Source organism: Uranotaenia lowii, chromosome 3, assembly GCF_029784155.1.
Source record: "Uranotaenia lowii strain MFRU-FL chromosome 3, ASM2978415v1, whole genome shotgun sequence".
NCBI classification, from domain to species: Eukaryota; Metazoa; Arthropoda; class Insecta; order Diptera; family Culicidae; genus Uranotaenia; species Uranotaenia lowii.
In genome coordinates this window covers 136228359-136372537 of record NC_073693.1, presented here as the reverse complement: position 1 = coordinate 136372537, position 144179 = coordinate 136228359, and the positions used below count along the sequence as shown (strand labels likewise).

The 144179-nt window shown below is 37.5% G+C and overlaps 10 protein-coding genes and 1 long non-coding RNA gene across 24 annotated transcripts in view; 7 read left to right on the top strand and 4 right to left on the bottom strand.

Moving 5' to 3' along the window:
• The window catches only part of LOC129752648 (uncharacterized), a 1878-nt gene extending 1299 nt beyond the window's left edge, over positions 1-579 (top strand). Inside the window, exon 1 of the mRNA XM_055748420.1 lies at positions 1-579. This exon is cut by the window's left edge and continues 1299 nt beyond it. Within this exon, the coding sequence (XP_055604395.1) occupies positions 1-579 (579 nt within the window).
• Positions 1-32667, bottom strand: part of LOC129751486 (phosphatase and actin regulator 4) — a 611903-nt gene extending 579236 nt beyond the window's left edge. For all 5 annotated transcript variants that reach the window (XM_055747021.1, XM_055747022.1, XM_055747025.1 and 2 more), the window contains exon 1: positions 31113-32667. The gene's annotated coding sequence lies outside the window, so the exon portion shown is untranslated. The remainder of the gene's footprint in view (positions 1-31112) is intronic.
• Positions 32668-42115: 9448 nt separating this feature from the next.
• Positions 42116-44180, bottom strand: LOC129751487 (uncharacterized). Its single transcript, XM_055747026.1, has 2 exons — positions 43579-44180; positions 42116-42905 (listed from the first exon to the last, which is right to left on the bottom strand). The coding sequence occupies exons 1-2, from the start codon at positions 43712-43714 to the stop codon at positions 42163-42165; spliced, it is 879 nt and encodes a 292-aa protein (XP_055603001.1). The 5' UTR covers positions 43715-44180; the 3' UTR covers positions 42116-42162.
• A 1222-nt stretch (positions 44181-45402) lies between these two features.
• On the top strand, positions 45403-48747 carry LOC129756525 (uncharacterized). Its single transcript, XR_008739472.1, has 3 exons — positions 45403-45486; positions 46363-46605; positions 47669-48747. It is a non-coding gene; the product is annotated as an uncharacterized LOC129756525 (long non-coding RNA).
• Positions 48748-51094: 2347 nt separating this feature from the next.
• Positions 51095-58515, top strand: LOC129755327 (FACT complex subunit spt16). Of its 2 annotated transcripts, XM_055751757.1 has the most exons (10): positions 51095-51381; positions 51462-51725; positions 54194-54493; positions 54556-55525; positions 55584-55782; positions 55843-56709; positions 56774-57045; positions 57111-57249; positions 57568-57618; positions 57736-58515. In XM_055751757.1, the coding sequence occupies exons 1-10, from the start codon at positions 51313-51315 to the stop codon at positions 57956-57958; spliced, it is 3354 nt and encodes a 1117-aa protein (XP_055607732.1). In that variant the 5' UTR covers positions 51095-51312; the 3' UTR covers positions 57959-58515. The 2 variants fall into 2 exon arrangements, with proteins under 2 accessions (XP_055607732.1, XP_055607733.1); XM_055751758.1 differs by lacking the exon at positions 57568-57618 and having other exon boundaries at positions 51096-51381.
• An 865-nt stretch (positions 58516-59380) lies between these two features.
• On the top strand, positions 59381-61845 carry LOC129754621 (protein arginine N-methyltransferase 7). The gene is made up of 2 exons (XM_055750784.1): positions 59381-61333; positions 61392-61845. Exons 1-2 carry the CDS (start codon positions 59687-59689, stop codon positions 61818-61820), a joined length of 2076 nt encoding a protein of 691 aa, XP_055606759.1. The 5' UTR covers positions 59381-59686; the 3' UTR covers positions 61821-61845.
• Positions 61846-62520: 675 nt separating this feature from the next.
• LOC129751533 (ubiquitin-conjugating enzyme E2 variant 1) lies at positions 62521-86903 on the bottom strand. 2 transcript variants are annotated; one of them, XM_055747085.1, is made up of 6 exons: positions 86723-86903; positions 86427-86539; positions 86173-86365; positions 63578-63720; positions 63387-63512; positions 62521-63322 (listed from the first exon to the last, which is right to left on the bottom strand). In XM_055747085.1, the coding sequence occupies exons 3-6, from the start codon at positions 86186-86188 to the stop codon at positions 63182-63184; spliced, it is 426 nt and encodes a 141-aa protein (XP_055603060.1). In that variant the 5' UTR covers positions 86189-86365; positions 86427-86539; positions 86723-86903; the 3' UTR covers positions 62521-63181. The 2 variants fall into 2 exon arrangements, with proteins under 2 accessions (XP_055603060.1, XP_055603059.1); XM_055747084.1 differs by having other exon boundaries at positions 86173-86539.
• Positions 70871-72906, top strand: LOC129751532 (uncharacterized). Of its 3 annotated transcripts, none has more exons than XM_055747083.1 (2): positions 70871-72421; positions 72815-72906. In XM_055747083.1, the coding sequence occupies exons 1-2, from the start codon at positions 70946-70948 to the stop codon at positions 72818-72820; spliced, it is 1482 nt and encodes a 493-aa protein (XP_055603058.1). In that variant the 5' UTR covers positions 70871-70945; the 3' UTR covers positions 72821-72906. The 3 variants fall into 3 exon arrangements, with proteins under 3 accessions (XP_055603058.1, XP_055603057.1, XP_055603056.1); XM_055747082.1 differs by lacking the exon at positions 72815-72906 and adding an exon at positions 72547-72743; XM_055747081.1 differs by lacking the exon at positions 72815-72906 and adding an exon at positions 72513-72743.
• A 1074-nt stretch (positions 86904-87977) lies between the features above and the next one.
• Positions 87978-88956, top strand: LOC129758296 (protein lin-37 homolog). 2 transcript variants are annotated; one of them, XM_055755776.1, is made up of 2 exons: positions 87978-88086; positions 88153-88956. In XM_055755776.1, exon 2 carries the CDS (start codon positions 88257-88259, stop codon positions 88824-88826), a length of 570 nt encoding a protein of 189 aa, XP_055611751.1. In that variant the 5' UTR covers positions 87978-88086; positions 88153-88256; the 3' UTR covers positions 88827-88956. The 2 variants fall into 2 exon arrangements, with proteins under 2 accessions (XP_055611751.1, XP_055611750.1); XM_055755775.1 differs by having other exon boundaries at positions 87978-88093.
• A 1630-nt stretch (positions 88957-90586) lies between these two features.
• On the bottom strand, positions 90587-94862 carry LOC129756868 (cytochrome c1, heme protein, mitochondrial). Its single transcript, XM_055753913.1, has 5 exons — positions 94708-94862; positions 94199-94243; positions 91726-92007; positions 91328-91621; positions 90587-91258 (listed from the first exon to the last, which is right to left on the bottom strand). Exons 1-5 carry the CDS (start codon positions 94780-94782, stop codon positions 91034-91036), a joined length of 921 nt encoding a protein of 306 aa, XP_055609888.1. The 5' UTR covers positions 94783-94862; the 3' UTR covers positions 90587-91033.
• Positions 94863-96791: 1929 nt separating this feature from the next.
• Positions 96792-107951, top strand: LOC129750857 (protein LSM14 homolog car-1-like). 5 transcript variants are annotated; one of them, XM_055745962.1, is made up of 8 exons: positions 96792-97291; positions 98907-99557; positions 101226-101521; positions 103546-103674; positions 104081-104347; positions 104891-105123; positions 105198-105508; positions 105583-107951. In XM_055745962.1, the coding sequence occupies exons 1-8, from the start codon at positions 97171-97173 to the stop codon at positions 105588-105590; spliced, it is 2016 nt and encodes a 671-aa protein (XP_055601937.1). In that variant the 5' UTR covers positions 96792-97170; the 3' UTR covers positions 105591-107951. The 5 variants fall into 5 exon arrangements, with proteins under 5 accessions (XP_055601937.1, XP_055601936.1, XP_055601939.1 ...); XM_055745961.1 differs by having other exon boundaries at positions 104081-104374; XM_055745964.1 differs by having other exon boundaries at positions 96793-97291; positions 104243-104347.
• The last annotated feature ends 36228 nt before the right edge of the window (positions 107952-144179 follow it).

The window sequence follows — 144179 nt, the reverse complement described above, 5'->3', positions numbered from 1 at the left end:
GTGGTCAATTCGAGGCCATTGACTTTCATTTTTTTGGAAAACGACACACAGGAAGCTTTGACCCCCAACCACTTCCTGCTCATGAGTTCCTCGGGCATTGGTCAGCCGCATATGAAGTTTCTCCAACCTGGAATGGCCCTTAGGGACGACTGGAATCATAATAGGCATCTGGTTGATATTTTCTGGCATCGCTGGGTGAAAGAGTATTTGCCTACCATCGCGAGAAGAACCAAATGGTTCGAAGAAACGAAACCGCTGGAACCAGGAACCTTGGTGGTTATCATCGACGAGTCGATACGGAATGGCTGGGTTCGAGGACGCGTAGTAGGTGTTACAAAAGGTGCCGATGGGAGAGTACGACGAGCTACAGTTCAAACTTCAAAGGGACTTGTTACTAGGCCGGTAGCAAAGTTAGCGGTGTTAGATATCGGTAAGACCTCAGGGGACCATCTGTCTTACGAGCGGGGGGATGTTGTCGCAACTTTGGCCGCTCCCTTGTTGAAGCAGGAGAATCCAACTAACGTCAGTGGTGATGACAGCTATCGGGCCGGAGACGACGACATCGTGACTTGCGATTAGGAAAATTGATTTCACGCGACTTGTAGAGTGAACCACAACGATCGGACGGTGGAATTAAATTATTTTGTATCCTATTATATTCTAAAAATTATTCTTGCTATCGTGAGTATCTCAATATATATACCATAAATTTATCCTAACAAATCAAATACACAGCCAGGGAAATAATTCGATGCGTTGGAAGGAGCCAATTTAGGCTATCGAATAGTGGCACGTTTTGCACTACGTAGTTTTTCGAGAAGTTACTGCATTATTGTTATATAATTGATTTGCAGTTGTGAGTATTAACAATATTAAGGTAAAATCCATATAAAATTGTTATAATTATATTTCTATAAGCAAAAATCATTCCATACGATTGGAATCAGTAATATTGTTGAGGAGAAGCGAAACTAGAGGTTAGCCAATGTGAGTGATATATTTGATTCACTATTTTTCTTTATAATCACACTTAAATATAGTTTTAGCTGTACCACATCATCATCGGGTTTGCTAAAAAATCCTCCGAAAATCTCGCCTCAACAACAAAAATTGAAGCGCATAATGTGAGATGAAAGGAAACGAAAGCATCCTGATTCCCTCTTGGTCCGATCAACAGAATTCTGTCTGGTCAGGGTAGAGCGTTTTTTGACGGTTTCCACGTTGTGCTGTTTTTGTTTTAGGGTACACTGACAAATGTGTCACTGAACCTTATTCAAACAGTTCGCCAAAATACACTGTTACGTTACGTTATGTTTTTCCATAATTTTTTTTCGAAAACGAAAACTTTTCTCCGGCAACGACCGCCATTACTCGAAAGGGATAGCTAAATATCGCAAGCTTGCTTGCTGCCTGACGTAGACGAAAGGATTCCCAGAATCGGAAAGCGACTCTCGGCTTGGCATGGCTTGGGTCGGGTCTCTGAAATTTGCTTCATTACACTGGAAAGGCGATGCTAATGAGCAAAACTTTTCCCCTTCTTATCAAACAGAGATTTACTAGTTGCTGGGATGTTATTATGATCACTACGTGTTAGGTTTGATATGGGCAGATATAAGGGTATTGACCGGAAGTGATGTAAATCTAGACAGTTATCATAGTAAAATTAGGTTGGCGATAAAATTGCGAAAATTATTTTCAATATTATCCTGAAGTTAAGTTCTCTTGCTCCCTCTCTTTTTCATTGTCGTTCTCTCTCTCTTTCTCCCTTTCTCTTTTTCTCTCTCTCAATCTTCAACTCGCTCTCAATCTTCTACTCTCTCTCAATCTTCTACTCTCTCTCTCTCAATCTTCTACTCTCTCTCAATCTTCTACTCTCTCAATCTTCTACTCTCTCTCAACCTTCTATTCTCTCTCAATCTTTACTCTCTCTAAATCTTCTACTCTCTCTCAATCTTCTACTCTCTCTCTCAATCTTCTACTCTCTCTCTCTCTCAATCTTCTACTCTTACTCAATCTTCTACTCTCTCTCAATTTTGTACTCTCTCTCAATCTTCTACTCTCTCTCAATCTTCTACTCTCTCTCAATCTTCTACTCTCTCTCTCTCAATCTTCTACTCTCTTTCAATCTTCTACTCTCTCTCAATCTTCTACTCTCTCTTAATTTTGTACTCTCTCTCAATCTTCTACTCTCTCACAATCTTCTACTCTCTCTCTCAATCTTCTATTCTATCTCAATCTTCTACTCTCTCTCTCTCTCAATCTTCTACTCTCTCTCAATCTTCTACTCTCTCTCAATCTTCTACTCTCTCTCAATCTTCTACTCTCTTTCAATCTTCTACTCTCTCTCAATCTTCTACTCTCTCTCAATTTTGTACTCTCTCTCAATCTTCTACTCTCTCTCAATCTTCTACTCTCTCTCTCAATCTTCTACTCTCTCTCTCAATCTTCTACTCTCTCTCTCAATCTTCTACTATTTCTCAATCTTCTACTATTTCTCAATCTTCTACTATTTCTCAATCTTCTACTCTCTCTCAATCTTCTACTCTCTCTCAATCTTCTACTCTCTCTCTCAATCTTCTACTCTCTCTCAATCTTCTACTCCCTCTCAATCTTCTACTCCCTCTCAATCTTCTACTCTCTCTCTCAATCTTCTACTCTCTCTCAATCTTCTACTCTCTCTCTCAATCTTCTACTCTCTCTCAATCTTCTACTCTCTCTCAATCTTCTACTCTCTCTCAATCTTCTACTCTCTCTCAATCTTCTACTCTCTCTCAATCTTCTACTCTCTCTCTCAATCTTCTAATCTCTCTCTCAATCTTCTACTCTCTCTCTCTCTCAATCTTCTACTCTCTCTCTCTCTCTCTCAATCTTCTACTCTCACTCTCTCTCAATCTTCTACTCTCACTCTCTCTCAATCTTCTACTCTCTCTCTCTCTCTCATTCTTCTACTCTCTCTCTAGCTCTCTCTCATTCAATTGTTTACTCCCTCTCAATCTTCCTCATATTTCGCATATCTCTTACTCTCTCACATTTTGTCTCTTATTTTCTCTCTCACTTACTTGCTCTCTCTTACTTTAATACTTACTTTCTTACCCTCTCTCTCTCACAATCTATAACTATCTCTCAATCTCTTACTGTCTCTAACTCTCTTACTCTCCATCAATCTCTTTCTACATATCTCTCAATTTCTTACTATCTCTCAATCTTTTACTATCTCTCAATCTCTTACTCCATGTTTCTCTAAATCTGTTACTGTCTCTAAATCTTTTCTCTCCCAGTCTCTGACTTTCTCTCTCTTGATTGAATAGTTTTTATTTTAATTCTCTTCCTCTCCCTATCTGCCACTCTCTTACCTAGTTTAACTCTCACTTTTTCCACTAAATTATTCACTTCTATTTTCCATCGCAGGATCTGTCTCTTTACCTCTCCATTGTTTCATCCGCCTTTCTAGTTCTTCATTATTGATTTGTTATTGACACTCTCAAGCCATTATTATTCCTTTCTCACACTCCTCTTTAGCTCTCTTTTGTTTCATCTCTCACTTTTTGGATCAAATAAAATGAGCAGAAAATGACCCAACAACACGGCGTCGTATTATCTCTTCTTCTTCTTAAAATTTGAGAGATGGAGATCTCTCGTTTTATAGATGCAAAGACCCTTTCGCTTACATCGTAAATCGTTCTCTTTCTCTTTTCGCTTTATTTTCAATCGTATTTTTTCCAGAAATTTTCATTTTTTGTCTTTCATTCCAAGCTTATCTTAAAAATACCAACCTCTTCCGATTGCATCAGGAGGGGCCGGGACAAACATCGGAATTTAAGGCTCACGCCCGCTCTAGTTCGTTATTGAAGGATGAAACGCGACCCGACAACCCGGGATCCGTTGCTGCTCCGATAATGTCAAGCGCAACAAGTGTTAATTAAAAGTGACGTGTAATTTATGCCTGCCGGGAAAAGTGTTCATTTGCCGGCCGGCCGGCCTCTCGACGTCTTCTGATGTTGTAACAGCTGCAGCAAGCAGCTTGTGGCTTCCTCACCAAACTTATTTTCGAAGCTGCTACTATATATTATACATCCATTTCGGAAGCCATTTCCAAGGAAAATGGAGAACTATTAGGGCCCAATCTTCACCATATTCCACCGGACAAAGTTTCTGCAAAGGGCTCAAGCGAAAAAAAATCGGTCTCTCTCACCAGAGCCATAAACCAAACATGATCCCGTGGTGTCGAATTTTCTTTCTTGGGGTTGGCTTGGCTTAATCAGGCGACTAACCACCGAAAAAAGACTACAGCCGGCGAAAGGATAATGGGCTAACGTTTGCCGGGTTGTTGCGCACGCGACCGGAAGATACCTTTTCGGATTTGTGGTGCCGGATAAGGGAAACATTCGAAGCAAATAGGATAATTAACAGCAGCAGCAGCACCCGGATATGGCTCGTTAAAAGTTTCAAATTGCTTGTCTCGATGTGTTTGGGAGTCACGTTGCGCGGTCTTTGATTGATAGCCTGATCAGCGTAATCGAGTTTGATGATGCCCAAATTCGAAATTCAGATTAAGATTTCACTAGTTCGAATTTTGTATGGCTAAGTTTCTATTGAAAATTTACAACTTAAAATCATCACGGTTAGTTTAAATCAGCATTTAAGCCAAAAATAGCGGCCAGGCCTTAATGGGTTTGGCATACGAGTTTTGATTTCAAATTTGTATATTTGAAACGGTGCTTCAAGGTTGGCCAAAAAGGTTATACACCGGGAATGAAAATCTTATTTGAGACCCTTAGAGGTACAAGTGCAAAATTGATCGATTTCGATTTCATGATACCCAAAGATTCTTCATATTTCAAACTATATTTGAGGATTTTTTCAGTTTTTTTGAAATTCTATTTACATACTTTCTTTTACGTTCGAACAAAAAATACAAATTATCGAAAAATATAAAAAGGATGGTCAAACACAACAATTTAAAGGCGTGTTTTCTCAAAATAAGCTTTTATTCCATTGGATCTTTTTGGCTCCAGAGGCTTTTAAAACATTTTCTATAAAGCATAGGAACCAATAACGACGCCGGCCAAGTCCATGTAGTCGATAATAGGAAGGGAAGTGCAGCAAAACGAGATAAGAAAATCACAAAAAAAGCGCAGCGAGCTTTTTGGCACTTTTGTCATTTTAGTCTTTTTTGACAATTTTGTCATTTTTTGTCTTTTTGGGTCATTATGTCATTTTGGTAATTTAGGTCATTTTAGTCATTTTGGTCATTTTGGTCAGTTTGTTTTTTTTTTGCGTTTTGGTCGTATTGGTAATTTTGGTCGATTTTGTCATTTTGGACATTTCAGTCATTTTGGTCATTCGATCATTTTTGTCATTTTGGTAATTTTTTTTTCTTTTGTGTCATTTTTGTCATGTTTTTCATTTTTGTAATTTTTGTCTTTTTTGTCATTTTTGTCATTTTTTACGAAAAACACTCATAACCTCTGTCTATAAACTTGTAACTGTTACTATACTTCGTTGCTTGCCATTGCTGTAAAAAAAAACCTCGAAACAGATTGGCTTCCATTGAAAGTGAAATTTGAATATTTTTGGCAAGCCTTTCCTGGAAAAATTCCGACAAAATAGCAGCGAAAATGAATTTTCAGCAGCAGACTAGCCAAATCATTGAAAAAATAGTCCAGTCATATTCAAAACAGCGCTCCCAAACGCGTTTCTACAAATCATCCCCCATTCAAGATCCTCCCGGAAGGACTTGTCCGGCCAGGAACCTGTTGCTGGTGGTCGTCGTAATCCAAATTGGTAAAACATGAGCACGTCATTCAACAAACCAACCAGCCCAGCAGCATACGAGGCTTTCGCGGCCACTGCTCACAGGATCGGTAAGTAAATAATGGCTGGGTACCTTCAGTTTTTTTCCCTTCTGTGCGTTGATGGTCTCGTCCGTTTCCGCATTGAATTCCGCGCAAATGGAATATTTACGGAGTTTTGAACGGCGCGGGCGCGCAAGGTATTGTTCACATTTCGCCTAACGCAATTATTGATTGAAGGCCTTTGGTTTCCTGCTGTACACAATAGGAACATTTTGTGTAACAGAGACTGGTTCAAGCAAATAAGTGAACCTATTTAATCTTCAATTTAGCAGCTTTCCTGAAGCTTCGTCATGCTCATGTATCAAGTATACTTGTGACGTTGGGCTGGGATCATCAAGTTGCCAAAAACACTAAAACTATCCCCAAAAAATATTACATATACAATTTGCGTTTGTTGCGTTTTTGAAAAAAACATCAAAAGATTTAAAAGAAAGTCGAAAAAATCTTCAAAGAATGGGCTCAAATAAGTTCAATCTTCTCTGGGAAAGTTAAAAAAGAGTCTCAAAATTCCTAAAAGAGTCTCAGAACAATCGTAAAAGTGTCTTCAAAATACCTTGAGTCATGAAGAATCCTCAAGAGTCCTAAAAGAACTGTCGAATGGCCTCAGAAGAGTTTTAAAACAGTCTCAAAACAGTCAGAAAAATCTCGAAACAATCTTGTAAAAATCACTAAATTGTCATTAAGAGTCTCAAAAGAGTCTGAAAATAGCTTTATAGCAAGCTTTAAAGTTACAAATAAAGTCAAAAGAAACTTAAAGGAGTCTCAAAAAAGGTTACAGAGAGCCTCGAAATTCCCTCAGAGAGTTTCAACCAGTCCTCACAAAGTTTAAGATCAATTTAAAAACAATCTCAGACCAATCTCACGAGTCCTAAAAAGCCCTCAATGAGGGTTCAAAAGAGTCTAAAGAGACCTGAAGGAACATCTAATGGCTTTGACAAGAGCTTTTAAGGTTGTTCTTAGAACAGTCTACAAAGATTATCGAATCAATCTTAAAATAATTTTGATAGGGTCTCAAAAGAGTCTCAAACGAATCTCAATTGACTCTGTAGTGAATCTCAGAAAAGTTCCATGTGAATCTTTTTTTTTTTCATTTGAAAAACTATTTTGCATTTCTGAATTCTGATTGAAGATTTTTTCTCTTGTTTTAATGTATATTTTCAAACTTTAATTTGATAGTCATACTTGTTATTATAATTTTATACAAAAAAAAAACAGCTTCTCGTCAAAGTTAGTGATGTTTTTTTTTTCATTTGGTGTTCATTTTCTGACAAAAATGACAATTTGTATCAGGTTTTCCACATGGTTAGGCTTATTAATTGGATTATCACAGTTTTTAGTAGGTATGAATTTGACTGAAATATTATTTAAAATTTACGTTAAAGAGCCACAACTTCTCATTCGAAGAGCCGCAGGTTGCCAACCACTGGTTTGGGGCATTATCATTATGCGTCTAATACACGAAATATGAGTTTGTAATGAATACACGTGGACTGATAATGCCCGAAATGGCAGTGCTTGGAGTGAGACTGGTGAATTATCTATACACTTCGATATATTTAAAAATCGATTTCTGTCTGTCTGTTCCCTATAGACTCGGAAACTAATGAACCGATTTACGTGAAACTTGGCAGGTGGGGATAATGGAGGCCGGTGAAGGATCCTATTATTATTTGAGACCCCTCCGTCTAAGAGGAAGGGGGGAGGGGGTCTTCCAAACAAAAGACTAATGTTTGTAAAACTGGAGAACCGAACAAGCAAATGGTACCAAACTTGACATGGGAGGGTTTTTGGATTCAAAAAAAGTTTCTATGATTATTGGAGACCCCTCACTCATTCCAGTAGGGAGATATAAAGGGGAGAAGGGGCCTCTATTATAATGTTTTACATAACTCAAAAACTAATTAAGCAAATGAAACAAAATTTTGCATGATCTATGATTATTGGAGAACCCTCCCTCTTTCCTGTAGAAAGATATAAAGGGAGGAGGGGGTCTATTTTATATTTTTTACATAACTCAAAAACTAATTGAGCAAATGGAACCAAATTTGGCATGGGGGGGGTATTTGGATACGAAAAATATATCTATGATTTTTGGAGACCTCTCCCTCAGAAGAAAGATATAAAAGTGAGATATAAGAGGGAGGGGAGTTTCATACAATTTTTACTGCATTACTCGAGAAGTACAACAGCAATGGAACGATATTTGAGTACGAGAATGTTTCTATGAATATTTGGTATCCCTCACTCTTTTAAAGAGGTGGATGAAAAGGGGGAGGAGGGATCTCCCTTACAATTTTCAGTATAACTGGAGAGCTGATCGAGCAAATGGAACCATATTTGGCATGTGAGGGTATTTTGATACGAGAAATGTTCTATGATAAATTGAAGCCCCACGTTTTTTTTTTCAACGGAAAGATATTAAGGGGGAAAGGGGGGCTTCCATACAAATTTATCGCATAACTCGAGAATTATTCGAGCAGATGAAACCAAATTTGGCATCAAAAGGGTATTTGAGTACGGAACATATTTCTATGAATATTAAGTTCTCACTCCTCCATTCAATGGGGAGAACGGAAGGGAGGATGGTACTCCATTTCAAGTTTATACATAACACAAGAATGTACTACGCAAAAAAAACAAATTTGGCATGGGATGGTATTTCAATACGAGAAATATTTCTATGTGAAACAAGTCCTTTCTTGCAGTAGGAGGATAGAATCGGGAATATATTTAGAAACGGAAGAGGAAAGCTTGCATTAAACTTTTTTTTTAATTCGAGAAATGGACAAAACTAAACATGTAAAATTATTTTGGTATGATTCTATGATTATTTGACACACCATCCTCCTTCCAGAGAGTAGGTACATAGGAAGAGGGAGGTGGGCTCAATACAATTTTGTTAGCATAAGTTCTCAATTTATACTAACAAAGCCAACAAATGGAAACAAATATGGCATGGAAAGGTATTTGGTTACAAGATATGTATCTACGATTGTTATAGACCCTTACGCTTTACAGTGTAGAGAGGGGAAAAAAGAAGGGGACTCCATATAATTTTTTTTGTAAAGCTTAAGAACTTATCAACCAATAATGGAACAATATTTGATAAAAGAGGATTTTTGGGTACAAAAAAATGGACATGACCACCTACATTCAGCAGGGGTTGATGGGAAAGACAGGGGGGCTCTCTTATCAGTTTTTTAGCATAAATCCAGCACAAATCAAGCAGAAACAACCATATTTTATAAGTTAGTTTGTTTGTGTACAAATAATTTGAGACTCTCATTTTTCAGGGCAAAGCTGTAAGAAACAGAGTAAAATTATCAGATCTTTAACACAAATTTATAGATCAAGATTCAGAAAATTAGTTTAACTCATTTTTGTATTGCAATTCGAAACTCCAGGTGCAGCTCTCATTTTATAGCGGTTTGAATTATGTTATAATTTGATTTAAAATAATGCCAAAAAAAACAGTATTTTGGTATTTAGGTATTTTGGAAAATTTTCCAAAGAATCAAGGTATTTTGGAAACATTCTAAAGAATTTCTGCTTTTTAACCATTACCTAGATTCCTTATACATTTAAAGTTGCCCTACGTATGCACATCTCAAAGTAACCTAAAATTAAATATCGGAAAAGCCTCAACCCACAAATGTCACAGCTCAGCTAGAAATCGAATTTTCCTCTCGCCACATGCTGTGAGAATTGCACAACCATCTGCCCCCTCCGAGGGGAAGATGAACAACCATGAAAATACATGATGAAACGTCTGGCTGGTTCTTTCGGGCACCTCTCGAAATCATCATTTCCTTGAAATTCTTGGAGGCTTTCCATGGTCGTAGACGAGGACTCTCGATAACCGTAGCATATTGGATTGATTCAACTCAAGGGAATGGCACACACACAGAGCGCGGAAGGAAAAAAAAATAAATGCCAATATAAAAGAGACCAGTCAGAGACTGCACGTGGGCGTCCTCGTCCTTTGGGAGGCTGTGAGTGAGCCAATCTCATCATCGGATGCTACTGTGTACTTCTCTGTCGAGCCCATTCATCCATATTGCCGGCTGATCCGGCTGACTTGAAAGGACACGTGAGGAAGTGGCTGGCTGGCAGTCGTTGTCAACAAATCGAATGAAGCTCGCTCGCCGCCACATGACTGAGAGAGTGGCAACATGCGGCGAATATGGATGTAAGCCCCAATCACGGTGTTTGAAGCTCAGACCAGAAGAATCAACAACACAAACCGAGCGATGGACTGCTGCAGCTTCTTGTCGTGATTGGCGGTTAGTCCCGTCATTTCGCTTTTTATTGCGGTGGTTTTGGACAATTTATTATTTGCCCATCCATCCGTCAACGCAATATAGGATTGTGGTTTATTGCTCATAGACTATTTCGGAATATTGAGGCATGTATGATAAACTCACTTAAGTGTAGTTAAAGATATATTTGAAAATTTGTCACATTTGTGATTTCTTAAAATGAACTTTGATTCTGGTATATGGTTGTGATCTAGAAGTAAAAAATATTGTTTATTTGAATTAGAAATCTATAGTTTTATTCATAAATAGTTGGCAATTTATTTGCTGCTGCTGGAGCTGTTAGAAATTAACCAGGTGTCCTTTATAGAACGTAGATTCTTTTTAAAAAATAATTAAAAAATTAGGGATCATTTTAATGTGTAATGATTCTATATGTTTTGTTTATTATTTACAGTTTGGAAAATCGAACTAAAAATAACGAAACAGATGGTAGTGAACCATTTTAAGGAAGCTATCAAACTGCTTTTAGTGACTTGTTTACGTTCAAAACTTCTGAACCCGAAAGAATCCCACTAAATACTTAACTTTGATTTTTGTTTGCAACATCCAATCAAAGTTTACTTCCTTAATAGTAGGTAATAGACGGTAAAACCGTTTGGATCGAGAATGTTTACACGTCTGCAACAAACTGTAGTAGGGGAAAGGTTTCCTAAATGGGCATATCGGGTTAAATGACCCTACGGCTGTTTGATGAAATGGCTGACTAGACAGCTTATCTGACCAATGCATTTTGAGGGTGATACGCTCAGAACATAAGGCAAGAAATAATTTTATGAATTTACAAACTCAACAAAATTTAAAAAACTGTACAAGGTTTTGAAACATTTTGATGTAATATTTAGACTTTTAAAAATTATAGGTAAAGAAGCTTAAAACAAAAACTAGGATGGTTTTTGTTTCTTACTCAAATGAACTTAAGAAATTAAACATATTTCAGCTTTTGTGGAGGTTTAATAATGATTATATAGTGGAATAATAGAATGTTTTTGTATGCCCCCATCATGTTTGTAAAATGCCTCCATCCTAAAATAATTGGTTAAATAGAATAAATAAATTATTTTTATCATTGAAACTTCAAATCTAAGCTCTGAATAACATTTTAAGAGAGAATTGACGATCTAAAAACAGATTTGATAAAGTTTTTCTCATGAATGAACTGCCTCCATAGTATGAGACCCTGACTTTTGTTTTATTCCATAAAATTATAATATAGTTAGATTTTTATGAAAGTTCAGCTTTGTCGTACGGAAGTTATTACTTTCTAGCAGTTTCAATGAAACTATACGGAAATATTGCCCAAAAAACAGAAATTTGGTTCAAAACATAAATAGGCGCATTTAGCCCGCACGGTTTGAGGTTCGGCATTTTAGACAACACTTATAATAAAATCATTTTCTTGGAAACAGAAGAAAATTTTAACATAAAAATTACTCCACTGTATAGAAAACAGATGCCTGCACATGTGTATATAGTTTTTGTACACATATTCGATGTGATATTTGATTGAACCAGTGTTCTGCTTAATAGGCGCATATAGCCCGCTCCTCCCCTAGCAGTGGAAGAGGTGGAAAAATTTACTGACGGCTGCAAAGCGGGCGCTATTGGATTGAAACCATATGATTAACGAATGAGTTTCCCGTATATGAACAGACCGATGATAGTAAACGTATAGCTGTTTTAGTCGAGTACAGGAGATAGATGCTGGTGCCTTTGCTGCCACTGTTGCATATAGCAATAGCTACTATCGATCGTCGATGTATGGTTTCGACAGACGATTTTCCCACAGCATTCGAGCGACTGGCTGGCGTTGCTGCTTTTGACTCTGGCCGATTACTCTGACGAGCTGCTGCTACTGCTACTGGGTAATGAACTTTCGGGTACCGAGTGATACTAATTGCACTTCAGTCTGGTGAATAACACCATTATTTGGTCCAGCGCCGTTATTGGCAACTATTTCGGTTCGTTGTTTTTTTTCGGAGAGTTGATATTTCTCAATAACCGGATTACTTCTATGATTTTGTTTGCTGGAGACCGGTTTGAAATATTTAAATTGAAATGCTAGAGTTATTTGTTTTTTTTTTTGTACAAATATTTTCACTGAGTGATTCATTATTTGGGTGATCCGGGACATTTGTGAAGTGAATAATTTTGATCCAGAGAACTAATGGTCTAGACAGAAAGAAATATTGCTCTTGAAACGAAAACAACATTACAAATAATCTGAAATTTACAGGAATCGTAAACAATATTGAGATATAATTTCATGAAGTAAAGCTTGAAAAAAGAAAGACTAACTAATTTACGTTATGCTAATTTCCGATCAAAAAGGTTGTCCGAAAAATTGCGGCGTCCGATCCTCAAATCTGCATTTTTTGCTGTGTATGCATGACTGTTTTAGCATATCGTATCTTCATAGCCTATTAGAAAAAAGCCTTTCTATTTTTGAACCTATCTTAGGGCTGATTCAACTATGATTTGAACGACCCAAGGAAATGCTATGGTAAATTTGGATTTTTTTTTGTATGAGAAGATCCACTGCGACCAACTTTTTGTGATCTATTGTGGAATAACCCAATTTATTATTTGTCTGATCACGCAATACCGCCACCATTGGTAGAGATGGCAGTTGTAGTCGAAATTATGACATTATTCCAGTTTGGGATGGTATTTCATATGAATCCCACCACCTTACTGGCTCTCATCTTCCAAATAACATCGGGCGTTAAGATTCGCTTACCAAGAACTTTCAGTCGATGTGTCGTAAGATATCCACAGTCACACATTAAGTGCTCTGCAGTTTCTACTTCAGTTTGACAAAATCGGCACATCTCATTGTAACGGTGTTACAATATGGAAGCAATTTCAGCCTTAACTCTCGGGATCAAGTAAATGAGAGGAACTCAATTAATTGGGGAGAACTTTGGGGTTATAACTTTTTAAGCGCACCAGCGCACCTAGCGGTCGGTGGTGGAACTGACCATTTCTGAACGATCGTGAAACAGTACACATCGGCTCTGATCTGACCAAAAGTCGAAGAACCGATGTACGATAATTTCATTTTCATTTATTCGAAGAGATATACTTGTGTAAGTGCAGGGGCATGATCGGGTTAAGATATTGGACGATAGATAGCTTTGACCCAAGTCTCGGACTTCCTTTCTCAAGTTGATCGGTGAATAAGGCAGTCATATCTGTAGTGCAGCGCAGAAGGTTCAAAGAACCCATCAACACGTTGTTTGAGAATAGATGCGGTCAGATTATAACAAAGTTAAGTTATAAGTTTTTGGTACGTCAAGTTAGGCCCGGTGCGGGAGTTTTAAAGTTTTCTCTTGAGCAAAAGGAAAACTTAGTGCTTACGCTACATATCAAAGCACCATTTGAAAGATATATTCCGGGTTCAGAACAAATCCTTCAAGTGAAGGTGTCTGTTCGGGGTAGGTGAACGGGGCCGCGCACGTCTGCGCCGCCTCATCAAGAGAGTCCCTTGAACCAAAAGCACCTACGGGTCAAGGAGGTTAATCCGCAGCCTCCCGGTTTACCGAGCCGGTTGTCAATTGCCGGACGTGAACCATTTTCGGAACCCAACAAGTCTCGCGCGAGCCACAGGCTAAGTTCTATTCAGCCACCATACAATTCGGCTAAGTCCTGTTTCAGCCGCCCATACATCAAGCTAAGTCCAAGCTGAGCCGCCGTCAAGTGCACCAACGTAGCCGAGACACCCAGCGTCCCATCGAACGCAACTATCAACAGCAGCCGCCGTGGGAGCATCACTTCAGTGCAGCAGAAAAAACAAGTAGGTCAGAACAACTAACATCTTTCTGAATCGATTATACCCGATGAGAAGCATATATTTAGGCACCAGTAAGAGCCGTTTTTTGGACGTAACCGCCGAATACTAACTACGACGTCTGGCGATCCTTGGCCGCCGTGAGACGCGAGTTAGGGGTTTGAGTTTGGGTTTTGATTCGAAGGTAACTTTTAAGCCCCATTGGTTCTTTGGTTTCGGGTTGGGTGAACAGAAAAACATTTAGATGTGTCGTGGAACGATCGGTGGATTAATTTTATAAATTTCAGTGACCCGCCTTGAGGAGTCCTGCCGGGCACAACACCACACGCTTCTCCACATGCAACTGTGTTCTCGCATTTGCTTGGCGCTAAGTGGAGTAGTTAACTGAAATTAACCCCCTATTCGTAGCCCGTTACATCATTACTGAGTTTGCCTATTTTATGTAAGTGGTAGTTGCATGGACAATGCCCTGTAAAAAGGTCTGTAATTGTTTTAAGATCCATTTTCGATAGACTCAGAAGTTCACAAGTTTTCTTGGAATCGGGCTTTATGAATCTTTTAGATTGTCTAGTACCGGTGGCTACAAGCCATTTGAATTTGATCTTTGAGTTCTCCCATTTTTTTAATTAACTTGTAAGAGCACAAGTAGATACTCCACAAAAAGGTTCAGGGCCAGTCATGCGCCTTTCAGATCCTTTCATCTGCTTTTTCTTGCCTTCTATACCACAGTGACCTGGAACCCAGTATGGGTTCACTTGATTTTGGATTGATAATTGATTCAAAGCATTAATACAATCCCACACTAGCGTTGAATTGCACATTGGGGCTTCTAGAGCCTGTATTGCTGCTTGACTGTCAGAAAATATGCAGATATTAGCGTGTCTATACATTCTCTTTAAACATATTTCCACACAACAATATATCGCATAGACTTCTGTTTGAAAAACTGTGGGCCAGCCCCCAGATCCTATCCTAGTTATAGGGCCACAATGTGTCCATATAGATCGATCCGTAACAATAACTTTGAAACTTATATAAAAATTTGGTTTAGTAATCATCCAGTCTTGAACGGATGTAACCAATTCATTCATGTTGAACCTGTTTAGAATTTTTAGGTGCCCTTTAGGCTCCCAATTTTGTAATAAATCAGTTCGTTTCAATCTTAAAGCTGCTTTTTCCGCCTCCAACTGCACGTACTCAGGTAGAGGCAAAAGATTCAAGATTGCGTTCAGCGGAGACGATGGAGTTGACTTTGATGCTCCAGTTATTGAAAGGCATGCTACTCTTTGTAATTTACATAGTTTCTTCCGTGTTGCGTGTTCCGTGTTGTTTCCTGTAATGTTTTGGGCCACCAGAAAAGAGCTGCATAGGATAATCTGGGTCTCGATATTGCTGTATAGATCCATGAGATGATATTCGGCTTTAGTCCCCCTGATTTTAAAAAAGTCTTGCTGCATACCCAGAACGTTGATAGAGATTTAGAAAAAGCGTATTCTAAGTGCGCGTTCCAGTTCAGCTTTTGGTCAAGAATAACACCAAGAAATTTAACTTGAGTTCCTAGTGCTATGGGTTGATTATTGAAGGTTAATTCCTTTATAACACTTTTTCTTTTTGTTGTAAATGGAATTATTGTAGTTTTTGAGGGATTCATATTAAGTCCTTCTTTTTTGCACCATTTTAGGCAGTAATTTAAGGCATTTAGCATCCTACTACTAACAGTGCAATCGAATTTACCTCGTACTATGACTACTATGTCATCTGCAAAGCCGAGCACTTCGAAGCCCAATTCAGTCAAGTTATTCAGGAAATCATCTACTACTAGTGTCCACAACAGAGGCGATAGTACTCCTCCTTGAGGACAGCTCTTTGTTGTTTTCACTGTCAGTGATGTATCTCCTAGCATGGCTGTAATTTTTCGATTGCTCAGCATTGTCTGAATCCATTTTATTACAATTTCAACGAAACCAGGGGATATCATCGCCGTTTTGATAGAATTATGTGAAGCGTTGTCAAAAGCTCCTTCAATATCGAGGAAGGCTGCTAGAGCAATTTCTTTCACTTCAATAGATGTTTCAACTTTTGCCACTAGCTTGTGCAAAGCTGTTATGGTTGATTTATTTGCTTGATATGCAAATTGTTGTTCATTTAAGGGTTTCTTTTTGATATATGTTGGTTTTATATGAAAATTCACAAGTTTTTCCATAATTTTTAGAAGAATGGAGGTCAAACTTATTCATCTGTATGATTTAGGAATATTATTATTGCGTTTTCCAGCTTTTGGTATAAATACAGTTCTTACTTTTTGCCAACATGTCGGAATATGTGCTAGTATAAAACTTGCTCGAAAAAGTCTGGTTAGGATCGGTACCAAATCCTTGCTCACCTTTTGTATGAACACTGGAAATATTCCATCCATTCCAGGAGACTTTAACGGTGTAAAAGACTCTATGGCCCATTTTACATTCAAATTCGTAATAATTGTGTTTGAACTTCATCACTTTGATTCATTAAGTTTTTTGATTCCATATTATAGTTTACTTCTTCGTCTATACTAAAAACTTCTGAATCTGGGAAGTGACTCTCCATCATCAGAGTTAAAGTTTCTGCAGATGAAGAAGTAAATGTTCCATCTTCTTTTACTAATTGACCCAGCCCGTTTTGGATATTAGTGGGGAAACATATTGACAGCGAATATTCGTTTTACACAACAGCACAACAGAATAAATTCTGTTTACAAAAAAGTCAGCAAACGTTGACAACAAAAGTATCTAGCTCGAGTTCAACGTGATCTTAAGTCCAGACTAAAATCGTTTTGGAAACATGTTAAAAGTCAGCGAAATTAACCTGGTCTGCCAACCCAAATGTTTCTGGATGACAAAACGGCGAACTCTGATCGTGGAGTCTGTGATCTCTTTGCCCAAAAATGCTCGTCTATCTATAATACAGCTTCGACATCACCTGAACATTTGGATAGTGCAGTTAGGAATATTGCGTCGCTGGGCTTCTGTATGAACAACATTGTGGTTGAGGATACAGTCATCTCTAAAGCAGCAGCTTAGCTCAATAATTCTTTCTCTACGGGTCCGGACGGAATACCTGCTTCTTTCATTAAACGTTTCATGCCTGTTTTGCTGACTCCTGTTAAGGTTATTTTACAAGCTTCGTTTGACAGAGCTACCTTCCCCTCACTGTTGAAGGAGGCTTACATGTTTCCAGTGCATAAAAAAGCTAACAGGAGAGATGTCAACAACTACCGGGGAATCTCGGCATTATGCGCAGTAGCTAAACTATTCGAATTGGTGGTCTTGGATCCGATTTTTTGTCCTGTAAGAATATTTATTCCGACAATCAACACGGATTTCTGCCCAAGTGCTCCACGACAACCTTCTGACGTTTACTTTTTACGTGCATGAAAGTTTTGCTGCGAAGTCTCAATCCGACGCTTTTTACACCGATTTGTCTGCGGCATTCGACAAAGTCAACCACGATATTGCCAATGGAAAGCTTGAACGCCTGGGTTTCTGTGAAACTCTTCTTGGCTGCTGGACGTAAATTAACAGTTCGCACCGGGGACTCTTTCTCCAGACAATTCCCTGCTTCTTCTGGTGTGCCTCAGGGAAGCCATTTAGGGCCGATTATCTTCTTAATCTACTTCAACGATGCGCTCTCGGACGATATTGATTTCCTACAAAATCACTTTAATCTCTTCGCACACTAGTGTGACATACACTGCCTGCCTTTGAATCGCATTAAATGATCAGTCATCCGTTTTTCAAGAAGGAGGCAGCCTTTTTGCGCTGAGTACTTTCTCGGGGATGAGCCAATCGCACGCGTAGAACACATCAATGATCTGGGCGTAATTCTAGACCGGAAGCTGGAATTCAGGACACGAACGAACTACGTTGTCGAAAAAGCTTCGAGAAGTCTTGGATTCTTATTTCGAGTGTCCAAGGACTTCAAGGATGTGTATTGCCTGAAATGTTTGTATTGCAGTATTGTTCGCTCTATACTAGCATATGCATCAGCTGTTTGGTGTCCCTATACTACCAGAATGAGGCCGAACGAATCGAGGCTATACAGCGGTGCTTCTTGTGATTCGCCCATAGACACCTGCCCTGGCAAGACTCGTTTCACTTGCCAATCTATAACATCGATGACGTCTCATAGACATAGAAGACACTCTTCAAGCCCGCAGAAACGCAGCACGAGCGCCGATCTCTTAACATCTCATCGCGAATTGACTGCCCCACGCTCCTAGAAGCCATTCCTCTAAGTGGGCGACCCCGTGGACTTTGTATGTTCCCATTCGATTGAACAAATATGGAGCTAATAGCGCCATCATCGGTTTTATGAAAACATTCAACCGTTTTTCTTAGCACTTCGACTTCGACGTTTCGAGAGATGTTTTCCGTAGTGAAGTTTTAAGTGTATTGAGAACCCTGTAATTTGACTTAGTACTCTTTTTATATTTATTGTAAGTCATCATTTGGACCAATATGTGTAATAAATAAATGTAAATGTAAATGGATACAGAAAACTTAGATTGATCCGAAGCGTATTATGTGTGGAATTTTGGAAGCTCAAATGATAGTTTATCGTGTAAGAAACAAACTTTCACAATGCGGCGACTCAGAAACATTATGGGGCTTATTCTGCGACTCGTTTTTGTCCTGACTCCAGAAAATGCTTCAGAAAAGATATTTGTGTATTGATGACCTTTGAAGACCAATAACAGCTCATCCGAACGAAAATTTTGAGGCTAGAGAAGCTGTTAAAGCCAGCAAAACGATAAGTCACGTCACTCGAGTCGCAGAATAAGCCCCTATGTTTAGAGCTCGCAGTGGTTCGATTTTTGAAAAAAAGTCCACTCAATTTTTCGTAATAAAATTCACATAAATCAGATCAAACATCTCTTAAATTTTTTAATCACCTCTACTATGCAAGTTTCAAACTAGAAAATCATCCTATCATAAGGTTGCCAGAATTTTTTCCACTCCCATTCGGGCCTAGCAATTCCGAGCATTTTTTCAAAAAAACCTGGCAAAATCCGGGCATGGATTTCAAATCCAAAAACCGGGCAAAACCCGGGCAAAATTTAGGTGTTATTATATATAAAAGCAAAGAAAAAATGCAAAAAAAATTAAATTAATATTTTATTAATGTAATTGCAGACTTCCAAAAACTTTTTGGAACACTTAAATATTTAAAGGTTTATAAAAGTAAATCAGCAAAATTATTTGAAACAACCGTTGAAAATTTCCGTACCGTTAATCGATTTTGCTGAAACTTACTCAAAAACTTTGATTTTTTTTGGTTTCTTTGTGAAAATTGTGAAAAAATCCGGGCAATATCCGGACTTTTTTCACGATATCCGGGCAACCGGGCCGGACCGGACTTTCTCGAAATTTTGCATCAAATATCCGGGCAAACCCGAATAAAACCGGGCAATCTGGCAAGCTTATCCTATCAACAATGAACTCAAATGATGCGCAATGTTATAAGGTGCAAATTTGCAGAAGAAAGTATAGAACTGTCACTAGTTTTTCCAAAGCGATTCAAGTTTTAATGTGTGTAAAAGTCACATTGGCAAATTTTTCTATCAATTGTTATGTGGATGCGTTTAGAGCAATCGAAGGACAAAATAAACTCCAGATATTAAACTTTGTCGTCTTTTTATCGATTCTCGAATCACTAGTCAAGTTTTTAGCATGTACAATAAGGTACCTACATATGTCATATTGCAACTTCTCTCGAATTTCAAAAATCCTGTTGTCTTAAAAGTTTCCTCATTGGTCAAAACGAACGGCAGAATTTTTGCAGATTTTTAAAATGAGGTTTGGGGACCCGGGTTTTGATTTCAAATTTTAATGGAAAAACGAGAAAATTTGTTCGGAGAACGTCACTTTTTTTGGTTTTTCTTGAATATCGACAATCATCATAACAACATTGTTTCGCGATTATTATTCGAAGCTTTCGATTTTTTTCTCATCTACATCCTTAGGCACTCTTTTCAGTGAGAATACCGAAATAACTTTCCATGATCCAAAAAAAACTAGAACAACAATCTGCATCAGTGCCCAAAATGGAAAATTCCATCCGAAAAAAAACGCAAAGTTCAAACGCGCGTAGAAATAAAAATAGAATCTCTCTCGATTTGCTCCTACAACATTTTCTCGGAACGGATCGAGGAAAAAAGTTTTTCCTGCAGTAACAACAACAACAACAAAAAATCAAATCATCGAATAGTATCGAACAAAATGCACACCCACTCAGAAATCGAGGCCGGAAAGGAAAAATCAACCCCCGAGGGCGCAAACGTTATTGGTGTTGTTTTTAATAGAACGAGGAAAACACAACCGGAAATGTACTTGTCTCTAAACTGTTATCCACCCATGTGAATAACATTCCTAATTGATAACCTGGGTACCAATAATGTGGATAGTCATTAAGATTCCTACTTGGCTTCAAATTGATAGGTACGTATGTATGGGTTATGTCATCCAGATGGAATGCGGCTCAAATGGCTGATTAATCGTAATCGTGGCATTGATTAGCTCGAGAGAATCGCTCAATTGATCCTAATCTGGAATCGTTAGTGAATGTTATTGTTTGGGGGACATGCTTTCATGCACGGACAAATACGAAAACAAAGCTGCTCAATTGGATAAAATTGAATAAGTTTCAATTGAATCTTAAGTCGTTTAAAAATTTATACAGATAAATGACAATTTCTGAAACTTGAAATGCTTTCAAAAGTAAACCCATTGAGGAGGGAAACTCAAAATAGTCATTCTTTACCTCCAGAACAGAATAAATGCCTACCCAAGTGCCAAATATCGCATGCTGCTTTTCTTGATGTTTCGGCATGAACGAAAATCTCATGAGTCATAGGTTGAAAAAAGAAATTTAAATCTTTTTGCATTTTTTGTCAACCTAAATGTTTTTTCATTAAAAAAAAAAAGTTTTTCGGTATTGAAACTAAATGAGATTAAATGATTGAAAGTTTGAAAAATATTCTAAAGACCATCAAGACAAACGAGAAATGCATTCGATTGCTGAAGTTAAGGAAAGTATAATGAACCTTAAAAAATTAACAATATTGTGGCCACAAAAATATGCAAAAGCGCAGTAAAAGCTTACTTTTCAATTAGTACCTATTTTGAAAAGTAAAATTTTTGACAATTTTAACTTTTGTCTGTGTTTTGAAAGCACAATCCTCTAAACAATTCTCTGATCACAACAAAAAAACGTAGTTTATAAACTTGAAATACATTTGAAACAGTCTGCACCAAAGATAAGTTAACGATTATTTCAGAAACAGCTCTTTTTTAATATTATTGCCAATAATATTCTTAAATTTCATAAAACATTAGCATTGGCAATCCACCCACAGCAGCAAATCGCGTACTTTCATCAGATCGAAAGCCTTCAGAAAGCCAACCCCAAAAAGAACCAGCAGCGTTCCAAGACACAAAAAATGATCCCAAAGCCAGTATGAGGCGAAATGCGAACAGAGAAAAAAAAGATAAACAACAAACATTGAAAAGCGAGAATTTCGAAGGTAAGAAAAAAAATCCAAATCACTATTTTTCGAGAGACCCAACAGCAAAACTTGTTTTTCGTTCCACGTTCCTTTTACGAGAAACATTCTTCTCCATTCCCGCGCACTCTACACTCCAGCTTTCGGTTTGTTCCTTTTGGTTGGGTTCGGTTTGTTGTTGGCCTTTTTCAGCCAGTTTCATTATGTTTCGCTTTCTGTTCCGAATTCGAACATAGCAGCAAGCAAGCTAGCAGCAATGCGACTAACCAGCTAAAGAAGGTACCTATACACAAACCCACTTGGGGCTCCATGGCAGTCATGGTCGCGGGCATGTTAAAAGGTCTCTGCCTGTAGTGATATTGAAGGAACGTAACGCATACGAGCAAACGGATATAAGGTGTTTCAGGGATTGAAGTGATTATATTCGTTCAAAAAACAACTGCTAAATTCAGAAGCTATTGGAAAGACAATAATTTTTTTAGTAGTTCCTCCAAAGGTGTTCTAAAAATTGTATCCACCTCGAATCTTGATCGACAATTCCACTAATTGCCCATCATAAGCTGATTAAAAAAAATAATAAGATTTTGTTCTAAGAATCACATCTTATTTATTGATGTTATGCATGCATTTCGCATGCATTTTTTGACTAAGTTTTCTAAGTACATAAAAATGACTTCTTCTATACCATTGCACAGTGGTCCAGGACGGAACTTCATCGTGGCTACAACTAATCTGTCAATAGACCGGGTGTTATGGTTATGTGTGACGTGTTGGACATCAAAGTTATGGTGAATGTATTTTATCTTTACAATCCGGTGCATTATGGTTAAAGTTTTCGAATCTCTCAAACAGTTTATCGATAGGATATTGTGCCCAGGCGTTTTATACAATTGGAAGTTTGTAGATGGATTTTACATGCATGCATTTGCTGAACTTTTAGAGTTGTTAGGTTTGTTACATTGGCATGTCCCCAAGCACTTATACCGTAAGTATATCTACTGTGTACAAAACTATTGTAAAGCTTTAGCAAAACATGCCTTGGTATAAAGTAAGATAATTTACATATTATTCCACAGATTGGAGCACAGTTTTTTATCAGATTCAAAACATGTGGCTTCCATGTAAGTATTTAAAACCAGACACTTCTTCAATTACATTTAGCTTGTGATTAAGTGGTAAGTGTGGTGGTGGTAATTTAGTTTTTTGTTTTAGCGGCATTCAAAGTAAGTAAGTTGTTTTGCAGATATTTATCCAAAACATTCAGGTCATTCTCCATTTCTCGTATTAAAATATCCACATCGCGATTCGAGTATTCTAAAACCGTATCATCTGCAAAAAGCCTTGGAATTCCAAATAGAGAAAGTTTTGCTAGGTAATTTACGTAAATTATAAATAACAATGGACCTAGGTTGCTTCCTTGGGGTACCCCTACAGTTATAGTCAGCTTATCACTTAAAGTGTTATTTATTTTGACCACTCGTTGACGATTTTGTAAATAGCTTCGTATAAAGTCGTTTGTTAATCCTTTAATTCCATACGCTTTCAACTTTTCTAGCAATAAATTATGGTCTATCGTATCGAAAGCTTTCGATAAATCAAGAAATAGAGTTGCAGCAATTTCTTTTTTCCTGTCCAAGTTGTGAAAAATACTGTTTACTAACTCTAGGACGGTGACTTCAGTGGATCCTCCTTTACGAAAACCATGTTGGTGTTTCTACAAGAAGTTTTCACCTTGAAAAAACTCTATCAGTCTTGTTGCGATTAGTTTAGGTCGATAGCTATTCAATTCTTTAGGGTCACCATATTTGAACACAGGATGGACTGCAGCGAGCTTCAATACTTCGGGATACTCAGCTATACACACACTTTCATTGAATGATGATGATAGGATTGGAGATAGTTCCATGTGATGAGTTTGTAATGCTGACACCGGGAAACGATCTAGTCCAGCCGCCTTAGTAGGATCTAGATTTAATATTCTTGCGATGACTTCTTGGATAGTTGACGGGCGAAGATATATGCTGTTTCTAACCCGCTCGATTGTATGATGCTCAGCAATATTGCCAGTAGAATTATGTTGACTAGCATAAGTATTAGATGTATTGTAGATGCAAATTTTCAGGTTTGGATTCTTTCCCAATAATTTCGTTGATCCTCTTCCACATAATTTTCATGTTGTTAGTATTCGTTTGTTTTTTTTTATTAATTTCTTTCGTTTGTTCGGTTAACTGAAGGTTTCTACGGTTTCTCCTCCATTTCCGCAAAATCTCTGGTTTTCGAAAGCTGCCATACTTCTAGGGCAGTGGTCGGCAACCTTTTGAGTCAGAAGAGCCAAAAACTTCACATTTTCAAAATTCCAGAGTTTGAAAGAGCCACTTTAAAGATTTATTGTTTTCGTTAAAAAAAAAACAAAATATATGAATGAATCAATGAACAAGTTGAAAAATCTGTGTCTGATTACCATTAATTGCATGGATTCTCTTCTGAATCGTTAACTCTTCTAGCATTTTATATCAATTTAAATGCGTTGGCAAATATCGGCTCATGAATATTTAGAATTCATACCAAGCTTAAATGAGTACTTTGCATGATGTTACAGTGAAAGAGTTGAACATATTAACATAAGCAGAATATTTATCATTCTTAGGCAATGAAAAGTTTTTAAAATAACAAAGCAAAGGGAAATTAATTAAAATTATCAAGCTTTTTCATGACTTTCTCCCAGATTTAGCTAATCCTTTCCAAAATCCAGAAGTATGAAGTTATATTCAGCTGAAATTAATGAAGCCGAAAATTTTATTCTTCAAAAATTATGCTCCTGATAACGGGTTACAAGTGTCACTTGTAATTTAGAAAATTTTCAAAATTCATGACATCAAGCATAATTCATAATTTTCTACAACTGGCAAATTCATTTCATGGCAAATATCATTTCATGTTACATATGATTATTCAATATTGTGTGTTCGATTGAATAAGAATAGATTTCCAGAATTCAAATATTCGTTCATTTTCAATGCTGATTAGAGTTTGAAAAGCTGTCAGACTTTAATATTTAATCTCAATTCTTAGTTTTATTAAAGAATTATTTAAAAACATTGTTGGTTTTTAATTGTGTAAGCATTCCAGTTTTTTTTTTAAAGCCGGGCTACGGGCCGACCGGGCTAATCCGAGCATTAGGTTTCTAAATTTTAAACTTAAAACCAGGTAATATCCGGGCAAATCCAGCCAAAATCTGGATATTTTTCTATAAAAAGGCAAGAAAAAAGCTGAAAAAACACACACAAAATTATTTTTACCGAGGTATATCAGTGGCGTGAAAAACTTATCTCACAATGAAAAAAATGCATGCGAATTTATTTCGCTAAAACAAGTGAAAATTTTGGAATTCCGTAAAAATTGGGAATAATTTGGGAGAAAACCGGACTTTTTCTTCCGGGCAACCGGACCGGAGCTGGTATTTCCTTTATTTTCATTGAAAATCTGGACAAGTTTAGTTAAACCAGCCAACACAGGAGTTTTATTAAATACTATATTGGCTGGAATACTATATATTAAGACACATTAAAATTATGGTACTCAATTCAAATAAATAGGACTGGTGGTTTTTCCAATATTTTTATGTTGTTACGCATCAAAGTTTTAAATAATTTTTTAAATGGTTGATTAATTCAAATACGATTTTTGAAATTCCAACTGAAAATTCTTCATAGAGCACAAAAAGAGGTTGTGAGTGCTTAAAACAAATTCGATGAGACTACTTTTTGTAAATGATAATCTTTGATTTTCCTACTAGCTTCTGGCTCAAAATTGTGTTCGATTGATTTAAAAATATACACACGTTTTGGAAATAAATAATTTGAATTTAGTTTTGTTATTTGATAACAACAGTTATTCTTTGCATTTATGGTAAATGATGAAAAAAAACTTGATCTCTAGGCTGACACTTCAATAACAGAGAAAATCAAATATGTAAAATTATGATTCATAAAATCCGATTTTGCCATTTTGTCTTATCCGCTTATTCCTCCAGCAGATGCAATCTAAAAAAAATCTTTTTCATCTATGAAAAATCTTGTGCAAAGTCACAGGACTGAATTATCGGTTCCGCATTTTTATATAAAATATTTTATTCAAAAATATGTATAATATTTGCGCAGTGAGCCAAAGAGCCACAGCTTGGTATCCAAAGAGCCGCATGCGGCTCGCGAGCCGCAGGTTGCCGACCTATGTTCTAGGGTCATCTATGGACAGACCTTTTTCATCCGAACTGTGGCTGTCGAGATACTTGTATGTTTTTCAAGCGGTTTTTTGGTAGTGTTCTGCAAAAGATTGTAGTGTAGAGTTTGGGTCTTGATTCTGGGAGTTTGGATTCCTGAGGAAGTCGGAAAAGTCTCTCTGAAGATTTTCTCAATTAATATAGCGTCGCGATAAGTGTTTAATTCCCAGTGCTTCTTTTTTTATTGCTATATATAGTAAAGAGGGGCGGGCGGTCGCAGATATCACATTCATTGGTTAGTAGTTAGTTATGGCATTAAGTTGTTGAAACGTACGATGCTGTGGTCTAGCAAATTATGGCTTGTTACTATAGTATTTGAGACAGCCAAACGGTAACAGTTCAGAAGACTTTGGAACTGTAGAACAGAATTTTCGTTTCCCCATTCACTGGGACATTTAGGTCACCCAAGATGAAAATAGGTTTACATCGGAAAAAATGTGTTCAATTTGGTTTAGAAATCTGGAAAAACTGTAGTCTGGAGGTCTGTAGATTCCATGAACAGCCATCAGTTCAACATATCAGGTCAGGTCATCTTCAATATGATGATATCCATCATGTGTTACATTTCAAGTTAAACTTTATATCGTTTCTCACATATATCGCTAGACCACCGCCACACAGAGGACCAGAAACCACACTTTTGCGGCCAAAATTGACTGCAGGCCAGAGGCTTCGTTTTAGCTCAACGGTGTCTTCGACAAAGTTACTCAACAATATTTGCGTTTTCTATTGATGCATTTGATTAGTTCTAATTTTCTCCGCAAGGTGGCGCCAAAATCTAACTTTTTACAGAAGCAAGGTATAGGCAAGGTTTCTTCGACAAAGTTGTTCATTATACCTTTTACATTAACTTTTTAGAATATTGCTAAGCTCTATGTTATGTACTAACCTTGCAAAAATAATAATTTCAGAAAAACTAGGAGAAAAAGTTTCTTTTACCTTTTTTTGTTTTTAGCTGTACAATACCTCAAAGTTCTACAGTATTCGATTGGAATAGACTCAAATGAGATATTCTAGTGGAAAACTTATTCGTTTCGCAGAAGGTTTCTGTCATCATCGCAAAAAATAGATTAAAGCTATACATTTTTCAAATTTCAATAACTTGAATGTGCGCAGTTTGGCGTACCTCATTTTTCGAGGAAAGACAGTTGTGATTATAATCTAAATGCATGTGAAAAATTTCGGTGTTGTGGGTTTCGTGCCAAATGATTTAATAAAGTTGGTTAATTTTCAATACAAATTTACACATTAAAAGATCTTTTTCAAAGAAAACATCCGCATTTCTCGTAGAAAAGTCGAATTTTCATCGTTTTATTATTGCCTCCGTCCATTGCGATGCTTAATTAAGCGAAAAGGCACATTTGGTCGAATTTATAGAAGAAAAAAAACTAAATAAATAAACTAATTAAAACTGTTTATTTTTTGAATTTTTTTTATTTTACAAATTTTATTAGAAGTGCGAAAAATGTGTTGAATTATTTATTCAAGCATCACAATAGACTCATCTAATAACTAAATTATGAAAATTCGACTTTCCAAGAGAAATGTCTACGAGTCTGAAGTTTGTTTTGAAACATTTTGTTCGGGAGGAACATTAAAAACCAGTTTTTTTTAACAAATGACTTTGGTTTGTATAGGTCAATTGGTTGTTTTTCTTAGGGCTTAAACTATTTATGACAAATATTTTATCCCAAGACCGCAAAAAAAAAGAGATGTTATGCTTCAGAAACGAACGACAATTGATGTACTTTACATCAAATCTCGCGTGCACTTTCATAAAATCATATGAAACATCCTAAGTAATTACATAAAACGGCTACAAAAGTTAGAAAGGCAATTTAAAAATTTGTATTTTACATCTAGAGCATGTTGTCCTGACAACAAATATTGCAAATGAAAAGAGGTGCGACTAGTTTATGCTTGTGTGTGAACGTTCTGGTAATAAAACTACACTCAGAAAAATACTGTTATATATGTCATAAGATTCTCTTATGAAGTTCAATTCAATCACAATGCCGTTTCTTCTATTTTTTTTTCATAAGAACTTCGTATTTAAATCAAAATAATTTAAAAATAAAGAGTCTTATGAAAAATTATTTTACACTCTAAAAGGCGCTTCATAAGACGTATCTTATGAAAATTATAATAGGAATTAGCCTGAGTGTACAATTTAAACCGCTGCAAAAATGACATTTTGCTCCCATATGTTTTTTCAATGCCTTTTGGGTAATCAAGCATCAGTATAAAATTTGAGATGATTTGGTCGATCCCTGAGTTTCAATTTTGTATGTAAATTTGTATGGAAGAAGAAATTTTTGCACATTAAATCATCCAGAAAATTTATATAAAACTGAAATGAAGTTGGTCTTTGATTTATGGTTTTAACTATTCTTAAGCTCCATTTTTTGCTAACATGACATGCAGCTAAGCATTTCATGAAAAAATTTAGAATCATTTCAAAATAAAAAATCTGAATGCATTGAAAAGTATTTTAAAATGGCAGACTTTGCTAGAGCTTTTAAAAATTTCATGAAATGTTTTTACAAAGGTTATATAAATCAATAAATTCCCTGGCTATGAAAAAACGTTAAAACTGAAAAAGAATAATTTTGAATAAAATTTTTTGTAAAACATCGAATATCTTATCTGGGGTACAAGTTAGGTTTGTGCTTTGTTTACATGATTTGTACTGCAAGAATCAAGGGAAATTTTTTAATACCAAGGTTATATTTTTGAAACTATCAGTACATCTCTGGCCATTTTTGAATGAAAAGTTTTGTTTTCCCATACAAGTTTCCAAAAATTAAACCTCGTTGCGTTAATTAAGGACTAGATGGATCATTTCCAAAATTTGTTTTGCTATTTCTTGCAGCAAAAACAACCAAAAAAAACGTTACGAAAGTTTTAGAAAGGTGTAAAAATTTAAGAATTTCAAATTTCCATATAAAGCTTGCAGCGGTTTAGTGTACATATTTAATTACATTTTGTTTCATACGATGTAATGACAGCGCACGCAAGGAATGCTGACATAAGCACACGAGCTCCCGGCCAAAATAATGCAGGACTAATTTTGGAGTGCAATTTGGTTTTTTGCGTCTTTTTTTGCTACCGTGCATTTCCGGGAAGCAAAAGGTCGCAAAATGATCAGTTTGAGGAGTCAATGATTTCTTCTATCTCGAAAAAACTTTAAAAAATATACATGTTGGAACACTGGCAACACAGTGATAGATGCTGGAGATTGAGAAGTAGAGATAGGGAGGATGAGCTATTGTATTTAAAAGGAATTCTGTCGTGCTAATCTAAGCTCTAAGAATAAAACCATTAGTTAGTTAAATACCGTGCGATTTTAACTAAAAGTATCAATCCGTAATAATACGAAAATTTGCGCAAGTCAGAATCTTTGAAGCAAGTGTGATAAATGCACTTATACTTCCAACAATGGCTTTAAGGACTCCAAACCATGCAAACATGCTCCATTAAAAAAAAAAAGGTTTCAGTGCTATGTTTCACAATATGTTGTGGTATTTGATATGAATTCAAGTTTGATTTCAATCGGGTTTTCAAATAACATTACTTATCATTTTTGATTTTTTGGGATCAACTCAATTTAGACAAACACCTTGAATGAATGTTTACGTTTGTTGCGGTTCGAGTCTATATGACCCGAACTGTACTTTCTTAAAGCAATATCTCAGGAACGGTTAAAGCTAGATACCTGAAATTTTCTGACTTTTCCTAAAATGAGGAGCTCTTCAATTTCCCATTTTTAGTTTTTTTTAATTAGGGTTACCAGAGTCACCCAGCCATAAAAAGAGAATTAACCGATTAGGGTCATATAAACCCGGATTATTGTTTTGGATATAGAATCAAAACTATTGAACCGATTTTTAATAAACTTTACCATTGTCCAAATGCTGCTATCAGATGCTTCCTAAAAATTTGAGTTTTGATTTGTATGGTCTTCAAAAAAAGACGTTTTTTTTCTTTTTTTTTTGCGATGGTCCCACAGGCCCATTTGGGTCCTTCCACCACCCCATACGCTTCATTAGATGTGGGAGGGACAGTGTATCCTTTGGATAATTGTTTTTACTTTTATTTGTCATTTCTGTACTTCTTTGTCGCCTTTCAACTCCCGCGTATGTCCATCACTGTACAGATTATCTGTCTGATAATTCATCAGATTTCATCAAATTTCAATAATTTATATATGTTTCAAATGGTATGCTTTACAAAGAGTATTGTCAATTGTTTAAAGCTATTTATGTTCGGGCTGTCCTTGATATCTTGTGGTAGGCTGTTGTACATTTTCAAACCATTGTAGAAAACAGATCTTTTTGTCATTTCTTTCTTGACATTTGGCAGTCTAAAATTTTGTGCTCTTCTTGTGTGATGGCTTTGTATGTCACTTCCGTACTGTAAATCCTGGGTTAAAAAAACCTTAAAGCCAAACAGTCCTCAAAAAATGGGTGTTTTTCATCAAAGATTACTCATTTTGTTGAAGTCGAAAAAATTGAAAAAATTTTGATTGAGATGAATTCAGATAGATTGAGATCTCTTATTAAAATGATAAAAGTGCTTGGTTTTACAGACAGCAGCTAAAAATTTGAAACAATAATAAAAAAAATCAATGCTTTTATAACTAAACCATAGAATTTCAACATATTGAGGACCAAATCTGAGGTATATCGACTTTTTCTTAACGCTTTTTGTTACACTGAAATGTTGTTCGCGGTTCTAAAAGTTATAAAAATATCACAAAAAAAAATTGAAATTCTGTTAGTTTTCATTGGTTTTTATGTTGTTATAGATAATATAGTTTTAAAAATATGAGCTAATAAAATTAAGGAAAAAACAATGGTTTTCAAAAAGAAAATCAATTATTATTAGCATTTATTAAAGACCCTTTAACAATTGTCATTCGGGTCAAGAGAAAATCAATGATGTTGAATTTTTTTTCATATATTTCCATTCACGACATATGACATTGGAAACCAAAAACCTTTTTTACTTTAAATAAAACTTAAAATCAGCCATTTTTCAGCTGAATTTCATTAATTTAACCGGGATGGTCAACGTCACCGGGATAGTTTAACCTTAAAGGAAAGCTAAATAAAACAACAAAAACAAAAATACTAAAATTTACATAAAGTACTAAAAAAACAAAAATAATCAAAAATTTATAAAGTTCAAAGACAAAGGCATAATTGAAACTGTTATGCGTAAACTGTTTGAAGACATTGACTTCTAGTAAAAGCTACTATTCCTACATGAACCCTCTGAAACATCCTACACGAAATGTGAGTACGAACAATACAATAATCATGACACTTACACATGCTCGATAGTTGCTCCAGTCCAGCAGCACTGCCAAGAACCGATATGCAATATTTTTCCATACCGATGTGTATAAACGCCGTTTTTGCTTACTATACACACTGCTTCGCTTCTCTTTGCTGTTTCTGCTTTTCGTCCGTCTACCTGTATCTATCTACAGTTGTTGTGTGTCGGCCCGTGTGTAGTGTATGTATATTTATCGAACTTGCCTCTATAATCACATTCCTCCTTCATCACTTGCCTTCGCTGCCGCATTTACCTTTCCTTTCTTCTCAACCGTTTTTCTTTGACACACAGGCTTCGTCTTCTCTTCCAATTTGAAGCTCTTGCTGTCGATCATACTCTTCTGTGAGCTGTTATAGGCTCTTGTCGAAGCACCTTTACTGATTATTCACTGCACTGCATATGCTTTTTTTTATTGGGACTCTTTTGCTTCAGCTCTTCGCCATACCCACCAGATGATATTCTTTTTTCTCATTCACTTGAGATTGTGCACTTGAACCCATTGCAGCAGCAGCACATCATCATTTTCCGCTGACCAATTATAACTCAAGGGACAACTCTTCTCCATGAACGGAGCCAATCTCACAATGCACCCTTCCACTTGACCATCACATCACCCCCTTTTCTTTCCCCCAACCAGGGATCATTCTTCTTCCTCTCTCTCTGTTGTAGACGTTTCTTCAATTCTTTTGCTTTGCTTTGCCTCACAGATTCCCCAACTTCAAAATTCTATCTTAATCCACACACACAAACGCTTGCCCCTCTTCGCTCTCTGGTGCCCTCTTATCTTTTCACTTCTTTCGCAGAGCCTCACACTATCAGAATTGTGAGCCTTTCTTCTTTGCTGCCACCATTTAACACCTTCAAGCGATACACCACATTTCAAAAGGCCTCATCACATTCGGCATATTTGCATTCCTTTGGTAGAGAAGAAAATTTATCTCACAGCTTCACCTGCCATGATTTTCGGCTGCTGTGTATACAAACATTTACCCTCCAGATAAATCACTCATCTTCTCAAGCCCTTTAAAATTAGCCACCATCATAATCACTCACTCCGCGAGCCCGAAACTAAGAGCTAATTATCAACCAACGAAAATGTGGAAACTGCAGCACCCCAAACCAGACCAACAACAGCTGGGATAAAGAACGCAGCTCTTTCTATTTCTCGTTCCTGCGTTTGCGGCCACTCCAAAAACTCTTCTTTTGCTCCACTGGAGCTTTTCTCCGTCCTGCTGCTCCGCGACGGACAATCTTCCGGATATCGGTTGTTTTTGGTCGCAGCAACCGCTGGAAAACTGGACGGTTGTCGGGAAAGCCGCAGCAAACTTCCTCCGCCAGCAATCTCCAAAAAGGAAACTCCCGATGAAAACGGGGATCAAGCTAGCTATCAGCGGATCCCCTCCCTCTTCTTCACTCACTCTCTCTTGGTTTTCTGTGATAGAAGAAGGCGCGCGACGCGATTTCAACCCCCCAACAGTACGACGGAGCTCTCTGTCCGTATCCGTGTGTACGAGACGAACGAACGACGGCAGACGACTGACTGGCAAAGGCACTACTACAGCGTCGTTCGAGTCTTCTTGGCTCGAGTTGATTATCTGACTGGCATCTGGCATGGCATGTCCCCCTGCCCTAGCTAGTTAGCTCTGCTGTTTTCCCATTGATGTATTGCTCCCTTTGTCAGTATTTGTGCAGTAACGGGACCGAACTTGGCCGTACCGTAGACCGTAGTAGTAGCCGTCATTCATGTATAAACACTTCAACCCCAGTGCAAAGTATACGGTCCATCCGTGTTTGTTCCATTCACAATTAAATTGGAAGAAATTTGTGAATTAAAAATTAAATTAAAACCCTCTTTCCCAGTTTCTTCCTTTCAGCGATTTTAAATGCCAAATTAATTTTAATATTTCATAAACGAAATTATTTCAAATGATTTTTGCAATAGCCCCCATTTCAAAAGTACCATATTATTTGCACCGGGTTTGTTGATGTTTACAAAGTTGGAAGATCATTCAGCCTTCAAGCCAGGCGCTGTCATCGCAATAATTTATTTGAATCGAACGTTGACTGGAAAATTTTGCCACATACATCTTTGATACAAAGTTTAAAATCTTGTCGATGAAAGCGAGAAGATGTTAGAGTTAGAGAATATCAATGTTATGTTAACTATACAAGTTTACCGCATTATTTTAACTTTGTTGGCTGATGGGCATTTGAAAATCGGTCACTGAATACGAAAATGAAGTATGTATTAAAATCAGTTTAAAATTTTTTTGAGTAATACCTACATAATAGGCTAACGGACTTATTTGGACAGGGTACATATTTTGGACCACCTTGCAGCGTTTTCCAATCTTTCTCTCATAAATCATGTTAATCACAAAAATTTTGAACAAATATAGTTAAAAATACTTCTTATGATTCTATCTAATCATATCTAAGATCTAAATTCCCTCAAGAGAGTAATATTGGACCGCTGCTATTTCTGCTTTATGTCAATAATATCCAGAAAATTCTTGTAGTCAATGATAACGTGATTGAGAAAGTTATGAACTTCAAATACCTTGGGCTATTGTTAGATGACACCAACCAATAGAAATATGAACTTTTACCATGGGAGTCCGAATCCATAATACCCGACAATCAAGTCATCTTCAGCGTAGTAGATCATCATCGAAGAATCTCCTTCATTGGGCCTACCAAATATAATAGTTTACCCAATCGAATCAAAATTACCAATAGTCGATCCGCCTTTAAAACAAATTTGATACAATATCTCAAAGGAATTCATGTTCGTTAACCACCAACTATCGTATCAGTCTTAGTAATTTTAGTTTTTTTCGTTTACCTTTAAATATTTAATTTTAGTTCATTTTTTTAAAAATTTAGTTTTAAAACAGCCCTAGTTTATTTTTTTTTTCATATCTTTTAAACTATTTTTAATTTGGTAAATTCATGTCGTATTCTGTGGATTTCTTACAATTATATATTTCCACTGAGATTCACACGTTCACGTAAATGTAGTTATTATTTCTCGTCCATTCCTTCGCATATACCTAGCTTAAAATAATTGGTTCGCAGCATGAGTAGAGTCTTGTTAGCGTTTTGCCATTTGTATGCTGTCGGCATGCTGGGAACAGTAGCGTCCCTTATCAGGGGACTCAATTGAGTTTTTTGGGGTGGGGGAGTGATTCCATTCAAACCAGGCATGTCAAACTCGTTTAGGTGTGCGGGCCGAATTAAAAATTTTCTATGACGTAGAGGGCCGCAGCCAAAATCAGTTAAATCGGTACATTCAGCTTTAGTTTTTTTTTTTTTTTTTTTTTTGCAGTAATATTTTACATAAAAATCAGTGGTGTTTTTTTGTGACAATTTAAGACGGGGCTACGTGGGCCCCGACCTTGGCCGCGGGTCGCATGCGGCCCGCGGCCAACCAGTTTGATTTAAACATATCAGCTTGTTTAAATGGAATCTGATGTAATGGATAGAAAATTAAAAATAAAGTTTTGACTTTTCACAGTTGGGCCAAATCAAGCTCATTTCAGGAGGACGTGCCATTATTGGAGTCAACTTTCTAGAAGTTTTCTGCATAGCTGTGATGAACTTAACAACTACAAATATGTTCACAGCTGTGATAGAACACTTGAAAACTAGTTTGCAAGCTCGAAGAAACAAAACAACTTGTTATAATCGCAATTTGACCCATGTCGAAAATAGGTCCTACTAAATTCCTCAAGGACTTATTTTGGACCACCCAACCTGAATATTAAACATCAAATTTCATTGAGATCCTGTATGTGTTTGTGTTCGTTTGAAAAAAAAAAAAACTTGCTGTTAAATGTTCATGAAACCACATACTATTCACCTGTACAAAATATACTAACAGATATAACTTTACTTGCTTTCAAACACACGATAGCATAGAAGACCTACTAAAACTAGCGGATGCGAAAACTTATAGAGAAGTAGCGCAATTTATACAAAACAACGGGATTATAATATAATGTCCCGAAACGAGATTCTTTTATAAAAACTCAATAAAACCATCACCATCTACTGGGTTGGTGCCACTAAAAGTAAAACACTTAAAAATAGAATCGTAAACATCGGAAAAGCTAAAAAGAGGCTGCATGAAGCCCATTAACACACCCCTACTTGACAACCTTTGGCAGTTTAGCTGTCAACAGCTGGCCATAAAGAGGAAAGGAAGAAGAAGAAGAAATGTTCATGAACACAATGCAACATTGTACGGCGATATGAAAAGAATTATGCACACTATTTCAATCTCTTTTTATGAATAAAATTTGGAATTTTGACATTATTTTGTTTAATCAACTCGCTAAAGTCCAAACCCGCCTTTAGACTAGAATGTCCATCCCAGGATTTCCCGGTCGGAAATTCCCGGAAATTTGAAAAATTCGGGAATTCCCGATTCCCGAGAATCATAGTTTCATTTCCGGGAATTCCCGACATGTATGAAATCATTTCTCTGCAAAAGCCTGATAGCCTCCGGAACCATTCTTATTGTTCTTTTTGAAAATGTAGTCATACAAATATCATTGAGAATATGCCGATTCCTGTGGCAGTAGACATTTTGCAGCCATTTGGCGCATTTTTTTTATTCAAATAGTTGTATTTCCACACCGTTTTCATTGAACGAACCCAGAACACTTCGAAGAATATATAAAAAAATCGCCTGCAGATTGACAGATTGTGTTTTCTTGAAAGTAACATTTATGCACTTGTTTCCTTCTGGTTTTGATAGCCAGATGAATTTCAAAATTTAGAAATGAAGAAGACATCGTTTTTTTTTCATATGAAGAGCAAATATGTTAAGTATTCAGAAAATTGAAGAAAGGTTGGAATAATCAAACAAATAAAAAAAAAAAATCTATATTAACCGCTTATAGCATGAATGAATTTTTCATTTGACTTATTCCGGTTATTTTATAGTTCGTTTGACTGTTTCAAATTTATCATTGTTTAAAAATAAGTTAAAAACACATACATTTTGAACAAATTTTGGGCTTGTATGCACGAAAGGTTCGATAAGCTATACTGGCGTTCTAAGCAAGAATGTCCCATGTGACTTTTGGGTCATTTTCACTTTTTCGCTGGAAACGGTCTCTTTTAGTGTTAACTTTCGAATAAAAACACAAACAAGTATACTTTGTTCTGAACTTATCCGAAATTTTCATCAAGGTGGTTGTCTCTATGTTGATAGTTCTACGCAAGAATGTCACACTAGAGAAAATTTTATGAAAAATGCAAATTTTATCAAAAAATTCTCTTGAGATGAGTTTAAACTGTCGAATTTAATGTTACTCACTGAAAAGAACCCTAAAATAGAGGTCGGAGGAGGAGCGAGAAGCCTTGAGTATTTTATTCAGAGAAATTTTCACTAAACACTACTCGGTAGGCACTACTTACAGGATCCATACTCAACTATACATTTTTATAAACAAAGAGGAACGTTTTTATCAAATGACGGTTTAACATGAGTTTTTGGGAAAAAAAAGAAACTATACGTGCTTTTAAAATGATAGAAAAGTTGTAGCCGTGTGACAGTTTTTCGTAGAACTATCATCGGCATGCGTTCTGATTCTACGCAAAAGTGTTACACGGAGCATTTTTGGCTCTAATTTACTGTTTTTTTGTAGGAAAAGTAATTTTTTTGGCAGAAAACATTGTAAAATGATTAACTTGAACTGTTCACTACGAAAAAACTGTCGGTGAATTTTTAGTTTGAGAGAAAAACTGGAAATATAGCTGATATTTCAATCGTGTTTTTCTCGTTTGCACGTTTTTCCACATGGGACAATCTTGCTTAGAACGGCAGTATATTTGAATCAAATTGCATACATTTTAAATGATTTGAATATCTCCCGGGATCCCGGGAATTCCCGGGAAATAGGCCACCAGATTTCCCGATTCCCGGGAACGGGAAAATGGCCGGGAAATGGACACTCTACTTTAGACGGGGTTTCCTTCAATCGCCATAAAACCAAGCCAATCATTGTTTTAACTTACTTTTTGTCACAATGCTTTAGACCACGTTAATCTTACAATCCACATTAATGCCAATTGTTTGATAAGCAGTTGTCAAAAGCTACAGCTTAAAGAAGCCTAAAAACATGAAAAAAACTGGACATGCACAATTTTTTTATTAAGTCGTTATTTTGATGCTTCATGAAAAATTATTGACAGTTTGGACTAAGGGTTACAACCATACAGGGATGATTTTCGAGAAAAAAATCTTGGTTAGTAAGAAAAGACAAAATATAAACCCCGTCAAAAAAGGGGTTGGGAAAAAACGACAACAAAACGGCAAATATGCAGCTGAGTTTAATATTTGTAGCACTTGAAATATCTCAATTAATAGTAGACATTTTTTAACAAATAATATATTCAACTATTGCTATGAGATTCAATGTGATTCAAAACTCGTTGAAATATGTAAAAATTACAAGCGAAAAAGTACTAAAAATCTAGTTTTTCAGCCCAGGTTATGCAATTTTTGAAAAACAAACTGTTGAAGACTTTACTCCAACGATAATTTTTTTTTTTTTTTTCGTAGAACAAAAGTTGATCCAAGATAAAACTGAACTTTCGCAAATTTTTCAGCGAACAAAAAGATGGTTGAAAAAATTGCATAATTCTCGCACATTTTTATCTTTTTTGAATCTATGTATTCTACAGAAGCCAAACTAAATCCATTAAGGTTTTGGAAGTCAAAATGCATAAATGTTGATGATGTTAGACCTTAACTTATCATTGGGTCGCCTGAAGGAGATTTGCGTTCTAAAAATTGAGTGATTGATTGATTGAAGATAGGCCAACTGGCCAGTATTTAACACTGCAGAACAAATTTGGTATTTTTGAAGTCTAATAACTTTTTTATCATAAGTCGAATTGAAATGCAGTCTTCGGATGAAATATGTGTCATAGTTTAGGCTTTAAGAAAACCCGTTTTTAAAAGAAATCGGCCGAAGGGGGCCAAAGTTATTCATGAAAAACAGGATTTTTATGTTCCTCCCGAACAAAATGTCTCAAAAACCCATACAAACTTTAGGCTCGTTGAGCGACCCCTTCCCGTGATCCTATCTGGCCCAAATTTGTCATGAGACCTTGTACTAGGCTTAGGATCAATTTAAGCCTGCAGCGCATAATTTTTTCAAATGTCGGGTCATTTGGGGCACGCTAATGCAGAGGTGACCTCGGTCCTAAAGCACAAAATAGATCTTTCATCCTTTTCTCTTTCTTCCAATCTATCCATTGACTACTAGGACGTGGCCGGCGTCGTTATTGACGTTAAAAGAGAGAGCATCAGTTTTGTGCAGTGATAATGAGCTGCTAATCCTAAGCACCATTCATTTGACCTCTGAATAAAATTGATGGCTTCGGTCAATCACGGAGCAGCAACCATTGGCGATGTGGATAGTATAGTGAAGAAATCACTTAGATTTTGAATTTATTTAGCTACTTTATAGAAATTCGATAGCAAATTCCAGAAACATGACAACTTTTCCGGTCATATGTTCTAGTACCAAATTTTCCGGTGCACCAATGAAAATCTAATATTTCCCGTTTTCCTTGGCTCGCTAGCCACACTGCAGATTTGCTTTTTTTCTTTAAAAATATTGTGCGAAATAGCTGTGACTTATTTTATCCGTACCCTAAGTTGCAATGGGTTAACGGCTGCGGTGTGTATGTTTGTGAAAATGATGGATCAAACCATCATTTTCCTGACAGTGTCGTTACACACAATCTTGTTAAACATGGTGTCATAATATGGCCTAAATTAGAAGAGAAGCTGGACATCTTTATTTAGTTTAAATTCAGCAGTAGGTTCAAAGATGTCTATTTTTTCATGATCCATGTTGATAAGATGAATGGGAGTTGAAACACTTGCCCTCCCTTCCGCAGAACAATCGCAACATTTGGTAGTGAAAGTATCACAATTTACCATAATAAAAGTTGATACTTTCAATAGGGCATAATTCGTTTGGTTAGGTAGTTAGTTGGTTAAGTCTTATAGAATTAAAAATAAAGATTAGGATTAGGTAAAGGTTATGGTATTCGCCTCCCCAATGCTCTAGTAAGTGTGTATTTGCGGTTTATGAATTTCGTTGGCTTATTCTTAAATCAAGCATTTTACAAGAACTAGAGGCTCATTGGATGGAAATGCTGTTGTTGAAGAATGTTATATTTCATTTGGTTAGACGTTTTTTGCTATTTATTTAATTATTCACTTTTAGCAGATCTTTACGTTTTTCGGTTAGGTTTGAAATTCATCTATGGAAGTATATAATAGAATTTACGGTTTTGAAGAATAACAATGAGTAGGTAGTCCAAATCACTGATTTCGGGCATTTTAAATAGGCACACGGTATATTTTAATAGAACCCCTATGTAGATTTAGCATAGTTTGTCAGAGAGGCTGACCAGAATAAGTGATTAGGTTTTAGAAGAACAACATTGTGCATTTCCAGTTCTTTTGATAAGTAGACGATATCGATCAAGATATTAAAGCTAGATTAATACTGGTTTGAGCTAGGCTTTATATTATATATTGATAGATAAAATGAACTAATATCCTATTTTTCTTTTCTTTTTTTCTCTTTTTTTTCTTTTTTGTATTTCTTTGCATGTGACCTTCTGATGATGACGAACGAGCCTTCAAGCCTCATCTCAACATTGGACCGCTAAGATGGCTTCGGATTCCAAGGATTTAATGAACACCTATAACAGTGTTCTATAACATGGTGAGAGCGTTCCATTTTATTTTATTGTTTTAAATTATATACCATCATGTCACCATCTACCGCCCAGTTAAGCGGTTTTTCAACTTCAAACATGTGTATTCAAAAAACGACGGCAGATTTTTATTCGTTTTCTTTTCCAATACATCTCAAAGCTGCTCTACTTTAAATAAAAAATTTAGTGGAATGCGAAAAATGTACGCTTTTAAAAATAACTAAACGTTGAGGTGTTCAACTGGCCCTATTACCGCCCACTCGACTTTTTCGGGTATCGATAATGTTTTCTTAAGGAAAAACTATCTAACAACACGGAAACTGTTCTTTTTAATATTGTCCATGTAACGAGCTGTCAAAACCATATTTTGGATCTTGAGAGAATACATTTTGTGAAATCTTTCCCGCAAATTTTGTACAAATTTTTACAAAGTGCGTTGACTGACAAAATGATGATTCCCGGCAAACAGCCTCAAGTAATCGGTTACTTTCAGCTATAAAACATCATTTTCTAACGTAATCAAACTAAATGCTTCTTACAATTTACACTTTTGACACAATACATGCGTTTAAAACAAAGAAATTGTGCGTGACCGGTAATTAGGAATCCACACTTTTATTTATACACCAATTACCGCCCATCACTAAACGCTTCAAAAAACAACAACTATTGAAAAAATCGAAAATTTTCCGATGCAAATCTATTCTACAAAAATCAAACTATCGTTTCAAGTCGATTGTAGGACAAATAGGTACTATTTAGTAAACAAAACCCTTTTTTTCCCTAGGAGCACAGTTATGCTTAGTTCGCTAACAGGCGTCGAATTCAATAATTTGACCGGAAACGAAAAACCAAATATTTTATTTCTGGCTATAGTTAGCATAATTAAGTGATGATTTTTCAGTGAAATGGTCGAACAATGATGCCGACACAGAACACAGATCTTATTTTTGGAGAAAAAATTCCAGTTTTTTCGAAATACACACAAAAGGGTGATTTTGGGCGGTAAATGGTGTCTGGGCGGTGAATGGTGACTTGATGGTATAAATACCGCAGTTAGTTTCGTTGGGATTAATTAAGCGACCTGTCTCAAACCGCCAACGTATTTCCTCCAACTGGTATCATGAGGGGTTAGTTCACTATCTTGTTCTGCCTTAAGTTCATATTCATCCGAAGTGGACTTAAGGAAGTGCAAGATGGTATAGCCAACGTCTCAAGATCGCTTACTATTCTAAGCTGCCTACTCTAAACTTTTATTTCCCTGACCCCTCTACCCACATTTCCTTTTCAGCGTCAGCTTCTCACAGCTATTTAAACGCCACAAAAAAAAAAAAAAAAAAAAAAAAAAATAGCTGTGACTTATTTTATCGAATGGGACATGGAACAATAGGCGATTGAATCGTTGGCCAGTTTGGGTGATGATTTTGCAAGAGTGCACGTGGGATGCAACTTAAATTTCAACAAATTTTGACAGATCTTACGGATTTTTTTCTCAAGGAGAGAAAGAATAGCTTTTTGCTTTCATCGCCTACTAGCCAGATTATAAAATTTTAGATTAATCAAAGATGTATGTGTTCTACAAATTCCAGCCAACCTGGGAAAAAAAGTTTCAAACTTACCATCAACTTGCCAATCTTCAGAGTAGCTAGATGAGGAATCTTCATCTCTCTTGATCGAGGTTATAATTCCTTCGTAAGGAGATTTCCCTACGTACAGCAAATTTGGCGGCAGTGACTGGGCAGCATGTTCTTCGGATTCCTCAAATCCCGACTGCTGCTGCTGTTGTTGGGGATTGTCGCTGAGGTATTCTGAAAACGGTGAACAACAAGAACTGGTAATCGAAACCTTTGAAAGATGCTTGGATTGATACTCCATATTCCCTTTATTACCATTTTTGGTGCGGAAGCTACACTCAACCGGAGTCAACGAGAAGCAGTGTCGATTTAAAAGCTTTAAGCACATTTGAACTAGGACATCCACGCCCCAGCACCGTTAAACTAATATGTACATATATTTTTACAGAATCTTGAATTTTATAAATTACAGAGGTAACGTTTATTTCTGAACTTGATTTTTCAATAATTAAAAATTATCTAAAGAAGAATTTTATATATTTTATATATATTGAGAACGTAATAAAGTGTTCATATACCTAGAGAATGCAGTCTGCCTTCACCATATATTTACAACATGGATTTTTCTTTCAATTCTACCAGACAGAAACAACTTAATATTGTAGCTTTTTTTTATTTTCTTCAGAATAAGAGCATAACCCAGATCTTTACAAACTACTTTTCGCAATAGGCCGTAGCTAGTGCCTTTAGCCGAGAGCAAGTTGCAGCCAGTCGACGACTGGAATTTTTATCTAAATACCTAACAAGTAAACTGGCCACCACTTCATCGGGAAGTCCGTTGAGGGAAGGATATATGGGAATATCCTCATCCAAACAAAGGACATCTCTCACGGGAATAAATAGCTCGTTTTTTAGTCTTTGGGAAAGCTCTTTCAAATTTTGAAAAGTAAGATTCAAACGCCTAAAATTCAATACAGGCACATATCGAGACACAGAGAGCAAGGTGCTTTTACCGGATATGTCGGCACGTTTTGGAACCGTAAAGGTTAAGCACAGGAAGTCTCCACTGCCAACTCCCACCAGGCTGCACTGCTCCTCGGATCCTGGCATGTACAGATTTAGTCGGTAGCTCCGATTGGTTCGATCATAAAAGTCTGTGGGAACAATATCGGAGAAAATGCGCATCACACGACGATCGTACGATGCGTACCGAGGCTGGAATACAGAGTGCTGATCCTGGATGCGGTGACCATCCGGTAGAAAGCCCATCTCTAGCGAAATACAATAAATGGCCACGAAAAGCATATCGAACGAGTTCAATTCCCGTTCGTTTTGGTATAGGTCGATAAAGCCCGCCAGTAACCGAGCTAAGGGAGCCGACAGCTGCGTCCGGGTGCTATCTTCCACGAGATATTCCGTCGTCCATCCGCATAGACCAGTTGTTGCTTTTTGCGGATCTGCAAAAGAAGCAACAGAAATACAGAGATGGTTGATTAGGAACATTTCTCGTGGAAGAAGCGCGCCGAGAGCAATTTCACCCTGGATTGTATCATTTTTCAGAAAATTCGGAGAATTTTTGTTATTGAAAAGTTGCCATATATAGAAAATATTTTTGTAAATAAGTAGAGGAAGCGTAAAGCGTTTTTCGAGTACTTTTCAAGTACTTAATTCTAATATTTTGTAAACAAAATTCAAAACTAATGACGAATCGTTTTTTTTGTAAAAAAATCTATTTTCAAGACATTATTGAATTATTATTGAATTCAGTGAGAAAAAACTAGAAAAAGTATTAACATTATTCTATAATCAATCTCCTTGATAGATAGGCCTGTGCTAAAAGTTTTTGTGTGAAATGAAAATAAAACTTACAATTATAAGTTAAGTAGCCCCTGTGAATTTCCAAGTTAAAAGTTAAGTTGTTAATTTACTTGAATTCTAAATCATTGGATGAGATGTTAGAGATAGGTTCTGTTTATAATATTTAAATATGAAATTGTAGAAGTTTTTTTTCTGTCTTAAAAATACCTAACAAATTTATGCGAAAACAGTATCACATTTTCCCATACTTTTCCCAAGCACCAGATACCCACAATTTTTACATTTTTAAGAAAGCAAAATTCAACAACAAACCTTCATTTTCCTCGGCCACCGTGTCCAGGTTGTGAATCTGATAAACCGCGCTCGGACTAGCGACGATTTCAGACTGGGGCGTTTTTGATTTGTCCGCCAACGACGAGCTTTCTTGGTTATTATCAAAACTTGCCATCGCACTGCTCCTGATACTTGTGCTGATGATAAACGCCGCACATCAGTAAAGCAACAGCTCTTCTGTGTGAGTCAGCTTTTTCAAGTTTACGATATACGGGGAGATTGATAACGAGGAGTGTTATTTTTTTTTATAATTTTCTGATATCAAATCAGAGATCTCGATTTGCTGCACAATCGAAAATATGCACTATAAAGAATGCGGGACACGGTTCCGAATGCTGAATTTGTAATTGTATTGTTTTTGCGATCGCCCGAGTTGATCGTCGAGACCGGGATATTTTTGTGCAATTTTTTTAATCCTTCAGCGCACTTACTCGATGAACTTGAACAATAGCATTGTAAATTGAATTACAATTAAGATTTGAAATCAAAATTTTAAGATTTACTACCGCGAATTCCACTTTCCGAACCGGGCGAAGACGTGCATGATATGCGCGAATTCTGCAAAAAATACGAAAAACATTGAGCCTCGATTGAAATTTCAAAAGGTCGAAAAGCACAACAAGGCTGTTCAATGAAGTCTTGTCGAAATGGGCACAAAAAAAACAGGTAGAATAGTTGGGTTGACAGTTGATCACCTGTCATTTTCTAATTGATTTCGGTCGATTTCTACGAAACGAATCCTCCTGCCGAGCTGGAATCGGTTTTGACCTATAGATCAGGCAAATAGAAATTCGCTGCTGCATTTTTGCAGCATTTTTTACTTTTCGATAGAAAAATGAGCATTTTTTAAAAAGATTTGTAATTGTTATGATAAAAATTCGTACCAGAACCAAACAAAATCACAAAGATAGATGAGGCATGCTCAGTTTGGTGAAACTTTTAAACCTATAGGTTTACATAATTAAAGTAACGTCCCTCCCGCATAGTAAAATACGATATGCTGAATCTTCAGTATTATTCGGTTCTGATCACATTAATAGTAACGTTTCACATTGCGTTTTGGCCAGGGAGGTGGCAATCTAGTTCTTCTTTCGAACAAGAATCTTTTTCTTTTTTTTTATCCATCGGGAGAGACGTTTATGGTGTTTTCCTATCAAAGCAGTACGAAGTCTCAAAAGTCAAAATTTCAACCAATGAGGAATCAGAATGATTGATGTGTTAGTGTGCTATCAACCATACTTCTCTAGCATTTGACATTTAGTTCGGGTCCTTGACAGCAAAATGTCAGGTTTGTTATGGGCCCACAAAATCGTGGGCCCGTAATTTTGATGGTTGTCAAATTCAATGACAAAGGATAGGGATGCCATCTCCCTGGTTTTGGCTAAATGTGCCTCCGCTAGAACGGATAAAATATCATTCTTGAAAGATACAATTAATACTTCTTTAAATAAATGGATTATTATTGCAACACGCCGAAATGATAAAAAAATATTTTGGAAAGATTAAATTCTAGCGTAACATTTCAAAAGGGCGAAACTGCCAAATGTAAACAAATCGAGTTAACGGTCATTCCGGATGCACGCGGTTGCACTTTACCTATAAAACGCGGTTTCATCTTAAAATCACTTAAAAATTTCAAAAAATTGATAAAACTCAATTGGGCGAAACTTCCTGTTGATGCATTTTCGTTGGAACGTGAAGTTACGCCTGTTCAAAATGGAGTGAATTTTTCTATTCGTGTAGAGCCAAAAGGCGTAACTGAGTTGACCGTGTGTGACAAAACGGCCTAATTAGTTTTTGCGTGTAGGATGAATGGGCGTAACTTCTAAACCAAAACAAAAACGGCCGATCAATTTGGGCGAAACTTGCAAGCGCAAGCGAAATTAGGTAAAAAAAGTTAAAGTTCTTGATAACCATCGAACAATAAGAGAATATAATGCACATTTTGTGATTTTGTTGAACAAAAAGTGGTCGATTTTATAAATAGGATTTGAATAGGTGTTCCGAATTTTCAAACGCGTTTTTCTCGTTTCGAGCGTGTTACGCTAGAATTAATCATCTCGGGAATAAAAAGATTATTTTTGCAACGCGCATCGAATGTTCTGCTGTCACGTCAATAAACGTGGCCAAGCGCGCAAGCTTTTCGTTTTGTGTTCCGGAATAGAGTATTTCCTGAAGCCTAGTCCACACTAGGCAACTTGGACTGCGTTTTCGGTTGCTGAGACTTGTTTATGTTTACATCTTGGTTGCTGAAGGTCTCCCATACTTGTCGGGAGACTTGAGACGAGACGAGATGCAAATGTAAAGCCTAGTCCACACTCGGCAACTTGAACTGCGATTCCGGTTGCTGAGACTTGTTTATGTTTACATCTTGGTTGCTGAAGGTCTCCCATATCTGTCGGGAGACTTGAGACGAGACAGCATCAAATGTAAACAAAAACAAAGTCTGAGCAACCGAAATCGCAGTCCGAGTTGCCTAGTGTGGACTAGGCTTAAACAAAAACAAGTCTCAGCAACCGAAATCGCAGTCCAAGTTGCCTAGTGTGGACTAGGCTTGAGACAGACTGTGGTAGGGTAGCTTTTTGTTTTTGTTTTGAAAAATGTAAACACCAACTGGTCGCCATTTTGATCTTTGATGATAAGCACTGTTCAATGCTTTCTTTTAAAAACTTCTTTAATCAAAAGCATCAACAAACTTCCATGTCTTAACTTGTTATGAGTTTACAAATCATTAAATAAAGAATTTATATGCTCCTCACCAAGGTGCGCTTGCAAAACCACTACAATTGCATTGCCAATTTCATATCGTCACTATCTGGTCATTGAACATACGTAATGTTGTTGTTATGCTTACCCTACCACGATATGCCGCGAAAATGTAAACATGAGAAATCAGCTGTTCGTCTGACAAGTGGGGAAATGCCTTGTTGTGGGAGGTAACTTTTGGACCCTCCGAAGTCTGCGCGGAAGCATTTGGGGACGACCAGACGACAGGTGCTGATGAAGGTAAGTGAAAACCTCTTTATTTAGAAGAAAATATAAATTACCATCATGTCACCATCTACCGCCCAGTTAAGCGGTTTTTCAACTTCAAACATGTGTAATAAAAAAACGACGGCAGATTTTTATTCGTTTTCTTTTCCAATACATCTCAAAGCTGCTCTACTTTAAATAAAAAATTTAGTGGAATGCGAAAAATGTACGCTTTTAAAAATAACTAAACGTTGAGGTGTTCAACTGGCCCTATTACCGCCCACTCGACTTTTTCGGGTATCGATAATGTTTTCTTAAGGAAAAACTATCTAACAACACGGAAACTGTTCTTTTTAATATTGTCCATGTAACGAGCTGTCAAAACCATATTTTGGATCTTGAGAGAATACATTTTGGTAAATCTTTCCCGCAAATTTTGTACAAATTTTAACAAAGTGCGTTGACTGACAAAATGATGATTCCCGGCAAACAGCCTCAAGTAATCGGTTACTTTCAGCGATAAAACATCATTTTCTAACGTAATCAAACTAAATGCTTCTTACAATTTACACTTTTGACACAATACATGCGTTAAAAACAAAGAAATTGTGCGTGACCGGTAATTAGGAACGCACACTTTTTTTTATACACCAATTACCGCCCATCACTAAACGCTTCAAAAAACAACAACTATTGAAAAAATCGAAAATTTTCCCATGCAAATCTATTCTACAAAAATCAAACTATTGTTTCAAGTCGATTGTAGGACAAATAGGTACTATTTAGTAAACAAAACCCCTTTTTTCCCTAGGAGCACAGTTATGCTTAGTTCGCTAACAGGGGTCGAATTCAAAAATTTGACCGGAAACGAAAAACCAAATATTTTATTTCTGGCTATAGTTAGCATAATTAAGTGATGATTTTTCAGTGAAATGGTCGAACAATGATGCCGACACAGAACACAGGTCTTAGTTTTGGAGAAAAAATTCCAGTTTTTTCGAAATACACACAAAAGGGTGATTTTGGGCGATAAATGGTGTCTGGGCGGTGAATGGTGACTTGATGGTAATTGATTTTATTTTTTGCGCACCGATAGATTCCAAAATGTGGATACCGGAAGATTGTCAAAAGCACAGCAAAATGGAACATCCAGAAGGTGCAATGGTTCTTGAACATCGGAAGATTCAGGCGAGGCCGATGAAAGCACGGCTGCAGGTGGCCACGAGACCAAACCGGCAAAATCTCACCGGAGGAAGACGATGGCGTACTCTAATAATGGTGGCCGGAAAGATACGATGTGTAACCAACAGCAACACTAGCCAGTTTCCCGATTGATGTACCTCTCCGTCACCGAAGAATAATTAGACGCAGCAGCACATGCTATCTTCGCGTATGGAGTGTTTTTTTTTATAAAATGTAATCTTCGGAAGGTGCAAAATAATTTATGAATAAATAAACGAAATTTTGTTTCGTAATTGTAATCTTTTAATCAAAACTACACGAAAAGCAGTATCGTTTTTTTTTCTTATGAGACGATCATTTAGTAAAGATTCCACATATCATCTAACTCGCTTCAAAACGAGTAGAAAAAAGCAAAAAAATTGAATGGTTACTCTACTTAACGACCCGTTCCCTGTATCGTAAAGTGCGTCCAAACGATTCCATTTCATGAAAAAATGATAAGCCTTATCTTACATTAATAATCCAAAACTATAGAAGTAATATTTTGGGTGTCTTGGGAAGAAGATAATGGGAATAGTTATTGTATAATACTGATTTATGCGGGATATTTATCATTAAAAAATATCAATTTTTGAACGAATTTTTGTTTGTTTTATTTTTATTGAAGATATCCAACCAAACCAGCTAACATACACCTTTTAAATCAGAGAATGGGAAAATGATATTATTTACTATTTTGCTAGGTGAATGCGAAAAAGGTAGATTCTACTTTTTTTGCTATAGGTGAATTAAAAAAGGTAAAATTTACCATTTTGCTAGGTGAATGAAAAAAGGTAAAATTTACCGAGAAAGCTGGGTGGAAAAAAAATCACCTCGCAAAAAGATAAATTTTACCTTTTTTTTATTTTCCGTGTATCAATTGCAAAACTCTCTCATATAGACTGAAATTTTTTTAAATAATGATCATTCATGAAACAAAATTTGATACCTGCTCACTGGTCGGTGATTTCATCAGATCAATTTGACATTTGAGCGCTTTTTTTGTTTTTTTCTTCTGCTTTCCACCGATTTTTAATTTACGATTGAATGAAGCTGAAAGCTTCGCAGCATTTTCTTTTGTTTTGAAAAAATGCTTTATACCACCTATTAATCCATTTTCAGTTTAGATTTTTTTTTTTTTTTTGAAAATCAGGACAACCCGAATAGACTTGCACCGTGAAAAAACCATGAAGTTTATAATCACAATACCATGAATGTGATGGTTTACACCATGACTTTTACGATCCACGATACCCTGAAAACACATTGAAGTTCATAGTTTACGACCATAAATTTCATCGTTTTGACGAAAATAACCATGAAAAAGGGGTATTGTTATGCAGCGTGACCATGAAAAAAATTACGATTTCCCATACATTAGAGCATCAGTACCGGTAAGTGCTATCTCAGGTGTTAACCCGGGACACATTTTCGGTCTTATTTTAGCTTTGGCAGCTCATTTGCGCACTGGTAAGTGCTAAACTGGTTCCCATTTTTGCCACTGGTGACGCATCGATAGGTGTTGTTGTTGTTTGTTGCTATTTTCTTTTGTAAATTTTCTACAGACACTTTAGCACCTGTCAAATCAGGAGCTGTTCGGTATTCATATTTGACTCCTGGCTCGCTTTTTTAACACCCAGGAGCAAGATAACACCTGGTTTGAAACCTTGCGGTGCGCCGTCGAAGTGTCAAAATGGAGTGTTATTATAGCTTTGACACCTGACCGCTGCTGATACTCTTAGAAAGCTAAAAAATATAAAGTTCATGGTGATAACAGCTTCCATTTTTTCATGGTAAAACCATGAAAATCCGTTTATTTCCATTGTTTGCCCGGTGAAATAAAAATTCTTGTTCAGGGTTTGTAAATGGTGGGATTTTTTCGCTAGTTTTGGGTTATGTCATCATCATTATAGATTGCTTTTGCTTAACAAATGGATTGATTTTATTTTTTTATTAAACAAATCTCTACACTTACTCACTTTATATCCCGGATTTCTCATAAAACTGGAGAAACATTTTTGGTGCTGTTTGCACTGCGGTCGTCCCGTTTTTTTTTTCATATGATCCGTGTGAACAGCCGAGGCCTTCGGAAAAGTTTTTGGAAATCTGATCCATGAAAACGTCTTATTCTCCTGAAAATAAAAACGACAAGTCAGTACTACTGTTGTTCATTTTGATTGTAATTGAAACTTACCTTGAATAACTTCGGATACATTTTCAACGAAATAATGAATCACAAACCGAAAAAAAATCATTTAAAATAAACCTGCATGTGGTAACTCTCATTCGACATACCTGTTTCTTTGCTTGTTGTACCTTCTATTTTTAACAAATCTGCCACAACACCAACCTCACTCGAAATCCCATATGCACCTAATACTGGACACATCTTTGCTCCAGAAATTTGGAATACAGAATGACCATCAAAACTCATTCATTCGCCAATCTCTTTTGTTCATTCATTCTTCTCCAAGTAACTCATCCTTCCAAATAGTTCATCCGTACAACATGAACACTTAGACAAACACACGCTATCAACTTTGTAATTATGTATAGTATACTTTTAAATCATCTTACTTTTTTTTATTTTTTCAAACACCGAATGAATAATTTCTCCGTTTACACAGAACATAATGCCAAATTCTTCAGAACAATTTAAATCTACTGATAGAAGGCTGGTCTTTTTAATGACTATTCCTGTCCTATTACTTTTTTTATGCTTTGTTCAATACAAATCTTCTCCCCATGACATATCTACCACACATGCACTCACGCGTAAACAAAAAAAGAAAACTTTCACACTGACAACAAACCGTACACGCTCATCTCTAAGTCCCAGCTATCTAGGTAATACATACAGTGAAATATTATTAATTAACCATCTATTTCATGGTTATCGCCATATTTAAGATAATTTCACAATACAACACAAATTTTACTTTTTGAAGGGATCGAGAATTAACATTGTTTTTCATTGTTAAGACGAAAACCATTGTTATTACAATGTAGAACCATGGTCTTGGTCTATTCGGGAATTCAATACATTTTTCAAAAATCAGGACGACTTTCGAAAATTAGGACTAATCTTGATTTATCATGACACCTGGCACCTCTGCTAGTTACTAGATGTGCGAAATTCGTCTAATTTTCAACTTATTATTTAGCTCAGTGTTCAAGTATTTTCGCGCCCGCTCGTTCTTTCTTTCCTTTTTCGACGAGTGCCGGGCCAGCTGTATGGTGCACGAAAGCGTTTTTGTCTTTGTCTCGCAACCACATCGAAGCCGGCATATGCCGCCATATTGTTTTATTTTCCCGTCGCACACCAACCGAAACGGTTGTATTCGCGAAAAGCTGCCGGAGCTGCAGCGCAGTTCTCTTTTCGTCCACGCGAGTTGGTAGTTTTGTGTTGGCCTGAACTGAAATTTTCCGCGTTTTCGGATTCATTTAGGTGCTGGAAAAACCGTACGATTCCTGTTGATTGTCTTTCGTGCTGGATGAGAACACCGGAAGCGCCCCGCAATGTCTAACATCGTGCTAGATAAGGATTGTTTCTATCGGCGGATAAAGCGCCTATATGCGAATTGGAAGGTAGGCCTGAATCTTTTTTTAATTAATTTGCGCCTTTGTCTGAAAGCGATTTCCGATTAATTTTCTCGATGCGTTTCTAGGAACCGGATTTTAGCCACGACGATTCCCTTACGAAAGTGGACTGCATCCTTACGGCGGTAGGTGTAGATGAGGAAACGATCTACAGCAAATCCACCTCGCTGCAAACCTGGCTGCTCGGGTACGAGCTCACCGATACCATCACTCTGTTGTGCGAGAAATCCATCTACTTTCTTACCAGCAAGAAAAAAATCGACTTCTTGAAGCAAATCGAGAAGGAAGGCGAGGATGGGGTGCCCACGATTAAGTTGCTAGTTCGGGACAAGGTAAGAAACCGGGCCGGAAATGGGTTGATTTCCGACGAAAGTGTAACCTGTATGATCTTGTACGATAACTATTTGTTGCCAATGGGGTAGCGCCGGTAGTGCGGGAATTTTTCTGCCGACTTGAGCTGTGCTTGTGCATCTTTTCGAATTTCAGTGTTGCCAGTAATGCAACAGAATTTGATTCAACTTTTGATAATAAGAATAATGGGAATAATGTTGCTTGAATCACAGAGGCGTGGTTAGCATTAGTACACTCAGAAATGAAAATAATAGTAAACTGGAATCATTAGAACATAACTCACAATCATTTCAAGCGTGAGTTTTCAAAAGGACGTATGTAACATCAGACAAAATCTGAGAAAAAGGAGGGACAAAATTATGTTAATATAAATAAATGCTATTTAAAGCTGTTTGATCTAGAATCAAGTTTTATCATGGCAGCTGTAGGAAAAACAATAATGTTTTAATTATAGGTTTGAGCATACTGGATTTTTTGCTGTTTCCTAGTGAATTTGTTAAAAAAAATATTTTACACCGTATTGTTGAGTTTTTTTTCACATACGCCATAATGATTCGTCGTTGTGACAGTTTAATATTTACATACACCCTTTATGATTCGTCGCTTGGACAAATTGTTTTCATTATGCGTCAAATCAGATACGTCGGTTTTTTCACATCATTGCAGATGCGTCAGTTTTAAAATAATAATTATTTTAAAACTGACGCATCTGCAATGATGTGAAAAAACCGACGTATCTGATTTGACGCATACGACGGTTTGCTGCGATCCTATCTGCTGTGTGTGCGATATTATTTGTTTTGACAGATGCGTCGTTTTACCAAAAAGAGGTGTAAAGAAGAATTTCGAAAACAATGAGAAAAGATGACATAGGTCGTTTGTATATTTTTTTAGCTAACGGCATATTATTTTTTTTTTGTACAAACAGTTCAAGCGTGAGTTTTCAAAAGGACGTATGTAACATCAGACAAAATCTGAGAAAAAGGAGGGACAAAATTATGTTAATATAAATAAATGCTATTTAAAGCTGTTTGATCTAGAATCAAGTTTTATCATGGCAGCTGTAGGAAAAACAATAATGTTTTAATTATAGGTTTGAGCATACTGGATTTTTTGCTGTTTCCTAGTGAATTTGTTAAAAAAAAAATATTTTACACCGTATTGTTGAGTTTTTTTTCACATACGCCATAATGATTCGTCGTTGTGACAGTTTAATATTTACATACACCCTTTATGATTCGTCGCTTGGACAAATTGTTTTCATTATGCGTCAAATCAGATACGTCGGTTTTTTCACATCATTGCAGATGCGTCAGTTTTAAAATAATAATTATTTTAAAACTGACGCATCTGCAATGATGTGAAAAAACCGACGTATCTGATTTGACGCATACGACGGTTTGCTGCGATCCTATCTGCTGTGTGTGCGATATTATTTGTTTTGACAGATGCGTCGTTTTACCAAAAAGAGGTGTAAAGAAGAATTTCGAAAACAATGAGAAAAGATGACATAGGTCGTTTGTATATTTTTTTAGCTAACGGCATATTATTTTTTTTTTGTACAAACAGTTAATTCATACAGAAGAAAATAAAATTTACTATACCGTGCAAACAGTAACTCAATTTGTTTACTTTTGCGACATACGTCCTTTTGAAAACTCACGCTTGAGTTAATTCATACAGAAGAAAATAAAATTTACTATACCGTGCAAACAGTAACTCAATTTGTTTACTTTTGCGACATACGTCCTTTTGAAAACTCACGCTTGATTTCTTGTCGAGAAATGATCCAATGCATAAAATTTAATAACAGCAAGATATTTTCTTAAACAAACGGCTCTGAAAAGCGTTAAAATACCTGAAAATAATATTTTATATTTTTCATTTCTGAGTGTAGGATTGAATAGTTTGTTGCAACTCCACAGTATTCTGTACTAGTCATCTTAACATTAGAAAGTCTACTGAAGGTGCGGTGTTTTCGACATTTGATCTAAATTCCAAATCCTGTTTTTCGGCGTTAAATCATTGGATGATCTACATGTTGTATGATCAGCTGAACTCTCTAGAGGTCAGAGGTTTGCCAAAAGCGTTGTAATCGTACATAGTCTCGTAATAGTGGATACCTGACTAATTCTTCCAAAAATTAACTGACGCTCTTAGAACTACACTTTAGCCAGATCAACAGCGTCGTGAACGAAAACGCATGCTCAATCTCTGTTTTGTCAACGATGGATTTGACATGTGTGCCAGCAACTTTCTTGAAGCGATACATAATGAGTCCCTTGCAAATAAGCAGTAATTTCTAAATGTTTGTTTTTCTTGGAATCGCGGCAATAGCTCGAGTTGAATATGATAAATACCCAGGTGTGATTCTTGAAGAATAGCTGCATTTAAAATAAAGTGAAATCTTTATCTTCATTAATCATTAATCTTCATTTTTGTTCGACAGAACGACAAGGACAAGGCCAACTTCGAGAAGCTGCTGGAGGCAATCAAGGGGTCTAAGGAGGGCAAAACGTTGGGCGTGTTCACCAAGGACAACTTCCCGGGCGAGTTTTGCGAATCGTGGCGCGCCTTCCTGAAGGACAAATCCTTCGAAACGGTCGACATTTCCGTCCCGATCGGGTACATCATGTGCCCGAAGGAGGAGTCCGAGGTGATTACCATCAAGAAGGCCTGTCTGGTGACAGTGGACGTCTTCAACAAGTATCTAAAGGATCACATTATGGAGGTGATCGATGCCGATAAGGTGGGTTGCTTAAGGAGATCCAAAAATGAAGAAAATAATGCTGATTGTTTTTCATACTTTAGAAAGTGAAACACGCTAAACTGTCGGAAGGTGTCGAGCAAGCTCTCACCGATAAGAAGTACGTGTCCGGTGTGGATGTGAATCAACTGGACATGTGCTACCCTGCCATCATCCAATCCGGTGGAAATTACAGCTTGAAATTTAGTGCGTTCAGTGACAAAAATTACTTGCACTTTGGATCAATTATTTGTGCCCTCGGTGCTCGGTACAAGTCTTACTGTTCGAATGTGGTCCGAACCTTATTGGTGAATCCTACGGAAACGATGCAGAAGCATTATAATTTCCTGCTGAACTTGGAGGAAGAGCTTTTGAAGGTGATGGTTCCGGGCAAAAAGCTGTCGGAGGTTTACGATGCTGGTTTCAGTTATGCCAAAAAGGAAGAACCTAGCTTGGTGGATAAGCTAACCAAAACGTTCGGCTTTGCCATGGGATTGGAGTTCCGAGAAAATGCAGTGATTGTGGGACCCAAATGTACGGCTGTGCTGAAAAAAGGGATGGTTTTTAGCATCAACGTGGGACTTTCTGGTATGGAGAACAAAGAAGCATCGGATAAGGAATCCAAAGTTTACGCGTTGTTTGTCGGAGATACGGTGCTGGTTAACAGCGAACCTCCAGCCAGTGTGCTGACCCAATCGAAGAAGAAAATCAAGAACATTGGTATTTTCCTGAAGGACGATGACGAAGACGAGGAAGAGGAGGAAAAACCTGCGAAGGGACCTGAGCTTTTGGGCCGCAGTGGAAAACGCTCGGCCGTCATGGATAGCAAACTACGAAACGAAGCCAATTCAGAAGAAAAGCGTAAACAACATCAGAAGGAGCTCGCGATCGCTCTGAACGAAAAAGCAAAGGAGCGTCTAGCGAAAACTGGCAGCGGTAAAGAAGCCGAAAAGGTTCGCAAGTCTACCGTTTCTTACAAAGGTGTGAATCAAATGCCCAGGGAACCGGAAGTAAAAGAGCTCAAATTATTTGTCGGTAAGTAAGGTGTTTTTTTTTTTCTGTCAACAACATTGTTTAAAATGTCTGTTTTTAGATCGTAAATATGAAACCGTTATTATGCCAATCTTTGGATGCCCGGTGCCGTTTCACATCTCAACCATCAAAAACATTTCTCAGTCGGTCGAAGGAGATTACACATACTTGCGTATCAACTTTTTCCATCCGGGAGCAACAATGGGTCGCAATGAGGGTGGAATGTATCCCAATCCGGATGCTACCTTCGTCAAGGAAGTGTAAGTATCGAACCTGCAATTAAAGTTGAAATAAATTATGCGAACGATGGCTTGTTACAGAACTTACCGATCAACAAACACGAAAGAACCAGGGGAAGCTGTGGCTCCCTCAACAAATCTAAACACGGCATTCCGGCTTATCAAGGAGGTTCAGAAAAAGTTCAAAACCCGCGAAGCTGAAGAACGCGAAAAAGAAGATCTGGTCAAGCAGGACACGTTGGTTCTGTCGCAGAACAAAGGTAACCCCAAACTCAAGGATCTGTACATTCGGCCGAATATTGTGAGCAAACGTATGACCGGCTCACTGGAAGCGCACATCAACGGTTTCCGCTACACTTCCGTTCGTGGAGATAAGGTGGACATCATGTACAACAACATCAAGAGCGCTTTCTTCCAGCCATGTGACGGAGAGATGATCATTTTGTTACATTTCCATCTGAGGCATGCCATTCTTTTCGGTAAGAAGAAGCACATGGATGTCCAGTTCTACACGGAAGTTGGTGAAATTACTACCGATCTGGGTAAACACCAGCACATGCATGACCGCGACGATTTGGCAGCGGAACAGGCGGAACGAGAGCTGCGTCACAAGCTGAAGACGGCGTTTAAAAGCTTTTGCGAAAAAGTGGAAGCCATGTCGAAGCAGCAAATCGAATTCGACACGCCCTTCCGCGATCTCGGATTTCCCGGCGCTCCATTCCGTAGCACAGTACTGCTGCAGCCGACGTCCGGTTCGCTGGTTAACTTGACCGAATGGCCACCATTTGTCATCCCGCTAGAGGACGTTGAACTGGTTCACTTCGAACGTGTCCAATTCCACCTACGGAACTTCGATATGGTGTTTGTGTTTAAAAACTACAATCAAAAGATCGCGATGGTCAACGCCATTCCGATGAACATGCTGGATCATGTCAAGGAATGGTTAAAGTAAGTTTATCTTAAATATTTAAAAAAGTATATGATGCCAAATTCAATGTTCCATTTTATGTAGCTCCTGCGATATCCGCTACTCGGAAGGTATCCAATCCCTGAACTGGACCAAAATTATGAAAACCATCACCGACGATCCGGAGGGTTTCTTCGACAACGGTGGCTGGACGTTCTTGGATCCGGAATCGGATGGCGAAGCCCAAGGGGATGATGAAACAGAAGACGAGGAGGACGAAGCTTACGAACCCACGGACGATGACACCGCTGAAGAGTCGGACGACTCCGAAGACTACTCGGAAGCGTCCGAGGATGACGATAGCGCTAGCGATGAGGGTAAGTGGACGGTTTCTTATTTTTTGAGCGAAAGAATGGAATATAATTGTTTTTATTGCCCACAGATCTAGGTTCGGAGGAGGAATCCGGCAAAGATTGGTCCGATTTGGAACGGGAAGCCGCCGAAGAAGATCGAAATCGCGAGAGGGATGGCTACGAAGATGATCGTAAGCATTCATCGTCCAAGAAAAGCTCCCATAACAGGTAAGATTTACTTTAAAGAAATTAAAAGAAAACATGAGCGATTTTGCTATGTTGGTAGGTTTTATCTTTGAAATTGTGTCTTTATGAAGCATTTGAAAATGTCACTCTTCAATTTCCCTTTTGAAATCTGATATCTGAGCTCGAATTAAGTAGCTCGTTTTATTAGATATATATCATATTTCAACAAAAGCTAAAGTTCAAAGGTGTATGTACCTACATATATATGTTAGAATTTTATCATGTTGTAGCCAAATTTTCCACAGCCTCTAATTTTCAATTACTATATTAAATTTACACGCGTATGCTTGCTACCGTCAGAAGAGACCGTGGCGTTGCATCGTCATCTAAAAAGCGTCCGGATGGCCAAAGGTTTGAAATGTTTGCGATATGTCGTACATTAGTCGAGATCACATAGATTAAATCAACCAATTTTAACCGTTTGAACATCTTTGCTGAAATCTTGTTTCTACGATTTCATTTTCACAGCTCGTCAAAGCACAGCAGCAGCAAGGACAAGCACCACCACAAGGATAAACATGGGGACAAACACCGGAGCAGCAGCAGTAGCAAAGACAAGCATCGCAGCAGCAGCAGCGGCCACAAAAGTAGCAGCGGCGACCGGCACAAGAGCAGCAGCAGCAGTAGCCATAAACGGTCTCGTGATGATAGCCGAGATAATCATCACAAGAGCAAAAAATCCAAACATTGATAGGCTACCCAAAAACAGCAGCAGCAGACATGTTATTGTGTTGTGTAAATGCTCAGTTAGTGTCATCCTTGAATTTGTTTAACATTTTCGTAAACCATCATTGTTTGAGCTTCATCGGATCGTGTGCTCCTACTTTTTTAAAGGAATTCACCGTCACGCACCCTTGCCTGTAATCGAATACCTAGCGTCAGAAAAAAATTACAAACAAACATAACATCAATTGTTTTAGTTTTTTCATATTAATAGACTTATGTGTGTTTATACACCCTTAAAAATTAGTAGCTGATATGGATGAATTAAAATTCCAAACATTTACGTTCATTTTCAATAAAATTTGGCGTAAAGTAAGTAAGCGCGTAAAATAACCTCTAAGGTTGCAGAGAACAAAACAAAAACTGGACTCTTGTTGGCGCACAAACCTTCATCGGATGTAGGCTCCCAACAACAGGTTTTATTCCATCTTGACATTTCAAGGATTTTTGCTCTCAGGAGCGGAAAAAGTTCTATCACTCGAAACGAACACAAAATAAAAATCAATAGTATTACAGAATCTTAAATTTCTATCTCTTTATTTGAAAGAAAAACATCAATCGATTGCCAGTTGAAACAAAAAATCATCCACTCCTAGAACGACAATCGCTTTTTTTGTCATAAGAAATGAATGACTGATGGTTGGCACAAGCATAAAATACAATAATTATACATATAGGGCCCTATTACATAAGACAAGTCACGAGTCATTTTACTCGAGTGAACCATTTTGGTATTGCAGTAGTCGAGTCGATTAGAATTTCAGTCAAGTAGCTCGACTGAGTCGACTGCTTGAAAGTTCGTGACTCAGCCAGCTGTTTAACTTGACTACCGTAATACGACATTTCGTTCGACTCGATAGCAGGCCCTTCATTCTTCACAGGCTAATTTCACTATCAATCGTCAATTGTCACTCAAAAATGAGCACAAAATGCTTCATTCGAAAGAGCTTCACTTTCAATTTCTCTTCACATCAGCCTCTCTTCACATTCCGCAAACGCTAACTTCACTCCGCTTTCACCTCGGTTTCCTTCGTTCGAAACTGGCAATCGTCAATTTCATTTCAAAACGAAATTCGAGCAGCAATTCAATTGAAGCCACCACCAGGATCCGGATACGATGTCCAGTATGATATTCCACACGGTACGAACATATCCTTGGAAGCTTTGTTAGCATGGGGATGTTTCTATGGGCGTTTCTATGGGTTTTTATGGGGACGATAATAAGTTAAAAAAATTATATAAATAAGACTTAGATTATTTAGAATTCAATCAATTAAACATGCCTTGCTTATCATCAAATTATCGCCTGCCCAAATTTCACAACAATCACGCACCAAAACGAAACACGCACCCGGATTGCTACGATTGAAAACTGCCTGTGTTTCGTATATTTTCGAGCAATCCAGCAGGCGGATGAAAATCGAACCGAAAACAGTTCGAATTCTAACCGCTAGAATTCGAGTGCCGCCATCTCTGTTCCATCAAACGTTCCTGACAGGGTTAATCGCAAAAATGATTCAAGAAAACTCATTAATGGTTGAAAAAATATAAGCGTGTAGATAAAATTTGAATTTGAGAAGAGAGGAGCCATAAAATAGGAGGAAATTTTTTTTTACAGTTTCAGTCTGTGAAATTTCTGTGTTTAGGCTTAAACACGGCTTAAAGTTACATGTAACTGTTGCATAGAATCACAATAATGGATTTGAATTCGAGTAATTTTTCTGACGAAGAGTATGACCCGGACTCAGCTGGAGAGTGTTTCGACCGGCAGCAGGAAATAGCTCGTAGTGCATTCGCCGACATGTGCCACGATACAGAACGGAATCAAAAGTACGACCAACTTCTGAAGGTCACCATCCAGCGACTGCATGCGAATGGTAAACAGGCACACGTCCTCGACATTGGCACCGGAAGTGGACTGCTGTCGATGATGGCTGTCCGAGCGGGTGCAGACAGCGTGACAGCTTGTGAAGCGTTCCGTCCAATGGCCGATTGCGCCGAACGAATCATTGCGGCTAATGGAATGGCAGATCGGATTCGTTTGGTAAAAAAAAGGTCGACCAGTATGCAGGTTGGTCCTGACAAAGATATGGAGCGAAAAGCCAATGTTTTGGTAACGGAACTGTTCGATACCGAGCTGATTGGAGAGGGGGCGATAGCAACCTACCAGCACGCTTGGCTCCATTTACTGGAGCCTGGTTCTCCAGCAATTCCACATTCGGCCTCGGTGTATGTCCAAATTGTTGAATGCCCCTTGGCTATGAGTTGGCAGACGCCTAGGGATTTGTTTAATTGCGATGGTGATCTCTTGCTGAAAACTCCGAGAGATGTGATCGAATGCCGAGGGTCTTCCGCTGTTTTCGACTTACAACTGAGCCAGTTACCATTGCGGAGTTTCCGTGAGCTGTCGAAACCGGTTGAGGTATTCTATTTCGATTGGTCAGGGCGTATACCCTTGGAGCGTAAAAGGCATCTTCGAAAATCCGTAACGCTGGAAGGCAATGGGGTGGCCCATGCCGTTTTCATGTGGTGGGAACTTCATATGGGGGATTCGGAAATTATAAAGTTGAGCTGCGCACCCTATTGGTCACACCCAGATTACGTGAATTTGGAAGCCCGGAACACGAATCTTGTCTTACCGAAACGAAATTTGATTCCTTGGAGAGATCATTGGATGCAGGCCATTTACTTTTTACCGAAACAACCTTCCCCTCTCTTAATGGGTCAAACAGTTATGTTGGATGCGTACCATGACGAATTTTCCTTGTGGTTCGGTATTGATCAACCGAACCTTCCACAGCCGCATTGTTCCTGTGGAATGCACATAGCATATTCGAGATCTCGAATCGGCCAACTAAACGAAGATTTGAGGAACAAGCAAATCCTAATGTACTTGGAAGAACATCTGGACACCAATTCAGCTGTACTTGTACTAGGGGAAGGGTCTGTTTTGGGATTAGCAATCGCTACCCTTGGAGTCGCTAAAGTTATTTTACTGGAAAGCAGCAGCACCTCTAGACAATGTATGGAAAATTACATGGCCAATAATCAGATTAAACATGCCCAGATTGTTTCGCAATTGGACCAGATTGAGCTCGCTGAAATCACACATGTTTTTGCCGAACCCTTTTTCAATTCAGCCATTCTTCCATGGGAAAATGGTTTAAAATACAAGACACTCGTAGACAGCCTAAAGCCTCGGCTTCGGGACGATGTGAAAATCATTCCGGAGGCCTTCAGTATACTCGCCATTCCAGTGGAATTTCTCGATTTACACAAAATAAACGCTGCGCTAGGGACCTGCGAAGGTTTCGATCTTAGCTTGATGGATCAATTAATAGAGGTAGCGTGTTATCATCTGACGATTTGACTGACTTATAACCCTTCTCATTTTGTTTCAGGATCATTCCACCGTCACCGACACGATGGTTGAAGCTCAACCCTTGTGGGAATATCCCTGTTTCGCACTAGGGAAGCCTGCAACATTGATAACCATTCCGTTGAACGTCAGCTTTCCGGAGGATATAAAACGCGCGAAAGGGCAGATGAAGGTTCTACGCCAAGGCGTTCTATCGCGGTGTAACGGAATAGCCGTGTGGGCTGAATGGTTTCTGGGTCGTTCGGGCGGTTATGAAACAACCATTTCAACGGGGCTTCAGACTCCGATTGATGCTGACAATGTGCTCAGCCCGCATCCCCAACCACTGAACTGGAACTTCAATTGCAGGCAAGGTGTGCAATTGGTGAAGGAAACCGTTAGAGATGAGATCAGCTGGAGTGTCGAATATAATTCGACAACCGGTAGTTGTAGTTTTCAGTTTGATGTTTAGTTATCTTATCAAAATACAATAAAACTCAAGGTATGTTTAAAACGTTATTTAGTTTTTCTCTCAAAATTAGAGTGAATGCCTTAAAAGTTTTCTTCAAAAGTGCGCTCGCTTACCCTTAAAATTTTCTGTGGGTTGGGTCTGTGGGTCTGATGAAGGATCATGGGTGCCTTCGATCCGCCGAGAAACTGCACATGAATCGATAGCATCTTGCAATTGCTAAGGATCTATTTCATTGTTCCCCCTTCGTAGTCATCTTTATCGTTCAGAGTAATTTGAATGAGAGTCTCATGGTCCGGAAACTCGTGCGGTTATTAACCATCGTACGCTCCGCCATTGTTTCGACGTATAGTAGGGTTTATTATTTCTTACGCCTTGGGCATCACTCGGGATGACTCCCACATTTTCCATGCATCCACACATCTCCACGTCGAAATTACAATTATTTATGTTGAGGCTTCTTCGAATAAAAAGCCCAAACAGTTGGTGAACTACTCGATCGAACTCCTTGTGGTTATATTTACTCTACCAGGTGTAAAAGAAGATAACTACTACCATTGATCTCTATAATCACGAATCGGTACCGTAAACCTACCACTGCCTCAGGACGTAGGTTATGAAGCTAAGAAGCTACCGCATAAAATGAAACTCATGAAACACCGCTAGTAGCTGTTCATCCTTTCGAATAAATAAAAACACAAAATTGAAAGCAATCGAGAGAATAATGGTTGTTGTTTATTGTATCCATTGTTTTTTTTTTTTCTTTCTTTCCTTTAGGTATCGGCTGTAATTACTAATTCGATTTAATTTCATCAACCAGCCCAAATTTTAAATGGTTAAGGGGCCTTTTTAATTTCTGTCACAATTATAAAGCAATTTTTTTTATGTTTTCTCCATCCATATTTTCACTTCAAATTAACAGATATATTCTTGCCAGGGTTATAAGAGCATGAGTGAGGGTGTATGAGGGAAAGTTATCTCAAAGATTATAGCCGCTATTTAAACTCATTTTGCCAGCAACTCTTCGTTTAATCTAATCTTTTTTTTTTAATGGTGGATTTAGAAACACAAAAACAGAGTTGCAACAATGGGAGCGCTCACTGTAGAAGATTTTACATCTTAGGAAATAGTTTTGTTGTTATTTTTTTTGTTTAATTTCCACAGGCTATTTGCTTACGCAGTTGGAGCAGCGAGCACGCATGCATGAACGCTGAAAGGCTCCGATAACGATTATCAAAGTGAGATGAACTAGCAAAAAGAAAACCAAACGAGTGCTGAGCAAGAACTACGAGCCCACAGTATTGTTTTGTTTCAGATTTTTTCTTCTTAATCATGAATCGAATTCTCATTTTAACTTAAGGCCACTAGAAGCAACTGCCTTCCGGTGGCTGTGTTAACTTTAAATTTTCCTTTAGAGTCATAATCCTACGAATCTCCTGAAGAATTGTCTTTATGGTGTAATCACGATTCCATCTATTCAGCACGGGAACCATTCGATGATCAACCTGAAAACCCGGAGCAATATTTCATCAATCTATACTTCACTCAACATCTAGGGTCGCAACTTACCACTCCATTTTGACTATTGATGCAGTTGATGTTGATTTTCGACATGAACTTCAGTGTTGGCGGCTCGTCTGGGTAACGGTCGCCGCACTCGATTTTCAACGAATACATCCGGTTTTCATATGGCGTCTGTGTGTAAATAGTCAAAACATATTAGTTTCGAAATAAGTTAAAAAAATTTCAATCGAACTAACCCTAGGGGGACCGATGATCATTCCAGTCCAATGAGTCAAAGTCATATCGTCATCGTTCTCCAGCCCCCAGGAGATTGTCCCATCTCCGACACCCTTCTGGCCGGCTTCAAGCTCTTCCAGGAGCCTGAAGTTACGCGGTACCACTGTGAATGTAGCGTTAAAATTATTTTATTTTGTCATGATGTCGATGAATTTAAGTACTTATCGAAAAAAATATAAGTATGATTTTTTTCAGGTCAACGGTTTATTGAGAACTGAACTTAATTTTTTTTTTCGCCAGGAATTTGGCAGGAGGCATTCTTCCTGGGACTAAAGCCTAGTCCACACTCGGCAACTTGAACTGCGATTCCGATTGCTGAGACTTGTTTATGTTTACATCTTGGTTGCTGAAGGTCTCCCATATCTGTCGGGAGACTTGAGACGAGACATCATCAAATGTAAACAAAAACAAAGTCTCAGCAACCGAAATCGCAGTCCGAGTTGCCTAGTGTGGACTAGGCTTAATAAACTTCCTAAACTTAAAAGTACACCGAAAAAATTCTTTACATGAACGCTACGTGAAAATGTACATGGATTTTTGCCACCATGAAAATCACGTGAAACCTACGTGAATTTCAGGTAGCAAACAGAGCTCGCGCAGCAAGCAGAATTCACGTAATTTTCATATGAGTTGTATGTGAGATCAACGTAGATCGAATGTGGGTAGGGATTCGTTCTGCTACGTGCAATTCACGTAGATTTTATTGTTATATTAACGTAGGGAGATTTTTCGGATGTTTTAAATGAAAATGTTTGGATTTCAAAAGTAAACTTTTTATTCGGCAAAATATTGTAACACTTGCACTTGCATAACATATGCAATTTTAATTCCCACTTTTAACAATTCACTTAATTCAGTTAACACTAATTCGTAGATATTTTTTCTTTGGCGGTTGCTTGTCCGTCTCAGCTGCCTCAATTTCGAATCCTGTTGAAAAAAAGAAAGATGTTAATAGCAACCAAACATCAAAATTCTATTTATTACTTACGAAGTGAATATCAGCTTCTCCATCACTCAGGTTTTTTTTCGTCTTTATGCACAAACTGTCGGATCCGCGCCATATTGAGAACTGGTATTCCTTCACACAGATTTTACGTGAATGAGCCATTCAGGTTTACGTGATTGTAGTGATTATAGTAAAATAAATATTCATGATGAAAATGAATATGTATGAATTATGAGTATAATGCCAGCTGATATGAACATAATTCCAAAGAATGACTAAAAGCTGTGTATCGTGTAAACCTTCGTTCAGTAAGTTAGAACGAGATTTAACGAAAGAGCAACAAGAGAAGAAGATAGCCGATTAAGTGTCAGTCTGTTAACGAAACTTGGGATCAACGGTCGCGCATTTTTGAAAGGGATGAAAAAATTTGGAAAAGTACGACAATGGCGTAGTTGGTAAGTGGATTTCTGTAATTCCGATGAAAGACTCGGAACCGTTTGGATACTCCGATGAAAGACTCGGATGATTATTTTTCCGATGAAAGACTCGGATAAATATAGATGTTTCGATGCAAGACTCGAAAAATTATTCATATTCCCGATGCAAGACTCGGGTAACTGTTGATATTCCGATGAAAGACTCGGTAAGTGGACCAATTCTTCAATTCCGATGAAAGACTCGGAATCTTTTGAATACTCCGATGAAAGACTCGGATGATTTTTGTTTTCCGATGAAAGACTCGGATAAATTTCGATGTTTTGATGCAGACTTGAAACGTTATTTGTATTTCCGATGTAAGACTCGGATTACTGTTGATATTCCGATGAAAGACTCGGATTGTTGTGATTATTCCGATGGCAGACTCGGATCAACTTGATTATCCCGGTGAAAGACTCGGATTTGTATTCGATATTCCGATGAAAGACTCGGATGAGTTTTGATATCACGATGATTGTTTTGGGTTATACCGATGAAAGACTCGAAGATTTTCAGAACTATTGATTCAATGTGAAGTTAATATTCGATGATACCTCGGACAATTAAAGATGGGAATTTATGGTTCTACGAGAGATTCGAATGACAGTAGTGATCAATACAGAGGTTGATATTCAGATGAAAGACTCTGAATCAGGATATTAAGATGCTGAGTCAATGAAGAATTTGGTAATATGAAATATGGGAACTTATTTTACCAAGAAAGTTCCGAATAATTGTATTTGATAAATATCAGATAAATGACTGAGAATAATTCAGAACATTTAGAAACAGAAACGCTTAGAAAATTAAGATGAGAATTGATGGATTGATATACAGTTCGAATGACCAATAATCGATATTTTGGATAATATTCATACGGAAGACTCTGAACGATTCAGAATATTGATATGATGAATCTATTTCCTATGGAAGCCTCAGAAAAGAAAGAGAGTTTTAACCAAATAAATTGATACATAAGTAGTTCGGTTAATATTTAGGTAATATAGTCTGGATATCAAGATGATTGCTCACTGAAAATTCTTTTTCCCGATGAAAGACTCGGAATATTAGAGATAAGATTTTATTTTTCGATGAGAATTTTTAAACACAAATTGATAAATACTTAGGCTAATGAAAAATCAATACTAGATTCTGTTAACCAATCTTAGAGATAATAGTAGTGTTTAAAAGCGAATAACGGAGCAAGAAGAACAGAAAAGAAAATTAAATAACAGGAGAGAGAACAGATTAAAAAAAATATCAAGAAGTGAAAACATGCGATGGAAAATAAGTAGAAAAGTTATATATTGAAGTACAACACAAATATAAAAACAGGTAATGATTGAACAATGAAATGAATAAATTAATTGAGAAGGAAAATTGGACAAGAAAATGAATACAATAACTGAGAAGTAAAACAGAAAGAAAACAAATAAGGAGAAGTGGCAAGAAAAGCAACATGGAAAAGAGAGACTTTGTAGAAACGAGATGAATTTATTTTTAAAAGCTAGTTCAAATAACAGAAGAGAGAACAGAGTAAAAAAAAATTATTCATCTAGCGCAAACATGCGTTTGAAAAGAAATAGTAAAATTAAAATTGATAGCACAAGACAAATGAAAAAATAAAGAATCAGGTAAAGTTCGAACAGAGAAGAAAATAAAAGGATTGAGAAGTGAAATAGAAAGAAAACAAATGATAAGAAAAAAAGAAAAGCAACACTAAAGAAAGTTTGAGACACGAAAAAAAGATTAGTCTTAAGAAAAATAATCAAGAAGATGAAAAAAGGAGAGTAAGAAAAACGGTGAAAAAAAGCGAAAATAGAAGTGAACAAAATAGTAAAAACACGTGTAGAAAATAAAAATAAGAGAAGAGAAAAATTTAAAGATGAGATTGCAAGAAAAACAATAAAAAGAGCTAACAGAAATGTGAAAAAAATAAAAATCTACAATAGAATCTCACAAAAAAAAATGTTTTTTCGTGAAGAAATTTCAGTATAAATTTAATTTAACTAAGCATTTGGAGGGTAGAGACGAGGGGTAATGTAGTGATTATAGTAAAATAAATATTCATGATGAAAATGAATATGTATCTTTTTTAACTCGCTGCTTTAGTGAAACGGACAGTGCAGTTGGTCCGAACGTGGTGGTTTGTTTTTTCTACCGACCAAATCGTTTGCCGGAATCCAGAGACACGAAATCGAAATTTGCGTGAATTTCATCTGGCCATTATCATCGGTGCGAGTGTTGCCGCCATCGGGAAGTGTTAATTATTCCCCCGACAAACCCGAGTGTGGATAACGTGGTAGCTGTTGCCGTTGGTTCCGGTGCTGTTTGCCGTGGGTAGCAGGATACAGGACGTCTCGGTGGTTCGATCGTTTACGTCAAGAGCGTTATCAGCAAATCAACTAGGTCGCCATCTTCTTCCAAAGAGGACCACGTGGTTGCTGAACAATACAATACATGCAATTGAAAAGTGCAAGAACCTTTGTAAGTCTCTTTTTCATTTTTTCTCTATTCTATTATCTATTATTTTCCCTGTACATATTTTGAACATTGATTGCTTCGGTTATATTTTAAACACGGGCGACATTCGTGTTCCCGTGCAAAAATATGAACGAAGGCGGGGGGTTAAACTCGTCATCGGTGGACGAAGAGGAAGCCATGTACGAGAATGAAGAGCATTTGGAGGATTCAGATGATGCTGGTCCCTCAAGTGCTAATCATTCTCGTACGTCTAATAATTCTTCATCACCCACAGTTGACAGTGTAGCTCCTCGACTCCGAACCTACACAGATGGTTTGTCTTTTTCTGGGCCATGGGTGGTTTTCATCCGGCCCAAAGCTAACGGCAAACAGCTCAATGTAGTGCAGATCACTAAAGATCTGGCGAGGTGGCCCTCCGTAACCTGCGTAACGAAGGTGCGACCAAATAAGTTGCGCGTTGTCGTGGACAATCATAAATCCGCTAATGAAATTGTTGCCAGCAAATTCATTAACTTAGAGTACCACGTCTACGTTCCGTCTCGAAACGTAGAGATAGAGGGCGTGATCTCAGAAATGAGTTTGGAGGCCGGGTACGTTAAATCCCACGGCGTTGGTAAATTTAAGAGCCTTGATTCGACTTCGGTCGAAATCTTGGATTGCCGCCAACTCAACACTACCACCGTCGTGGAAGGAGTTAAAAAGTACTCGCCTTCATCCTCATTTCGAGTGACCTTTGCGGGTACCGCCCTCCCTCACTACGTCTTGATTGACGGAGTTTTGAGGCTTCCTGTACGGCTCTTCGTGCCTCGCCCAATGGAATGCAAAAATTGCATTAAATTGGGGCATACAGCTTCTCATTGTTGCAGCAAGAAGCGTTGCCCCAAATGCGGGGAGGTTCATGGGGAAGGAGCGTGCTCAGCAATAGAACAGAAATGTGTCTATTGCGGGGGCTCACCCCATGACATCTCCTTGTGCGAGGCATTTAAGAGCCGCTGGGATAGTCAAAAGCGCTCTTTGAAGGAACGTTCAAAACGTTCCTATGCCGCTATACTAAAGGGCGCGGCGCCTCCGACTCAACCGCAGTCCAGTAACATTTTCACGGTGCTGCCAGTTGATAACGAGGATACAACAGATGAGGAGAATCCATTTATTTTTGTAGCGAACTCACGAAAGCGTGCTAAAACAAACACCAAGACCCCCAAGATTCCGAATAAAATCCCAACAATCAACCCTCTAACCAACATCACCAAGAAAGCGTTTTCTGCAGAAAAGAAGAAACAAATTCCTCCTGGATTCCGAGCGACCTTTTTACCACATAATAAATCAACAGCAGCGGTGACTCCAAACGCACCCATTATTGATGCGGTTTTACCAGAATCAACTCCTCAACCGGGACTTTTCAAGTTTTCTGACATCCTTAATGGAATTTTTTCGTTTTTCAACGTACCTGAATCCATGAAAAGCATTGTTAGTGCAATGCTTCCTTTTGTAAAGACACTTTTGAAGCAATTGATGCAAACTTGGCCCCTTCTTTCAATGTTTATCTCTCTCGATGGCTAATTTACGCCGAGAGGTCGGAGATATCACTGTTCTACAGTGGAATTGTCGTAGTTTAATCCCCAAACTGGATCCGTTCAAATTTCTTCTTCATGAAACTAGTTGCGATATTTTTGCCCTTTCCGAAACATGGCTTTCTTCTCAATCAAACATCTCCTTCCACGATTTTAATATTATCCGTTTGGATCGCAACGATTCTTATGGAGGGGTGCTTTTGGGGATCAATAAGCACCACTCCTTCTATAGAATCCACCTCCCTTTATCAGGAGGAATTGAAGCTGTTGCTTGTCATACAACTATAAGAGGTAAGGACTTATGCGTTGTCAGTTTGTACTGGCCTCATAGAGTTGCAGTGGATCGAAGTCACCTAGAGGACCTGTGTTCAGTTTTGCCTGAACCAAGGTTGATCCTGGGTGATTTCAATTCACATGGAACTGTCTGGGGAGAACAAATTGACGATAGTCGTTCTACTCTTATCTATGACATTTGTGACAGTTTCAATTTAACAATTTTGAACACGGGTGAAAAAACACGGGTACCTAAACCTCCTGCAAGACAAAGTGCAATTGACCTCTCACTCTGCTCAAACTCAATATCATTGGATTGCCAGTGGAAGGTAATCTCTGATCCCAATGGTAGTGATCACTTGCCAATCAAAATTACAATCACCAATGGGGCCAGTACTTCAAATTCAACAAATATGGCATATGACCTTACAAGACACATCGACTGGAAAAAGTACTCGGACGAAATAACAAATGCCATTGATTCTATGAATGTTTTACCTCCTTTGGAGGAGTACCACTTTCTTTCACGTTTGATCCATGAAAGTGCACTTTCCGCTCAAACAAAACCCATCCCAGATGCATCTGTTCTTCGAAGGCCTCCAAATCCATGGTGGGACCAGCAGTGTTCCAAGCTTTATAAGGACAAATCAAAAGCTTTCAAAGATTTTCGAAAACATGGAACCCTCGTCCTTTTTGAGTCATATGTTTCCCTTGAAAATCAGTTCAAAAAATTAATCAAAGGGAAAAAAAAGGCGTATTGGCGAAATTTTGTGGGTGGTTTATCACGGGACACATCCTTGAGTACCTTATGGAAAGTTGCACGAAGCATGCGTAATCGATCATCTACAAATGAAAGTGAAGAATATACACATAGATGGATATTCAACTTCGCACGGAAAGTCTGTCCAGATTCTACACCTGTGCAAAAAATAATCCGGAACGTGCCTTCGGATAGGTGTGGTCTAGATTCCAGCTTTTCGATGGTCGAATTTTCACTTGCCCTCCTCTCTTGCAACAATTCAGCTCCGGGAATTGATAAAATAAAATTCAACTTGTTGAAAAACCTTCCGGACGCCGCTAAATTTCGCTTGTTGAATTTATTTAATCAATTCTTGGAGAACAACATTGTTCCCCAAGAGTGGAGACAAGTAAAAGTTATCGCTATCCAAAAGCCCGGAAAACCAGCGTCCGATGCGAATTCGTACCGTCCAATAGCGATGTTGTCTTGTATACGCAAATTGATGGAGAAAATGATTTTGTTTCGTTTGGATAAATGGGTAGAAGCAAATGGCCTCCTTTCAGATACTCAATTTGGGTTTCGAAGGGGCAAAGGGACAAACGATTGTCTTGCTCTGCTGTCTTCAGAGATACAAATGGCGTACGCAAAACGTGAGCAAATGGCTTCAGTGTTTCTAGACATAAAGGGAGCTTTTGATGTAGTCTCAATAGAGGTGTTGTCAGACAAATTGCACTCCCGGGGTCTGCCTCCTCTTTTGAACAACATCTTATACAGCTTGCTTTGTGAGAAACATCTGAACTTTGCTCACGGAGATATTGCAGTTAGAAGAACCTCTTACATGGGCCTCCCGCAGGGTTCATGCTTGAGTCCACTTTTGTACAACTTTTACGTAAGTGACATCGACAGTTGTCTCTCTGAAGGCTGCACTTTAAGACAACTTGCAGATGATGGCGTAGTATCTGTAACAGGTGATACTGAGTTACATCTGCACAGACCTTTACAAGATACTTTAGACAGATTGTCTTCCTGGGCTTTGGGGCTTGGGATCGAGTTCTCTCCAGAGAAAACGGAGTTAGTAGTTTTCTCTAAAAAACATAGACCAGCTCAACCACAGCTCCAATTTCTTGGCAGAACGATCACTCAATCGAGGTGTTTTAAGTATCTTGGGGTTTGGTTTGATTCCAAATGTACCTGGAGAGCACACATTGAGTATCTGAAAGGAAAATGCCAACAGAGAATCAATTTTCTCCGATCAATCACTGGCACCTGGTGGGGAGCCCATCCAGAAGATCTTTTAAAATTGTATCGAACAACTATTCTTTCAGTGATGGAATATGGTAGCTTCTGTTTCCAGTCGGCTGCCAAAACTCACCTCATCAAACTCGAGCGTATCCAATACCGTTGTCTTCGCATCGCTTTGGGCTGTATGCCCTCAACGCACAACATGAGTCTTGAAGTTTTGGCAGGAATACTCCCTTTGAAAGATCGATACAATCTACTATCACTTCGGTTCCTCATCAGGTGTGAGGTCATGAACCCATTGGTGATCGTTAATTTTGAAAGGTTACTAGAGCAAAATCTTCATACCAGATTTATGTCTATATACCATGTCCTCATGTCAATGCAGGTAAACCCTTCTTCGTACTCTCCAACTCGTGTTTTCAGCCCAGACTACGATAATTCTTCTGTCCAGTTTGATTTGTCTATGCAGCAGGATATTCGTGGAATCCCGGATTCGCATCGCCCACTTCTGATTCCAAAAATTTTCGAAGCTAAATATAGACACGTCGATGCTGACAAAATTTACTTTACCGATGGGTCTCTAATTGAGGAATCAACGGGATTTGGAGTTTTCAACGAAACAACTAGCGCCTCTTATAACCTCCAGTCACCATGCTCTGTATATATAGCAGAGTTAGCTGCTATTCACTGGGCCTTGGAGAGCATCGCCTCACGGCCTGTTGGGCACTACTACATTGTAACGGATAGTCTAAGCTCAGTTGACGCAATACACTCAATACGACCGGGAAAGCACTCGCCGTTCTTCCTAGAGAAGATACGGGATATTTTGAGTGCTTTAACAAGACGTCGCTTTTCAATCACCTTTGTTTGGGTTCCCTCTCATTGCTCGATAGTGGGCAATGAGAAGGCAGACTCTCTGGCAAAGGTGGGGGCGACGGAAGGCGACACGTATCCACGTGAAATCGTCTTCAACGAATTCTACTTCTTGGTACGAGGGAACTCTCTTGTCAACTGGCAGCGCAAATGGGACGAGGATGAGGATGGTCGGTGGCTCCACTCGATTATCCCAAAGGTAAGCCTTAAACCCTGGTTTAATAGATTGGACCTGAGTCGGGATTTTATTCGTATATTTTCCCGTCTCATGTCCAATCATTGTTCCTTAGACGCGGTACTCTATCGTTTTGACATTGCTGGCAGCAATTTGTGTAGTTGCGGCCAAGGTTACCATGACATCGAGCATATTGTTTGGTCGTGTGAGGTCCATCTTGTCGCCAGAACGAATTTAATAGACTCCCTTAGGGCCCGAGGAAAACCACCTAATGTTCCAGTGAGAGATGTACTAGCTGTGCTAGATTTGGACTATATGTTAGAAATCTACCTTTTTCTAAAAGCTATCGATCTTCGTTTATAATTTCTTTTTTATTTTCATATTTCCCTTTCTATCTTCCTTTCTCCTCTCACAAAGTGTTAAGTTAAGAAATCAATTGTAAACAACCAAAATCGATTTTGGCTCCTTAAAGCCTGAAGGTATGAGCCGTTTCAAATAAAGAATTGTTAAAAAAAAAAAAAAAATGAATATGTATGAATTATGAGTATAATGCCAGCTGATATGAACATAATTCCAAAGAATGACTAAAAGCTGTGTATCGTGTAAACCTTCGTTCAGTAAGTTAGAACGAGATTTAACGAAAGAGCAACAAGAGAAGAAGATAGCCGATTAAGTGTCAGTCTGTTAACGAAACTTGGGATCAACGGTCGCGCATTTTTGAAAGGGATGAAAAAATTTGGAAAAGTACGACAGTGATCATCACATAAAATGCACCAAATCCCTCAGTACTTGGCTGATCACTGGATTCTCACGTAAATCGAATGTGTCTTTGTTTTGACAGCACTCAACTGTGGGAATTTCACGTAAGGATCAAGTGATTTTTTATTAACTGCTAAGTGCTTCACGTAAACCAGGCAAAAATTCACGTAACGAGCGGCTACGTGAAAATCCAGGTAAATGTAACGTTCCTTTTTCGGCTGAGTGTACAATGCGTTCCTATTTACAGTCAAGACCATATTGACAATGGTCACAAGTTACTATATGGTTGTTATGTTAAAACGTACTAGAACAATCTAATCAACGTTGGTTTGATCGTAGTTTCGGCATTGATAAGTTTCGGGTTAGAACTACACAATCCTGTTATCCCTGTTGACGCACGCTCATTTTTTTATAACCATTTACGGTTTTTAAATAACCATTTTATAATATTTACTTCAAAACCGCCAATATGGTTATTTTTCAACATTTTTTCTAGAAAGAATTTTAACCATTTTAGTAGTTTTCGAGTATAAACCAGAAAATGGTTGAATAATTTGATATCGCCATTTTGAAAGCGGTAATTGCAGCCGGACGCCCATTAAGCAAAATTTGTTCTTCCGCGGAACAGCATCCAGTTTCTAGAAAAATCGGTTCTGGAAGTCGTGGAAACTTAGGATTTGTAGGAGATGGAGAAAGGTAAGTTATTTTTTCTAATAACTTGTCGATCCCAATATCATAAACAAAAAAATTTCAGGGTACCGATTGGATGACGCCGGTTTAGGCACGGCAGATACACCAACAACATTCAACATGACGAGGACTCACTCACCGGTCCATCGTTACCAGCCACAGCCAATGGAAGTACAAAAGAAATTGTGCTTCACACCATCCGGAAGGAGCTGGAACGGGCCGGAATGTATGAAAAACATCACCAGCGAGTCAAAGATTATTCGCCAGACCCGCCTCCTCCACCCCCACCCCGTTAAGGATAGCAGACTAGTGATTATTGTATTGGCCATCCCGCAAGAGCTCGTTTCCATCCATCCATCCCGGTAGCGCTCGTGGGGGAATTTTACTTTTGCTACCAGTTGATTCGGCTGCTTAAAAAGTATTATGTTTATAAGTATTATGTACAAGAAATAAAATTATTATCCTAATGACGTTTTTCTAAATTCCTTCGAGAATTGTAATCAATTTTACAAATCGCACAAAACAGCTCTTACGGTTAAAAAATAACCATTTTTCAATTTCTTCGGTAATCTTCCTTACAGTTAAAAAATAACCATATTTCTACTTCTCCCCGAAAAGTCATTTTATGAGTTCTCATGGAGAACTCATAAAATGGCATTTCCCGGGAAAAGGTCAAAAATGGTTATTTTTGAAACATAAATGGTTTAATAGTTTCTAGCGTGCGCGTAATTTAGCTGATAAATTTGTATATTTTTCTGCGTGTTAATTTGAAAAGCATACGAATGCCGAATTCTCGTTGGGCCCCGTTCAACGGTTTTTAATCGCTGTTTTTTCCAGTTCCTCTCCAGCATCGAGCGAGGTCGGTCCCTTTTCGTAATCGGTCCTCGCAAGCCAAAGGCTATTGCATTTTTTCGAACTTAATAGTACGGTGTGAAGTGAAAAAGCGGTGCGATGTCCATCGCCGGATTGTTGAGATTTGTCCAATCGAAGCAATCGATGGGACAGATAACAACATACACATAATTAATAAACAATGCAAAAATTTCCCATTATGCAAAACGGTTTACAATCGACCAGCAGAAAGTCGTATGTCGATACGACGTCCGTCGGTTGGAGTATCCTGAAATGAATAGGGCATACGTTGAACAGCTAGAATCCCGAGCCTCGGAATTGCCGACAGACGGAACAGTCGAAGAATCAAGAATGCCTTTATCACGACGAGCCATGGTACTATCGGTAAAGTTTGTGGAAGAAGAAGTGAATGGATGTCGAATGAAACTTGGAGGATTGTCGATGATCGGAGAAAGGCGAAAGTCGAAATTGAGCAGGCATGTACCGGGTCAGCCAAAACAGCCGCCCGCTTATGATTTGCGGAGCTGGAAAAGGCAATTAAACGAGCTTGTAGACGAGACAAGAGAGCCTGGACAAACTCTCTAGCCGAAGAGGGAGAAAGAGCCGTCGTCATTCGAGATATCCGATTACTTTATGACATTTCTCGCCGCCTCAGTGGTGCAAGGACTAATGCAAGAATGCCGCTGAAAGACCGAGCAGGTCAACTGTTGACAGATCGAATAGATCAGCTCAAACTTGGACTGGGGTTGGACTGAGCATTTTGAGCAACTCTTCAAAGTCACAAATAGCGATGGCCAACAGAGCTCGAAGCGCCAACAGTAAGTCGCATTAATGGCGTCAGCTCGGAAGCACCCTCGCTGACTGGAATAGAAACGGAAATCAATCAAAGACATGAAACCCAACAAAGCGCCTGGAATCGGTTGCATTCCTGCTGAGATGCTCAAAGCCTTGTCAGCACAAATGTTGCACCGTCTTATCGCTGACTTCTGGGATACTGTAACATTCCCGCCCGACTGGATGCAGGGTATCCTCGTAAAGGTCCCGAAGAAAGGAGACCTGACCGAGGGCGGTAACTGGCGAGGCATAACTTTGATCGGTACAACTCTCAAAGTACTCTGCAAAGTGATCATAAACAGGATCCATGAGAAAATTTACACTACACTCCGACGGCAACAAGCTGTGTGGATGAGATCTTGACTGGAGCGATTGACTGTAGACCAAACCAAGGATTGCCGTGGAATCCTTCGGCAATGGAGCAACTGAACGACCTTGACCTGACTGACGCTATTGTTTTGCTCGCCCAAAGACAACAAGACATACAGAGCAAACTCGACGCCCTCACCGAAAGCTCCAAGGCAGCAGATCTCAAAGTCAACGTCGGAAAGATTAAGTCGATGGAAATCAACACAGAAAATCTATCCAATAATGTGGTAGCTGGGCAATAGGTTGAGAAAGTGGAGTGCTTCCAGTATCTTGGCAGCCAGATTACGCCTGATAGTAGTACCAAGAAAGACATCGACCCCCGGATCAGAAAAGCCCGATTTGCGTTTGCGAGTCTCCGAAACATCTGGCGCTTCTGCAAGATTCGTACAATATTGCTGGCAGCAATTTGTGTGGCTATGGTCAAGGTTACCACGGCATCGAGCATATCGTTTGGTCATGTATTCATTTTGGCGGTATGACATTTCGCGTATGAACCAGTTTGGCGGTTTGTAAAACTTGGCGGTTTCTACTTTTGGCAAATGGCCCTTTTGGCAGTTTGCCTTTCAGCAGTTTGTAACACTACACAGTTTCCCAATTTGTGAATGATTTTTTTTGGCGGTATGGATAATTGGCAACTGAATTACTTCGCGGCCTGTTTCAAACGTTCAAAGGTCCGTTCTAGAAACATGGATCAGAAATACGAGGATGTCCTTAGGGCATCCGCAGCAATCGCGAGTATAGTGAAAATGCTCACACGCCACCATCACTCTGATACCGCACCGGGGGTTACTATATGGGTGAGCAAAATAGGGCCGTTGCCGTCGGGACCGATAAAATCATCAAATTTGCTCACAAGAAAGGGGCGAGAGCAAACATGCACTGAAAAAAATCTACCTTTTAATGCTGAGTTAAACAAACGACGTTCAGCGTGTAAAGTTTGTTTACATTTCATTGCCGTAGAGATATTTTATAAATAATTTTGGAAACAATTGTTAATAATTTTAGCAATTGTGTTGGCTCTAAAGCCTAGTCCACACTAGGCAACTTGGACTGCGATTTCGGTTGCTGAGACTTGACTTTGTTTACAATTGCATCTCGTCTCGTCTCAAGTCTCCCCACAAGTATGGGAGACCTTCAGCAACCAAGATGTAAACATAAACAAGTCTCGGCAACCGAAATCGCAGTCCAAGTTGCCTAGTGTGGACTAGGCTTAATTTCGATTCGTTCAAGTGTGTGAACGAAATTTTGCTCGCGGAGGGACTGGAAGTGTATACAAGTCGTGGAGTTCCCTTTGTTCCTCAAGGAAACAGCAACGTGAGCGATGAAGGTAAGTGGAAATCGGTTTGGTTTAGCAAAAATTCTTATTTTTTCTACCCTGTACAGCTTGGAAAAGTACGCAGCAGGTAAAAGAAAAAACGTCACCATCCGGCCAAAAAATGCCCACCTTCCCCACATCAACAGCAGCAGCAGTAGATCTAATTCTGGCTGAAGAAAACATCATCACACGCCCAGTTCCTCAGCCACAATTGTGACCAGAGGCATTAGCCTTATTTTCGTATTCGGGTCTGGCATTAGCGCTGATAGTGGAAAAAGCACCACCACCAAATGAAACATGCGCCGGAAGCGTGCAGGTACTTTAAACTCGGATCGGGTTTCGGATTTCTCGGATTCGGAACTGAAATTCAAAAACTAACTCCGACTAATTTAAGCTACAGCGATCAGTTAACACAGTTGAGGCAAACCAAGGAATTGGCCAGCAGTGACAGCAGAATATCGGAAAATAACAGCCGATATGGATTCCCGGGCAGAAAAATTGCAATCGATATACTGGAATTGGTCAACGTCCAGAAGCTACGATTTACGCTGCTTTTTTACCTGCGATAATAACAGTCATTTAAAATTCCAGATTTAAGATCAAAAAGAGTCTAAAATGGAGATTAATGAGAAACTAAAACGAAAAATTCTTCAAAATAGATGAAAAAATAAAACCGCGAAAGTGTAGAACTAGATTCTGTGTTTTTTTTAGATTATAAGATACGTTTCTTTACAGAAAATATTCGAATCGCATATCTTATTTTCATACAAAATTCATACTTGATAAGTTGATATATCCGAAAACCTTGAAAATAAGCAACAACATTTATTCACTTCTAAGGTTAAAATCATGAATAGCATATCGTCATTGTAATAAAGAATATGAACTCATTGCGAAGAAAATTTGTGATTTTGGTTTGTAGTTTGAGAATTAAGAATTTTTGAATGGGTATGTTGTTTCTTAACACGATTACAAACTTTTTAAAATCAAACATTAATAAAAAACAATCCCTCAAGCGTATTTATCAAGTAAATTTTAAACAGTATGAAACAAAGCAAAACTACAAAAAAAAACCTCCAGCTACGTGTTATTGCTCTTTCTGAATCTATGGCCGTATGATCAACGTTTGGCACTTATCACTTTGACGTCACCCCACGGATAGCAGCTAACCCACCGAATAAACGCCAACAATCACCATGCATTAAATATAATAATCATTATTTGTAATATTGATAATAATCGGAATAAACACAAAAAACTCACGATTCTGAAAATTTTTTTGGTTAGTATTAATTAAATTTAATATTTTCTGCAAAAGATTTCTCAGTGCAATGCTCAATTTGGAAATAAAAATGCTAGAAATTCGTGACCTTCCTGGATCTTTGAGGGGCCGTCTCAGAAACATAGATCAGAACTAAGAGGCCGCCTCCTCACGTTGCGCGTTCGAACTAGAATGATGTATGATCCTTAGGCTTCGCGTTGCGGACCGAGCTAGGGGATTGTCCGTAGCTTTGGGTAAACCTAGAAACACGGGGCCGTTTCAGAAACATAGATCAGAACTAAGAGCCCGCCTCCTCACGCTGCACGTTCGAACTAGAATGATGTATGATCCTACGCTTAACGTTTCGAAACAAAAAAAAAAGATTCGGGTACAACACTTGCTCAGTATAAGGAGCAGAGGTGCCAGGTGTCCTGATTTATCAGGATTTGTCCTGATTTTCGAGAGACCGTCCTGATTTTTCAAAAACGGTCGAGTTGTCCTGATTTTTGAAAGTTTGTCTCTGAAATGTCCTGATTTGTCCTGATTTTCATGAAAAATTCCTTAATATGGTCGAATTCGTAGTTATACTATGATAAAATCGAAAAAATATGTTATAAAATAGATAAACCCATTTAATTGATGGTAATCTTCGATTCAGATGATATTTGAATGGTGTTTTTTGATATGAACTACATGCCAGCAAACAAGCTGCACACTGTTGTTGCATAAATTAAGGCGTTTACAGCACCTGTATTGTGCCTTTATTTATGCAATTTAAGCAGAAATCCTAATTATTTTCATGAATCAAATGGTGTCCTGAAAAATCCTGATTTTTAACTTCGCGTTGTCCTGATTTTTGACGAAACCACCTGGCATCCCTGATAAGGAGTGTATCGAAAATTAACTAAACATATTTGAGCCTTCTACTTACTAATGGCGTATTTTTTTTTGATTCCGGATTTGGCTGTGGAACCGTCAGAATAAAAAAGCAAGTTTCGGGTTTCGAGTTATTCCATACGTAGGTGTGCGTGAGAACGAGCGCAATGTTTACATGCAGCTGTCATTTTGTCCTCCCTTCTGGATTCCTTCATTCGGTTCTTCACATCCGGATTGCCGTTTTTCGTGTCCGGATTGCCGTTTTTCGTGTCCGGATTGCACTGGACTGCAGATAGTACGATTTTGCTTGGCTGAGAGGTTCAAAATCGCGGCAATAATCATTTGCCCGTTCATTATTTCAACTGTTTTGTTTTCAGCCAAAAACAGCTGTTTAATGTTTTGACAACAACGTTGAGAGTATTGGTGAACTTCTCGCAAAACTGACTTTTTTCTCAGGGCGACTCCGTCCCTTTTTCGAGCGAACCTAGGTTGCCTCTCGAGCAATAAATGAGCACGATGACAGCAGTTAGAGCGAACCTAGGTTGCCTCTAGTTTGCCTCCAGGTGAAAAAAAATACGGTATAACGCGTGAACGCGCACAACTGTGCCCACCAGAGGTGCCAGGTCGTTTTGTCAAAAATCAGGACACAGCGAAGAAAAAATCAGGATTTTTCAGGACACCACCAAATTAATGAAAACAAAATGCAGTTCTGTTTAGATTGCATAACTAAAGGTGAAATATAGGTGCTCAAGACGCCTCGAATTATGCAACTGATGCGAGAATAACCTTGGCTGGCCTGCAGTTAGTATCGGAAAACCTCATTTAAATGTCATTTGAATCAAAGAATCTCATTGGTTTAACCGGTTAAACTATTTTGTTTAGGATTTGTTTGATGTTCTCATCATTTAATAATAAATTTAGTTATGATTTGGATATTTTTTCAAAAATCAGGACAAATCAGGACATTTCATGGGCCATTTTTCAAAAATCAGGACAATTCAAGCGTTTTTGAAAAATCAGGACGGCCTCTCGAAAATCAGGACAAATCCTGATAAATCAGGACACCTGACACCCCTGGTGCCCACCTTTATGTAGCATTTTGATCTGTCAAGAGTAAACCAGCGCTTTGTTTACGTTTGAAACATTCGTTTCATCCAAAATGTCGCGAATTAAAAAAGAAGTTAAAATTCATGTGTTGGACACTTGGATACGAGAGAAGGGCATCTCGATGAATGGAGTGGCGAAACGTTTCGGCATTCATCCGGTGAGCGTAAAATCCATCATCCACAAGTTCGGGGAGCACTATACGTTCGATGATTCGCCAGGAAGAGGCAGAAAACCAGGACCATCTGACCCAAATCTGGACCGTAAGGTAATCAACCTCATCAACCGGAATCGATCGATGTTCATACGGGACTTGGCGAAAAAAAACTGGAACATCGATCGAAATGGTACAGCGGATCAAGAAGCGGAACAACCTGAAGACATACAAGAAGCAGAAAGTTTCCAAACAAACGGCTGAACAAAAATTACGAGCCAAAACAGGGCCCGGAAGCTGTATCATCGGATTTTGCAGAAGCCAGATGCGTGCATTCTCATGGACGATGAAACTTATGTAAAAGAGGATTCCAGTACTCTTCCTGGATCACAATTCTACACTGCAGCTATTGGGGAGGATGTGAGTGACCACGAGAAGTCGATTGAGGTGGAATAATTTGGCCAGAAAGTGCTTGTGTGGCAGGCAATCTGCTCCTGCGGATTGAAGTCGGCGAGTTTCTTTACAAAAGGAACAATAAATGCCGATATCTACCAAAAGGAGTGTTTGCAGAAAAGGTTGCTGCCACTATATAAGAAACATACGACTCCACCAATGTTCTGGCCGGATTTGGCGTCAGCCCACTACGTTAAATCCACTCTTAGATGGTTTGAGGATAACTATGTAGATTTCGTTGAGAAAGATATTAATCTATCAAACTGCCCCCAGCTTCGCCCCATAGAACGATATTGGGCTATCGTCAAGAGAGTTTTCAAGAAGGATGGTAAAGCCAACAGGACCATGGCGGTTTTCAAAAAAAATTGGAATGCTGCGGCCAAGAAGTGTGATCAATCAGCTGTACAACCTAATGAAACGCGTCAAGTCGAAAGTCCGAGAATAATACCAATAATTACTTTTTTACTTGTATTTTTTTATAAACTGTAAGAATAACCTTTTTAAAACACTTCCGAACTTTTTCTTTGTTTGAATCATCAGTAAAATCAATACAATGAAAAAAAAATGTGTTTATAACTTATTTTCGATACACTCCTTATTTCTGAGCAAATATCTTACCGCTAAATGTTGCATATTACCAAAAAGACAAACCGCGAAAAGACTCATACCGCGAAAAATGACACCGCCAAACTAGGCCACTTGCCAAATGGTAAACCGCCAATAGTCATGCCGCGTTTTAGGTCCGTTTGCCAAATGGTAAACCGCCAAAATATTATACCGCCAAACACTGGGTTCGGTGTTGAAAACAAGCGGAAGGGTACGGAAAAGTTCGTCCCAAATATCCGCGCACAACCACTCTGCACCCCAGTAAGAGATGTACGTGTTCCGATAGACATTGATTACATGTTCGAAATATACCTTTTTCTAAAAGCAATAGATATTCGACTATAATTCTTTCATTTTATATTTCCCTGTCTATTTCATGTTTTCTTCAAAAAGTGACGGTCTAGACCTAAGCAAACAATTGTAAACATACAAAACGAGTTCGGCCTCAAGTTATAAGCCGTTTAAAATAAAGAAATTACAAAAACACAACAATGCATTACTATAAAAGTCTATTTGTTCACTGGGAACACCCTCTCAAAAATGCACTATTGATGTACAAAATAAAGATTTCGTGCTGTTTATAATTTTCGTGCTGTTTTTGTTGGTTTACAAATTTGTGCTTAAATCTAGTTCATCACTTTTTATTAGAATAGAAAAGATGATAGATATAGGGAAATATGAAAATAAAAAGAATTATAGACGAAGATCAATAGCTTTTAAAAAGATATATCTCGAATATGTAGTCCAAATCTATCACGGCCAGCGCATCTCTCACTGGAACATAGGGTGGTTTTCCTCGGGCCCTAAGGGAGTCTATAAAATTCGTTCTAGCGACAAGATGGACCTCACACGACCAAACAATATGCTCGATGTCATGGTAACCTTGGCCGCAACCACACAAATTGCTGCCAGCAATGTCAAAACGATAGAGTACCGCGTCTAAGGAACAATGATTGGACATGAGACGGGAAAATATACGAATAAAATCCCGACTCAGGTCCAATCTATTGAACCAGGGTTTAAGGCTTACCTTTGGGATAATCGAGTGGAACCACCGACCATCCTCATCCTCGTCCCATTTGCGCTGCCAGTTAACAAGAGAGTTTCTTCGAACCAGATAGTAAAATTCGTTGAAGACGATTTCACGTTGATACGTGTCGCCTTCCATCGCCCCCACCTTTGCCAGAGAGTCTGCCTTCTCATTGCCCACTATCGAGCAATGAGAGGGAACCCAAACAAAGGTGATGGTAAAGCGACGTTTTGATAAAGCACTCAAATTATTTCGTATCTTCTCGAGGAAGTACGGCGAGTGCTTTCCCGATTTTATCGAATGAATTGCTTCAACAGAGCTCAGACTATCCGTAACAATATAGTAGTGTCCAACTGCCCGTGAAGCGACGCTGCCCAAAGCCCAGTGAATAGCTGCTAGCTCCGCTACATATACAGAGCATGGTGACTGGAGACTGTGAGAGGCGCTAGATATTTCGTTGAACACTCCAAATCCTGTTGATTCCTCTGTAAGTGATCCATCGGTAAAGTACATTTTATCAGCATCGACGTGTCTATATTTAGCTTCGAAAATTCTTGGAATCAGAAGTGGACGATGCGGATCCGGGATTCCACGAATTTCCTGCTGCATAGACAAATCAAACTGGACAGAAGAATTATCGTAGTCTGGGATGAAAACACTAGTTGGAGACTACGAAGAAGGGTTTACCTGCATTGACATGAGGACATGGTATATAGACATACATCTAGTTTGAAGATTTTGCTCAAGTAACCTTTCAAAATTCACAATCACCAATGGGTTCATGACCTCACACCTGATGAGGAACCGGAGTGATAGTAAATTGAATCGATCTTTCAGAGGGAGTATGCCTGCCAAAACTTCCAGACTCATGTTATGCGTTGAGGGCATACAGCCCAAGGCGATGCGGAGACAACGGTACTGGATACGCTCGAGTTTGATGAGGTGAGATTTGGCAGCTGACTGAAAACAGAAGCTACCATATTCCATCACTGAGAGAATTGTTGTTCGATACAATTTTAAAAGATCTTCTGGATGAGCTCCCCACCAGGTGCCAGTGATTGATCGGAGAAAATTTATTCTTTGTTGGCATTTTCCTTTCAGATACTCAATATGGGCCCTCCAGGTACACTTGGAATCAAACCAAACCCCAAGATACTTAAAACACCTCGATTGAGTGACCGTTCTGCCTAGAAGTTGAAGCTTAGGTTGAGCAGGTCTACGTTTCTTAGAGAAAACAACCATTTCCGTTTTCTGTGGAGAAAACTCAATCCCAAGCCCCAAAGCCCAGGTTGACAATCTGTCTAAAGTATCTTGTAAAGGTCTGTGCAGAAGAGACTCAGTTGATCCTGTGACAGACACTACGCCATCATCTGCAAGTTGTCTTAGGGTGCAGCCTTCAGAGAGACAACTGTCGATGTCACTTACGTAAAAGTTGTACAAAAGTGGACTCAAACATGAACCCTGTGGGAGGCCCATGTAAGAGGTTCTTCTAACTGCAATATCTCCGTGAGCAAAGTTCAAATGTTTCTCACAAAGCAAGCTGTATAAGATGTTGTTCAATAAAGGAGGCAGACCTCGGGAGTGCAACTTGTCTGACAACACCTCTATTGAGACTGCATCAAAAGCTCCCTTTATGTCAAGAAACACTGAAGCCATTTGCTCACGTTTTGCGTACGCCATTTGTATCTCTGAAGACAGCAAAGCAAGACAATCGTTTGTTCCTTTGCCCCTTCGAAACCCAAATTGAGTATCTGAAAGGAGACCATTTGTTTCTACCCATTTGTCCAAACGAAACAAAATCATTTTCTCCATCAATTTGCGTATACAAGACAACATCGCTATCGGACGGTATGAATTCGGATCGGACGCTGGTTTTCCGGGCTTTTGGATAGCAATGACTCTAACTTGTCTCCACTCTTGAGGAACAATGTTATACTCCAAGAACCGATTAAATAAATTCAACAAGCGAAATTTTGCGACATCCGGAAGGTTTTTCAACAAGTTAAATTTAATATTATCAATTCCTGGAGCTGAATTGTTGCAAGAGAGGAGAGCAAGTGAAAACTCAACCATTGAAAAGCTGGAATCCAGATGGCACCTGTCTTGGGACACATTCCGGATAATTTTTTGGTTCGGTGTGGAATCAGGACAGACTTTCCGTGCAAAGTTGAATATCCATCTATGTTAATATTCCTCACTTTCATTTGTTGATGATCGATTACGCATGCTTCGTGCCACTCTCCACAAGGTACTCAAGGATGTTTCCCGTGACAACCCACCTATAAAAGTCCTCCAATATGCCTTTTTCTTCCCTTTGATCAATTTTTTCAACTGATTTTCAAGGGAAACATATTTTTCGAAAAGGACGAGAGTTCCATGTTTTCTAAAATCTTTGAATGCTTTTGATTTGTCCTTATAAAGCTCAGAACACTGGTTGTCCCACCATGGATTAGGAGGCCTTCGACGTACAGATGAATCTGGGATGGGTTTCGTTTGAGAAAAAAAAAAATTAGCCATGTCAATAACAAAAAGGCAAAAAGTGGTGTTTTCTAACTGTCAAATTATAGGTATTCAACAAACTATTTCAAATCTGTCCACGTGGACATCCGGGGAGGGGGGTAGGGGTTTGCCAAATGTCCACGCTTGTCCACGGAGGTGGGGGTAGGGGGTCAAAAATCTCATTTTTCTGTCCACGTGGTATCTGAACGGCCCCTATGTAGAAATTTTACGAAAAAGTGCTCGATCGAGCCCTAATTAAGTAAAAGTTATCTTTGTGTTATTTTTCCCGTTAGCGAAATTCAGTTTATCACAACGTAATCTGTATATTTCGCCTAATAAAATCTCGGCGTCGGTTTTTTGTTTGTCAAAAAAAATTCTTGTATAGCATCACTAACCACCCCTTTTAACTTAGCTAAGCTTTCGGTGGACGTATCCCTCTTCCCCTCTCATAACTTATGTGCCGTAGTTCGAAATCTGTGAAAAACTTATAAAGTTTACTTACAAAGTTTCATTTTGCCGAGTGGATGATACTCAAATGTTAGACCCAAAAATCGAATTTTGGAGTTTCTCTAAAACAAATTATGTCAAATTTCCATATAAACTTGAGCGTCGTTGAGCGACCCTTAGAGTTAACCAAATGAATTGCAATTTGGTAAAGAGGCCTTCCATGAAATTATTCTTTTCTATCAAAGTATTTTTTTTATCAATGCTGGCGTTCGTAAATAATAAACAAACCTATGCAAAAGCATTGGAAAGCGATTTGACACCTACCAAAAAATCGATCGGCTGATGCATTACCCCAACAAATTAATTTACGGACGCGCCGTGGGTCATAGGTGAGGATGTTGATTTTCTAACTTTGTGCGAAGGATAATAGTTCCTACATAATAAATTACCAGAGGTGTTCCAATACTGTTGGAATATTTTTTTCGGAATGTTTTGTTTAGACGGAGGAAAACTCCCTAACACTTACCTACACCACTGGACATGATTGACGATTTGAGAGATAGTTCCGATGCTCCTGTGTCGGACGGATCGATTCTCCCTCAGCGCTAAGTAGTAGTCGCAGTACCGGAACTCGATGCCGTTTCCGGTTTGGTCGCTTTGTTCCTCGCCGAGCACAGTCGCGAATCCCACGTAGACAAGAAGCAGAGGAAAAGCAAATTCTACGGACGATGAAAAATTTTCACCTTCGTCTCGTCTTTTTTGTCTTAATTTTTCACTCACGTCACTCCCGGTGCGTGTTCCGTTTGGCTTATTTTTCGTCTAATCCACCCGATTTCTCGGTACGGATAGCAGCACAGTGGTCGCTAGAAACGAACCGCAGCACAAAAGAAACTCTACGGAGAAGCAGAAAAGTAAAGCAGACGATGAAAATGGAGAAATGCGGCTGCAGTATCAATCATTTTAGACTGAGCCGACGAAAGAAAAAATCGCTCGTTTGAAATCTTTTAGCTAGAAATGGCAAACCGCTGATCTCGGCACACGTAAAATTACATTTCCGTGCCACACCAAACACTTACCGGAAGTATCCCGAACGGCTCACCGTAGAATTAACGTTTTTTACAACACCACCCGTGTTCGGCTTTGCAAAAAAAATGAAGCCGAAATGAAAATTCGATGACCTGCTGCCAGTTGACAGAAGAAGAACTCCAAAACGAATCCTCCCAATCCTCCCTTTTGCCCGTCCGTGACTAAACTTTTTTTCTCCGTTCTGGTTTCTCATATTCGCCTTCTGGCGAAAGAGTTGCTGTAGAGAGCGGACATCGCGGAACACCGCCTAACCTCACTGTTTTTGACACTTTGCGATTCCTGTTTTGATTCCTTATATATTTTCCAATTCTGCACGCTGAAGAAGCAAAGCTAACATTTGAGTCCTCATTTAATTTTCATTCACACGTTTTAGCACACGTTCTCTGCTCAATCTTATGGGATAAAAAAAAAATTAAAAAGGAAATCAGGTGTTGAGAAATTGGCTCGTTGAACATCTATCAGTTAACAGAAACCAGTTGAAACCGATTTTTACTAACGATTGAACGAAGCTTAGATATTGAAAAGTCAATCATTTTGTTTGTTAATCCAGCTGAAAACAGAAATATTGGAATTTAATGGATTTAAACTCAAAACTTAAACTATATCCGACGTTATTTTTATTCCTCGAAAATCAGATCGTAAAAATAGAACACATTAACAGTTCAGTCTTTTCTTTCGGTATATGTTTACCGGAGAATTTTCCTATATTGGATTTTTCTGTCCCTGAATAGTGTTCTCGTACAAGTATGTGCATTTGTTTACAGCTTCCGGTCAAAATAACACAAGAAACTTCCGGACAATCGATTCGGCACATTCGAATTCTTTAGAGGCTTGGCTTCTTCGGTTGGAAACTTGGAAAGGCTTCCACATTTCGATATCCGATGGAATTTTTTGTTTCAAGTAGAAGCGCTGCCCCAGAATATTCAATTCAAAGTAGATTGGTCCAGAAAAAATGTGTCGAAAAAAGGTTTTAAAAATATGTTGAAGCATTTTAATAAACAAATCTTCCTTTCGAATTTTTTGGGAACTTTAAATTTTCAGTTCATTCCCGGAGAGATAACCGTTAAGAAACAAAAAAAAATGCGCTTATTCCACAAAATGATTTTGGGCTATCATTGAAATTAGTTTTGCATTACATTTCTTGACCGTGCAACTACGTAAAATTTTGCTAAATTTTATAAACAACCCACTGTGCAGGACTTGCGAACTGTCACCACAAAAAGTCCGATTTTTACCTATTTTTACCAACCATTGAACGAAGCTACCGTTAATCGATTCACAATCCTGAAGTAAACTTCGCAAAATCCGGGATATTACCTAATTGGTAGAAGAAATGTATCGCACAAGATCATCAGTAAGACGTAAATTATTCCAACATGTCAAATAAACAACTTGATAATAGTAATATTGTACCTTTCAGAGAGTCTTCTAAAAGCGAATCGTTACTCGATTCCTCGAGTTGAATTCACTCAGCCGACATTAAATATTCTGGAGGTCATCAATTTCCAAACGAAAAGAATCTCTATGACCAGCGAACTTGTTCATCCGGTGGACCCATCGTTACCACTCCGAGGTCGTCCTCCTAAGTGGGTTCAATTGAATCATTTGGCCCAGTCAGCTCATAATTTGGAACAGTCCTTTATCATTAAACTGTTCGATCGGAGAGTCGATATATCTCGGTTCGGGCCAAACTCGCCTCTCTATCCCGTATGTAGATCCTGGATGAAAAACAATCCCCGGCATGGTAATTCGGTGATCAAAGTTGAGAAAGAATTCGAAGAGCGCTATGAAGAGGAAATTCTGGCCAAATACCAGCGGAAGGAAATAAGCTCGATTGAGAAAATGCCTAAACCAGAGGTCATCTACCCTAATCAGCCGTTTTTGGCTATTCAACCATTTCGAGAGCAAAACCCAGAAGATCTAGACGCAATCAAAGATTGCGAAGCCAAGAGAAGGGCCCTGTTGATACATAACAAAAAGTGCTGGAGAATGATTCGTCATCGCTGGCAGAAACACAGAGAAACTTACCTCAACCGACGATATCGTCGAAGTTACGAACTGCTGGATGCATTGCGGAGGCCATCGATTAAGTAAGAGGAAGCTGGTGGTAATAAACGTTAAATTACTTATTTGTAACCCTTTGACTTTTTAAGTTTTGAACATTGTCGTCTGATTTCAAAATTGGATTTGTAGTCAAATCGAGACGTATAATGCGTATAATCTGCACAACAGAAATTGGCCGATGAAGCTTTCACTAGAGATGACTTAGGTACTACGATTCGTAAATTAATATTTTTGGATGATGCAGTCGATTTTTTTTTGTAGATCTCAAATCACTTTCCAATGCTTTTTCATAAGTTCGTCTTATGTTAATGATGGTTTACTATCCTAGTCCTGACAGGGTCGTTGCATACATCTTGTCTAGCATGGATCATGATATGACTCAAATTAGAAGGCCCTTTATTTTAATTAAATTAGCGGTAGGTTCTCAGTGGTGTCCCAATTTTTCACGATCACTGCTGATAAGATGAATGGGAGTTGAAACACTTGCCCTCTCTTCCGGTGAAAAATGGGAAAATTTTGTAGCTAAAATATCACAACTAGCCGTTATTAATTAAGTGATACTTTTCAATAAAGCATTATCCGTTTGGTGGTGGTTAGCTGGTTTAGTTTCATAGAATTTAGATAGATAGATAACCAGATAGATAACTGTTAAAAGTATTGCTTGCTAGGTTATAGAAGCTCATTCGATATGAATGTTGTTTTTGACAAATATTATATTTAATTTTGTAATACACTTTGGATATCTGTTAATTATTTATTTAGTTTTGGTAGATCTATATAATATGTTCTTTCTAGATATATTGCGGATGCGAAATGAACAAGACACCTTCTCTTGTCGACGACTAAAACCTACGCAAATCATAGTAAATAAACAATATGCATTAATTCCTGGCAACATCATAGCGCTAGTCCAAACGAATCGAACAGCTAGTATACATTGAGGCGTTTTCACTAACATCTTAGGGCGACCAATAGTGTTAAGATTCAACATTATATTTTTCGGTTAGGTTGAAAATTCATAAATAGAAGTGTAAAATAGAAAACATGATTTTGATAACCAGGAATGAGTAGGTAGTCCAGATAATTGATTTCGAACATTTGAAAATAGGCACAGATAACGAGCTTATATTAAACTATAGTATGTAGTCTCTTTAGGGACAGAGAAGTTGACCTCAATTAGTGATGAGGTCGGGAGAAACTGGTTTTTCATGTTTCTCCCGAACAAAATGTATCAAAATCCCATACAAACTTAAGGCTTGTTAAGCGACCCATTCCCGTGATGCGATCTGATCGAAATTAAAATCTGACCCAAATAACTTTTTTAAAAGTCGGGTCATTTGAGGCACTCTAATGTACAATTATCTTTTTTTTAAGTTTTATTAACGACACTTTACCATCCTTATGGCATTCGTGTCGAGTGATATGCTTATTTACAAAGTTTTATAAATGTTGCTTTCTTTCAAGAATTTGAGTAGTGGACCCTCATGTGATGCGTCGTTTTTTTAAATTTCAAAGACAGTTCCCTTGATGTTGTGTTTTTCGCGGACTTCCTTGTATCCCCGGCAGTCGATCAGAATATGTTGTACAGTTATTTGAACACCGCAGAACTGACACATCGGCGGAGAGCTTCTAGTGCAATAATCGGTTGAATTGAAAGGTATCAGATTGGACGAATCCGTCAGCACGATGGTAAAACAATTAATATCCATTCTATTATGAGAATATTTGTTCATTATCAATGGTATTTGGACTTTGTTTTAGTTCAAACTCTATACGCGAAATGAAAACAATTCTTTGTTTCTCGTACTAACAACAGGTTGCCTTTATTAGAACGTTCCTTGTTTGCCCCTGTTCTTTTGCTAAATATGTTAGGGTCTTGCCCCAGCAGTGTTTTTGGTTATTAATTCGAATCGACCGATGATTTAAACTTTCTGCGCTCAATTGTACACTCATATTTTGCTAGCAGCTTTATTATGGTAGTAGAATATTGATTTTAGTTGGTAATTGAAACGTTGGTAGATGTACGAAGATAGTGTTACTATTTGCAATCGAACTTGCGATAGTCTAATAAAACGAATGCATTTCTTCTTCCAATTGTTGTGGGGCTCGCTCTCTCACGGGCTAGATCAAGTTTGCTTCTTTCTGGCATAATGTTTTTATGAAATATGCTGCTTCTCCACGCGTGTCGTCTTACGTATCCCACATCCCAACACTTGATAACACGTGACTTTCTTCATCTACTTCTTGGGATGGTAGCTGATTTTACGGGTCTTGAGGGCAGCCCACTTATGTCGCTTGATGTAATAGGCAAGCGTGCCTAGCACCAGAATGATTCCGAGCGATTTGATACCCATACGTTTGCGCTCATCGTGGCACGGATCAGCTGACCACACCAGGAAGGTGGACACATCCTTCGCAAGCTGGCTGGCAGTAGGAGCCGTTCCATCAGTATATTCTGCGGACTAGAGAGAATACAGTTGGTTTTAGTAATCGTCCATTGCCAGATATCATTTAAGGATAGCAGTTCTTACCTCGTTGTACAATGCTTGAGCCATTGAGATGGCACCACCGGGGAAGTATGGATTGTAATACTGGCCCTCACGCAGAACAACGCCAGCTGGGGCGTCGCAGTAACCGGTCAGCAAAGCGAACAGATAATCCTCGCCACCGTGACGAGCCAGAGCAATGTAGCTCAGATCCGGTGGATAAGCACCGTTGTTGGCAGCACGTGCCGCCTCCTCGTTCGGGTACGGACTTGGGAAATAATCGGACAGTTTGCCCGGTCGCATAAAGTAGTTACCGAACTCATCGGGACCGTCCTTAACCTGAAGCGGGAGAAATGAAGTAAAAAACATTATTGTCGTGTTTTATAAACTCGTTGAACGCCACAGCCACAAGCCACAGTCAAACTATTTCCTTCTCCATTTACCTGAATTTCGGCAGCTTCGGCCTTGGCCTCGGCCTCGGTATGCGTCACGCCAACCAGGTTACGGTAAGCGATGTACTGCATCGAGTGACAAGCGGCACACACCTGCTTGTACACTTCGTAACCTCGTCGTACCGAGGCGTGATCTAGGGAGTTAAAGACACCGTGGTGGCTCCATGGTTGCGCCGGGGGGTGCACTTCGGTGCCGGATGCGGCCACCGATTGTTCTAGGGCGTACAGCAGCGCACCGGCACCGCCAGCAACGATACCGGCAGCAGTCGCAAGCTACGAGAGGAATTTTTCGATTAATAAAAACTCTGAAAACTGCTAATTTCATTGGGGTCGCTGTTGTTGCTAATTAGATAAGATTGTGAAAAGTTTCTGATGATAACAACCTACTTCTCCCTTATTAATCGAGCAGGTGAACCCAGTAAAATGTGCCGAAGAAGGAATGGATGTTTGTCGAGTGAAACCTGGAGGATGGTCAATGATAGGAGAAAGGCGAAAGTCGGAATTGAGCAGTCAGACGTTATGCGGAACTGAAAGACAGTTTAACGACAGTTTAAGTTTAAGAGAGATAAATAGCCGGCGTCAATGGAGATGTTCGTTATCTTTAGTTTAATTGGAAACCTTCATCATTTTCATCGACAGATAACAATTTAAACTTGAATGATAGATCGAGTACTTAACCTTCCTTTACGGTTAAAAAAAAAAAACAATTAACCGGTTAGGGTCATATAAAGATTACTATTTTGGCTGAACCGATTTTCATAAATTATACCATTTTGGAATCGTCGTTTATGAAAAAAGATTGTGACCATCTCGGTTCAAATAATGGAATGTCACTATGCCAGCTAAATTTAGGCTGGTTTATTTATTTAAAGTAATAAAAGTTTTTAGTTTCCAATATGCCAGAAATAGAAACATAAGGAAAACTGAAAAATCTGTGATTTTCAAGAAGAAAATCATTGTTTTTTTTACTGATTAATCAGCTAATATTCACATAACTGGACTGATACTTGATTTGTTTTGTGAAAACATCAAAATCAATGAAAAATTACTAAATTTTATTTTTGTGTGATTTTTATCACACTTAGAACCGCGATATTCGTATTTTATTTCGACATAACTATGGACCAAATATGAGGATGTCATATTCTAGAGTTAATGGAAGAGTCGTTTTTCATTTCTAATAATATTGTACTTGATGAATGAATTTAAAGTTTTAGTGTTAAAATTCTTGGATTCAGTACTCAAATTGGTCACCTCTATTCAAAATAAATTTATCACTTTCGATTGGAAATGAATATAATTGAACAGAAAATATTTTTTCAATCAAAATTCCATGATTGTCATAAAATTATTGTTATAAAATTAAAGGAACTTTTCAAATAACCAGCTGTGGTCTGTTAAACCAAGCACTTTCATTGCTTAAATATGAGCTCCCAATCTATCTGAAATCATATCAAAAATTTTCATGTTTCTAGTTTTAACCGTTCCTGAGATATCGCATCAAAAAGAAACAGTCGGATCAAATAGACCCTAACCGCAAAGGAAGGTTAAATTTATCACACAATACAACTCGTTTATTAAGTAAGTATATGACTTGTCTTGCAGACTCAGTGGTGCTAACACAAACGCAAGAATGTAACGAAAAGACCGAGCAGGTCAGTTGTTGACCGATCGCACAGATCAGCTCAAACGTTGGACTGAGCATTCCGAACAACACTTCAGAGTTCCGAATAAGCGCATTGATGTAGTCAATTCGGAAGCGCTGTCTTTAGCTGAGATAGAAGCGGCAATCAAAGATATGAAGCGTCTGGAATCGATAGCATTCCTGATGCTTCATATTCTGGGCGACATCTGGGAGACTTTGCCATTCTTGTGAGAAGAAAGGAGACCTGATAGAGTGTGGTGATTTGCTTTGCTAAAGGTATTTTTGTGAATAAACAACTAATCCAACAGCTGCAGCCAGTCAGCTGTTTATGAGTTACTTAAGCCAATATCAAAATTAAATCATAACAAGATGAAAGATTGAATATTATGAGATATAATGAACTATTACGGCGTGTTCCTAAATATTTTTTTTGGGTGATGCCTCAGGTCGATCAATTTTTTTTGGTAGATGTCAAATCACTTTCCAAGGCTTTTGCATAGTTTGTTTATAATTTACAAACGCCAGCATCCATAAAAATCACTTTGATAGATAAAATTAATTTACGAACACGCCGTTTGATATCAAAATGAGCTGTTAGCAAAAAAAAACAAACTTATTAAAACATTTTAACTTTTTAAACAATAATAATTGAAACAAAGTTGTTTTGGAAAATTCTGTCCTTTTAAAACCACCCGAAACGTTTAATTTAAATTATAGTCACAGATCTTATTTTAGAAAAATCGCTTCTCTAATTTATAAGATATTTTTTTTTTCAGGTAGCAATAAGGTAGCGGCTTTGTTTACTGACACGACACTTACCTTTTGACTTCTCGTCCAGGCGCGGCTAGTAGAGAAATTTTGTACCTAAAATAGTAGAAAAATATGATATAAAAAATCATATCGTCAGAGGTCGAAACCGTTTCATCGATGCTGTCGGTGCCCTTCCGAAGGGACGAATAATATGCATTTTTGTTACATAACCAAAATTCGCACAGAAGGAAAACATTTTTTTTTGAATTGGAACTCTGTTGTCCGCAACAGCCTGAACGAAACCACAAAAGCGTTCTCGAACCTAACGGTACAGCCGGAATCGAACCCGAATTTCGGTTCAACTTTCACAACAGCTGATCCAAGCAGGTCCTGGATCGCTTTCCGTCCAGCGATTTTTTCTTCTCGTTTCGCTGTCACTTTTCGATTACACAACTTTTCCTATACGAGAGGCCACCTTCATCCGTTCGAACGAGGCCATGATTCAATCGTACTCGAATTCGCACACGACAGCATCGAAGTTCGACGTTCCCTGCACCGATAGGACTCCAGATACAGACCTTCTGCAAGGTAACTCCACTTTTTGTGGTGCTGAGCAAACCGGAGCCACAAATTCTTCCTACGATAGCCGCCATGATGGACTGCGATGGGGAAAAGTGAAGGAACCACCGTGCTCGTCGTCGTTTTTCGCTGATGATCGTCACGTCAAAACTCAACGACGTTTCAAGCTTCTCTTTTGCTCTTGTTTTGCTGGTTTTCTCTCGCTCACTCGCATTTCGCCGCGCCGAACTGGGTTGCCAGGTTTTCGGATTTGTCTGTCAAACACAGACTTTTGACCCTTCGTTCAGGTTGATCACACCTCGACACAGATTTTGCCCTGATTTTTGCTTAGAGGGCCCAGATTTAACAGACTTTCCGAATTGAATGATGATGAATCAATTTTCATGTATCGGATATGATTCGTCAGCGCTAGATTTTACTAGAAATCTCGCTTGACTCATGGTCAATCATTCCTTAAAACTGATTTTTTTTTTCATCAGACACGTAAGGTTCTATGTTTGTTGTATAGTTTTTAACTCGAAAAAAAAACTCGAATAGAAAAACAACAAAACCACCGCCCCACCCCCCCTCCTCGCACGTACTCGCTAACTTTCAGCTACTCAGTTTAGAGTGACGGTTACTCAGTTGTCGCCAAAACCGCACCTACTCAGTTCTGACTAAACGGCCTTTACTCAGAACTGACTAACAGCCCTTTTTGCGACATCTGAGTAGGGGTTACTCAGAATGCGCGAATCCTTCCGGAGCGGATTTTGGCCGTTTCTTTTACGTAGGAATAGTCAAACCCAGTGAAATTAATGATTATGTAGATTAAAATATTAAAAACAGTAAAAATTTTTGGAATATACTATTATATTTTCCAGAAATCTTAAACAAAATTTTCACAGCTGTTGCTTTTCTCATTGTGATTTGCCTCGCTGCTGCTGGTGCACATCCGAGAATGATTCCTATACCCACAGATGAGGGTATTTTCCATTATCATGCATGCCCTACAATAAAATCAAAATTATCTGATTGTTCATAAATTGTTATTATAAGTTGATATTTACCATTAGAAATTGGGTTTTCCGATGTTTATTGCAGACAAAAACGACAAGTGATGGAAGGCCTTGAAGAAACTGATCAACATTTACTCAGTTGTCGCCTTTCAAGCACTCGAATTTGCTGAGTGCCAATTTTCGTGTCGTCTGAGTAGCCGGAAAACTGAGTCGTTTTAGATCAAGCGACGGCTGTCTCATATAAAAGGCGATGTCTGAGTAAAATGAAGCCGCGCTCTGAGTATTTCAAATTTAGCGAGTATCGTCTGAACCATTGTTCAGTGCCAAATTTGTGGTTCTTGCTTGTACACAGACATATACACAATCTTTCTTCAAATTGACCTGATTTTTTATCCTCATCACCTGTTGGCATCCTTGAGTTTAAGGTCAAGGATTCTCATTGAAACACGTCGAAAAAACCATCGATCGGCCACAGTGAAAGCTCATTTTTGTGCGTAGAACAAGTATAATTGACAGGCTCACGTACTACTAACAATAATTATTAAACATTTTTATTTTCAAGTCTGGATTAAAACTTAACATTGAACAGAGCTGATAACAGTTTTCGGAGAATTTGGTTCAGTGTTCTGAAACGTCATTCGGCGCCAGGGATGCCAGTTGTTGAAGACAGGGATGCCCGGGATGCCATTTGAAGACAGGGATGCCAGGTCGTTTTGTCAAAAATCTGGGCAACATCAAGAAAAAATCTGGATTTTTCAGGTCACCACAAATTTTGGTTAAATTGCCTTAAGAAATTCAGGTACTGTAGACGCCTTAATTTATGTACTGGGTTGAGCAGAATTTTGGCTGGCTGGCAGTTTATATGGAAACCACCAGATTTGTTCGATATCCTGATGATTCAACCACAGACCATTATAAATTTAATTATAGTTTTTTTTTTAAATCAGGACATTTCAGTGGATTTTTGAAAAATCAGAACAAAAGTTGTAATAAATTATTTAAAAATGAGGACGATTTTTCGAAAATTAGGACAAATCCTGATATATCAGGACACCTGGCACCTCTGCATCAGATTTCTACGTTCTCTTCAGCAGTTCCTCGTCGTCGTCCATTTTGAATAATCGTCGCCTGCTGTGTGCTTCTTTTTGGGTGCTCGGATGGTAGAATCGGAAAACCCTTTTGAACTCGGTTCTTTCTTGATCCGGTCAGCACATTCAAACGCCGTTTAGTGTCGAAGTCGGAAGTGTGGAAGCGCAGTGCGTGTGTGGAAATTTCGAAGGCCAATTTTCTTGCTTTTTAATTTTGTGCGACATCATCATCTCCAGGCAGCAAGCTTTTTTCTGCCAAATCAGCTTGCAGCTGCAGAGTGGGGATAGCTGCTGAGCAGAAGAAAAAGTTGATCACTTTTCACCCCGGTGTTGGATTGAACTTCTTCTCCAGCTTGGATTCGTAAAAGAAAGCCCAACAATGAGCTGCCCGATGCCAGAAATCGGGTCCTGCATATCGCTGATTTCCAAGGCGGACATCCGGTATGAGGGCCTGCTGTTTACCGTCGATCCAGATCGATGCACCATTGCCCTAGCCCGAGGTAAGTTCGCATTTCTGTACCAATAGTCGCACCGGAAGGTGTGCTTTCGATTGTTTCTCAATAAGCGGGTCGGAAAAAAAAGAAGAAGCTGCAGCCATTGTTTGCTGGCTTCTTTTTTTTTCTGCTGTCTAGGCCTTGTTTTAAAACTCATGCCTTTCAGCTGCTGCTGCTGATGATGAGCCGGGATAGCCGAGTAGAAAACAAAACGAATGAAGAAGATAAGAGGAGGTGACAGGAGGAAATAATCTAACCTCATTTTTTTTTGCTCATTTGGCGATATAGTTGCTGGTGTCATAGCCTACTTTCTCATTCGGCCAAATGTCGTTCTATCAAACGGATTATCGTTACTGTTGGGTGTTTTCCCTTATTTTTTGGAAAATATTAAAATTCCTTGAATAGACGTGGTTAAAAAAATATGTAGAATTTACGTAGATTGACGTACTATTGAGTCCTAGTCGTTGGGGAAGAACTTTCAAAAAGTGGGAGTATTCGTCGATGGTCAAAATTACGCAAATAGCAGCATTTTATCGAAATGCTACATCAGATGCTTGCAATATCCGTGAAATGAGATCAAAATTATTTTTGACTGATGGATAAACACACTAGAACTCATGTTGTGAAACATGTGATAAATGATAAAAAAAATTGAAACTTTCAACACTAATAAGCTTTACCTTGTTGTGTTTCAATCTTTCAGTTGGGCAGATTATTTTGATATCTTTAGAAATGTTGCGTCAACCGTCTTATTTTTTCCGTTATGATCCTTCATTATAGTAACGAATTTTCTCAAAATGTATGAAAAATATCTTTAATAAAATTGTTATTGTACTTAATTGTTGATATATTAACACACGAAAACCTTTTGGCACAGGCATTGTTATCATCAGGTCAAGGAAATTTTAACTTCATTCGAAACAACATAATATACATTTCCTCCAGCGTTTTTTTTATCTGGGATTATATTACTCTCGCGTTATTCATGTCTCAAGGATAACTGAATGAAGTTCAAAGCATTATATCAAAATGTGGTAAATTATTGGAAAAGTTAAACAATTACAAGAGTTCAAACAAGCAGTGGTCCATATTCCCTATATTAACCTTTTCTATTCCTATTTATTTACAATTTTCTATCTATTATTTTCATGATTTTGTACGATGTACATAGTAATTTGGTTGCATAAAAGCTGTTGTTCAATTTATTCCAATTTATTGTTTTTTTGTAATTATTCTCCCTGGAGATGTTTGTTTTAACTTTAATAGACAAAAGAAAGATTTGAAATTTGTTTCGAAAAGTTAATATAATATTATAACTGTTATCAAATAAGTCTTTCATAGAGCGGCAACTTCCCTCATCCTCAATTGCTTCTTTTACAAAATTGCATCGAAACTCTGAGGTCCACCTCCAGTTGTAAAGAAGAATCAAGAAACTTGAGAGCAAATGGCCTAATATTCGTTCAAACTGCACTATGCACGACTAAATAGATTTCGCAAATGCAGAATATCATCGCTGTTGCGCATTTGTTGGCATACAAAAATACCCTTCTATTCTGTCAATCATTTACAATATTGTTAATATTTTTAATCAAAAATAACTAACGCATTTCCCCTATTTCAGTGAAATCGTATGGAACCGAAGATCGGGAAACCCAGTTCCCGATCGCGCCGCAGAACCAACTGTACGATTACATCCTGTTCCGTGGGTCTGACATCAAGGACATTCGGGTGATCAACAACAATCCGGTGCCAAATGATCCGGCCATCATGCAGATGCATCTGCCGCCGCAGCAGCAGCTGCCGCCGATGCAGAACAAAATGGGCCAACCGGGCTTCCAGCCGCAACCGGGCTTCATCATGCCCGGAATCGGTCCCGGAGGTCCCGGTCCGATGGGAGGACACCCGCCTGGACATCAACCGATCGGGCAACCCTACACGTCCTTCGGAGGACTCAACAATCTCGGAGGTATGCTTTCGAATGATATGGTTAATAAGGGCGCATTCCCACCCGGTGGACCGGTCAATCAAATGCAACCGCAGCAGGTTCAGCAGCAGCAACAACAACAACCACCACCACAAACAGCTGCTGACGGCGGTGGGTCCGCCAAAGCGCCAGGTTCCGAACTGGCCAACCTATTGGGTGCGGCGGATCCGCCACTGCAGCAGCAACAGTCTCACCCTGCTGCGCCTCTGGGTGTCGTGGGTGGGCCAGGGCCGGTGGGCAGTTCGCCTCCTTCGTCCGTCATCGTTGGTAGTGAGTTCAAAGATCAAGGTGGGGCAATCGTGACGCTACAAACTTTGGCTTGTGGCTGCTCACAAATTTTTTTTCTTGTTATTTTACAACATTTTTTAACAGTTGTTTCACTATCTTAATTTTTTTAATTATAAACTATTCATTGCATAGAGTGTATAAATAGTTTGCAAAATATTGTTTTATCCATTCTTTTGCCATGCGATTGATTTTGAACGTTTGGCTTGTTTTGTTGCGACAGCAGTAGTTTATGTAGAACGTTTGGTCTTTTTTCTCATAAATAACGAAACGAAGGCAACTTTTAAAAGTGTTTTTTCAAATCGGTTTTCGGAATGTCGTTTTATATTTGGCTTCCAGTCCTTCTTACGGTGATGTGTTTTTTCCCTGTTTTTCATCTTCATAGTTTTGCGATTTGGTCGTGGGTAGGCTCTCTAGAGAAGATTCTGAGTTCAAATATTGAGTAAAAAGTTATTTTTTGAAATGTGCGACATTTGTCTGCAAAAATAGTTTGTGATATCAGTAAACGAAAACAAGATTGTTTTCATGGGTTTGGCTGGATCTATAATTGTATTCTCAAAAACTTTCAAAAGTAATCCGTTTCCTTGTGTTTATCCAACTTAAAGTGGTGAAGTAAAATTTCCTTTAATTTTTGACTTATCAGTTGGCAAATTCATCCACCTTGCAGATCTAAAAACTTCAATTCTAAAATTTTCTTTAATTTACGACCAAGTTTAATCCGATAAAAACCGCCAAGCTTACTGGCTTTTTTTTTCTATTTTAAGCTGAGATAGAAGTTAGTTGAAAAAAAAAGGCAAGCTAGACAAAATCAACAGATTATCAGTTAAAACATAAGATAGCAAATTATTGGAAAATAGTAACATTCTAGTACAAACAAGTGATTAGGGTAAAATATCACTCAACAGAACTAATATACATACCACTAACACTAGTATAAAACTGTAAGTAGATTGAAACATGTAGCATGTTTACCATTCAATAGTTTATTATTTTTATTTGTAGTTTCAATAATGTGTAAATATTATGAAAAGCAAAATCAAGCGAAAATTGAGGCAGTTGGTATTCAAACATCTTAAGTATTTCTTAAGGTTATTTCTTTAGTTTTTTTTTGCAATCAGTATTAGACGAATATGAGTTCGATTTTTCAAATATACTCGGTATTGCTCAATATAGAAATATTACAAGTATGACAGATTTTACACTTTTCTACCATTTTTTATTCGAGGTAAATTATAAAGTTCTATTCCGGCATTAAAAAAAAGTTATCGATAGCATAATACATTCAATAATAGCTTCATTTCAACCAAGAGGTTCTATTCGGTGTTTATTCAACACCATCTAATATTAAATGCCTCAAACGATATACTTTTCCTTTTTTGTCGAAGCTCATTCAATGCATCTCCTTTGGCGCCTTCTATCATTTGTCCCATGTATCTGTTTCATATATCCATATCGTGGTCTCCATTTTTGCAAATTTCTTTTAACGTTTGATCGTTTTTTAATATTTCTTTCGATATCCATGTCCATATTTTTGCTTTGCTGCCTGCTTGCTATACTCACAACGTCGTATATTGTATTTGAGTTTGATCTTTCGTGGCCACCATGATATATCGTTCATAATAAAGCAAACCGAAACAACAAACTAATCGCCAAACTTTGTGACGCTTTCAGATTTGATTGGCGGTGGCGGTGGTGCCGGTGGATCTCGTTCTACTACCCCGAACAATTTGTTGGCCAGAAAGAGTCCAACCGTGGATATGGGCGTGCAAACCAATCAGCAACAGCAGCAGAACGCTAACCGTAGCGGTGGCGATGGAGCCAACTTGGAACGAGGCCAGCATCAACAGCAGCGCCATCGTAACAACAGCCAGCGAAGCAACAGCAACCAGAACCAGAACAACAATCAGCAACAGCGAGAGAGACGTGATTCCGGCAAGAACGATGGCCAGAAGGACAACTTCAACAAGGTGAGTTTGGGTGCTTACTGATTGAATCTTTTACAGCAAATTTATAAACTCCAACAGTAGTATTGGAATTCATTCGTAGCGTTTTGCAAATAAGATCTTAGCCAATTTTTCATGATTACTCGTACAAAAGTAATCATTCTGCGTATCAGTTGATTTTTTTTTGTAATGTATTACATTACGAAGTTTGTGTCTAAATTTAATGAAGTTTACTCAGCTTAACTTAATTTTCTTTATGCTGCAGTAATTGGGATTGGTCGATCTTGGATCGATCCTTAGAAGATCGATCTTTTCAACTCCGATTTTCGATTTTTTGGATCGATTCTTTGGCCAGGAAAAAATCGATTAGATCGGTTTATTTTCGATTCGATCTTTCGATCTTTTTTTTCTCAATTAGGGAAAAAAGTGCATAATGGCCACCTTAAGGAGGACGCATATTTAACCGTAGTAATCAGCTACAATAAGTGAGTTACATCAGTGACACTAAAAAAAGTCAATTTCCTAACTGGATGAAACTTGAAAAAAGAAGATATAAACGATTAAAAATCCATTTTTAATTTTTGTGCCGAAATCTGAAAATCAGTCACTGTAGAGGCAGTATAAGCACCATCAATCGGAGTACGATGAGCGACTTACCTATTGGTAAGGTGTCGTAGAGATAATCAGAAAACTCGAGTTCGATTCTTGGTCGAGGCAAATTTTTTTTCATGATCAGTTGAAAAATAATTTTAGAAAATTTTAATTCATTTCAATACAATTTTGCAAATTATTTCCAAACCTTGTGAATTGTGTGCAGGAAGGTGTTTGCGATTGGTTAAGATTAAAAAATTTGCTCGAGTTTCCAAATCTTAAGCAATAACAGCGATTTTCCAAATATTACTTTAAAAAAAAATGATTTTTGATTTTTTTCCGCATATTTTGTTTGACATCTCTCATAAACATTAAAAATTGTTAATAAAAATGCCTTAAAATAATTTCTCTTAATCTCTAGAATATTTCTTGTCAGTACATTACTAAGAAAATATCAAAGCGTTTCCGCGATATTTGAATTTTTTGATTAGTGTTGTTTTAAAACACTTACTCCGGTTCTCTTTACATAAAAGCGCTTTTTTTTTTAAATATGTTTTTATTTGTATCAAATCATGATTACACTTATATTACATTATTGCATTAAACTAGGTGTTCAGCTCAATAATGAACTGTTCATAGCCCTATAAGTAACTAGATTATAAAAATTTATTTATAAGATTTAAATTTGCTGAGCGCAATCAAGTTTTTAATGTAGGAGAACATCCTGTAATAGCAAAAATATTTTATACTTAAAACTAAACACTATCTTAAAATTAAACTAAACATAAAGAGAACGAATCTCTGCGATGGAAGACTGAATCGATTTGCCTCTGAAGTTGGAGATGATTTTGTTGGCCATCTCTTCGATAGATTCAATGCCTGCAATCCGAACATAAAAGCGCTTGAATTTTTTTTCTTCCATATGTAGAAGGATTATAAAAATTTGAAATTTTGTGTCTTTTTGCATATTTGGAAAAGATCGATTAATCGGAGATCGATCTTCAAGCTCCGATTTTTTAGACGGATCGATCCCAGAACCGTTAATCTGAATCGATCTTGGAGATCGATCTTTTCCCGAAGATCGAACAATCCTAAATGAAACACATGTACCGAACAAAAAGAGAAACTAACGTGTATAAATTTACACGAAAAAATTCAAGGAAATAATGTTAAACTGATTTAATTTTGTGTGTGAATCTTGATAGTTGGTGAAAACCTTTTAGTAGAAGGCTACGAATAAATCAAATTTTGAAAGCATTGTGTTTTCTCAGCTGTTAACAAGTGCGATGAACTCCAATGAGTAATTCGTATTATGCTCAGTCTTTATGTTTTAATTTAGCAAGATAATAAAATTTTCCTCTTTAGGTTTTCTTGTTTTTGCAGTCTTGTTCCTTATTAGTAGTTTTCTAATTTAAACGGTTTGTTTTCTGCTTATCTTTCCCCAATCACATTTATAGAACATGAACATGCAGAGACAAGGACTGAATAATCAGAATCGTGGCTGGAACAATAACCGTGGCAATAACATGCGGAACGGCCAAAACATGCGCGGTCGTCCTCGTGGAGGCCACGGTGGCCCGCAACAGGTAAAGCCTTTAGTACTAACCTCTCGAAAACAAATCTTTACCAAAAAGAAAAAAGAATTTTCGGCATATTTTTTTCCAATGCCACAGTTTTGTGAACATCGTATGTGGATTCGGAGGCACAGACAGGTTCTGATATCTTCTTGTTCTCTTGCCGGTTCTTTAGACTGAATATGCAAAGCGCAAAATGTTGGGTTGTTTTTGTTATTGGCTACTGGTTTTTTGTTCAAGGAATTCTTTATGAGTTTTTCGTTTTTTATCTTGGCTCAATTTATAATTAGTTTTCCCTTTTACCGTGCTTTAAGAAAAAAAAAACTCAACTCCTCAACTTTTCTAACTTAGTAAATTTCCGTATTTCTGTTTAACGCCCTTTCTCGTTTGCACGAACATTTTAAATTCAATCCTGAAGGGCACCAACACGAACTATCGTCGTAAAAGCGTCAGTTCCGGTGATGGTAATAGCAAGAAACAGTCCAGTAACAACAACAACAACAACAACAGCAAACTGCACAATAGTAGCAACCCTTCCAACAATAATATTAAGAAAACGACTAACCATAATCAAAAACAGGGCGGCAACCGTACGAAGAATCTTCTCAAGTTCGAGAACGATTACGATTTCGAGCAGGCCAACAACAAGTTCGAGGAGCTCCGTTCCCAACTGTCGAAACTCAAGGTGGGCGAAGATAGCAAACCTGAACAGGTAGTTTTCAGTTTTTTGTCTTATGATTTGCAATACATGATAATTCCACCACATCCCCCGAACAAAACCTCCAATCCCTAGAAGTTTACTTCTAAACCTCAAGTTGATAATTGAACGAATAACGAGAATAACTTTGCTTATGTTTTATCAATATGCATTCATTTACTTGTATTAAGTTTAACTAACAGTGAAAGAGCCTTTGTAACGTTAATCAATTTGCTTGCATTTGTTTGTAGTGTGCTATTAATGATGCTCGTAAATGTTCTGAACAGCAAAATAAAACACGTTATGATTTTAGTTCGTTTTAGTTTGACAACGTGCAATCGAGCATTCCTTTATCAATTGAAAGAGTAAGCAACTCAAACACTATCCTAGGCTCAGTTGTCAAAATTGAATTTAATGAACGTCTTGCTTATTCGGTTCAAATGCTAAACGAATTTGGTGGAAGGCAATAAAAACTGTTGCTAAAATAAATTTTCTACTATCTTTTACGAATCATCAAATTAAAAAATTCAGCTGACGAGCGAAACTATCGACAAGAAGGACGATTCAGGCAATGAAACCGGTGCCGGCGATCACGAACCGGAAGAAGAAGAAGTGCCTAGCTACGACAAAGCCAAGTCATTCTTTGACAACATCTCATGTGAGGCTATCGAACGCGCCAAAGGCAAGCAGCAGCGCACAGATTGGCGGCAGGAGCGCAAGCTAAACACCGAAACGTTCGGTGTCGGTTCGACTAGACGCGGAGGGTGAGTTCTGATGGGATTTCAACTTTTAGTTCGTTAAATCTAATGCGTATTTTACTTTGATGATAATTTTTCAGATACAACCGACGTGGCGGATACTATAACCGTGGCCCTCACAACTATCGCAATCATAATCAATACCGCGGAGGTAACAATTACAATCGAGGAGGACGCCCGAACAACAACAACGGCAATCGCCAGAACAACGGCCAACCGCACCACAATGGTCTTCCCCGTAACAACAGCGGAAACGGAAACAACGGTGGAAGTGGACTCAATCGCAACAATAACAATGGCAATGGCCAGCAACAGTCGCAGGGTTCCCAGCAACAACAACCAACGACCCAATTGCAACAGCAACAACCTCAGATCATAGAGGTTGCCGCGGGTACGTAGACTTTACTTTCGGGGTTCATGGAGAGTTTATTTAAATTTCAACATATTTCATTTTATTCATTGCAGGCAAATAATGCTACACAACACCCAAGGATATACTCTTACTTTTAGAAAGCTGACCAGAGTTCCGTTAAACTTATTAATAGAAGAAAAAACAACAATGAAAAATATTACCTTTGAAAACACAGAAACTGGTAGCACCGTGTTTCGTTGCTCCCGCATGCGTTCGCTGGTTGTTAAGGCTAGTTTAACTTGTGTGTGTCCTCCCGTAAAACGGATCCAGCTGTGCTAATACCGTTTGGGGCGGCGCCACTCTAAAAAACTACACAGAAAATAGCACAGAAAGGAAGAAAAGTACAAAACGGAAACACTAACTCGTTCCAAACCGAGAGTTAATTAGGATAAAATGGAATTGTAACTTACTTACACTGGATTGTTTAACAGCCACATGCGCTGTGACAGTGACACAAAGAAGAATAGCGATTATTTGGAGTAAGGCGATGAACAATGATACACTTTCGGAATACGGCAAGGTTGTATAAAACATGATTAGTTGGAAGGGAAAAAAAACGAGGACAACGTCAAACGTATGTCCCCATCATTAATAAATCCCGGCAACCTATTTTTGGCGGTGGTGCGATTGAACCAACCGCAAATATCTTACACTTCGATTAACCCGAACGATTGGAGGAGCTGTTCCCGATTTAAACAAACAAATAGTTTGCTTACCATCTGGTTAGCTAAATAAATTTTTCTTCAATTAAGCGTAACCGTGTGATAATCTAGTGTTAAAATCACGCGTGAATCATTGGAGTGCGAGGTATATGTTCAAGGATGAAACTTGAAGCGATTTGTTTTTCTATTGCTGGCAACAGAAAACTTTCGGCAAACCAGATCGTAGTTCGTTCCCTTTTGTATTGTTAAAGGGCGGAGGCAAGCAAGTGCATGATAACCCCTATGGACTGGAGAAACTGAGTAGCGAGCTGGAAAAGTACAGCGGAAGGACGACACACTGGATGGAATGGAAGGTGCGTGCGTGGGAGGATATCTACGGGCTTCAGTTTTTGTTTTGCTAGAAAAATACGACGCGCCCAACATCAAGCACCAGAGAGTGCGTCGAATATATCTTCTCCTTCATGTAAATTTCCTAACAATCAAGAAACAACTAAACACGTGCGAAAAACATCAACTTTCGGAAGGTTGATGGTAATCGGAACCAAACTCAGAAACAACGGAATCAACCATTTTCTTGAAGTGTGTAGCAGTAAGGGTGAATGAATGATGCACCCGAAAGATGAGTAGTTATAAGATATACTTGGATAAAGCAAACAAGCAAAAAGATACATAAATTACAAATTACGCTAAAATACCACACACATTTAAAAGCTCCCCTTTTCCGCAATAGGGAAGGGTTGATAAAGTGCGAAAAATTAGCAGAGGCAAATGAGCAAGCAAACGAAATTTAGATTTTTGTTTAGAGAGAGGGCGCTGAAGGCGCATTGTAACCGAGAAATGCGATGAGAGATGAAATAGTAAAAGGAGATTGATTTTCTAAAAGTGTCAATAATCATCGAAGTCGGGCAGAAACAGGGGGCTGCGTCAAAGCAGCAGAAAGATTGAAATTTTTCATTCTATGTGATAGAGTACTTAGAAAAAGCGTCGGAACTAGATCAGGTGAAGCACTTTTTGTCGTAAATATTTTGTATCATTTTCATTTTTAATTATTAATTTCCTATCCTCTACTTTTAATCAACCAAATATGCATGTTTTCCTAATAATGAGGAAACTCGTTGCGGTTCACTTTTGTCCGACTCATGATAGGTAGAAAGCTAACCATTAGTTTGAAGTTGAAAGCTGCCGATCGTAGTCGTGCCCCCCAAACTTCGAACCCGACCATTCGATGTCTGAAAAATTTGAATGTTATTTCAACAGGTAAACCCGTAATCTCGCATAGCATTTGCTTGGAGTCGAAATTAATTTGGAACAACAATAAGCGCTGAATATGTAATAATTATGATTATGATAATATTGATTAATTATAAATATTATAATCTAGAAGAAATGATAATCCTGAATCAGTCCGGAAGAAATGAATGCAAGGGATAGCAAGTTTTTTATCAAGGGTGAATCAAACTTCGTTTCCCAAAAAGTGAAACTCCAGGTATTTGACAATTGGTTGGAATTCAAATTTGTTTTTTTTTAAGGTATGGTTGACTACTATTTTTGATCAAATTGCGGGTTTCCAACTTCAGAAGCACTATCTGGAGCAGTACCGATACTCCTCAATCTTTTAATTTCTGTGTTTCAAATTCCAGCCACAGTAATGCACACAATTAGCAAATCAGCGCAATTAAAATATCGGCCACAACGATTCCACCGGGAACGAAGTTGATTTGCTCATTTTCCATCCACCCGAAACATAATGCTTTAGACAACAACAAACAAAAAAAAAACACTTAAACGGGCTGAAGCAGCTGCGAAATCCTCAAAAATCGTTTTCCCCGGGTATCAAACTCGTTAACAAAAAAGAATGCGAAATAAAAAAAAAGAAAATATCAATCAATATAAAACAATAACTCACAAACAAGATTCTGTTTCATTCAACAAGCAGCGACCCAAAGTTAATCTGGGGCATTGTTGGATGTGGGGAAAATTCTAAACGCGAAATATGGAATATGGAATGGAAGTATACACACAAAAGATGGCTAAAAGTTTCCGGATTGCCCCCGTGCGGGTTGTTCCTTATTTATTTTTTTAACTGTATACTGTGGGCGTGTTACATGCGCGCGCAACTTTTTTTTTTTTTTTTTTTTTTTTTTTTGTATGGGTTTATGAGCTACCTGGCTGACCCGGAAAGGAAAAACAGATCGGGGGACAGAAGAGGAAAATTTACATGAGAGTAGAATAGCTTAGAGTAGGATAGCGGCAACAGAGCCCGTGGGTTCTGAAGCACCAGTTTAGGGAAGCGTTAAGATAGTGCTCGACGGACTGGGACAATTGGGCCCTACATGAGCTTCGAGTTAACCCAACCTCCAATTCAACCGAGCAGTAACAGTATGGTAGCAAAAGTTATCATATGCTTACGTCTCGATATCATTGTCAGAAGGGTTCACTATCTTACCGTAGTTGAGTTATCCCTACCTGCCACCTAACCTTACTCGATGCAATAACTTTGAATTTATTATCGTTTTAGATTGACTAAAAAACATATTTTTCGAATTCAGAACAAAACATCTAGATAAGAAGCTATCTCTCAATGCAGCAATTAATAGAATTTCGCTACACAAATAATAATTGTACCAAATGTTTTGGAAATTAAAAAATAATATAGAGATACAATTATGAATTGCATGTTCAATATCTTTTGTACTATCATTGACTTATCAAAATAACAGGATTTAAACCATAATGCAAATGGCGATGCTGTTCTTCTAAAACCTCATTGCTAATCTTGAACAACTTCTCAAACAACTTTCCTCAATCTTTGGTTTGGTTAAAATGAATGTCAATTTTTAAAACCCCGATATTATTTTCCTGGACGAGTAGGTTCTTGTTTATCAGAATCATACCTTCTATCTTCTACATTCCTTATTTGAATTTCAAACCTAATCAAGCTATAAGATCGAACTACAATAAAAAAGTATTAAAACGAGAAAGAACTATGCTGTTCTTCTAAAATCTCGAACATTTACAACTTCACAGAACAACTTTCTTCAATCTTTTTCGGATGAAATAAATTACACTCCTATTTATAAATCTCCAATTTTATTGTACTGTGCTATCATCTATCTTTTACTTCATTATTTGAATTTCATACCTAACCAAAAAATAGACAATTCTATCAAAAAGTTTTGAAACGCAAAGGAAATATTTTTGACCGAAAACTATCTAAACAGCACCTTAATCCAATAAGCCTCTAGTTCTTGTAAAATGCTTGATTTAAGAATAAGCCTTCGAAATTCATAAACCGCAAATGCACACTTACTAGAGCATTGGGGAGAAGGAAACTGTTACTTTACCTTGCCTAGTAGCACATTGAACATTGAATACCTAACCATGCCAATTGTTAACATCCTCTTCCATCTAATTCTTGTACAATTAAATTGCCTATCTAATTTTGGCAGTTATCATTCATTTACAATACTGTCTATTCTAATCTAACTTGCGCATAATGGAAAAGTGGAAATATCAACATTAAAACAACAAATTGTGATATTTCCACTGCGCAATGCTGTTGTTGTCCAACGGAAGGGAGGGCAAGTGTTTCAACTCCCATTCACCTTATCAACATGGATCATCAAAGAAAAAGTATACGATATTCAATCACCTTTTAATTTATTTTCTATGATCTCATATCGAATAAGGCTACGTGCAACCGCCCTCTCAGGTTTATGTTAGTTTAGAGTCTGTTTCCAAACCTTCAACTTCCATAAACACAGTAATGCACGCCGTCGCCGTGACCCATTACAGCCTAGGGTACGGCGTGTTACATGCGCGCGCAACTTGGGAACAAATTCCGCCTGGGTGCCTAACTGCCGTCGCGGGCGATTGCCGGAATGATTCAATGAAATAATGGGAACGTATAAAAACGCTAAGGATCCAGTTATTGGAAGAAGATGGTTACTGATAGTACTTTTATTGCTACTACCTACTAATACAACGTGAGGGTTTCGTAATGTGAAAATATGGTAAACGAGTTTCGATTAATTTTGTTTCTTTTTATATATCGTGGAAGGTTTGAGGGATTTCGTAAGGCTACCTTTTTTCAAGTGCGAGAAAAGTGAACAGAAGCAACAAGAGACATTTTTTTACTGCAGAAGTAGGTGCGCGAACATTCGCGATAAAGTTATAAAATCCGTATTAGAGAAATATGTGATGATGTACGATGATCGAACAATAACGTTGGAAAGCAACAGGGATAAGTCGCGGATTGACTGTCGGTCGCTCCCGTGGGACAATTTTAACAGATCACACTAAAACAATTAAAAAATAACCCAAAAAGTTGCAAATAGCAGAACAAGCGAAGGAAGGTTGAAAAAAGGTGATGTATATGTACAATATAAAACTGATATTACAGTAAGCAACACACAGCAGCGGAAGTTGAATAAACATAAGCGCTGAGGAAATCAGTTTCTTCATCAGAATAACGAAAGAACAGAGAACAAACTGCGCTTATAGTCAGCACTAAACAAAAAAAACTTTAACACAAATGATGAAGAAATAAAGAACAAGACAACAAAGCCAAAATTGGTCCAATAAGAGAACTTGAAAAATGGAGAAAAACAAACAAAATATAAACAGTAGTAATAACGATTAAAAGTGGTAATTCAGCGACTAAACTATATAGAAAATCTATAAATTATCATTCGTATATACAAAAGATGTTCTTAACAGTTTTAAAATTTGGCGGGAACCAATTTCTGGAATGATTTGTACCGATAAACAGCTATGACGTCAGATTGTATGAAATGATACAATGCTTTTCGGAGCCGTCGTTCCGTTCATTTAAAAAAGTTCAACAAATAAAGAACTTCTTGAAAGCTATTCAAATGCCCATACGATCATCTGGTAAAGAAATAATAGTAATTATTAATAAAATTATTGCCAAAAATGTAATCATGCTCTAAAACCTGATTGGTTTGTACAGATATAAGAGGGCCAGCTTTTATGTAATCAAAAATGTTGAACATCTTCGAAAAAGGTTATAGGATCTGAATTCATTCCATAGGTTTAAAAATAGACATGACAAAAAGTTGAATTCAATAGTAGAAATTTCAAGCAAGTTGATTGGTCGAGTTTTCTAGAAAATTGTTTCTCGACAAGTTGTGCAACTGTTGAAAGAAAAATGAAAGTTGCTGTAGCCGGTCTTAGAGATCTTCGTACAAAAACCGCGCAGTGCTAAGAAAAGGCATTCAAAAGACATAAATTCAGCGCGTATTTCCTTTGTAATTATCAAGATTCAAGGCGTCTAAGTTCATTAGATTCGCAAACTGTGTACTTCCTTAGAATGGAAAAAAACTGACATCACAAGGACCTTCCATTTCCTGTGACTATAAAAAATGTAGGCGCAAAAATAAATGGCACTTGTAATGAACAGATTTGAATGTGCTTATCACAAATTAAGTTTATCTTAAAAAAAAGGTTATAACAATGAAACGAAAATGAAAGCGTACTACTAGTGAACTCTTTTTGGGCCTTAACTGTTAAACGCAAAAAGTCAACTATTATGTTCCTCTTTCTTAATCCATTAAAAAAGCCAACAAAAGCCCTCATCTATAGTCTTGAGTGGCCTGTTCTTACAATTACTTATATCCAGAAGTTGCATACAGTTTAACATTTGGTTCCGATCGAAAGTAACTCAACTGGATAAACATTTTCCAGTCGGATTTCGCTAGAATGTGCAATTGAAAAATAGCTTCTTATTTCCGGCTCTAACGAATAGAATTTTTGCATGGTATTACTTTCGATCGGAACTGGGAATAAGGCACATAGTCTGATACGTTATTGAATGTTAATTTTCAGCTGCATATTTGCTGTTTATTTTAAATTTGTTTTTTTACTCTTCAATCAGCAAGGATTTAATTTTAGAAATTCTTTAAAACATCGCCCAAATTATTAACTATTGAAATCGCATTAGAGCAGATCGTAAATGGTAAAGTATTAATTTATTTTTTTGTGAATTGAAAGAAGGCAACTTTATATGAAATTAGCTTAATTGAAATCGCCTAACAGTAAAACATAATTCATTTGGAGGATTAAATCAACAGCTCAAACAAAGACCCATATTATTGGTAGCGGTTTTCTTCTATCGATGTTCCATGGAGCCTGAATCGTAATCTCAAAACAACGCCAATAATTTCCACATTCATTGAGGTGACCATCTGTATGGTTCTAGTTTTTTTTCTAAATTTAGAAACGCTGTATCAACTCTTATGGTTCGCCGTTGTATGGCTTCTTGAACCCCTTCCGAAGAAAAGTTAGAAGTTATGCCGAATGTGGGGAAAGACTGAAGCCATCTACCTTTTACCATTTGACATAAATTTCTCTCCAATGTGTGGCCATTATACGGACCAATATATGCGGTCTCTAAAAGTTCTATTTCGAACTATTACAGTACAACAACGGTATAGATCCAAATCAGGTTTAAAGTAAAATTTATCAGAACGAAAGAGCAACACCAAAAACTCGTTGAATGAAACTGTTTTTCAAATTTCTCAGGCTCACGGGGTGGGTTATTGAAGCAAAAGCTAGAATAACGCATTTTATTTTCTCTAACATCCTCACTGTGAGGATATGGTATAATTCTAGTAATTTCAATGTCTTGAGAAAATAGGTAAATGCAATATATAAATCAACCAATGAATATTTGATAAACAGCAGAAGTCTGTGTGCTGAAGACTAATGGAAAATTTACATTCATGTTGTAAACCACGTTTTGAAGGCAAATTATAAAACTGCAACAGATGGATGATATCATCAAACATTATATTGCATGATTGAAAAAAAGAAAGAAGAGAAAAAATGATACAGCAAATAATAAAGAGTTAAAAAATAAATCAACTCTACAAAAGATAAACAATTAGCCGTTGTGTTTTATCCGAAACGTCCCTTTTCCGAATCGTTACGCAAGTGGTCTTCAAATAAGCATTTGGTTCTTTGACCAGATTAATTTCCATGAACGAAAGTCCAAAACTTTAACTCAAACGTCACAAAAGTGTTCACAGTCACAGCTCCGCGCCTCATGACGATGACGGATCGCAACCGTGGTCCCAATACTGTGACCAAACGAAAACTGCAAGTAACCAGCCAAGACCTTTCAAGTGCAAACAATATATTCACAGTTTTTTCTCTCTCTGGAGCCACCATTAACTGGTTCGTTGTTTGAAAAGGATATAAAAACATTCCGGAAGTATTTTTTCCATCTCAACATCGATACATAATTAACCTTCCTTTCCATAATTTTAATTTGGTAATTTGTTTATTCTATCAACAGACCAAATATAGGTCCAAATGACGACTTAAAGTTAAAGCTACACAAAATTTGAATCTAATTAGCGATTTCTCGATATTCTTAAAACTTTTCTTCGGAAAACATCCCTCGAATCGTCAAAGTCGATAGGCTCGGAAAAGCGGTTGAACGTTTTCATCACACCGATGAATGCACTACCCAAGTAACAATTTAGGTTTTCTAAGGGAATCCATACCAACTATAAATCAAAGCTATAAAACCGCGTCCGATTATGTAAGGATCAATAAAACTGCAATACAACGTTTAGCAGCACAAAAAGGCCCTTCTGCAGTAGGTTCTGTAGAGCGAATTATAAAACTTTGACATGGCAAATCAAATTTAAAATTCTTTATAAATTCCGCTTATAAAACCTATTAATTATATTACTTTCATCTACAAATAATTCTGCTCCTTAATGAGGATACTGGTGATCAATTTTAAAACAAATTAATCTCGTCTGAAACAAATATAAAAATAAAATTAAACACAAAGCTTATCCTGTTCATCATCATTTTATTCAGTAAATCAATGTTATTTTTTCATCCTGAATTTCGTTGCCTGTTGTTGATTCACTTGCGCTTTCAAATTTACCGCAAATATGTATGAGAAAAGTTGAGAAAAATTAGGGGCCAGCTAAAATTCGTACTTAAAATGAATAATAATCCGATAAATAATATTAATCGAATATCGTTTCCAACTTTTGAATCTTTTATGCGGTTGGTAAACATTTTTTCTACATTATATCAGCCGTAATGATGTAAAAATGTGTTAAAAACATGCACCAGATAAAGTTTACTTTCTAAAAAAGAAAGACATCGTTTATAGATTCATCATTATTTGTCATAAAAATGGCGCTGATATATAAAATTTGTAATAGTCTTTATTGACCACTTAAAAACGATTTTGTTTTCTTAAAATAACTTATCGAACTAATACACTTTTACAAAACTTTTATGTTTTAATAAAGTGCATAAAATTCGAAAAAGAGGCTTGGATGCCGATTCTATAAATCGGAAAAGTTATATAGCATTCTGTGAGGCTTCCCTACAAAACTTCTTTAGCCTTGATGCGTTTCTTTGAGGCATTTTGATAAGTCTTATAAACACAAAAAGTGTCGAGGCCTTCTAGAAAAATTCTTGAAATACCATTACATGTGTCTAATAAAACCTTTCCGATTAATATAATTTTGGCGGTAAAGTAATGGATAATCAAATAAAAAAATTTAGAGCATTTGCTTAAAACTTTTATTGAATGTAAAATTATCACATATCATTTTCTGGTTAATATCTTTAAAAAATATGATTTAGGCTCGTAGCAAACAAAATAATTGCACCTGAGATGCCACAACAACACTACGCTCTCTCAGCTGTAATCAAATATGCAGCATGCCATGAAAATAATTGACACAACTTTCCAAATTATTCAAAGATAACTTTATTCACTTAGAAAAACACAATGCTCTGATGCTCTTGAGAGACAACTTTGTTCATCGATTATTTTCACGGAAACTTCAATTATCGCGGAACAAGACCAATTCCGGTAAGCTGTACACTTCCAGCGGATAAGTCATCCTGAGCAGCATTCCTTTCCATTTTTCTAACGAGCGACGAGGTCAATTTCATACGTTGTTGTTCCTGACAAACGCGAAAACAATTATTTCTCCTTTTGCTGTTGAAAAACATCTTATTGTTTACATTTTGATCAATAACTGCATAACTTTCTTTTATAAACCCTTTATATGGCGAAATACCCCTTACAAGGTTATTTTGGCCTATAGAGGGATTTTTTTTCATATAAACGGTTTAAAGAGGCCAGAATCAGTCATTAAGGAACATTTATAAAACCGAAGCTTCTTGTAAAGATCATATAAGAACACGAGTGCTACAAAATAATTTAAAAAGGCTTTTATAGATCAAAATAGGTCTGTATGCAGGTGTTTTATGACTTTTTCAAATGGTTTTTGTTTTAAGGTATAAAAATGTTTTATAGCTTGCACAAAGAGTCAAATAAAAAAAACAATCAGATAAATTTATTGCTGTTTCATAGATTGACTTTATAAGACGCTTGTAGCTATCTTGGTGATATGTTGTGAATAGGTTTTCAATGAACACATTTTAAAATAGTAAACGGTATAATATATCACTTATAAAACTCCTTGCAAGAATTATAAAACCAGTTCTACTTTTGTGTGTTACTTGGGTATATTGGCTCCATAGTTGTTAAATCGAATGGGGACATACAGTTGAAGGTCCTGGTTTCTCAGTCCATGGGGTCTCACATTAAGAGGAATAGCTTCCAGTAGCGTAGGACAATCGATACGCGATGTCAGTAGATCGGCGACGAAAGAAGCTCGTGTTGCATTTCTTCGGGCTTCGAGAGTATCCATGTCTATGAGACGACAACGATGTGCGTATAGCTTGGCATGAGGAACGGGTCTTGCCAGTTAAGCTGTCTGAGGGCATAACGCAAAAAGCGCCTCTGGACAGCCTCGAGCCGCTCGTTATCGTTCTGGTAGTAGGGACACCAGACAGCTGATGCGTATTCGAGGATGGATCGAACTATGCTGCAATAAAAATCTGAGGCTTCTAGAAGCTTTATCGACGACGTAGTTCGTATGTGTTTTGAATTCCAGCTTTCGGTCGAGTACAACGCCCAAATCATTGATGTGGTCCACCCGCGCAATGGACTCGTCTCCTAAGAAGTACTCCACGCAAAAAGGCTGCCGTCTTCGAGAGAAACTGATAACTGCACATTTACTGCGATTCAAAGGCAGGCAGTTGATGTCGAAAAGATTTAACTGGTTTTGCAGGAAATCAATGTCGTCCTGACCGTTTATGGCGTAGAACAGTTTAAGATCATCAGCATAACAAAGTTTCGGGCCGTCGAGAAGTGCGAGCACATCGTTAAAATAGATTAAGAAGATAATCGGTCCTAAGTGACTACCTTGGGGCACACCGGAGGACGCAGAGAACTGGCTGGAGAGAGTGTCTCCAGTGCGAACTGTCAATTTACGTCCAGTTAAGTAACTGCGGAACCAGTTAAGTAAAGGTCCGCAGAATCCTAAGCTTCCAAGCTTACCAATGGCGATATCGTGGTTCACCTTATCAAACGCTGCTGACAAATCGGTATGAATGGCGTCAGTTTGAGACTTAGCAGCAAAACTTTCGTGTACATAGGAGGTTGAAATCAACAGGTTAGTTGTCGTGGAGCGTTGGGGCATAAAACCGTGCTGATCTATTGAAAAATGTTGCTTACAGTACGAGAAAATCGGATCCATGACCACTAATTCGAATAGTTTGGAGATTGCACATAAAGCAGAAATTCGTCTATAGTTGTTGATATCTCTCCGATCCCCCTTTTTATGGACTGGAAACATGTAAGCTCTTCCTTCCACAGTGAAGGGTAGGTGGCTCTGTCAAGAGAAGCTTGAAAGATGAGTCTCACAGGAGTCAGTAAAACAGGTATCAATCGTATTGAAAAGGTACATGGTATATCTACCGTCCGGGCCAGTAGAGAGGGAGTTTTTGAGCTTTGCCGCTGCTTGCTCATGCAGAAGCCGAGTGGCGAAACAATCCTAACAGCACTCTCCACATGTTCTGGGGATGTTGAAGCAGTAGCAAAGGTACTCTTTGCGGTTAAAAAAAAGGACAATAAGCCGGTCAGGGTCATACAGATCCGGATTTCTATTTTGACTGTATCTTCAAAACTACGGTTGCTTTTTTTCATAAATTATACCATTTTGGAATGTCTATACCATGGGTGGCCAAAACATCATTTTTGTGGCCCGCGAAGCTTGTTACAGAATGACCTAATTTCAATATTAGTTCCTTTCAAGAATTGAGGTTGTTGATGGTTTCTGTATGATAGATGAAGTTTAACAAAATCTGCATCAAAACAAAAGTCGGAGAAAAACCAGTATATTTTTTAATTTTCCCATATTTAACTCATGAACAGTACTTTCGAATGACAGATATGTTTTGCGATGAATTTCTCTTATTTAACACTAAACGTACCGGAGGCGGTCAAATGACGGTTTTCAAACTTTGAAGGGTGATTACGCCTTATATATTTTTTTTTCGCCAATTTAACGACAGGACTATTTTTATTTTCAAAATGCAAGTATTTTTGCGTTTTTAAATTTTTTCTAAGTGTTGTGGTTTTCGAAAAACGCATGTGGTATACCTATTCATACCGCGAGCGGTCAAATGACGGTTTTCACTCTTTTCGCTATAACTTTCTTGTTTCTCAACCGATTTCTTTAAAATTTATAGTTTTGAAAACCTTATAACGTGACTCAAATATGTTTCTCAGACAGTTTTCAGCTACAATCAATTATTTTAAAGTTATTTTAAGTCCAAGATTTTTTTTATGAAAAAACATGCTTCAGGAAAATTGTTATAAATCAGTTATTTAGTGCTCGAAAAAAATTTCATTTAGTGCCTGAGAAAGCTGAAATTAGAGGCTATATGTTGCACATACGGAAATTTTTATCAAATTTTTTTTAAGATCATGCCCACAAAAAATGTAAAAAAGTTGTGTAAAACCCGTACTTTTCAATCAATCAACCGCCAAAGCTGTTCCTATTACAGTAGAGAAAATTTAAAAAGTGAATTGGAAAGGGGACGTAATTTGTCACATTTTGGCATCTTTAGATTTAGTGAAATATGAAATACATAATATATGACGACTTTTCAAAGGTAGCTGTTTTTCGAACTTTTTATCAATCTGGATTTTCTGAGACAATTCCTACACCTAAGCTCAGCTTTGCACTGGATTTTGAGTATGTTAACGTAAGGTTTAGGCGATAAAACTATATGCAAAAGAAAGCTAATTTCATACCGATTCTAGTGGTGTAACAGCATTGGCGGTGCAATGCTTAGCAAAAATATGATAAATAAAACAGTGAAGTAGTTTCTGAATTTTGAGAAGTCAGCACAAATTGTTGCTTGGCAGACGGGCGCAGTGGGTGGTAATATCTCAAAGCTATTTTGCACACGAAGACGGGTGAAAGGAAACCAAAAAACAAACGAGCATTCGCTCAAATTTTCTGGTTTTACTTTCAGTAATATATTTATTATATTTTTGTCAAGCATCGCACCGCCAATGTAGTTACGTCACTAGAACCAGTATGAAATTTTCTTTCTTTTGCATATAATTGTTTTGCCTAAACCTTACGTTAACATACTCAAAATCCAGTGCAAAGCTGAATTTAGGTGTAGGAATTGTATCAAAAATCCGAATTGATGAATTGTTTGAAAAACAGCTACCTTTGAAAATTCGTCATAAATTATGTATTTCGTATTTTAAAAAATCTAAAGATGCCAAAATATGACAAATTACGTCCCCTTTCCAATTCACTTTTTAAATTTTCCCTACTGTAATAGGAACAGCTTTGGCGGTTGATTGATTGAAAAGTACGGTTTTACACAACTTTTTTACATTTTTTGTGGCCATGATCTTAAAAAAAATTTGATAAAAATTTCCGTATGTGCAACATATAGCCTTTAACTTCAGTTTTCTCAGGCTCTAAGTGAAATTTTTTTCGAGCACTAAATAACTGATTTATAACAATTTTCCTGAAGCATGTTTTTTCATAAAAAAAATCTTGGACTTAAAATAACTTTAAAATAATTGATTGTAGCTGAAAACTGTCTGAGAAACATATTTGAGTCACGTTATAAGGTTTTCAAAACTATAAATTTTAAAGAAATCGGTTGAGAAACAAAAAAGTTATAGCGAAAACAATGTAAACCGTCATTTGACCGCTCGCGGTATGAATAGGTATATACAAAGTGTCGGTATGTTTAGTGTTAATTATATCTCATACCATTATTCTTCAAGCGATGAGAGCTCCTAAATGGGTGCATGGTATTAGTTTGAATTTTTACTGGTTTTTAAAGGCTTCATAGAGAGAATAATATGATATTTTCTAAATAAACTTCTGTAAAATTAAGCACAAAGTTATACCGAATATCAACACACACTTATTTACGAATTAAACAATTTATTTGCAAAGGTTAGTATTTTTGGCATTTTAAAGCGAATTTATTTCATTTGTCAGCTTCCATTGAAACCAACGAAATTTCTAATGTAAATATCACGGGAAAATAGAGAAACCATTATGTAACAATTTGCGAAATGTGCCTTCATATTTTCACTTCATTTTAAAATTTGCTCATTTTTGCAGACGGTACAGTTTTTACAGCTTATTTATGATTTTCCAGATAGATTTTCACTACTATTTTTTTTATAACATTTCTTTTGCAATGCTATTGACATTCAATGCTTTTTGATGTGCCATGTTATAATATCTGCTAAACAAGTACAAAGTTATGAGAATTTCAAATTTATTTTTTTTCGGAAAAATCTTATATCAAATACATCTTAAAATTTTTAAAATCTATTTGAATAGTGTCAAAATTTTCAAAAAAAAAATCTTCGGATGTTTCTATAGCCACGGTCACTGTTTGAAAATCCGATTCTATAGAACGCATTTTATTTGAAACTACATTTTGAATTGTTGAAGTTAGTTCAAATTTTCCCTTTTTTTACAAGTTTAAAAAAATCGTTCAAATCCGGCTGTGTTGATACATGTCGTAGAAAATATTGTATGCTTAAGGTTAAAGATCATCGTTCCTTTTGGCAACTATTATGAAGACATCTGGCTGAAATTAGAAATTCATCTATTTCGATATAAACAAAGCAGTTTCGAATAGCTTGGCACCTGTTTTGACATGTTTTGTCCCAGATTTCACTGGAACCCAATCTCTTTTGTGATAAATGATGGCCTTTCAGCTAACGGTGACATTTTGAAAATCAAAGAAACCTTTACTTAAAATAAGATTTGATGTATACATCTGATTGGAAATAATTGACTTAAACACATGAGAGGCATTCAGATGGCAGAAATAGAAGAAAAATAAATTTATCATTTGGGATTTCTATTGAAAACTCAACAGAATATTCGACCGAATCCCCCGTCCCTTCTAACCTATATAGTTAAATGTTAAATTTGTAGATACACTCGGCACATTTAAACTTTGTCAAAGTTAAAGGCCTAATAAACATAGTTGTAAAAAAAATCGGCCGAATATTCGTTTGGCCGAATAGTTGAAAAGGTCAATTCGCCGAATACCACTATTCGGTACATCTCTACTATTTAACAATTGACCGTATGTTTTATAAAGTAACAAATTGCAACAATTTTTAGTATTAAGAAAAATAATAATTGGTTTTTTAAATTTTTTTGTGTCGTAGATGTATATACATTTTTTATTAATTTTTATTTTAAATTAAAATAAAGAGGAAAAAAATCATAAAATGAAGGGTTAAATATAATTTCCTATGACTTTGCCAATTTCTATTGCAATAGAACTGCGAGGAAAATTGTAATCCTATTTCCCTCCCGTGTGTCGTGTCATGAGCTTACAACACCGTTCGTTTGTTGTAATTATTCATGGTTGACATGAAATGTTCTTTTTTTTCGATGCCATGACCATACCTAAATATGAGGTAATGACCCCATAATTAGGCTACGTAGAAATTAGTACTGTGTATAGTTTTTGTTTTTTTTTTTCCAGAGTTATGCCGTTTGACGTTGTTGAAATACTTACTATGACCAGAGTAATTATGATGACGTATCGCCGATTCGCCTGTAGCGATTAAAATCGAGGAAAGGTCACTTCGAAACAAACAACAACTTTGCGGACTAATTGGGGCATGGTCAATATGAAGGAAGCGATAATTTCGATAGTTTCTAATATATGTATATGCATCTTATATGTTTGTAGATACAACTTCAAGTGCGAATGGTAAGTCCAATTTCACCTACTGTTTTCTGTGATTTAGTTCAACATAATTTCGATGGCAAGTTACGGATGCATCTTGCAGACTTGCAGGCTACCTGAGGTATATGTAATTACTTGGAGTAGCTATACACACAAAACTTTCGAGGCCGGACATTAGCAAAATTTTGCTCAAATTTGACCAGCTAGAAACATAGCAATCAATTTAGCAAAAAAAATTAACTAAAATTTTAGCAAACGAGAAAAAAGTTAGCCGCCGCATTTTTTACTCAAATTTTTAGCAAAAACCGGAGGAAAAGATCGCCCGGATCTGAAATTTCAAAATTTATTGTTTTTTAATCTGGAGAATCAGGGGGAATGTTTGATTATATAATAGAATACTCAACTTTCATTCAATTTTGATTTATTTTTCACAATTTTTTTAATTTTACACATTTTGTAAAATAGAAGTTCTGATCCTGCGAACGCACTTTCCGGCAAGCGAAGTGCCAAGCAAATGCATCGGGTGTGTGCTCGTTGAATTTTCAGTCGTGGTCCCTCTTCATTTCCGGACTGTTGCGGGTTTCTTGTTGCAGATTTAACCTGGTTGAAAAGAAAACAAACAACTAATTTTGCAATTAAAAATACGGAAAATCTGTACAGTTTATGATTGACTCTTACCTCTGTCGCTTCCGGTGTCGATTTGGTCAATATTTTGTTGTTGACTAAGCCACCTTTTGAACCACTAGCAGCGATCTTTCGGAACCGCGCTCAATCGTGTCTGTTTGTTTTTTTTTTCTTCTCCCTACCCGCGGCGGCTGCTGTCTGTACACAAAGCGGCTAGAAGTCCTTCATTCTATTAAAATCAAGCAAGATGAACTTTCATACTGCTAAAATCAAGTAAATTTAGCTTTTTGCTAACTCAACGGTAAAAATTTGTTTTTGCTAACGAAAAGTAACAGTGAAATTTTGCTAAGTAGAACCCCGAAAGTTTTGTGTGTACACACAAAATTTCTTAGGCCGGAATTTAGCAAAATTTTGCTCAAATTTGACCAGCTAGAAATTTAGCAATCAATTTAGCAATATTTTTCCACTAAAATTTTAGCAAATCAGAGAAAAAGTTAGCCGCCGCAATTTTTACTCAAATTTCTAGCAAAATCCGAAGAAAAAAACCGCCCTGAATTTTTATTTACAAAATTTATAATTTCTCCTTTCGAAACGCAGGGAGGTTATCATATTTCAAATAAAAAACACTGATGCTTTCACCCTTCACTTTAATTTATTTTCGGAAACCTTTTCTGGAATTACACTTGTCCATCAGCGTTGTGAAAACTTTTTCGAACTTTTCCAATAATTACTTTCTTGCGCCTGGATCGGGTTGTTCCGGATGTGGGTAGGTTGACCGTTCGATTCCGGATGTTTCCATCGTCGACCAACATTAAGCATGTTCCTTTTTGGAGACTTGTCAACCTCTTAGGTGAATCCCCGGCTTTGGTGTTGTATTTGCTGGGAGCGCCATCCTGGTAAAAATGGAAAATTTACACATGAAAAAACTCAAAAAGTTTGTTTGCGTCTAGATTGGTCTTTACCTGATTGCTTTCCAGTATAGATCCGCTTGGTCACCAAAATCACCGCTGGCTCCGAATTTCCGTAACCGAACTTATGTTTTCTTTTCGGCGGTAAAGGCGGCTGTTATTCAAAAGAAAGCGGCTAAAAATATTAGTTTTTACTCAAATTAAGCAAACTTAGCTGTTTGCTAGTTCTAAAGTAAAAAAATAATTTTGCTAACGGGAAGTAACAGCGAATTTTTGCTAAGTGGAGCCACGAAAGTTTTGTGTGTACACACAAAACTTTCGGGGCTCCACTTAGCAAAATTTCGCTGTTACTTCCCGTTAGCAAAAATATTTTTTTACTGTTGAGTTAGCAAAAAGCTAAATTTACTTGATTTTAGTAATAAAAAAAGTCATTTTACTTGATTTTAGTAAAACGAAGGTTTTTCAGCCGCTTTGTTCACAGACACCAGCCGCCGCGCCAGTAGGGAGAAAAAATAAAAAGCTGTCGCGATTAAGTGCGGTTCCGGATGTTCGTTGCTGATGGTTCTTGTGGTGGCAAACTCCACAACGAAATGGTAGCTGAATCGACACCGGATGCTTACAGGGTAAGGTCTGATCTTAAAGTGTTCAGATTCTATAATTTCTCAATTTCTAATTTGTGTGTTTGTTTTTTTTTCTACCAGGATAAAACCGCAACATGAAGCGCGCCACAGGCCGGTAATGAAGAAGGACCACAACTGGAAATTCAACAAGCTGCATCCGGCAAACACCCCGGTGCTTTCTTTGACGAAGGCGGCATGGCATTTCGCTCGCCAGTAGGTGCGTTCCCAGAATAGGAAAAGTGTGAAAAATTTAAAAATGTGAAAAATAAATTATAAGTGAATGAAATTTGTGTATTTTATTCAATATTCAAACGATCCCCTGATTCTCCAGAGAAAAAATAAAGAAACATGAAATTACGGATCCGGGCAATCTTTTTCTCCGGTTTTTGCTAGAAATTTGAGTAAAAACTGCGGCGGCTAACTTTTGTACTCGTTTGCTAAAATTTTAGTTAAAAAATATTGCTAAATTGATTGCTAAGTTTCTAGCTGGTCAAATTTGAGCAAAATTTTGCTAAATTCCGGCCTCGAAAGTTTTGTGTGTACACACAAAATTTTCGAGGCCGGAATTTAGCAAAATTTTGCTCAAATTTGACCAGCTAGAAATTTAGCAATCAATTTAGCAATTTTTTTTTACTAAAATGTCAGCAAACATTGGAAAAAGTTAGCCGCCGGAATGTTTTACTGGAATTTTAGCAAACACCGGTAAAAAAGATCGTGCAGGATTTGAGCCTGCAAGATTTATTGTTTTTCTTCTGGAAATATATGGAGGGGATCAGATTTTCAATAAAATACAAAAATTATTTGACTTGCTTAATTGAGGTTTTTATTTTTTTCGGAATTTGCACGTTACACTTTTTTGTCACTTACATTTCGATAAATTTCTAGTGGGAACGGATTATTTACCGCCGATTTCCGGATGGTTACATCTACGGCCAACAGGAACAACCGAAATTACATTCGGTCGGGAACCTCCCCGTACATTCGCTGGCGTTGATGATGTAACGTTACTGACAGCAGCAACCTGGTCGAAAAAATAGAGAATTCAACACATTACAACCGGAAAATATTTTGTTTTGGAATGGTTCTTACCTTCATGCTTTCACTTGGCCACCAAAGGTACCGCCGGTATCAAACTTCCAAACAGCACTGACTTTTTTTCTTAGCGGCGGCAAAAACGGCTGCTTCCAAACAAAAAAGCGGCCAACAAACTTAGTTTTTACTTAAAATCAAGCAAAATTCGCTTTATGCTATCATGTTAGTAAAACGAATCCAATTGCTAAACGAAAGTAATCGCCTATTTTTGCTAAGTGGAGGCTCAGAAATTTTGTGTGTAGGAATGCAAATTCGTTCGTGATTGCTAATTCAAAGATTCTTATTTAATTTTTGGCATTTCGGCGAGTTGTGAAAATTCAAGGTAGAATATTTAGAAAGAACATGAAAGTATTATAGGTGGAAAGATCAAAGCTAGAGCGCTTTGGGTAGAAGAAATTGAATAGTTGGTGAAAATGTGAGCAGGGCTTTTGTTTTGTGAACAGCTTTTGAACTACTTGCGTGATTCTTTGCCGCGCGCCGTTTCAATGTTGATAGGAAGCGATGAAGAAACCCATCGCATTCCTACCCACATTGAAACACGGACGGGTCGAACACATGAGATTGTGTCCGACCGGGCAAAAAATCACCCAAGCAGCGCTCACATGTGCTGTTCTATTGCTAAGCCAATTCTATCGATGCGTGCTACTTTTTTAGGTACATCGGATGGTTGCTACTTTTTGTTTCGCATATTATCCATCCGATGCCTTACTTTTTTGCCAAATGCATCGTGGTGAATTGTGTTGTAATTTTTGTTATCCCATTTCCCCCCTTCTTTAGCCAAGTGATTCTATAATACTTTCATGTTCTTTCTAAATATTCTACCTTGAATTTTCACAACTCGCCGAAATGCCAAAAATTAAATAAGAATATATCCCGGCGGCGATTAAAATAAGATAACAGAATCACTTGGCTAAAGAAGGGGGGAAATGGGATAACAAAAATTACAACACAATTCACCACGATGCATTTGGCAAAAAAGTAAGGCATCGGATGGATAATATGCGAAACAAAAAGTAGCAACCATCCGATGTACCTAAAAAAGTAGCACGCATCGATAGAATTGGCTTAGCAATAGAACAGCACATGTGAGCGCTGCTTGGGTGATTTTTTGCCCGGTCGGACACAATCTCATGTGTTCGACCCGTCCGTGTTTCAATGTGGGTAGGAATGCGATGGGTTTCTTCATCGCTTCCTATCAACATTGAAACGGCGCGCGGCAAAGAATCACGCAAGTAGTTCAAAAGCTGTTCACAAAACAAAAGCCCTGCTCACATTTTCACCAACTATTCAATTTCTTCTACCCAAAGCGCTCTAGCTTTGATCTTTCCACCTATAATACTTTCATGTTCTTTCTAAATATTCTACCTTGAATTTTCACAACTCGCCGAAATGCCAAAAATTAAATAAGAATATATCCCGGCGGCGATTAAAATAAGATAACACTAATTCAAAGATTAGAATTTCACAAGAAAGTTTCACTCGGGAAGAAAGAACTGACATGGGAGTATTTTTTACATTGCTAATGCTTAGATATCCTTTTTTCAAAAAAAAAGCACGTAGCTGTAAGAGTTTTCAGCCACTGATTGAGGAGTTTCTCTTTGCATGTGGTCTTTCAGGACGCGTCCTTAAAAAAGCACAAAATATTTTCAGATTTTTTTTTTGGGACACCAGAAGGAATAATTTTTTTTCGAAGAGAACGACAAGCGGACAAGCCATAAAACTTCCGGTGCTATCACATTCACACTTAACCTAGGCTTGCCAGATACTTTCAGAAAAAAGCGGAACATTTGACGAAAAAAAGCGGGACACAGCCGAAAAAAGCGGGACATTTGAGAACCTTTTAAAAAAAGCTTAATTGTATAGCCAAACTTAACCAAAGTTGCTCATAGAAAGTACACAAACGTTCTTCACGCGGATTGATTTTGCCCAGTTTTTTCTTGCATGACTTTTTTTTACACGGGTTTTTGACTTAACCTTCCCATGCCGTTCGGGTCAATATGACCCGAAGCGCACATTTAAAATCTCTTTATCATCATTCCAATATACTGAAGAACTTGGAATTTTGACAGACCAAGTATGTTCTATGAAAATAATGATCAAATTAACGTCAAAAAAATTGAAATTTGAGTTTTGAAAATCGGTTCATTGGGAAATGAAATACAGCTAAGCAAAGCAAAAATTGGATATCGTTTTTTTTAAAGATAGATTTTTTTCTACCGGAAGATCTGAGATAGCGGTCAAAACTTTCATTGGACCCCAACATATCTATACACTGTCGGATAGATGGATTCTTGACGAATTCAAACATCAATGAAACACTTAAATACAGAAAAGCTGTCAAAAGCTATGAGCATTTTAAAAATAAAATTTATTTTTCGGACTTTTTACTTTCTGAACCAGTTTCTGATAACTTGGTAATACATATCGACTTTATTTTAAAATTTTGAGTAATAAGAACAAATTACCTACACAATGATTATAATATCATCAAAATCGGTTAACATTTGCAGCCAGGAGAACGAAATCAAACTACAACACAAATTTCCCCGAAACGGATATTTTGCGAACGGCATGGGAAGGTTAAGCACGTTAATTTTCCTGTTTAACAATTTATTTAAGAGAAAATATTCAAGTGCTACATGTAAACGGTGAATTTCAAACCGCGTATAAAACCTTTGTGTAGTAACAAAGATATTTCAAATTTTGTTTAAGCATTTGAAAATCCAAAAAAATTTCCATCATTGTATGTACATTTTGGACAATTGAGTCTAAAAAGGTGGTGTATAATATAAGGCAATTTAATTAAAATTCCGGCAAAAATTAAGATCTTTAACAGTAGGGAACAGCATTTTTGTACTTATGTTTCAATAACTGATTTTGAAAGATTTCGGCGAGCTGAATTCGAATCATTCATTCGTCCGATTTTGTCAATCAGCTCTAGACAGTATAGATCAGTCTGTTTCAGTGATATGGCGTGAGAGAATTCAGAAATTGACCAATTTTGAGTAAAATCGATCATTGATCATTGAAAACGAAAAATTGAATTATAATCTATTGATTATCATCCAACCAATCAATGATACAGATTTTACTTGAATATTCTGGATTCAGACATACATCGCTTTGAAAAAAAATAATAATTCTACAATTTTTAGATAATTAAAAAGATAACATCACACCTATTTTGACATTTGACACTGCTGAAAATATGTCTTTATGAATTTGATATTAAAGATTTAAAATTTTTTAAGAACTTTGTCGAAGACTGTAAAACGATTGGACTTATGATTTGAGAAATATCTAAGATTCAATTTGGATCAAAACTTTCTAAAAAATTCGTCAAAATTCCCGTATTTTGCAGAATTGGAAAAAATAAACAGAATTCAAAACGAGTCGTAGTCGTAGGGGAACGTTGATCTTTGAATTAAAACCTTTAATTTACAAATCTTTGCTGTATAGAACCTAAAACTTTATTTTTCAAGTGTAAGTCAGTTTACTTTGTAAACACTTTCCAAGGAAAAAAGCGGGAGATTTTGAGGAAAAAGCGGGACGGCGGGACATGTCGCTTTTGCGGGACACATGGCAACCCAAACTTAACCTTCCCATGCCGTTCGCAAAATTTTGAACAAATTAGGAATTTTTCGATAGTTTTGACTGGTAAATTGGTTTCGTTCCCCTGATTACTTATCTTGACCGATATTTATGATTTGAGATTCATTATTTAGGTAATTTATTCAAGATTTTGAAAATATAAAATTTAAATCGATTTGACTTAGCAGATGACCTATAAGGGTATATACGGACGATAGTATTGACGAAAAATTGGCCTCAGCCATAACCTCGAATTTTGATTTGCTGGCGGCCTCACCAGTGATGCTAGGTGCGTTACTAAAATCAACATTTGCTTGTTTTAAACGAAACATAATATTTTTTAATTGATTAAATTTTTTAACTGTCAACAGCTAAACGTTTCAGTTCATTACGGGGCATCCCTAAATGAATGAAGATAGCCATCTTTTGCTAATGAATTTTCAAGGTGATTCAAAAAATCTGAAATATATTTTCATGTACTGCTTGTAGATTAAAAAAAATTGTTTATGAAATTTTAACGAATGCAAAATCATTCACTGTTACAAACAAGTAAATTAATGAAAGATCCGTCTATGCTGACTTTGAAAATGATCGCCTACATGCTCTGATTATTTTAAACATATCCACATATTTCGCTACATCGTTTAAGTGTGCGATACTGTAAGTTGTTATTTCCTTCATATAAATGATGCGTTTAATTCCAAATTCCAATAGAAATATACGGGAAAGTTGCAAATTTTCAGTACTTATGAAAATGTTTTTCAATAACAATGCAATTAAAAAAGTGTAATCATTTTACAAATATCAATTCACTTGGCACTATCGCTTTTCCACAGGGCCAATTTGTCGATATTAGTACCAGAAAATCGTGTTTATCGTGCACCCTTCTCAAAAGTTGATTCTGTTCGCCCATGGTTTGAGGTTAGGGCTGAGGCCTCTTTTGCTAAGGTGGTGTTCGTTTAGAACTGTCAATATATTTTAATAGCAAGCTTTGAACAAAAAACCTCCGAAAAAAGACATCATTTTAAAATTTCCATATCTGCAGTGTATTTTGGCGTATTAAAAATATTTCATAAGTTTTGGAATTATGAAAAATAAATCCTCTCAAAATTTCCAATCAAAATTTTAGGGTCACATGGGAGTTTTGGCCCCAATCCTGGAATTACCGAAAAAAAAATTCTCACTTATTAAAAGATGTTACATTTTTTTGCTTAGCAGTGCTGTATCTCATTCATAATTGAACCGATTTTCAACATTTAAATTTTAGTTTTATGTTGATAACATGATCATCATTTTCACTGAATACACCTAGTACTACAAATATTACTGTTATTCGTAATACGAGAATGAAAACAAGAAAACAAATCGAAGTTTCGTACGTGAATGTTTTCGATGTCAATTTTTGAAATATTTCAAAACCGTACCGAACTTCAAATTCGAAAGGTGATTAAAATTTTTGTATAAATAATTCAATAATCATGATTCATTATTCTTCGTTCACAATTACTTTTTTCTGAATTCAAATCTCTTAAATCGAAATTGTGAAATTGCGAAACTTTCAAAAATTCATTGTTCAGAATACTGAACTCCCAATTATGAATTTTAAATTAAAAGTCCATAATTTCCCATTCTTTTTCTTGCTATCAACTACGGTCCACCTGCGCACAGTGGTTCAAAATTTAAAAAAAGCTGGAAAAAATTAATAAAAAAATTTTTTATCAAAGATTATAGACGGAAAGTTGGAAAAAATATGTAATTGAATTTTTCTTTCAAAGTTTGCAATTTTTTCTATAATTGCCAAAATGGGGTTTGAGCTTTATACTGGAAAATTGAATATTTTTCGAATATTTATGAATATTTTTGATAAAATTAAGTATGGGCACCGAAATTCCTCTAGGTTAGTTGTATTAATACTCAAACTGATGTTTTATGGTAAAGTTGCAAATTTATCGAAGCAAACAATGCTTGGTTTACTTTGTATAAATACTTTTAAATTTTCATTTTTGAACCAAACAGCGTTCCACTCAAAGACATCATATTCAAAATATAGCAAAAAGTAGCAGCTGATTTCAAGATGTGTTTTTGATGAGGCTTTCACCTATCCAACGGTATATAATTTACCACGGCGATCGGCAGTGCAAGCTATATTTTTGCTTCCGAAAAATAAATAGAGTAAATCGAAAAATTTTTATCCTCAAATTTTAAGTTCTCAATCAAGCGAAACTTTATTAGCTCATGATATTAAGGATGTTTTTCATCTTAAAACTTTAAAATAGATTATATTTTATCATTTCGGTATAGACATTTAAGATTTTTTTAAAATACAGATGTCTTTTTTAGTTGTTTGGATTAAACAATAAAAAATCCTATTTTTTATTTTTGTGTTTCAGCTGTCGTTCTTGTTTGTTTCATGGAAGCTTTATAAAAAGTCCTAGAAAATATCTGATTACATCATAACGTTCCTTGAATATCGCAGATTCCATTCCAACAAAAAAAACTGGTTGTCGCTGACTTGAAAAATGGACTTTTTCCAGCTTTTTAGGGATTTGAACCACTGTGCTGCGGCCCCCGCGGGCTAGTGGCATAATGGTTGCACTCCGTGATTGGTTCGAGATAATCAACATTGCACAATGAACCAAATGAAAGGTGCTGGGAACAAGCATCACAATCTCACTGCACAATTTTGGGAATCTCACTTTAGCATAGGAACGTTTCCTATTAAAACTCCTGATAAATCCTAGAGGTCTTTAAAACATATCTATTGACAAATAGTAAACTGTGCTAAGGCGTACGTTTTTTGTTACTGTATAAGATATTCCAAAATTATTTTTTAATTATTTTAAAGATACCACACATGTGAAATAGGTAAAAAAAATTAAATCGTTTTTTATGTGTCCCTCTAAACTTGACCTCATATAATTAAATGTTCAATTTAGGTGTTGTATTGTTGTTGTTTTCTTTTTTCCGGGATTTTCATCCTCGCGGATGATTCATCCCTTTTAAGGTGTTGTAGTCAAATCTATCTATTTGAAATTAATTTAAAATGGTGATGTGATAAAACGGTAAAACGAATTTTTTTAAAATATCTTCAAAAATTGATAAAATTTGCTCAGCAGATTGAGAAGCCAATGAAGTATTACATTGCTCCCAATTTCCATGTTTGTTTTTGTCTAAACTTTAAGCATGACAATTTTTCGTTTAATTCATATTTTAGGGGGCTTCTATTGTAGCTTCACCGACTGCATGAGAAAAAAGAAATCCTTTTTAAAACAAGCGAACAAAATTTTAAGCATTTTTAAAAATATTATTTGAGGCCTTCATGATCGGAAGGATACAAGCTCAGTTTTTTTCATAATTTTTAACACCTTAACACCCTTTCTTTAAACTATCATTTGAACACCTATACCTCTCTGATCCATAGCTCCTGATTTGGTGCGATTTGATTCAAGAAAAGAATGTTTAAAACAAAAAAAATCTTTTAAAGTTTTCCTTTGAACTGTTTGACCATACACATTATTGCAAAAAATATCTCTTTTACTAAACAAATTAGAGCAATGAAATATTTAGCTGTAAATATCATACGAAAATAGAATTGCTTTTATGTCATGAGTACACAATAATGCTGATTATTATTAAATGGAAACAGGTACTCATCATTCGCCAAATATCAATCATTTTTCGTGATATGACCACCTGTCAAGATCGGTATTAGAATTTTATTTTCTATGGACATTCAACTTTGCGAAAATGAATTGATTTTTCAAACGATCAATTTAGCTGAGAGGCTTGAGAGTACTTCAAAATCTTTTCTTTTGAAGCTAGGAAATTAACAGTTTTATCGTTTATCATCGAAAAATTTAGCGGAACATGAGTTTTCGTTGTTTTTTTTCTTGTGCCTCAACTTGAACACAAATATCATATAAGACATGTGGAATATTAGCTGCTTGCTACTTGGCTGACAAAATTTTTCTTCCATCACTACTTCTTATTCTAATAGCTTAAATTCAAAAAAGGTACTAGTTAAAATTGATGATAAATTCCACTTATCTGAATATCCGGAGCAGGTTACTGGAGCTCAATCCGACAACTCGTCTGAAGAATAGCATACTTTAGATGGTCTTTTGTTCCGGGGGCGTTCATTCCAAGCGAATAACTTCTTTGAAAAATATTTACATTTTTCTTCAAAACTCCACTTTAAAGTCAAAGAAAGTACATAGACACTAAACTTGAATCAATAACCATTTTATATTTCTTCATGTTTTCTAAAACGAGAAACGAAAATCACAAAAAAACGCAGCGAGAAAACAAACAACGTTCGGTCTCGAGCAAGGATTGCTGCGATCTCCTCAAGATCGACAAAGAAACTTTCGAAACCGAAAACTTCAAAGATTCACGATTGAAAATTCGTGCTAAAAATTGTTAATTTCATATTTATGATACTTATGAGTTATGATACTTTAAGATACTGTAAAATTTGAATTCGAATTCTGATTTTTAGAATTCAGAATAAGCAATTCTTTTGTCTGAGCTTTCAATTATTATTTTCTTCTTTTTAAATTCATGAATTCATAACTAGCCGACTCATTCGAAATTTTAATTGTTCAATGCGTTCTTAGGCGATTAAAATTAAGGGCAAAAAACCCGTTTAGCAAGATTGACCACAAACTTCTGAGAATTTTATGAACAATGACAAGACACGAATGCCGCAAGGATGGTAAAGTGTCATTAATAAAACCTTAAAAAAAACAATGACAAAGTTACAAGAGATGTTACATAAAAAGTAATTAGATGGTATAACTGTGAAGTGAAGTTGCCTACATAATAAGTTTCACCACATTTCAGATTGAACTAACGGTTATGAAAAATCACGTCAAACCGGAAGCCATAAGAACCGGAACAATTTCCGCCTCTCACCGAGTCACGGAAAAGGTTAACTCCATTTATTACACCCCTCGGATTGGTGTCACCGAACTTACTTTCCCCGTGACAACATGTGACATACTTCTGCGGGTTTCCTTTCAACTTCATTTAGGCGGGGAGGGTGATATAACTTTCGCTGATTTATTGGAAGGTACCTAGTCGGTGGCACACTGGCACGCGATCATCCGGAACTTTCTTTCCGCCGGAAATTTCACTCTGGGGTAGGACTTTCATTTTTCTGTGTCTTTTTTGCTATTCCGTTTGTCACGGGTCAAAATGTGCCAGACGAGTGACTGATGGTGCTAGACGAGAAAACCGGCAAACTCATGCCTGGCGAAAAATATGATTCACGAAAAATAAGTGATTTAAGGGCACGTTGAATGATGAATGTAAAAAATTATGAAAATATAAAAAAAATAAATTTGAGCAGCACTTACCTAAAAAATGAAACGTTATTTATAGGACAATTTATATTTCCAACAATAACAATTTGTTAATATTTTCCCATCCGAGAGTCGTCTTTCGAATTGGTAAATTAGTAACGGTTTATCGAGTATTACCTTTCGGTAGCGATAGTTATCTTGAAGAAACAAACATTATTTGCATAAAAACCACCACCCCTCGATAGTCTATGAACAGCACCGTATGACTGCAGTCTTCAGTAGCGGTATTTTGCCTTACTCAAAGTCATGCAACAACATAGAAATAAAAAAAAACAAACTAAACTGGCTGGCTAGGCTGTATAATTCCTCAGCACTCGACACGGTAGGTAATGTATGCATATTCTAGCGCGGGTGGGTCACAAATGTTGTAGGTAATAAGAAAATACAAATGCCGACGGGATTCTTAGCGACGGACTCGGCCCGTCTGAATCTTCTTTCGTTCTTTTATCGAGTCTGGCTGGGGGAATGGTGACGTTTGATCAATAGACTCACTCGTGCATATTTTACATTTCCTTAGGGCACCCCGCCACAGCCACCATCTTTCCATTTGGTTGGGGGAGTTGTACGGAGGGTGTTTTTTCGTCTGACCCAATGTTCCGCAATCGTATTTAGTTTCGATGCTGCATTCTAGTCGTTTTTCCAGTTGTTGCGGCTTTGGTGCTGAGTGGCCGCATGTCTGGTATGCAAATTTTCTTCGCGGAAACCCGGCCGTCTCCTTCTACGTAATATATCATTTGAGTTTCTTGCTGAGTAAACAGCGGAATTATAAACAAAGATTTATTGGGAACTATCTTACCAGTCGTGGAATGTATACAATCGTTTGAATGCTCCCAGATTTTCATATAAAATTACTCTCTGGAGCCACCTTTTGTATGTTGTGTAAGCCACTATGGCTAAAACCTCTGCTGTAAGCTCGTTTGTAACTCGATTCTGTAGGTTTTTGCGAAATGTTGATCAACAACAAAAGTGGGGAAATGTTCCGACCCAAGGGATCGTGACCCGATCTGTTGAGTGGAGCCGAGTCCCAATCTGCTTCATCCATCCAAAGAGGTTGCACAACTGGGTCAATTGGCCGAAAGCCATTCGGCAGAAGGTCATTCGGCCGGTGGACGTTAGGCCGAATGGGTTATCAGGCCGAATAAGCCACTAAGCCGAGTGGGTTATTCACGTGACGGTAATCCAGCCTGTTAGGCCGTTAGACCGAAAGGATGTAAAGTCAAATGGTCATTAGGCCGAGTGGACGATAGGCCGACTGGTCATTAGGCCGAATGGTCGTTTGGCCAAATGACCCTAAGGCAGAATGGTCATTAGGCCGAATGGTTGTTAGGCCGATAAAACATCTTTAATGCTTTCCTAAATGTTAGGTTGAATGGTCGTGAGACCGAAAGGACGATAAGCCGAATGTTCGTAAGGCAGAATGGATGCATCATCAAAAAGAGTACATTGAGATCATTTACCCCAAAAGTCAGGGGAAACGATGTACAGTAGAACCCTGCTTATACGAACTCTAGTTTTTGAGTCATCAGGTTGATACAAGATCCATATTATCGAGTTTTGCACCCGGATGGTAAATAAAACAAAAGAAAAAGTATGTACATATTTCGTATTATCTCCCCTACTACTTCGGATAAGCGGGTTCTACTGTAATTGGAACCGAGATATTTCAATTCAATCAATACTGCCAATTTTTTGAGGTTATAAAAAAGTTGGATTATTTAAAGAGATAGCAGTATTTAGATGTTTTGTTGACAAATCACAAAAAAAAAACATTAAAACAATTCAATTCAAAAACAGCTTTTTACGTGTACATTTCCTTTACAATCATTATTTAAGATTTGTGCGCCTTTAGGTATGTTTCCTAAATTTTGTACATATTGATTAATATTTGCATACTCAAAGGCGCTATCCGCTCTCACCTTATTACGACTATAAATGCAGGTTAATGAGAACAAGATGTTTAGGTTATATGAGTTATTTGTTGTAAGTTATATTAATTTCGTAGTTTTTGCATAAGATGTGAAACAACTCCATAAAATGGAAGAAATTAATTGGTTTTTCTGATAAAATATCTTTCAACAAAAAAAGAGTACATATGGTAAAATTTCACAAAAAGAAGAGTACGCCCATTTCACGATCGAAAAATAGTACGTATGGTAACCCTATACTAGGCCGATAAGACTCCCTTAACGCTTATCTGCATGTTTGGACGCATGGTTGTTAGGCCAATTGATGTTAGGCCGAATGAATTTTAGTACAAATGGATATTAGGACGAATGATTGTAAGGTCAAATAGTCATTTGGTCGAATGGTCTCCAAGCCGAATGGACATTTGGCCGAATGGTCTTAAGACGAATGGTCGTTAGGTCGCATGGATGTATGGCCGGATGGTAGTTAGGCCGAATGATCGTTAGGCTGAATGGATATTAGGCCGAATGGTCATTAGCTGCTTAGTAACATAATTTTTTATTTATTTATTTTTATTTATTTATTTTTTCCTCGGATAGGGAAAGCCCAGTGGAGTTAAGCTTCTTCCAAGCCTCTTCTCCAACAGGCACAAAATCCTATCAAAACAGTTTAAAATTTCATTTAAATACAATTTTTTCACAAAATGTAAAACCATTCCAGTGAGCAAATTATCGCTCTTTGAAGGGATGGTTGAGGCTACTCATAGGCTATTTCACAATTTTTAATATTCATTAGTTTGCAGCGTTGTGGTGGTGGCGGTGGAGGGGGGTGTTTTGATGATTGGCGGTGGCGGCTGGATGGAGTGGCTTGTGGGCGGCGGTGGTCTGGGTGGAGGGTCGAGAATAAAAATAATAACAATTTTTAAGCTATGTGGCACGGAGATACTAGCAGAGGAAACGATGGATGTTTTGTTTGCAGATCGACAACAGTTGTGATTTGAAACGGGAGGACGTTGGGCATTGTTTTAAGGTGTCTGGTAGATGGTTGTAGAGTTTACTTGCGAAGTAACTGGGTTTCTTCTTTCCAAATTCTGTTCTAACCCTGAGCAGACGAAGGTGATTTGCGTTTCGGGATGAGCGGGGAGACGTCATTCTTTCGAAGCGCATGTTGTGATGGGAATCCCTGCTTATTAGGAGTTTGTGGGTATATAACAGAGTTTGAAATTCTTGGGCACCTCGTATGGGAAGTATTGAATCGTCCATACTATATAACAGTTCGGAAGGGTACAAATACGGCAATCTAAAGACAGCCTTTAGCGCTCTATTCTGCATAGCCTGTAACTCCCTTAGGCGGCTTTTACTGGCTTTACCCCATAGTGACACCAGATATTGCAGCCTCGAGTGAAACAGCGCAAAATACACATTTTTCAGCCAGTAAGTTGGAATGAACGCAGAAATTTTCCATATGGCACCAACGACCGGAATGAGTGTTCGTTTAAGTTGCTCTATATCAGGCATGTCAAATTCGTTTAGGTGTGCGGGACGCATTAAAAATTTTCTATGACGTAGAGGGCCGCAGCCGAAATCAGTTAAATCGGTACATGCAGCTTTATTTATGCAGTAATATTTTACATAAAAATCAGTGGTGTTTTTTGTGACAATTTAAGACAAGGCTACGCGGGCCGCATTGACCCAGGCCGCGGGCCACATGCGGCCCGCAAACTCCCAGTTTGATATGCCTGCTCTATATGGGCTGTCCAGCTTAAGGTATCATCGAAAAGTAGTCCTAGATATTTAAACTCGTTCACTCGTTCAATTAGAGTGTTGCCTATACGGATTACTGGCAGCTGAGGTACGAAGTTTTCAGCAAGTTTAACGAGAGGAGATTACAGTCGAAGTAATGCTGAAGGATTTCCAGATCGTTTCCAATCCATTCCACTATCTGGAGAGGAATGGAATTGCTGTTCGATATCAATGTGTCGTCGGCAAAGAGCCGAACTTTGCCGTGCAGATTCAACAGGGGGAGATCGTTGATGAATATCAAGAACAACAGCGGGCCCCAGATGCTTCCCTGCGGTACTCCCGTTGATATGAATCTTTTACTACTTGAAGCTCCTTTTAAGGAAACAAATTGTTGGCGAGCTGTTAAGTAGCTTTCGATTAGCCGAAGGGGTTGTCCACGTAGTCCATTCCATTCCAATTTCTGTAACAGCAAGGCATGATCAATGGTGTCAAACGCTTTCTTCAGGTCCAAAAATAAGGCACCAGCATATCTACGGTTATCCAGATCATCGTACACGTCCTCCAAAAGTTGGGTTGTTGCAGTTAGAGTGCTGCATCTCTTTCTGAAACCATACTGGCGTGGGCTTATGAGGTCATATCTAGTTAAATATTCATTTATTCGAGTGACGAGTAGTTTTCCAATGACTTTGTTCAAGACAGAGAGCGTTGAAATTGGACGGTAGTTTGATACATTTGATCTGTCATCTGACTTGAAAACAGGAGTTACGCGGGCTAGTTTCAATGCATCAGGATAGACACCAGTTTCGATAGTTTCGTTGAAGATGTCTGTCAAGATGTTGGAAAAAGCCAAGTGATGGGCTTTCACTGTAGCTACGGAAATATTATCTGGACCAAATGATTTGTTGGTGTCAAGGTTACTGATCTCTAACAGAACCTCTGCAACAGATACCGGTCTCAAGAACAGGGAGGGTGGATGCGAACGAATAGCATTGAACCGTTGAATATCTCTGGTGCTGACGATATTTGAAGCCAATTGAGGCCCCACGTTGCAAAAGTACTCGTTGATACTGTTCGAAACTTGAGGGTGATGGGGTTGTGATCTTTGGTCTTACGACTCAGGGCTTCATTTTGGAATTTCCAGGATTGCTTCGGGGTTGCCGTTTGCAGTAGTCTAAAGTAATAGGTCCATTGGCAGTAACATTTAAGTTTTGACAGCCTTTTAGAGACAAGTTTCAGGGCAGCTTTAGAATGTTCGTCCGCAGGTTTCCATTTACAGTGCTTCCAGATCTTGTCTTTAGTTGATATTAGTTTCCAAGCGTCGAAGGTCATCCACGGGTAATTCCTCTTCACTTTTGCTTTCACTGTTACTGTTTTTGTGGCGCGATTTCGAATGTAATTATATTTGTCAACTATGAAAACAATTTTTTCGTTTGCGGATAAATTTGCTGGGATGTTCATCAAGGCTTCTGCGAATTCCGTGTTCAGCTACTGGTGGTTGACGATGCTTTTGCTCAGAGATTGGGCTTTTTTATCGGAACTGGTTGACAGTGTAGTAAAGATCATACTATGGTCGCTTGTATCCATGCAAATGGTTTCGTTCATTGTCGAGGCGATGATACTCTGAGAGCAAGCAACGTGGTCGAGTATTTTCCCACTGGCCGGACGTGTTACAGCCAGTGCTGCAAATTTTCAGTGTCAGTGAGAAATTATCAGCTGACTTTATTGCAGTGTATCGGTCAGTTCAATTCCAACTAGATTCATACGAGAATGAACTGAAAGCTCAGTCCTGAAAGCTCTCTGCACACTCATTCACCAATCGGCAACATCGGTGCTTAGTATACATTCAGGCTCTTTGCAGGTTCATGAGGTTATCCAATCTTCATTTTCAGTTACAAGCGAACATTGCTGAAAGTGAAAAAAGCTTCCTTCTATTATCATTAAGTTTAGTTGAATGGTGACAAAGATTGTTCGACTCGCTAGACATGCGCAAATTTCAGAATTACTGCTGAGATCGCTATTTTTGAAGGATTCTGATAAAAAATACGTCTGTTTCAAATGGTGTGAAGAGGTCGGAAGGTTTAGAAATGAGTGTTCGGGTTGGCGAGACGAACGCTGGCGAGGGAGCGTGTAGACGAATGTGGTGGACAAAATTATGACAAAAAGTTGGCAATAAAATGACAAAACATGACAAATGTGGTAAAAGTATGACAAAATTATGACAAAAAAAATCTGACAAATAGGAATGAAATTTACAATACAATGGAAAAATATTTACTAACACAACTCTGTCGAAAATATGACAAATCTGATTAAAATGTGACAATATTTTAACAAAAATATGACAAAAAAGACAAGATCATGGCAAAAAAAATGACAAATGTCGTAAACAATTGACAAAAATATGACAAATATAACAAAACTATGACAAGCGTGGAAAAAATATGTCAATAAATTGACAAAATCATGACATGAAATTGTGAAGTCAGACAAATTTATATATTTGAAAATTTGATATCAAAAGAACAAAAATACGACTATGTCGTCAAACTATGTAAAAATTTGACAAAATGATTAAATATTACCAATCTTCCAGATTGTTGTCATTTTTTAACCACATAAATAATTTTATTGTCAATTTTTTGTGATAATTTTGTTTTAATAATAAGATTTATGTCATAATGTTGTCTTATTTTCATCACATAACACATGTTTTTGACAAAGTTTTCTCGAAGTTAAATCATTTTATTGGTCAATTTATGTCGTTTTTGTCAGACTTTGTCATAATTTTATAATTTTGTTGTCATGTTTTGTCATTGTATTGTAAATAATTTGCTTCATTTTTGTGTTATTTTTCATATTTTTATCACATTTGTCACATTTTTGTCTCATTTGTCGGATTTTTGTCTTATTTTTGTTATGTTTTGTCATTTTATTGTCAATTTTTTATCATATTTATGACATAATTGTTTGACTGATGTCATTTTATTGTCAAATTTTAGTCATATTTGTCAGATTTTTCTCATACTTTTGTCAAAATTTTATCATGTTTCCAACATATTTATCACATTGTGTAATAATTTTGTCATTTTTTGACCTGATTTTATCATATTTTTGTCATTATTAATTACCATAAATTCAATTTTTTTTATATACATCCATCCTCTTGTCCCGCTTCAAGTAAACGTATAGTCTCAGCGATTTTCAATTCGCGTTTTCTTTTTGAATCCCAATTCATAATTTGCAAAAATGGCAAAAACAAATGCTTACTGAAATTATCAGCAACTTTCGCTGACACTGATTGAATGCTTAAGCTGCAGTCACTGATCAAAAACAGTAAGTGACAGAAATGCCCAAGCGAAAGACGCTTTCGTAGCTTTCGAGTGAAACAAGTTAGTTCGGGTTTACGAGTGAGCTTTCTACTGACTGATAGACACACTCACACAGCTTTCTGTAGGCACGAGGATGACCGAGCCGATCAGAAGCTTTTATATTTGTTGACTTTTCTATTCCGTTCATTTCAGATGAAGCTTTTTACACTGATAGAAAAACACAGTCAGTATCATTCGTGCTTGAAGATAATTTGCAGCACTGGTTACAGCATTATTGACAACAAACTTGTTGTGTGACTCCAGAATCCTCATGTACTCTCTGACGATGTTATTAGACGTGTTGACTGGCACATTGGTATCTCCCAGTAGAATCGAGGCAAGACATTTAATATTACTGGCCAGCTTACTTTCCAGGTTCTCTGCGAAATTGGCGAACCGAAATACAGGTGAACGATATACAGCGTGTAGAAGTAGCGAGCCTCGGTGTCAGCGTTCAAATCGCTACGTGTGTATACGGCCAATCCCCCATGCGATGTCTCGAGAATATTGCATCGAATCCATTTATTGTGAATAACTGTGTGTCGCCTGATTTTACCCATGTTTCACCCACCACAATTATGTCAATAATTTTTGAGTAACTATCTAAGAGGTCTCTGAGTATGTCGAACTTCTCAATATTGTTCATTCCACGAATATTCCATTGGAGTAATTTCAAACCCTTATCATATACTACATTACATTTATTTTTCAAAAAGTCATCAAAACACTCATATAAAAAGTTATTATTCGCACTTGTAGACATTGTTGAAGAAAAAGACTATTTTGCTACAGAGATTGTTGTTTTTATCGATGCTTGTTGGGGGGTTCGACGATGGACGATGATTGCAGGGAAATATCCAAGTTGGAAATCTCAAGAGCCCGCTTAAATTTTGGCGGTTCAAGCTTCACTAAATCCTCCTTAGCACGAACAATCTCAACCTTTGAATCGGAACGCCTTGGTAAGGATTGCTCCATCTCTACCGGGCCAAACATACTGCAGACCAAGTTGTTCTTGGGCTCCACGTACTCCCCGCAGCAGGTCCAGTCCAGTTGTGGTCAATTCGTCGCGTATAACCACTCTACCAACGAATTTTGTATACGGGTTGTCAAGTTCAGCAGCATTCAATGGGCCTCGCAGTTTCTTTTCATAAAAAGTTGTTCCTTTGCATTTTCTTCTCTGAAGATGACCTTTATGGGCGAATGTTTACCATCAGGCTTTGCTGAACGCAATCGCTTGGCTTCCACAATCGCATCCATGAAGTTGTCGAATTTATCTGCTAAAAACTCCTGACTCTTCTCGATTTCCTGTACCGTCTCTTTCAGTTTCTCCTACGTCGCTATATTTACCAATTTCAGTTCATTTAGTTCATTTCGGGTTGCAATGTTGGACTCCTTCAGGTCACACACTTCATTCAGGATTTTTTTTTTATTTCGTTAAAAATTCGATCCTCGGCTTCTTTATTTCCTCTCTCTCTCGGAAGTACATCGCTTGGCAATCACTGTTACAAAAATAGTCGATTTGCTGTAGTCACATAACACGGTTAGCTATCGTAATTGACTGGACTGAGCTTTCGACTTAGGATCTGTTCGGCCTTATATCTATTCGGGCTTACGACCATTCGACTTGATGACCATTCGGCCTAACGGCATTGCCTATTTTTTCGGATTTTAAAGTAAATCTACGTGTTTTTGAGATTTTTACAATGTAGAAGGACATGCAGACCCCTAAATCATGTCGCAAATTCGTCTCCGGGAGGAAGAAAGTGTTGTCTGATGTAAACAACCAGTAAAATTCTTCTTAAAATTCATGTAAAATAAGGCTATGATCATTTAGAATCCAGGCACTTGGTTTCAGTGTTAGCTACGTTCCCAAAGTTCGGATATGCAAAATTTTGGCATCGTTGTGTTCTTTGTGAAAAGGACTATCTCGTCTATTTGTTCAGATTTTTAACTTAACGTGTGTTTGAGATTTTTACGAAGCAAAAAGCACAATTACCTCGGAAATTCTTCACTGTAGACTTTAAAACTCGTGAACTGTGGTTTTTTTTCTGACATTTTTTAGGCCCAAATGATTGAGGAACCACTATAGGATGATCACGAAGTTCGAACCCAGCATCGGAGTGGGACCCTTGATCTCAAATATGGGTAATAAGACTATGCACTCAGAAAAATATTATTATGTATGCCATAAGATTCTCTTATGAAGTGGCGCCATAAGAAAAATTAATGAAATTCATAAGATTGTCTTATGACGCGGATGAACTCTGAAGATGAACGCCTACTTCAATGAGAGGTTGTTGCTTTTTATAAGAGACTCTTATGGAAACAGTAAACCACTTTCTAATAAGAAAAATTCTAGATATTTCATGCTGAAAGCATTAACTTTATTGTTAGCCAAATTTGTTAAAAATTGAATCATTCATGGTCACCATCAGCAGCGCATCAACAGACGGCTCCATCAATTTTTTTTTTTGCCGCATCTTAATCTTCGACCTTTCGTTTTTTTGCCGATCAGCTTGTTGAAAATTAAACAAATAATGTATTTTAGTTTACTAATATATTAAACGTTCACACCAAAAACATCAAATCGTACTTACCATTCTGGAGATAACAATAACATTTAACATTTAAGAGAAACTATAATAACTATGCACTGGCGATTGCTTCGTACTGTTGGATGATGAAAAAAAAACTGGTGCTATGAATGAATGTGTTCATTATTTTTTCACAAAGCCGTTTCTTCTATTGTTCTGGCACCACTGCAGCCGATGATCGTACCTGACTTGAGGATCATCTCCACATCTGTCAGAATGATCACCGCTTGCGAGGAAAAGTGAAAAATGGAATTGAAAGTTGGAAAGGGCAAGTTTGGACTGTAAAAACCTGAATTTAAAGGCACAATTTGTGAGTATTACTAGTTTGGAAATTTATATGATAATTAAAAATGGTTTTGTAATAAATAGCAGGATTTGTCGAGTGAATAGAGCTGTAGGAGATATTACGAGGTTGAAGGAAGGAGGACAGTTTGAGAAGGTATTAAATTCAGGTTAGAAAATCCACGTGCCATAATGCTAAGTTAACTAAACTTTTTATATAGATACTGCACTGCAAATGGAACGCCAGGAATCGGATATTCCTTTGATTTGAATGTGATAGAGCGAGACATTTATGTAGGTAGTAATCATTTAACATCCATTCAACTTATTTATAATAAAAATATATTTTAGCTTTGAGCTACTGAAACACAGTACTGCTGCAAGAATTTCGCCACACTATCCGAACAAACTCAAAGACAAATATTCGGAGGATGGATTTGAATGAGTCTGGAAGTAGGGGAAAGGAAGGCTATATGCGCATATTAAGGAAAGCAATCATTTTCTCTCATATTACAATAGATAGGAGTCTGAAAACTATATACACATGAGCGGACATCTGTTTTATATACGTTAAAGCAATTTTCCTGTTAAAATCTCTTACAGTTTTTGTGAAAATAATTTTATAATAAAAGAAGTCAAAATAGCCAATTTCCGAAATTGGCGGGCTAAATGCGCATATTTATGTTTTTAGCTATATTTCACTAACACTTGCAATATTTTGATATTATTTAATTGAAAATGATAGAAACGGATGTTAAGCATACGTCAAGGCTGAAATT

What these genes read in the sequence shown, in the direction of transcription:
- LOC129751487 (XM_055747026.1), bottom strand. Translation starts at nt 43,714, where the DNA reads ATGGCAAGTTTTGATAATAACCAAGAAAGCTCGTCGTTGGCGGACAAA. An exon ending in GGTGGCCGAGGAAAATGAAG is followed by an intron (nt 42,906 to 43,578) that starts GTTTGTTGTTGA and finishes CTTCTTTTGCAG; the next exon opens with ATCCGCAAAAAGCAACAACT.
- LOC129755327 (XM_055751757.1), top strand. Translation starts at nt 51,313, where the DNA reads ATGTCTAACATCGTGCTAGATAAGGATTGTTTCTATCGGCGGATAAAG. An exon ending in AAGAAAAGCTCCCATAACAG is followed by an intron (nt 57,250 to 57,567) that starts GTAAGATTTACT and finishes TGCTACCGTCAG; the next exon opens with AAGAGACCGTGGCGTTGCAT. An exon ending in AAGCGTCCGGATGGCCAAAG is followed by an intron (nt 57,619 to 57,735) that starts GTTTGAAATGTT and finishes TCATTTTCACAG; the next exon opens with CTCGTCAAAGCACAGCAGCA.
- LOC129754621 (XM_055750784.1), top strand. Translation starts at nt 59,687, where the DNA reads ATGGATTTGAATTCGAGTAATTTTTCTGACGAAGAGTATGACCCGGAC. An exon ending in TGATGGATCAATTAATAGAG is followed by an intron (nt 61,334 to 61,391) that starts GTAGCGTGTTAT and finishes ATTTTGTTTCAG; the next exon opens with GATCATTCCACCGTCACCGA.
- LOC129751532 (XM_055747081.1), top strand. Translation starts at nt 70,946, where the DNA reads ATGGGCCTCCCGCAGGGTTCATGCTTGAGTCCACTTTTGTACAACTTT. An exon ending in TCCACTCGATTATCCCAAAG is followed by an intron (nt 72,422 to 72,512) that starts GTAAGCCTTAAA and finishes ATTGTTCCTTAG; the next exon opens with ACGCGGTACTCTATCGTTTT.
- LOC129751533 (XM_055747084.1), bottom strand. An exon ending in TGATCATCGGTCCCCCTAGG is followed by an intron (nt 63,513 to 63,577) that starts GTTAGTTCGATT and finishes ATTTACACACAG; the next exon opens with ACGCCATATGAAAACCGGAT. An exon ending in TCAATAGTCAAAATGGAGTG is followed by an intron (nt 63,323 to 63,386) that starts GTAAGTTGCGAC and finishes CCGGGTTTTCAG; the next exon opens with GTTGATCATCGAATGGTTCC.
- LOC129758296 (XM_055755775.1), top strand. Translation starts at nt 88,066, where the DNA reads ATGTATCGCACAAGATCATCAGTAAGAC. An exon ending in CACAAGATCATCAGTAAGAC is followed by an intron (nt 88,094 to 88,152) that starts GTAAATTATTCC and finishes TGTACCTTTCAG; the next exon opens with AGAGTCTTCTAAAAGCGAAT.
- LOC129756868 (XM_055753913.1), bottom strand. Translation starts at nt 94,782, where the DNA reads ATGGCGGCTATCGTAGGAAGAATTTGTGGCTCCGGTTTGCTCAGCACC. An exon ending in CCTGGACGAGAAGTCAAAAG is followed by an intron (nt 92,008 to 94,198) that starts GTAAGTGTCGTG and finishes TTCCTCTCGTAG; the next exon opens with CTTGCGACTGCTGCCGGTAT. An exon ending in CCGAAGCTGCCGAAATTCAG is followed by an intron (nt 91,622 to 91,725) that starts GTAAATGGAGAA and finishes CTCCCGCTTCAG; the next exon opens with GTTAAGGACGGTCCCGATGA.
- LOC129750857 (XM_055745961.1), top strand. Translation starts at nt 97,171, where the DNA reads ATGAGCTGCCCGATGCCAGAAATCGGGTCCTGCATATCGCTGATTTCC. An exon ending in GCCACGGTGGCCCGCAACAG is followed by an intron (nt 103,675 to 104,080) that starts GTAAAGCCTTTA and finishes TCAATCCTGAAG; the next exon opens with GGCACCAACACGAACTATCG. An exon ending in GGTTCGACTAGACGCGGAGG is followed by an intron (nt 105,124 to 105,197) that starts GTGAGTTCTGAT and finishes ATAATTTTTCAG; the next exon opens with ATACAACCGACGTGGCGGAT.